Source organism: Maniola jurtina, chromosome 4, assembly GCF_905333055.1.
Source record: "Maniola jurtina chromosome 4, ilManJurt1.1, whole genome shotgun sequence".
Classification (NCBI taxonomy): Eukaryota; Metazoa; Arthropoda; class Insecta; order Lepidoptera; family Nymphalidae; genus Maniola; species Maniola jurtina.
This window is the reverse complement of record NC_060032.1, coordinates 15,653,800-15,759,116: the sequence shown is the minus strand read 5'-3', so window position 1 is coordinate 15,759,116 and position 105,317 is coordinate 15,653,800. Positions and strand designations below refer to the sequence as shown.

At 38.2% G+C, this 105,317-nt stretch overlaps 9 protein-coding genes, 1 long non-coding RNA gene and 1 other non-coding gene across 16 annotated transcripts; 6 read left to right on the top strand and 5 right to left on the bottom strand.

Annotated features, from left to right (window-relative positions):
- Positions 1-8,077: 8,077 nt before the first annotated feature.
- Positions 8,078-9,694, bottom strand: LOC123864877. The gene is made up of 2 exons (XR_006795857.1): positions 8,956-9,694; positions 8,078-8,215 (listed from the first exon to the last, which is right to left on the bottom strand). It is a non-coding gene; the product is annotated as an uncharacterized LOC123864877 (long non-coding RNA).
- A 327-nt stretch (positions 9,695-10,021) lies between these two features.
- Positions 10,022-22,716, top strand: LOC123864871 (ABC transporter F family member 4-like). 3 transcript variants are annotated; one of them, XM_045905591.1, is made up of 6 exons: positions 10,022-11,129; positions 15,333-15,554; positions 15,968-16,151; positions 20,213-20,297; positions 21,136-21,325; positions 21,911-22,716. In XM_045905591.1, exons 1-6 carry the CDS (start codon positions 10,169-10,171, stop codon positions 22,093-22,095), a joined length of 1,827 nt encoding a protein of 608 aa, XP_045761547.1. In that variant the 5' UTR covers positions 10,022-10,168; the 3' UTR covers positions 22,096-22,716. The 3 variants fall into 3 exon arrangements, with proteins under 3 accessions (XP_045761547.1, XP_045761546.1, XP_045761545.1); XM_045905590.1 differs by having other exon boundaries at positions 15,300-15,554; positions 15,974-16,151; XM_045905589.1 differs by having other exon boundaries at positions 15,300-15,554.
- Positions 22,717-23,010: 294 nt separating this feature from the next.
- On the bottom strand, positions 23,011-23,083 carry Trnav-aac. The gene has a single exon. It is a non-coding gene; the product is annotated as a tRNA-Val (tRNA).
- Positions 23,084-26,452: 3,369 nt separating this feature from the next.
- LOC123864347 (raf homolog serine/threonine-protein kinase Raf) lies at positions 26,453-37,246 on the bottom strand. 2 transcript variants are annotated; one of them, XM_045904707.1, is made up of 13 exons: positions 36,407-37,246; positions 35,688-35,879; positions 35,111-35,214; positions 34,238-34,282; positions 32,655-32,772; positions 31,830-31,928; positions 31,536-31,677; positions 30,698-30,810; positions 29,477-29,697; positions 29,037-29,128; positions 28,553-28,743; positions 27,601-27,917; positions 26,453-26,866 (listed from the first exon to the last, which is right to left on the bottom strand). In XM_045904707.1, the coding sequence occupies exons 1-13, from the start codon at positions 36,983-36,985 to the stop codon at positions 26,836-26,838; spliced, it is 2,244 nt and encodes a 747-aa protein (XP_045760663.1). In that variant the 5' UTR covers positions 36,986-37,246; the 3' UTR covers positions 26,453-26,835. The 2 variants fall into 2 exon arrangements, with proteins under 2 accessions (XP_045760663.1, XP_045760664.1); XM_045904708.1 differs by lacking the exon at positions 34,238-34,282 and having other exon boundaries at positions 26,454-26,866.
- Positions 37,247-37,468: 222 nt separating this feature from the next.
- Positions 37,469-41,135, top strand: LOC123864883. Its single transcript, XM_045905609.1, has 6 exons — positions 37,469-37,526; positions 37,675-38,025; positions 38,386-38,577; positions 39,177-39,270; positions 39,999-40,076; positions 40,447-41,135. The coding sequence occupies exons 2-6, from the start codon at positions 37,819-37,821 to the stop codon at positions 40,689-40,691; spliced, it is 816 nt and encodes a 271-aa protein (XP_045761565.1). The 5' UTR covers positions 37,469-37,526; positions 37,675-37,818; the 3' UTR covers positions 40,692-41,135.
- Positions 41,136-41,351: 216 nt separating this feature from the next.
- Positions 41,352-44,039, bottom strand: LOC123864886 (U3 small nucleolar ribonucleoprotein protein IMP3). Its single transcript, XM_045905613.1, has 4 exons — positions 43,680-44,039; positions 42,764-42,975; positions 42,333-42,508; positions 41,352-41,378 (listed from the first exon to the last, which is right to left on the bottom strand). Exons 1-4 carry the CDS (start codon positions 43,814-43,816, stop codon positions 41,355-41,357), a joined length of 549 nt encoding a protein of 182 aa, XP_045761569.1. The 5' UTR covers positions 43,817-44,039; the 3' UTR covers positions 41,352-41,354.
- Positions 44,040-44,074: 35 nt separating this feature from the next.
- On the bottom strand, positions 44,075-48,304 carry LOC123864880 (RNA-binding protein 45-like). Its single transcript, XM_045905607.1, has 2 exons — positions 46,413-48,304; positions 44,075-44,084 (listed from the first exon to the last, which is right to left on the bottom strand). Exon 1 carries the CDS (start codon positions 48,002-48,004, stop codon positions 46,496-46,498), a length of 1,509 nt encoding a protein of 502 aa, XP_045761563.1. The 5' UTR covers positions 48,005-48,304; the 3' UTR covers positions 44,075-44,084; positions 46,413-46,495.
- Positions 44,107-45,749, top strand: LOC123864884. Of its 2 annotated transcripts, none has more exons than XM_045905610.1 (3): positions 44,107-44,186; positions 44,257-44,815; positions 45,459-45,749. In XM_045905610.1, the coding sequence occupies exons 2-3, from the start codon at positions 44,279-44,281 to the stop codon at positions 45,609-45,611; spliced, it is 690 nt and encodes a 229-aa protein (XP_045761566.1). In that variant the 5' UTR covers positions 44,107-44,186; positions 44,257-44,278; the 3' UTR covers positions 45,612-45,749. The 2 variants fall into 2 exon arrangements, with proteins under 2 accessions (XP_045761566.1, XP_045761567.1); XM_045905611.1 differs by having other exon boundaries at positions 44,133-44,176.
- Positions 48,305-48,867: 563 nt separating the features above from the next.
- LOC123864879 (cap-specific mRNA (nucleoside-2'-O-)-methyltransferase 2) lies at positions 48,868-52,073 on the top strand. Of its 2 annotated transcripts, none has more exons than XM_045905606.1 (4): positions 48,868-49,612; positions 49,787-49,972; positions 50,292-50,412; positions 50,630-52,073. In XM_045905606.1, exons 1-4 carry the CDS (start codon positions 49,127-49,129, stop codon positions 51,916-51,918), a joined length of 2,082 nt encoding a protein of 693 aa, XP_045761562.1. In that variant the 5' UTR covers positions 48,868-49,126; the 3' UTR covers positions 51,919-52,073. The 2 variants fall into 2 exon arrangements, with proteins under 2 accessions (XP_045761562.1, XP_045761561.1); XM_045905605.1 differs by having other exon boundaries at positions 50,289-50,412.
- Positions 52,074-54,729: 2,656 nt separating this feature from the next.
- LOC123864878 (nuclear pore complex protein Nup205) lies at positions 54,730-81,630 on the top strand. Its single transcript, XM_045905604.1, has 32 exons — positions 54,730-54,899; positions 55,537-55,697; positions 56,244-56,364; positions 56,748-56,925; positions 57,699-57,899; positions 58,143-58,224; positions 58,801-58,904; positions 59,335-59,620; positions 60,168-60,304; positions 60,453-60,635; positions 61,028-61,219; positions 61,573-61,690; positions 62,005-62,119; positions 62,602-62,771; positions 62,894-63,097; positions 63,857-64,075; positions 64,697-64,832; positions 65,305-65,491; positions 66,097-66,274; positions 66,820-66,932; positions 70,925-71,069; positions 71,257-71,403; positions 72,317-72,452; positions 72,771-72,883; positions 73,128-73,937; positions 74,374-74,597; positions 75,039-75,176; positions 75,723-75,954; positions 77,611-77,815; positions 78,415-78,624; positions 79,765-79,883; positions 80,301-81,630. Exons 1-32 carry the CDS (start codon positions 54,884-54,886, stop codon positions 80,379-80,381), a joined length of 5,661 nt encoding a protein of 1,886 aa, XP_045761560.1. The 5' UTR covers positions 54,730-54,883; the 3' UTR covers positions 80,382-81,630.
- Positions 81,631-84,433: 2,803 nt separating this feature from the next.
- LOC123864882 (homeobox protein GBX-2-like) lies at positions 84,434-101,411 on the top strand. Its single transcript, XM_045905608.1, has 6 exons — positions 84,434-84,604; positions 98,521-98,689; positions 98,929-99,102; positions 99,840-100,030; positions 100,634-100,841; positions 101,113-101,411. The coding sequence occupies exons 1-6, from the start codon at positions 84,529-84,531 to the stop codon at positions 101,258-101,260; spliced, it is 966 nt and encodes a 321-aa protein (XP_045761564.1). The 5' UTR covers positions 84,434-84,528; the 3' UTR covers positions 101,261-101,411.
- The last annotated feature ends 3,906 nt before the right edge of the window (positions 101,412-105,317 follow it).

Sequence of the window (105,317 nt, the reverse complement as noted above, 5' to 3'; positions counted from 1 at the left end):
TTGACTTGTAAGTAAAGATCACTATTATAATAATACTAACTGCAAGCGTTGGTGAGCAAACACTTTGATTATGTATATAGGAGAAGGATATCAAATATCTATTATTATCGATGAGCAAACACCCGTCCACACGCTTGCCAGTGCTTGTAGTTTACCACAAGCATAAAGCGTGTCCATTAGAAAGCCAAAGTGAAGATGTGAAGTTCTGTGCCAATGTGCCAAAGCCAAAAAGTCACAGCAATGTCACAGCATGTCACAGTCACACCTTTTTTTTTTTTTCTTTAAATCTGGCTTTACTCTGATTAGCCAATGTCAAGTTTGTGACATTTGCAAGTTATTGAATCTATACAAGTATGGACTCCGTCTGCGCCAGCGCCCGCCGACATACGCGCGGCGCCCCTTTAGAGCGCTTCCCAGTCAGTTTCACCACCAAAAAACACCAACTAACGCAAAAACCAGCCACTCTTAACAAAAAAAACACTCCAAACAAGCACAGCACGCGCGCCAGCGAACGCCATCGCAGACGAAGTCCAGTCAAAGACCTTTTGGTCACAGTCTATTCAAAAGGCAAGAAGCCCTGTATTTATGGTCTGTGATTTTTAAAATCTTCTGATTCCGGTGACAGTGTTGCCAAATGAATGCACTTGTTACATTTGTAGAAACTTTTGACCCACGTAAATAATGTTTGTTTCTATGACAATTTTCATAATCTTGAGAATATTTCGGTAATTTTCTCAATCAAATTAAATTTATCACTATTACAAATTAAGACGTGCTATGATGATAATATAATGACAAGAACATGAATATTTAGCGCACGAAATTTAATTGGTAATTTTCGACTCAAAGACCTTGACAACACTCATAGTCTGTTTTTATTCTGGATCTGTAGTCTGTACCACAGACCACGAATCCACGAATCCGGAGATAGACGACGAAGTTCCATAGATCTGTTTATGATTAGTAGCGAGTACTATACATACCGATAATATCGGATTATATATATAGAAAAAATCAATATCTATCTATAATAAACTTTCTTTGTATCATGGTCTTTCTATTTCACCCTCTTATGGCAATTTAACACTATACATTACACGTCTCTTTCCCACAATATAATATAGATGTAAACGGTTGCGGCAAAACGTCACGATGACGTCATGACAGCCTAGTAATTTTAGGGATGAGCCTCGAAAATCGTAATGAATCGTAAATTAAATATAGTGTCGCACTTTATCGTAAAAATATCGGTTTTTCGGTTTTCATTTACCGATTTTCGGCAAATAACCGATTTATTCAACTTTTTTTGGTCAACAAAAATAAAACAAAATAATTTAAATAATTTATTAACGATTTCAAAATCTTATTAACTATTTTTGGTTCAATGACGTGATGGTGATAAATATTAGCACGCTTAAAAATTAAGGTGGATGCGACGGGTCTGCCCGCGAAATTCAAATTTAATTTGGTTTTTCGCAATTTGTAAACTAATACGACAACGTAGGCTTATGGCATTCTATTTGCGACAATAACAGTATCATCCCCACCTATTTATTTAAAAATCTTCACTTGAAAGGGTCCAGTTTAAGAAATTAGCTCTAGTATCCACTATAACTCACAAATTAGTCGACGATACTAGAGCTAATTTCTTAAACTGAACCCTTTCAAGTAAAGGTTTTTATGTAAACCTGTGAGGATGCTACTGCCATTGGAGCAATTAAAATGCCATAAGCCTAGGTTGTTGTATTAGTTTACAAATTGCGAAAAATCAAATTAAATTTGAATTTCGCGGGCAGACCCGTCTCATGCCCTTAAGGGCCGGCGCACACATGGCGGAGTGCGGCGGAGTTCAGCGCAGAGCATGCCCGCGAAGTTTTCTATTCGCGTGACACATTACGCGAATTTCTACCATAGAATGCGCGAGCACGCGCGGGACTGCGCAAGTATCCGCACGGATGCACAATTAAATTTAGATATTATTTCAATGAGGACAAAGTCGATAATACTTTGACTGTGAAAAATGCTCTGCGCTGCGCTCCGCCATATGTGCGCCGGCCCTTAAAGTACCTAAACTAAACCTTCGTAGGGTTCCAATGCACCACAACAAACTCAGCTGGGTATTTTTTGTTATTACCATCTCACAATCACACTTAAAACTAGTCAGAGCAATTTATTCATACTATTTTTTTATCATTATCTTTTAGAAAATAAAAACTTTAGATTTCAAGATACATCTCCAAAACGTTGTTTTGAGAGATTATTATAAACTGTATAACAATTAAATATCATAAAATGAATTGCTATAAGTGTAATAATTGTAGTTTTCTGACCAGCGTTTTATGTTTAACACAATCGAACGTCTTGGACGAATTATACAAGACGCAAATGCCAAATTATCGTAGTCTTTATAAAGATATTATTCATTTAAAGTTACTGAGGTCAAGTATCAACCGATTTAAGTAATAAAATTTACATTGTCAGGAAATACAATACAAAACCAGATAATGCAACAAGAATTTTGCATAACAACATGACTTATCTCATACTTATGACATACTTTTGTGTCTTATGACACAAAAGTATGTCATTATTATTCAGTTACTAGCTGATGCCCGCAGCTTCGCCCGCGTGGAGTGGTCCTTGCAGCATCAGGATTGGAGTTGGAATCCAAATTTTTTATGAAATAATGTTGCAAAGTTCCTCTATCGATTAAAAAAGAAATGACGCAAATCGGTTCAGAAATCTCGGAGATTTTGGTGTACATAGGTAAAAAACACAACTCTCTTCTTGAAAGTCGGTTAAAAAAGTAGCCTATGTTACACCCTGGTCAATTTTCTACTTGTATGTGAAAATCCCGTTAAAATCGGTTCAGCCGTTCCGAAGATTAGCCTTTTCAAACAGACAGACAGACAGACAAAAATTTTAAAAACGTGTGATTCAGTTATGGTATCGTTCAAATAACCATATGACCTTAATATGTGGTAGTTATTTCGAAATTACAGACAGACACTCCAATTTTATTTATTAGTATAGATAGTATAGATGTAGTCATGTTTTCAACAATAATAATTGTACTTGATTCTAAAAATACCATTCAAGTGAGAGTCGGATTCGCACAGAAGGGTTCCGCACGATCGTACAAGAAATCTCAAACCAGTGTAATAAAAATGTGCAAATTAATGACGAATGTGATTTAGTTAAACTAATTATTTGATTGGGAACACAAATCTTTAATTTTTTTGTGATGTAACCATAAGTTCACGGTTTTCAAATTTTTTCGTTCAATTGTGCTATAAGACATTGCCACCAGCCAAATGTCATGATTCCTATTTTGATTCCCCCAAAATGGCAGACACGGGGGGCAGACAGACAGACAACGAAGTGATCCTTTATAGGTTCCTGTTTTCCTTTTGAGGTATGAAACCCTCGACAAATGTAAATCTTTTCCATTAAACTACATTAACCAAAATATATTCTAGTAAAATGTATGAAACAAAAAATTTACAAATTCACAAAAAAATTAAGTTTACTAAATCAGATATAGATGGCGCTGTTGCCATTAACTTGCATTGTGGCAACTGTGCCACAATGCACACTGGTTAAAATATCTTGTATAATGATATGGAAACCTTCGTGGGTGAGTCCGACTCGCACTTGACCGGATTTTTTATACCTAAAGCCTGACTAACTAAATTCGTCATCATTCCAAAACGCTAAATGGTTGCAATTTTCCGGACAATGCGTTCTTAAAACCACTTTTAGAATGACCACAACCGTTTAAGCTATCGAATAAATTATTTATAAATAAAATTATCTCTGTAATGAAAATGCCATCATCGATGTTTACAGGTATCGTACAATAATCGTCAATTGTTAAAATGTCCATGTATGTCTTCATCCGCATTGACACAGTGAGGGCCACCTCTCTGCTAAAGACTCTTACAGCAAGCTTGACCTGAAAGGTAAAATGAATTATCAATGAATTACACAAATTCGAGCAAATTGTTAGTTATAAAATTATGAGACATAAATCACAACATTTCATGATAATCTTTGACTTTGATTAGATATGTGATGTAACCACAAATTCATGATTTCGGATTTTTCCCTTTATTAATTATTGTGCTATTAGGACATTGCTAGCTACCAAATGTCATGGATTATATACGGGAAGTATCTCAAGAGCTTTGATTCCCTTGTCTTGATAGAGACACAGATAGACAGACAGAAAACGAAGTATAAGGATTCCTTTTTTCTTTGAAGATATGGAACTCTAAAAATAGAGGACCTAAATGAATTAAAATAAATGCATCCTTTACTTTATTCTTATATCAAGGACATAATTCAAGAAATTTTTGGGCTGGGTCTTAAAAATAGTGCCACTGGTGCCGCTATTTTATGCACCAATTGGTCAAACCAATAATTAGTGGGACAAATTGAACTTTAAAATGTTATACAATCTACTTTGTCCTACTTGGAGGGGCAATGTGTAATAAGCCAAAATAAAAATCGGTCAAGTGTGAGTTGGACTCGCACACAAAAGGTTCCATACCATCGCACAAGATATAACACTATTTAGCACGCTGAAAAACAGACATACAGACAAACGGACGGACAGGTGGACGGACAGCGGAGGCTTAGTAATAGAGTCTCATTGGCACCCTTCACGTACGGGACCCTAAAAATTGATACGAGTCGTTGCAATGCTAAATACTTTTGGGTGCTCCACCTGTTTCTTCATAAAATGTTTGTAAAACTTCAGTTTGGTATGGTAAGATGTCTTTACTTGCCTTCATATTATCGACAGAATTTGGTTTCAAATGTCTATCTGTTAGTCGAGTATTCCTTACAGTGCCACCAATCCCACCTACCGCATATATTTTTTCAATGATCTGACACGCAAATAGCACGGCGATTAGCGATGATTAGGTCCTTTTTCTGAAATTGTTTAAATGACATTTTAGTAGATGTGGAACATCACACATATTATGATATACTTTTTTGCCATTCATAATATAATAATAAACATTCAACCCATCATTGTCACTGCGAAGGAGACTGGTAAACTTTTTTTTAGAAAAAGTGCTATTACGAGGGCGGCACTGAAAATTTCGGGAATCAAGGAAATGACACAACATTACTATTTAAAACATGTATTTATTGCTTTTCGAAGTATTCTCCGCGAAATTTGACACATTTTTCCATATCATGGAACCAATCATTGAAGCAACCATTCCATTCGGAAGTTGGGGTCTACAAAATGGCCGTTTTGTAGGCGTCCACAGCTTCTTCAGGTGATGAAAATCTCTGACCACGCAATGTATTCTTTATTTTAGGGAAAGTACAGAAATCATTAGGGCTTAGGTCGGGGCTGTATGGCGGATGGTCTAATAATTCTATGTTTTCTTGCTCTAAAAACTCTTTTGTTCTGTGCGCGGTGTGAGAACTCGCATTGTCGTGATGGAGGATGATGCGGCGGTTGCAGTTCTCTTTACGGAGTTCAGAAACGACCTGTGGCAAACAAATGCTAGCATACCATTCTGCATTAACCGTTCTTTGTCCCTCAAGAGGAATAGTCGCAACATGGCCGGTTTTGGAGACAAACGTGGCCACCATTTTTTTTGCAACACTTCGTGAACGAACGATTTTTGTTGGCTTTAACTCATTTTCGAACACCCAAACTCGTGACTGGTTTTTTGTTTCGGGTTGGTACGCGTATATCCAGGATTCGTCACCTAATACGATGTTGTACACAGCATCCTGCGTGGAATCTTTCGAGAGTTCTGACGCACCAAGTAACGCGAGCCGCTTTTTGCTCTTCACAGAGCAAATGCGGTATCCATCGGGAAAACAACTTTTTTACACCTAACTGTTCATGCAAGATTATTTGTATTTGACTCATGCCAATGTCTAAAGTTGCCTGAATCTCGCGGTATGTCACATGTCGATCTTCCTCAATCAGCTTACGCACAGCATCAACGTTTTCTTGGGTGACTGCAGATTTTTGGACGACCTTAACGGGGATCATCACTGAGCTTGACACGTCCACGTTGACATTCAGCAAACCAGCGATAAATTGTGGTTTTAGATGGGGCTTCATCACCAAATGCAGAAATCATCCGGTCAACACACTGTTTTTGTGTTAAACCACTTCGAAAGTCGTAATAAATCATCGCTCTAGAATTTTCTCGAGTCAATTCCATTTTCTCAACGACTAAACAAGTTTGAAAAGACCTTGTGACAAGACCGAGAATCTTTTTTTAAATAAATAAATGGTATTCGATTTTTAAAACCAAGGAGTTTTCAATTAAAAAGATTTTAATATGACAGGGACGGTGGAAATATTCCATTCCCGATACTTTTAGTGCAGCCTATGTATGCCATAAATGATCTTCTTAACGACTTAAATATAATATAAATAAAAATATGGGTCTCCCTGCTAGGGCCCGCTGCATAGACCAAATTGCAACACCCAAAACTGGGTATCTATAATACTACCATGTACAATCATAGTATTTTGTTCCAAACTAGAGGATGCCCGCGACTTCGTCCGCGTGGATTTAGGTTTTTAAAGATCCCGTGGGAACTGGTTGATTTTCCGGGATAAAAAGTTGCCTATGTCAATTACAGGGACGCAAGCTACCTTAGTACCAAATTTCATACAAATCGTACAGCGGATAGGTTTTTAAGAATCCCGTGGGAACTCTTTGATTTTCCGGGATAAAAAGTAGCCTGTGTCCGTCCCCGGGATATAAGCTAACCCTATACCAAATTTCGTCAGAATCGGTTAAACTGTTGGGCCGTGAAAAAGTAGCAGACAGACAGACAGACAGACAGACAGACAGATAGACAGACAGACAGACACACTTTCGCAATTATAATATTAGTATGGATGTTAGATTTAAGGAAAGTATTTATGGAATTGCTATAAAAAAACAAATAAACAAGTGTAAATTAAAAATTTATAACACCCCCGACGACGACGAAAGTATCAGAGTTTTCCAAAACATCATTTTCAAATAAATAATTATGTATCAAGGCAACGTCCATCTTGACAGCTTGACATTTGTCAATTGACATAATATTATGAACCTAACGGTTATGTAACCTTCTTTTCTACAAGAAAACTAGAAAAGAGCTGATAACTCTTAAACGGCTGAACCAATTTTTTTAGATTATAGCTAAGAACACTCTCGATCAAGCCACCTTTCAAACAAAAAAAAACTAAATTAAAATCGGTTCATTCGTTTAGGCGCTACGATGCCACAGACAGATACACAGATACACAGATACACACGTCAAACTTATAACACCCCTCTTTTTGGGTCGGGGGTTAATAAAAAAGATCTTCATGTGCATCTGACATCTGAAACTGCTGAACCGATTTTTTAAATTCTTAGACCAGTAGAAAGCTGAGCAATTCATGAGTGACATAGGCTGTATTTTATTTTCAAAAAGTTAGAGATCTTTACTAAAATTGTAATTAGCTACCTGTGCATGTCACTTTTTCATAGCTTAACAATAAAACCAATTTAGATGTTTACCAGAAAGATAGCTTGCATCCTGAAGATGGATACCATACTATATACATATACTGGAAAATTAAATAAAGTCTAAATAAAGCCATTATTGTTTTTCTACAGACAAAATGACGGGTGTAAGCTTGTATAGTGAATGTAAAATAAGTAGTACAGATTCTTAATATGAGGTGTATGAATATAGTCTGCACATTGTATAAAAACAGAAATCAGCCAAGTTTGTGTATTTAATCCTTAGTCTATGACATTCAATTCCATCAGCCTGTATGCGTTCACTGCTGGGCATAGGCCTTTCCAAGAGTGGGCCACCAAACACGGTTCTCCACCTTCCGTGTGGACTATACAAATTTCAAACCCCTTATGGGTTGAATTTTCAAAAATCCCTTCTTAGCTACGTCTACCGTAATGACTATTTGCATACCAAAATTCAGCCCCATCCGTCAAGTAGTTTGAGCTGTGCATTGGTAAGTCAGTCAGTCAGTGATTTTTATATGTATAGATATATGGTATGATATTTAATAAACCACTGTTTTACTTGCCTCAATTTGTTCAGGAATGCCTGGTATAGTTCCAACATGTTTCTTTTTCAGTTTTGTAGCTTCTCACACAGCACCTCAGGTGCAGGATTTCACTGTGTTCCCAGTGTAAACACCAATTCAGATGACCAACTCCTTATTCTGGAAAGTTAAGGCAGAAACATAAAGTAAATGGTAAATTATATTATCATTCATTAATAGAGTAAATTTTCTTTTTTAGCTCAACAAAAGAACCAGATTTGGAGAAATCCCACAGGGAAACAGCTTGCATCTGGAGACACAGATAGGCATTTTAAGAGCCATGCTTTTTATCCTAGAAAATTAAAGAGTATCCATCTCATAGATAGGAATTTTGAAAAACCGAAACAAAGTCATGAGTATCAAAGTGTTTATTTTATAGGAAGCTTTGAAGTGTATTAAAGAGTTCACACTTCACAATGAACAACATAATGAACATTTTTAGCCACTCATCAGTGAGAATATCCCTGTTTATTTGGTATAATGGATATATTTGGATTTGGCATGTTTAATGAAGAAATTCATCTGAAATTAATCCATACCAATATTATGAACGTGAAAGTGTAACTGTAACTTTTCACAGCCTATCCATTTAACCAATTTTGACGAAATTTTGTGGTGATAGCTTGCATCTCGGAGATGGATGCAGGCTATTTCTTGTTCCATGAAATGAAAGAGTTCTTAAAAATCTAATTCCACGTGGATGAAGTCACAGGCATCATCTATTTGGCACTGAAATAGCTTGCATCCTGGAGGAGACATAGGATACTAATTTTCATCCCAGAAAATGAAAGAGTTCCCATGGGATTTAAAAAATCTAAGTCACGCGAACAAAGTCGCGGGCATCATCTAGTAATACTTACTCTGTGATGACAAAACTATGCTTTCCACCTCCTTAATTGCAGTCTTATTTAGTTATCATACTGCATGCATGTATGAGAGTCCCTTTAGCCTTTTCCATCCAGTCGTTCTCGTCCAGCCACTCTCCTGAGGTAGTTTTTCCAGCAGCTTGCACTTGGAGGTTGTTTTACATGCCCTTATCGCCTTCACAGTAAGAACACCCCCAGAAGTCCCCAGAACCCCCAGAAGATGTTTGGTGCATCTTCGGCATTCGCTAGATGTGGGCCACCTTTCCTTTGATCTTCGTGAAAACGCAAAATGCAAGTCCAAACCAAGGAATACATTTCTCAATCGCGGTTATGGTTATTAGCGCTCACTGATTCTTTATACGAGTGTATACAAAACAAGTATACTCAATTTAAGAAAAAAAGACGATGAATTTCTAAGAAAAACATATGAAACAGTGATTTAAATTGGCTAAAAAGTTTTCGTATTTTATTGATTTCTACGTTACGCCATTTTTATTGATTTTAGTTTTATCAACAGTGTTGTCGACATTTGATTTTATTTCCCCCAAATTCAGATTTTTAATCGTACCTATTGAAATGAGAAATCCAATGAACGACATTGAACATTTTTATATTTTGTATGTTACTGCTACTCTGTTTTATATTACTTTATTCAAAAAATGGTTATCATGTTATATCACTGTAATTTCAAACCTAAATATATTATTTTACTTAAATTTGCTCTATGATTCTTAAAAACCTTTAATTTTGGCAACATGAAATTTAAAGTTAAATCCAATAAAATATTATACTTTTTTCTATAAAAATCTAAGCTCGTTTTTCTTCCACCTTTAGGGTAAAACCCTTAGCTGGTCACACTCTTCGTGCGACCATTCCATATAACTATAATACATATAGTAATAAAAAATTTCAAACGTGTGCGTAAAATATAGCTGTGGTAGTGAAGCGAGAAGCTTAATGTCTACCCATACTAATTATGTGAGATAGAAGACATGTACTTGCAATGTACCTAAGCATATTTGAAATACCGTAGGATAGCCGGCCCTGAGTCTGTACTAAGGCCTTCAAAAATATGGAATTATGGAAAATATAACCTAAAAAAGTGTTGCGAAGTTGCGAAATAAAAAAAACACATTAAAAATCTTATCAAAATCGTGTACTCGTGTATAAATTTTTATTCGTCACGTGTAGATAAAACTCGTAGGACATGAAATCAAAATCTTTCGATGTGCCAAAATCCCCGGCGGACAAGGTGAAGCAAAATAAAACGTATGACTTTATAAACTTTTATAAGTCTGCCGCCGAAACTAATGTTAAATTAAAATCTGATAATGGGAGTAGCAAAGAGAATGGTGTTTCGAATAAACTACGCACTCCTAAACGTGTATCAAATAAAAACAAGAAGAAACCCCAAAATGATAGTGTTGATATGTCTAATATAATTAATATTAATGGTGATAGCATAATACATGCTGCCGAAAGCTCTTCCCTCGACGAGTCTAAGGTAACATCAACTCCTTATACAGTGAAAAAAGGTGCAGAACCAAAAGTTAAATCGATAATAAAAAACAAATCTTTAATAAACAGTTCGCTCAATGTTTCCAATGTAAGTATTTCCAGTAACCCCAAAAAGAGAAATAAGTCAGTTAGTTTTATGCTCGATGACACAGAAGAAGTTGCTATAAAGAGGTGCAAATCAGAAGAAACAGTTAATAAACTAGAGAAAAGTATAGGGAAAACTAAAAAGCCTAAAAAGTTCAAAAAGAAGCAGCAAGATGAAAAAGAGAATAAGAGTGATGCAAGCAACATGGTTACTGACACAGTTCCAACTGAAGCTGTAGCAACCACATCCAAGCTACATATTAATGATAATGTAGAAACTATACAAACTACAGATACTGATAGTATAAAATCAAAAGGTACACCAGAGAAAAAAAAACGAAATAAGCTAAAGAAAGCTAAAAACATTACAGCAGAATCTGAAAGTTCTGAAGTTGTTAAAAATGAAGGCGATGAACATAAATTAAAAAAAATCAAAAAGAAAAAGCGGCATATCAAATCAGTTGGCACAGATAATACTGAGACAGAAGGTGAACCCGCCCAAAAGTCTTCCAAAAAAGATGTTAAGCCAGAAAAAATAGCACAAGATTTGGAGAATCTCACTATAGGTAAGTTCTACTGATTTATTACTTTACTTTTACTATGGGAACTCTTTGATTTCAGGGGTAAAAAGTAGCCTATGTCACTCTCAGGTCTTTAATTATACCTAAAGGAATCCTCGGTGCGTTGGTGATAAAGTAATTAAACGGCACGAGTTCCTTTGTAAAAATTTAGTTTTAACTTTTCTCACAACAACATAAAATAAACAATGATAACAAAAACAGTCCTGACGTATAATAATCTGAGTGAAGGTTTTTTTTTCTTTTTTTTAAACTTTTATTTTTAAATAACTATGTGTGTAACCTACATCACTCCCCTCCAGAGGCCGTGTCTACGGACGATAATAATCTGGAAATCGTACTCGTCTGCCGGAACGCGTGGTTCGCAATCCGGCTTGTTGCTGGGGAACATCTGGAGGTTTAGGTTGGGGAGGATTAGGTGGTTTGGGTAAGGTAGTATCGTCAGATAATATGTAGGCTGGCTTTAGTCGGTCAATTGATACAGTCACGTCTCGGCCCTTAACTTTTAATCTAAAGGTTTTAGCGCCTCTCTTTAAAACTTCGTATGGCCCTGTATAAGCTGGCTGCAAGGCACCATGTAGCGTGTCTTCCCTAAGGAATACGTGGCTGCAGGTGCTCAGCTCTTTAAATACGAAGGTTTTAGGTTTAGAGTGGTGCTGAGTTGGTACTGGTTGTAGCTTCTCGGCAAAGGATCTCAAGCGAGCTGAGAAGTCGGTGATGTCGGTGGTGTAGCTTGCGATATTTTGGCCAAAAAATTCGCCAGGTAAGCGCAGTGGCTCACCGTACACCAGCTCGGCTGATGAGGCATTAAGGTCCTCTTTGATTGCGCTTCTTATGCCAAGAAGTACAAGTGGTAGAGACTCGGTCCAATTCTCGTCAGCGTGACAAGTTATAGCTGCTTTCAGCTGTCGATGAAAGCGCTCGACTAAACCGTTGCACTGTGGGTGGTAAGCGGTTGTGCTGCGGTGCTGAAATCCAATGGATTTGGCCAACTGCTGGAAAAGTGCCGATTGAAACTGCATTCCACGATCCGTTATGACATCCACTGGACTTCCGTAGCGCGACACCCAACAGGAAACAAAGGCTTTGGCAACCGTCTCGGCGGTTATGTCGGTGATTGGGACAGCTTCCGGCCATCGCGTGAAACGATCGACGGCTGTCAAGCAATACCGAAAACCGTTTGAATATGGTAGTGGGCCGACCAGGTCTATGTGGACATGTTTGAATCGCGCTGAAGGTAAAGGAAGCGTACCCAAAGGTGACGACACGTGTCGGCTTACCTTAGTGCGCTGACAGTCCAAACATGCCTTAGCCCATTCACGGCAGTTTTTGCGCATGAGAGGCCAAACAAAACGTTGTGCAACGAGCTTAGCTGTAGCGTTAGGACCAGGATGGCTAAGGGAGTGGAGGCAGTTGAAGATTTGCCTACGACAGCTCTCAGGGACGAAAGGTCTGGGAGTCGGGGTACTGACGTCGCAGTACAATTCGGTACGACTGCCAGGGACTATCATTTTGGTGAGACGAAGAGATGTTTCACCTTTAAGGTAGTTTGCAAGCTCGGAGTCTGTGGTTTGAGACTTGGCCAGGACTTCTAGATCGACTGGCATTTGTAGTTCGTATATGCTGGAAAGAGTGTCGGCCACGACATTGTCTTTGCCCGCGATATGTTGGATGTCTGTCGTAAACTGTGAGATGAAGTCCAAGTGTCTATACTGCCGTGGCGAACAGTTACTTTTCCGCTCATGGAAAGCGTAACATAGCGGTTTGTGGTCAGTATAGACAGTGAAGTGGTTGGCCTCTAGCATGTGGCGAAAGTATTTAATTCCTTCATATATTGCAAGGAGCTCACGATCGTATGGCGAGTATTTAACCTGCGATGGGCTCAACTTACGCGAGAAGAATGCTAGGGGCTGCCAAGCTCCATCCACGTATTGTTGTAGAGCTGCTGCGATGGCTTTGTCTGAAGCGTCCGTGACGAGACCTAGTTTACCATCGGGATGAGGATGCGCCAGTAGGGCTGCATTGCACAGACTTTTCTTGCAGTCCTCGAAAGCTTGCAGTGATCTTCCTTCTATGACGACCGGATGGGAAGCTTTTACGGATCCGGTTAGCAGAGCATTCAGAGGGGCCTGGATTTGGGCAGCGTTGGGCAAAAATCGTCTGTAAAAATTTATCATGCCCAAGAATCGCCTCAGCTCTCTGACGGTTTTGGGAGCAGGGATATCCGCGATAGCCTTGACTTTGCTATCTAAGGGTTTCGTACCTTTTTCAGAAATTTGGTAACCCAGGAATGTTACTTCAGGTGCGCCAAAGACGCATTTGGCCGTGTTCACGAGTACGCCGTATTCTTGCATACGTGTGAAGAGTTGGCGCAAATGTTCTTCATGCTGTTCCTGAGTCCTGGAAAATACCAAAAAGTCATCGAGGTATGTGTAGCAAAAGTCAAATCCACGTGTCAGCTCATCCACGAATCTCTGAAAAGTCTGCCCTGCGTTCCGCAATCCGAACGTCATAAAAGGAAATTCGTATAATCCGAAGGGAGTTGTAATGGCAGTCTTCGGAATGTCTTCCTCAGCAACAGGGATTTGGTTATAAGCCTTGACCAAATCTATAACTGAAAAGTACTTACAACCAGTTAAGCTGTGGGAAAAGTCATGTATGTGACGTATTGGGTATTTGTCTGGTATCGTCCTTGCGTTGAGTAACCTGTAATCACCACAAGGACGCCAGCCATTATCTTTTTTGGTCGCAAGGTGGAGAGGTGATGACCACGGACTGTCAGAAGGACGAGCGGTGCCATTAGCCAGCATCGCGTCAAACTCCTGTCTGGCGATTTTCAGTTTATCTGGAGCCAGCCTTCGGGGTGAACACGACACTGGGGGTCCTGGTGTAGTGCGGATATGGTGTTGTGTGGTGTGTTTCACTATACCTGGTGTACCGGCGGGGCGAGTGATACCCGGAAATTCAGATAAAATATTGTGATATCTGCTGTTGCCGCCGGTTGGAACCTTCACACTTGTTACAAGCATATCAGAAGTAGATATATTCTTACAGTTAGCCAATGTAGCCGTAGTTGCTATAGAAGTGAGATTATCTAATAAACGCTTGTTGCGACAATCTACTACAAGGTTGTAATAATTTAGAAAATCTACGCCTATTATTGGTTTTGTAACATCTGCTACAACGAAACGCCACACAAAAGTCCTACGAAGTCCGAAATCTAAAGCTAAATTCACAAAACCGTAAGTAGCTATCACAGAACCGTTAGCTGCACTCAAAGTATATTCAGTCCGAGTACGACGTTCACGTAGCGCTGATCGGGGGAAAACACACAGATCGCTACCGGTGTCGATCAGGAATTGCGTCTTCGACGATCGATCAGTGACGAACAGGCGACCAGTAGTTGATGAAGGACGATCGTTTGTCGCCGTTACCGACCGCCCATCGAGTTTTCCGACTTGAAGTCACAGGGGCGTACGCACAGGCTTTATCTCCATACTTGTTATGATACCAACAGAGCGGAAACTTCCTGTAGCTGGATTGTGTTCGTTGCCTTGAGGAATTACGCGTGCCTTGGGATGTGCGAGAACGTGATCTGCTGTTTCTCTGCGTCGCCATTTGTTGAACCTGCTTCCGTAGCTCAGCTATTCCCTCAGTGAGGTCGCTGATGAGTGAGCTAGGGACCCGTACTCCAACTTTAAAAATATTGTTGTGTTTTGTCGACTCGTTCCCCTCGCTATCGCCGGGCGGCGATGTTGCCGACGTGCCTCGTACGTCCTTACTCATGTTCGTATATAGAGGTCACCAGTAAAGGAATCCTCGGTGCGTTGGTGATAAAGTAATTAAACGGCACGAGTTCCTTTGTAAAAATTTAGTTTTAACTTTTCTCACAACAACATAAAATAAACAATGATAACAAAAACAGTCCTGACGTATAATAATCTGAGTGAAGGTTTTTTTTTCTTTTTTTTAAACTTTTATTTTTAAATAACTATGTGTGTAACCTACAATACCCATGCAAAAAACATGTCGATCCATTGCTTGTGACGTGATTGAAGGACAAACTAATAAACCAACAAACAAACACACATTTATATATGTAGTAATATTTTTGTTTTCGTATTATATAAAACAAATTGCTTTTTAAACTTATCCCAGGTGACAATGCACATACTCTCACTGATCTTTTAGATGAAATGACAGTTTTAGACAAAAATAAGAAAAAGAAAAACAAGAAGAAAGCCAAAGATAAAGAAAGTAAACAGAAAAAAGGTAAACCATTAAGTGCAAGCAATACAAACAGTGAGGGTGATGGTGCGGAAGAGAAAAAGAAAGGCAAAGATAAAAAAAAGAAGATAGATAAGGCAAATACAAATAATGCTCCAGATGAAAGTATGAATACTGATGGTGAAGGTAATTTTTCAATTCCCAAAATAAATAATCTTTAATCATAGAAAAGGTTTATTGTTTTTACAGTTCCTGTATATGTATTATCATATATAATGTTCTTAAAATTGTGTAGTCTGCCCCTGGTCAGTGTGTTAGACTGTGGTCAAACCCCTTTTCACTCTGACAGGAGGAGACCCATGCTCAGTAGTGAGCCGGCGATAAGCTGTGAAAAACTATCAGACAGGCAGACAGACAACTTTCGTATTTATAATGTTAGTATGGATAATGAATATCACTCACAAGTGAGACAGTTTAAAACACTATTTTGTGTTTCACTTATTACTTCGCTACCTAATTTGTCTTCAACCAAACCTCAACTCTGCATTGTAAACACCTTGTCATACCATATTCAAACAAATAAACTATTTCATTTCAAGGTACAGAAGAAAAAGAGAAAGCGAAATTGAAACGTAAGTTGAACAAGGCCAAAAAGGGTGTAGCCAACGTGGACAGACACTTAACGTCAGTTATCATTGAGAACTTGCCTCTGGCACTTATGTTCACTTACAAGAAACTGTTGTCCGAGCACTTTGAGAAGTTTGGATTGATAAGACAAGTTGGGTAAGTGCTTAAACTTTGACTTTGCCTACACTTATGTTTCAGTAAAAATGAGACAGATTTATGCCAGCGGTATAACACTGTCTCGTTTTAACAGTGTCTTAAGTCTGAGCAAAGTCAAACTGCACTCTATAGATAGCCTTAGTCTATGTTACATATATGTATTTTAAACTCAACATCTAAGAACGGAGTTTGGAAAATTCAACCCCTTAGAGGGTAAAACAGGAGTTTTTGAGGACGAAATTGCGGCCATAAGCTATTTTTTCATAAGATTGGATAGTTTTGGCTTCAGTTTGTAGCCTTCTAGATGCAAGTGAGAAAGAAAATGGTATATTACTGTTCAGGCCGGAAATAATGCACTTAGGCCAAGTAATATTGGAAGAATGAGGTGACCCTGAGTATTTCCAAAGTGCACTAAACAAGGCTATTAATTGCTATTTCTACCTGGCCCTAATAATAAAAAAGTTAAAGAGTTAAAGGTCATATACCACCAGACGGTAATCATAGAAGATCCGAGAAAACGAAAAACAGTAGTTCAGTGTCAAAGATGCCAACAGTATGGACATACAAAAAACTACTGCATGAAACCTTACCGCTGTGTTAAATGTGCAGGAGCTCACAAAACCTCAACATGCACAAAAACTGATCGCAATACACCAGCCATGTGCGCTCTATGCCTGGGTCCTCATCCAGCTAACTACAAAGGGTGTGAGGTGTACAAAGAAATCCTCAACAGGAAAACCAAAAAACAATACCCTAAAAAACAAGGGCAAGACCACCAAACATTCAAAGACAGTGATAAAATATCTCATCCAATTAATTTAAATTCCGTCAGTAGCAGACCACCAGCCAATCGAAACCCAAAAGAAAAGAAAACATATGCTGAAGCTACCAACTCAAAGCCACAAGAGTCAGATACAGAATCAAATGCATATAAAACATTAGAACACATGTTTATCAAGCAATCTGAAAAAATTGATTTTCTCCTACAACAAATGAGTACCTTGCTTCAACTCATAACAACGTTAATTTCAAAGGCACCAAAATAGGTTTAAAAATAGGTACTTGGAACATTAATGGATTATCTCCCAACAAAGATGAAGTAGAAATACTACTTCATATGCACAAACTTGATATTTTCCTCATATCAGAAACTCATTTTGTTAGTAACAGTCTGATAAAGATAAAAGGGTATAATATCTATCACACTAATCACCCAGATGGAACTGCACATGGAGGAACTGCAGTCATCATAAAAGCAACAATAGAGCACTATGAACTACCCCAATACAGCACTGAACAAATCCAAGCAACTTCAGTATCTATTTCGGACAAAAATGGCCTTTTTAATATCTCAGCTGTTTACTGTCCACCAAAACACAGGATATCTGAGGAACAATTTTCAAAGTTCTTTGGTAGCCTTGGTAACCGCTTTGTTGTTGGTGGTGACTGGAATTCCAAGCATCTCCATTGGGGCTCCAGGCTAATAACCACTCGAGGAAGGGAACTAAAGAAGAGTGTGGATAAAAACGTCCTTACTACTATTGCAACACCAGAACCCACGCACTGGCCTACAGACCCAAATAGACTGCCTGATGTTCTAGACTTCTTCATTTATAAGGGATTGTCTCGACTCTTCTTCACAATCAGTTCAACCTTAGATGGTTCCTCAAATCATATCCCAGTGATACTGACCATGAGTGCCCAAGTAACAAACAGTATGAAAAGGCTACAACTTTATAACAAAAGAACTGACTGGGAGGCGTTTCGTGGTATAGTAAATGATGAGCTTCAACTAAAAATAGCGCTTAAATCAGAGGAAGACATTGATAATGCTACTACTAAGTTTATGACTACTGTTCAGTCAGCTTGTTGGAAGTGTACACCAGAAATATCCAATTCTTCACCGAGACATAAATCAGTTCCATCCTAAATTAAACTTCAAATAATGGAAAAAAGAAGACTACGAAGAGTATGGCACATTAGTAGACACCCAGAAGACAAAACAGTACTTAACAAAGCAATTAAGGACCTTAAAGACGCCATAGCTAAATCAAAGGATACTCTAACAGAATCATATCTGGAATCGTTGACAGCAACAAGTGTTACTAATTACTCCCTTTATTGTGCGTGTAAAAACTTAAATAAGCCTACAGACCCCAAGCCACCACTTAGATTGGAGGGCAACACATGGGCCAGAAGCCAGCAACAAAAAGCTGATGCTTTTGGAAACCACTTGGCCCAAATATTCACACCAAATGAAACTGATCCAGACAGTGACGAGACAGATATAGAAGACGTCCTTGGTCAGCCTTTCCAGTTGGATCTGCCCATCACGCCAACCAACCCAAATGAGATTATTAACATAATAAAACGTATGGATGCCAAGAAAGCGCCTGGTTTTGATCTAATTGATAAAAGAGTCCTATCGGAACTACCGCGAAAAGGTATTATGTTCCTCACCATTTTATTTAATGGCATCATTCGTGTTGGTTATTTCCCAGCTCTGTGGAAGGTCTCGCAAATTATAATGATAGCAAAGCCTGGTAAACCCGTTCAAGAAATAACCTCATACAGACCAATCAGTTTATTACCGGTGATATCAAAAATTTGTGAAAAAGTTGTGTTGCAAAGGCTTATGAAAGAACTCTGCTCAAGATGTATCATCCCAGACCATCAATTTGGCTTCCGGCAGCATCATGGAACTGTTGAGCAAGTACATAGGGTATGCAGAACAATAAGAGATGCACTGGAACACAAAGAATACTGCTCTTCTGCTTTCCTCGATGTGCAGCAAGCATTTGATAAAGTGTGGCATACAGGACTACTATTCAAAATTAAATCGCTACTACCTCATACATTCTTCGGTCTATTGAAATCCTACCTGACTGATAGAATATTTCAAGTCAAAGAAGGTGAATACACTTCACCGTTTCACCCAATCACAGCTGGCGTGCCACAAGGCTCAGTGCTAGGTCCTGTGCTTTACACAATCTATACAAGTGACCTACCTCAAATTGACGATGTCACTGTGGCTACATTTGCGGATGATACAGCTGTTCTTGCTCGCAGTAAATCTCCTGAAGAAGCTTCAGCTATTCTGCAACGTGGACTAAATGAGATCGACAAATGGCTGTCAAAATGGAGGATAAAAACGAGCGCTTCAAAATCAGTCCATATAACATTTACTCTTCGTCGAGGAAACTGTCCTCCGGTCTCGCTGCGTAACAATCAGCTACCACAAAGCGACAACGTTAGGTACCTGGGAATGCACTTAGATAGAAGGCTAACCTGGAAGAAACATGTCCAAATAAAGAGGGATGAGATCTATCATAGATATAGAGGACTGTACTGGATGCTCTCAAGGAACTCCAGACTCTCTCTAGACAACAAGTTACTGATATACAAAGCAATAATAAAGCCAATATGGTCATATGGCATACAACTTTGGGGATCAGCATGCAACTCCAATATTCAAATTATACAAAGAGCTCAAAATTATATTTTGAAACAACTGTCCAACGCGCCATGGTTCCTACAAATATCGGAAATTCATGAGCACTTAAACATTAACACAGTAAAGGAAGAAATTCTAACTTATAGTTGCAACTACAAAACAAGGCTTACTAACCACCCAAATCGCCTGGCAGTGCAGCTGACAATGCCACAGGCAATCCGTCGACTAAAGAGAAAGCATATACTAGACATTTAGCTGAGACTTATGGAGTTTTCCCGCTGGGGAAGTTTTCTCCTAATGAACGCCAACTTCCTCCAACCAATCTGCTCATAGTCCACCGACTGATCGCATGATAAGGCAACCCCTCAAAAAAAATAAAAAAAAATTGCTATTTCGGCTAAGACTTGTACAGTTTTTTCTCTAATTTGCGAGAAAACAGTCAAAAAAAGAAATCAAGAAAAAAGTTACATGACTATTTTGTAATTAGACAATAATAATAAATTGTACACTTGCCAAGTAAAATCTTATAATGCTTCTTTCGATGAACTGAGTACTCATTTTCATTAAACAGAGAAAACCTAGTTAACAGGTTTTAAACTGTTTTCAGGGTTGCTGAAATGTATCCTACTGAAGAGCCTAGGCCTGTGTTCACTACATCAATCAATTTCGCCAGTGAAGATGCTGCAGAGAAGGTAAACCAAATACATCCATTGCCGGCTCACTATTGAGCACAGGTATGCTATCAGAACGAGAAACGTTTGGCCATAGCTTACCATACGTATGTACTTAGTTGAAGTTCCTCAGACACGTACGAAGTGATTTGCTTCCTTGTTTCTAATCTGAACCACTAGGATATGGAACGCTGGAAGGGACAAGTGTAAATTAAAAATTTATATCACCCCCGACAAGTGAAGGTTACAGTAACTAGAAAAGAGCTGATAACTTTCAAACAGCTGAACCGATTTTCTTGGATTATAGCTAAGAACACTCTCGATCAAGCCACCTTTCAAACAAAAAAAAACTAAATTAAAATCGGTTCATTAGTTTAGGAGCTACGATGCCACAGACAGATAGACAGATACACAAACTTATGACACCCCTTTTTTTGGGTCGGGGGTTAAAAATTGATGCCAGAAGGCAACAATTTTATACTATATCTTCTTCTTTTCTTCTCTATGGTTCTTTGTACTGCGGCTTTGTGTTCCGCAATAATTCCGCCAATGTCGACTCGGTGGAGAGAACAACGTGGTAATTGCTTGTCGGTTTTTGGATTCCTTTCTTGAGAGACTTTTCCTATCCTTTGTTAGACCTAGACATCACAAGACATACACAATGTATTAGTATAAATCATAGGGGTATAAATAATGAGCGTTTAGTATTATTTAGTTAGTGTGGTTTTATAATATATTTATCGCTATCGGCCGTTCGCGGGTAGTAGTCGGGGTCTAGTGCTGTTTAACTTTATCTTGTTCTGTACTAATTTTGTAGTGTACAATAAAAGTATATTCATTCATTAATTTTCATTTATAGGCATTAGAAGATGACAACACGGTGTTCGAAGGCGCCCGCATCCGTGTGAAGCGCCCCTTATCGCCGACTCTCACTACGTTGGTGGTTCGATCGTACGCGAAACTAACGGAGCAAGCTGTGAGCTCAGTGTTCAGTAGTGCGGGACGAATCAGGAGTATCAGGCTTTTGATTAAAGGGAAGAAGGCATTATGTGAGTTGATTTGATTCTTCTTATAAAAAAACTCCCAAAAGACATACTGGAGATGGCTTTCTTTTTTAGGGTTCAGTACCTCAAAAGGATAAACAGAACCCTTATAGGATCACTTTGTTGTCTGTCTGTCTGTCTGTCGTGTCGTCAAGAAAACCTATAGGGTACTTCCCGTTGACCTACAATCATGAAATTAGCCAGCTAGGTAGGTCTTATAGCACAAGTAAAGGAAAAATCCGGAAACCATGAATTTGTGGTTACATCACAAAAAAAAATTAAAATGTGTTTCAATTTTCAAAGTAAGATAACTATACCAAGTGGCTTATCATATGAACAAGCTTTACCTGTACATTCTAACAGATTTTCATTTCTTTTTATCCAAAATAGTTTTTGATTTATCATACAAAATGTCGGGAAAAATACCTGAGTATAACAACAAATAATAAAAATTTCAAAATAGCCGCCGCCGTGCAAATAGAGAAATTAAAAAGTACATGTTGTTATATCTTGTATCATCCTACGGAACCTTTCGTGTGCGAGTCCAACTCGCACTTGACCGGTTTTTATTAATCTTATTTTTAATTACAGCCACAGCATTCATAGAGTTTGATGGTCCTAAGTCCGTGGAGCGAGCCATCAAAATGGCGGAAGAAGTCAAAATTGGCGGGAAAAATATCCACGTGGCCAAGTTCGAGCTGCGCGCCTCGAATATGCAGATAAAACAAGAGAATCCCCAAGAAGAGAATGAGAGCAGTGATAATTCCAATGAATAATAATAGTAGTAATTTATTTCTCCACACCCAATGGGTAATTTTTATAGCTAAGTGTCTATTGGCAAGTTTTCTTGCAAAAGTTACTTGTGGCTACTTTTTGTCATTGAAGGTACCTAAATAGTTCCAAAGTTCATAACAGGAACTTCTAACAAAAGATCGAGGCTTTGGCGTCACTGGTAGGCGTCAAATGTACTAACAGGTAGCCTTAAAGTAGCCCTATTTTTCTTTGATTTTACGTTACCATAGCCTAATATTTGATAGATCGTCGATTCAGGATCAAAGCGAGAGTTCCCTAGCTCTGGTTCTTCTGGTTGGAATTTTAAAACCCGTGAATTTGATGCGGGTTACTATAAAATAACTCTATATACCATGGTATCTATCATATATTTAACTTGTTACATAACTATTTAAGTTGTAAGATATAGCCCCAAAGGCTTGTGTTCAAAGCTAGGTACTATATTTATTTCATTTATGAAATGAAACAGCATTTTTACAGATAAGTTTTGGTCTGTTTAAGCTACTATGTAATGATTTTCTGTTGTAACGATGATTATATTGTTCTATTGTTTCCGTATTTTAATAATGTTAGACAATAAAAAGCTTATTACTTGTACAATTTAACTTTTTTGTTTTATTTCGTCTTAAAATTCGTCATGGTTTGCGCTTGGTGACAAAGCTGTGATAATCATCATCATCTTGTCTCTTACCTTATAGTGGCATGAAATACTGAACATGGCCTTAGAAATGTGTTCCATGCCTTACTGGTTCGCATCCGAAACAAGTTTCAACTGTAGGTTGAGAAAAAATTATGTAAAATTATAAACTTACTAGAAAAGATTTGCTTATTTTTTATTGAAATAATTGTTTCAGGCGGTTGAATACTGTTTTAATTATAGAAAAAAAAATAAAAAACTATGTTTCCGCCCGGGATCGAACCGGGGGCCTTCTGCGTGTTAGGCAGATGTGATAACCGCTACACCACGGAAACGTTAGGTGGGTCGGTGAAATTAAAAAGCTGAATCTAGTTTTAAGTTTAAAAATACTCAGATACTCTATCTCAAACGAAAAGATTTGTTTATGGTCGATTATAACATTCTACTCACGACACTGCAGCAGGTCCGATTTAGGAGGCTACATTGGAGCAATTTAGGGTGGTCCCTACACATGGGACAGCCGCTCAGTCTGGTATCATACCGGATGCATGTATCTGCTCCTGCCGGCGGATCTAGGATCCGACCTACAATGACCCTACACACGACATGTTTACGAAGCAATCTAGGACCCTCCCCACCTTTTGTGTAAGTGATGATGCAGTGTAAAGATGGAAGCGGGCTAACTTGGAAGAAGAAATTTTATTCGAGATCGAGTTGGAAACAAACACCCCGCACAGTCTCCTAACTCAGTGCGGGCGAGCGCGAGTGTGCGGGGCGTTCTCCGCCTAATCTTATACCCCGATTGCCATCTCGATCTGTCGCTAACTATGCCTATACCCTTTATTGTTTTCTACAGGGTATTGTCAAAATCGATAAACTCTAAAACTTTATTTTGAGTAATAATTCTTTCAAAAGCTACTTTTTCCAGAAATATTATAAGCTATAAAATGATATAGTACCGCGGTCGAAGTTTTTCATATGTCAACTTCAGCGAGTTTTCAGTTACTCTTTTAAGTTCTTTTTCATTGCTAGTGGACAGTTTTAGCTAGGTCTTGTTCTTACGTAAATGTAAAGTAGAACTGCGTGCTCCCATACTACATAACACTTGGAAGATCAGGATTGTTCGTGCGTATTCGTACGAGTTAAATTCGTATGAAAACGTATCCTTAGCTAGCCTTTAGTCCTCTGTAGGACTGAGAGTTTATGTCGTTAGCATACCGACGCATTTGTATGCGCTAGCGAAATATTAACAACATCGCCTTTAGTAGGTACACTAGCGAATTCGCACACTCCTTTGTCTTAGAAGTAAATTCGTTGATGTTACGCTACCACATGGGAAATGCGTCGGTGTACTAAGTTTTCCCCAAAGCCTTAGATGGGTTAAACGTTTCGATATCACATGCGTCGGTGTGCTATATAGTTATAGGCGGTAGGTGCGTAATAAAAAGAAACCACATCTAAATTGAAACAATAATTTATTGTGTTCCTTACAATAATTATGCATTGATTTATAATAATTATGTATGTTACACAAGGTTCTTAAACCGACATAAAACTACAATAATTACAATAATTTATTTACAAAACCCTTCAAGGAATAACTTAGGGTGCGTTTCCACTGAAGCCGAGCGGAGCAGTTTGCAACAAATCAGATTATTGAGAGATGATGAGACAAAATCATAACGTCATCTAACAATAACCTGATCGGTCGACAATATTAGATATATTTTATCACGGCATAAAATTAATAAATTGATAGATAAATAATAATTTGATAGATCGAAAAAACTGCCGTTCTATATCTAAAAAGCCGTCAGTCAACTGCGTCAACTGAAAAAAATTGAGTTAACGCCAAAAAACCTAGAAATTTTCAATAACTTATGTTTTTGAAAAATACATAATGCGACATAGGATCACTATGAGGAGGATTTTTAGTTAAATTCTTATTTTAACATTTTTGCCATAAGCGAGTTTTTAGATATAGGACTGCCGAAGACAGTCTTCGCTCCGCTCCGCTTTAATGGAAACGTATCCTTACACTCCGGTGCTCCGCGCTTGCGATTTTACTAATTTATACAAATAATACTTTTAACATTATTATGCTTTTTACTACTTACCCTCGAAACATAGATTAAAGGAAAAAATCCGGTCAAGTGCGAGTCAGACTCGCACACGAAGGGTTACATACCATCGTGAAAGATTATGTACTTTTTAAAATACATGGCGGCCATTTTGAATTTTTTTCATTTAGCGGCAATAGAAAATACACACCGAAAATTTCAATTTTACTTGATGCGGTTCATGAGATACAGCCCACTGACAGACAAACAGATATACGGATAGACAGACAAACGAACGGATAGCGGACTAGCAATAGGGTCCCGTTGGCACCCTTCGGGTATTACTTGGTACTGATTACTAATTGGTACCGATTTTGATCGCAACTAAATTTTATAATATTCGCATCTTTTTCTTATCAATATAATAAGAAAAGGACAAATTAATTTAATTTAGAACTGTCAAACCTCTTGAGTTAAGGTGCCAGTCGTGAACCTGTTTAAAAAAATCATTAGTCTTCAAAAAAATTCATTTTCTGTCCTCTTTTAGCAAATTAAAAAGAAAAAGATGCAGATACTCTTTTAGTTTAGAGAAAAACATAGTCAACGCCACTGGTACTGATTCTAAGAACAATGAAATTTTAGAGTATTCGCATCCCCTTCTTATTAATGTAATATGAAAAGGATAGTCGCAGTTTGACATTTTAAAATTTAATTTAGATCCGTCAAACCTCGTGACTATAGCTGCCAGTCGCGAGCCATTGTTTTAATTTTGTAGCGATTGAAAAATGTAAAATTCATGTTCATCCTTTTTTAGCAATATTAAAAAGACAAGGATGCAGATATTCTAAATTTACTTTAGAGAAAAACATCAGAATCAGCGCAATTATGTCATTAACAGTCACTTAGTACTGAATTAAAATACATATATCGGCACTGGCGGTAAGTGAACCGAGGCCTAGTCCAGTCTAGGCCTTCTGAATTATGTGGTCTATATAAGTTATATAGGCATAAAAAGCAATTTTTTTACGAGTTAAGGGATGATTCACATTACACCGTGCCACTAGGTGTTGCGTTTGAGGTACGAACCAACAACGGATTGGAATTTTATATTAACTTACATACAGTCTGAAACCGTGTATTGGAATTTATAATAATATGAAATTACATACGATCGATACGGTCTAATGTGAATCATCCCTAAGTCATCTAATAATAATTATATACAACATCAATCATGATTGAATAAATAAAATGTAATAACAATAGGTATTGCCTATCCATTCAAGCTCTTGTGTACTAAACATTGGCTGATGGACTAAGAGCCAGCGCGTGCCAGACCTTAGTTATTTTATAAAAGCTGAATGTTTCTCTGCGTATTGTCCCCAACACAGGGAGGAACGATCAGCAACTATGAAGTTTGGATGGTGGCTTCGGGAGATAACAGGTAATAAAGGTGTAAAAAATGTGACATCAAAGTACAAAATCAGTTTTTTAAATATTTTCTTCTGAATTATATTGTAAAAAATTGACTTTATACTTTGACGTAAGATTTTTCTCCCAAAGCCAACATGATCCAAACTTCGTAGTCGCTGATCGTTCCTCCCTATATTGGTAACAATACGCAGAGAAACTTTCAGCTTTTATAAAATAACGAAGGTCTGGCACGCGCTGGCTCTCTCTCTCTGTGAGCTAAGCTAAGCCCCTCCCACTTCCCATGACTCCCGTTTATACATCCACTCACAATGACTTGGCTTTCACTTAGCTTTTGCTGTGCACACAACTAATTTCCAGTTTATTTTAATCGGCTTAGCTTAGCTTCAACATAGCTTAGCTGTTGGTCTGCACCCGGCTTAATACTCTAAACCTAATACATATAGCTCAGTCCCTTTCACTCCCCATGGGTAGAAAAGAAACAAACATATTTTAATCATATAACAATATAACAGTTGAGATCGCAGAGCTATGTAAAGAAGGCCACCTCAGGCCTCGGATCTGTGAGGCTCGCAGGTTGCCTACAACCTGTACTCTTACGTATGTCGCTGGTTAGGCACTGGGATGCTGGGGACAAACAAATTTTTTTTTTAAATTCCGTTGCAAGTTCCTTGACTGCAATCTCACCTGGTGGTAAGTGATGATTCAGTTTAAGATGTTAGTGGGTTAATTACTTTGCCTTCCCCTTATAGGTTTCTAAATCGCTTGGCGGTACGGCTTTGCCGGTAGTGGTAATTAGCCACGGCCATGGCCTCCGTCCAGACCTGACTACAGACAATTTATTCAGAAAATATGAATTCCCAAATTGCCCCTGCTTGAAATCGAACCAGGGACCTCCACTTATAAGACGACAGCGCTCACCACTGGAAATCATCAAAATTCATACATACAATGAGATCAAAGTAAGAATGGGAAAGTCAATGGCAATAAGTGACATTTTTCCATATTCACATGCTGTCTGCTTTGGCTGGGGGACATTTTCGTCCCACTGACACGCTGCCCGCCTGCGCTGGGGGATATTTTCGTCCCACCCACACGCTGTCCATCTCAGCTGAGGGGCATTTTCGTCCCATTCACACGCTATCCGCCTCAGCTGAGGGTCATTTTGGCCCCATTCACATGCTGTCCACCTCAGGGAATATTTTTTTCCTATTTAAAATCAATCAAATTGACACGCCCAGAAATTGTAGCTTATTGGTTTGTTATGTATAAAAAAGAAGGATGGAATATTAACATACCTATAAAAAGCTGACCAACTAGAAAACCACAAAAATAATGGAAAAATAGATTATGTCACTTACCCATAAAAGGCAGGGAAACTGGTGTCGGTATTGAACTGGAAATTGACGGGCGTCTTGGGCGAGGCGCAACTATAACTCAAGTAGTCGTCCGAAGCGTGCAACTGTCTATTTAAACTGGGTTCCGAAGCACTTCTCGTAATCTTCGGCATCGCCCGAAGCATGGATTCGAGCGAAGCAAGGATTTGTCGGAACAAGGGTCTCTGTTCGCGGTCGAATTTGATGCAGTCTTCGAATAGTCGCTTCAACGCCTGAGGCGCATCTTGGCGTAACCGTCTGGCGTCGGGTCTTAGGAGACCCCGCCCGACCATCCATAGGATCTGGAATTGTAACACATCTTGTTAAATAAATTGTTACGAATGATTATTTATTTAAGAAAAACAAAGCTATTATAAAATATGCACTGCCCCGAATTGGAATCTTTTCTCTGGGTTAATTTTATTTGCTTGCTCGGGGTGATTTTTGTCCCGCGATTGCATTGACCATCTCATCCCGGGGACGTTAATTTATGCCGGGTTAACGTGAACACCGCAAAAACCTTTAGCCCATATTCATGTTGACCTACCTAGCTCAAGGATATTTTTACCCATGGTCACAATTATGTATAGCGCGCATAAAAAGAATAGTATCTGAACACGACGCGTATGACTACGCAGTGTCCAAAAACAAATATCAGCTTGGCGTGTAAAATAATCTTTACTCTATGATTCGCGCAATCTACCATGTTGCAACTTCAGATTGGACTATTTGTTTTGCGGACACTATACTACCCCAGCTCTGTGACATTTTTGCCCCATGCACACATTGACCGACCTTAGGGGTCATTTTTGGCCTGTGCAACAATAACATACCTAATTTGCACCCTTTTGTATAGTTTCTTCTGTATCTTGTATTGTTTTCCTGTATATATGTGTGTGTGCAACAAAGATTGCTAAGTAAGTAAATAAATAAATACCTGGTCCTTATTATTAAGGTGGGTGTAAGGCAGCTCGCCAGCCATCAGTTCAAACAAAACAATGCCATACGCGTACACGTCGGATCGAAAGGTGTAGGGCACAGGTTCGTCCATACGGATCACTTCTGGAGCCATCCACAGGATAGACCCTGTGGGTTGCTGCCATTGGATACCTCCTAATGTTGACGAATCTGGGTAAAATACAATGTAATATTGTTAAAAATCACTCTTTTAATTTGGAACTGCGCAGAAACCGAATTTAAGGTCGTTAATGTTAAGGGGCATGAGACGGGCCTGCCCGCGAAATTCAAATTTAATTTGGTTTTTCGCATTTTTTAAACTAATACGACAACGTAGACTTATGGCATTTTCAATTGCGACAATGGCAGTATCATCCTCACAGGTTTATATAAAACTCTTTACTTGAAAGGGTCCAGGTTAAGAAATTAGCTGTAATATCGACTAATTCTGACACATTACTAACCTGACCACCGCACTTTGGCCGTGGCAAGTCCGAAATCTCCTATTTTAACCGACCAGTCGTCTCTTAAAAATATATTATTTGATTTCAGGTCCCTGAAATAAGAAAGAACAATAATAATTAAATGTTAAAAAAAATTGTTTTTCCTTTCACCCACTGTCTCGCCCAGCTAGAGACATTTTTGTCTGATATACACGCTGTCCAACCTTTTTGCCCCATTCTCACATGCTGTCCCCCCCAGCTAGAAGCCATTTTGCCATATTCACACTATGTCACCTGATCTTGGGATATATTTTTGTCATTCACATGCTGTCTGACCCAATTAAAGGACACTTTTGCCCAATTCACGCTATCCACTCGAGCTGGGGGACATTTTGTCACTCACACGCTCTCTGCCCCAGTTGGGGACATTTTTATCCCATTTTTGACAGACTTCATTTTACCTGTGAATAATGTTCTTGGCGTGGAGATAGTCCATTCCCTGAGCGGTTTGTCGCGCCACGTCTATAAGGTATAGCATCGGTAGTGGGGTTTCTAAGACGTGCAGATGTTGGTAGAGGGACGAGCCCTCGCACCACTGCGTCACTATGGCTAGGGAGGGCTTGGACACACAGCCCATGAACAGTAAAATGTTGCAGTGCCGCGTCTTCCGTAGCACTGCCACCTGGGGACAAGATGCCCATTATGAATATTTTTTACCCGACTGCGGCTAAGCCAAAAGGAAGGGTTATGATTTTAGCAGTCTATGTATATATGTACATATGTATGTATGCGCGTTTGTATCATAATCTGAATAATTCTGTCAATCAATTCGTTATTATGGTTCGGGTGACATAGGCTACATTTTACACGAAAAAATCGACCTGACGGTTGTTACATCTAAAAATTCTTTTTTTTTGGTATTATATCAAGTGGGATATCAAATAAAAAAAGACAAAAATCTGAGCTCATAAATAAATATAAATATAGTACAATCTTCTATACTAATAAATAAAATTGGAGTGTCCATCTGTAATTTCGAAATAACTACCGCATATTAAGGTCATAATATGGTTATTTGAACGATACTATAACCGAATCACACGTTTTTAAATTTTTGTCTGTCTGTCTGTTTGAAAAGGCTAATCTTGGGAAAGGCTGAACCGATTTTGACGGGATTTTCACAGACAAGTAGAAAATTGACCAGGGAGTAACATAGGCTACTTTTGTAACCGACTTTCAAAAAGGGAGTTGTGTTTTTCTACCTATGTACATCGAAATCTCCGAGATTTCTGAACCGATTTGCGTCATTTCTTTTTTAATCGATAGAGGAGCTTTGCGACATTGTTTCATAAAAAATTTGGAGTCCTCCTCAATCCTGATGCTGCAGGCGATCTGACCAATCCACGCGGGCGAAGCTGCGGGCATCAGCTAGTGTTAAAATATATTGAGAGACAGAAAAACAATTTTACCATATACTATCACTCAGTGAGTCTATCGGCAGTTTAGAAGACGTCGGCTTTACATAGTTACAAAAAGCCGCCGACTGCGACGCATCACAGGCACATGTGTACGTCGCACGTGCCTGCGCTGTAGCGTACACGGCTCTCAGTACTTTCATACACTGCACTGCTCTGAACTACGTCGCCCTTGTCTTAGTATATGCTTAGCCTCAATGCGCTCACCTCGTTTTTGAAGGCTTGCAGCTGCGCCGGCGTGGGCGTCTTCACGTTGAGCGTCTTGACCGCCACCGGCCCGTGCCAGTGCGCCTTGTACACTGTCCCGAAACTGCCCGAACCTGACGTAAAACCACTGATTACTTAATAATACCTTTGAGGTACAGAAGGATCATTCCGGAAAGATGTTTAACACTTTCCCAGCCAGCGTTTTGATATGCATTGTGTTTTTTTAGGGTATCATACCTCAAAGGAAAAAAGAAACCCTTATAGGATCTCTTTGTACAATTAGTATTTTCAATTTTCGCAGTAAGTATCAAGTGGGGTATCAATATGAAAGGGTTTTACCCGTACATTCTAAAACAGATTTATTTTTATTTTTATGCATAATAATTTATGATTAATAATGCAAAATGTCGGAAAAAATACCCGAGTACGGAACCCTCGGTAGGCGAGTCTGACTCGCATTTGGCTGTTTTTTTTTTAACTGGGACAGCAAACATAAAAAGCACAGGAAAACTGTTTTAGGAAACTGTTTTTTTTTTTTAATTTGGAATAGTCAATTTTGTGGCCAAACGTGAGATGTCCATTAAGATAAACAAAATTCAGGCTCTGCTCATTCTCTTCCAAGGCCGACATCTATAGAGCGCACTTTGACTTAGCTCAGACTTAAGACTGTTAAAACGAGACAGCGTTATATCGCCGACATAAATCTATCCCGTTTTAACCAAAACTTAAGTCTAAGCAAAGTCAAAGTACGCTCTATAGATCTCAGCCTTAGGATCATGTCATTATATGGGAAAAAACAAACCGGGCCAGCAGACTGGTCAAAAATTACTAAACGTACCTATTCTGGCTCCGATGAGTATTTCGTCGGCATGTATGACCCAGTCGTCGTAGCTCTCTCGCGGCGATAGTGCGTGTTTCCACGACTCGTCCGCCGACCGCGCTCGCGCTCTCCTTGGTCGAAGCGTGCCCGTGGGGGATGCCTGCACAACATACGAGCTTATTGCTTACGAGTTACGGTCTTATATTGTGTGCAGCGTGTATGTACTTTCACCTTTTATACGTACATTGCATCATATAATTATGTGAGGCCGACGTAAGGTAAATTCAACTCTATTGTGTATGCGATAAGTACCTGTGTGCTTTGACTCTGTTGCTGGTCGCCTTTGTCCTTGTCGTCTTTGTTGTGTCGCCCCGACGTCAGGTAGTTGGACGACTGTGGCGAGTTGTTGCTCTGCAACAAATCACTAGTTGCTACATCTGTACATCGTAATCAACCAATCCACAGCTGGACATAAATCTCTTTAACAGCTCCCTTCGACTCGTTTGATATCATCTGTCCGCCTAGTGGAGGTCAAGTCTTGGTCTTCCAAATTCCAGCACTGCGCTTACCTATGCGAGATCATATTTTTTTATTCAGATACAAGTTAGTTCTTAGCTGTAATCTCACCTGGTGGTAAGTGATGATGGAAGCGGGCTAACCTAGAAGTGCCATAGCAGTTTACGTTAAACCCATACTCCTTTGGTTTCTACACGGCATCGCACCGAAACGCTAAATCGCTTGGCGGCACGGCTTTGTCTGTAAGGTGATAACTAGCCACGGCCGAAGCCTGCCACCAGACCAGACCAGAAATTTAGAAATTATAAAATACCAAATCCCTGCCGGGAATCGAACCAGGGACCTCCACTAATAAGACGACAGTGCTGACCACTGCGCCATAGAGGCCGTCAAAGGGAGTGTGTGCCCTGCATATTGCCAATTCAGCTTTGCAACTTGTTATGTCGGTTACTCTGGTGCATGTATCATTTCTGATTTGATCACATACTCCAAGCATAGCTCTATCGTCGCCTCGCTGAGTGACTCTGAGTTTTGAGTTTGACAGGACAATAATCCTGAAACACGTCATTCTTCTTCATTAAAATTAAGAAGTACATGTTATATTTTTTTTCGGGATATCACCTGGTTTTGCTTCCGCTGGTGTTCCGCGAGCGTCATCGGGCGTTGGACCATGTTGATGCAGACGTTTGGCGCGGAGTTGGATCTGTCTTGTTGGTTCAGCGAGCGCGGGTGTTGTTGCCTACAATACATGTCATATAATATTGTTGAAGTGGAAACTTCTTGGATGATTTAGGGATGGGTAAAAACTTCAAGTTACCGACATGCTAATATTAATAGTGCTATGAATGTCGATAGATGTAAAGACTGGGATGATATTAACAATATTTAGGGCCATAGTGACATGATGCTTTTAGCATCAGAGATCAGCAATTTTGAGACTGCATCGATGCTGCATCGATGCTGCATCGCAGTATTATATTAATCTTTTAGGCTATCTTTTAGGCTGACTATTTGGGCTGCAAATTGCAAACACAAGTTTCAGTTTTTATCTAGTGCTTTGGTTCTACAAAGTTAGGTGTAAAATGTTCTCTCATCGTACAATGTCCATTGTACGAGGATGTGGTAAAGTCGAAGTTGGGGGTTCGATTCTGGGCATGCACATATAACTTTTCAGAGATATATTATGCGTTTTAAGCTATTAAATATCACTTGCTTTAACGGTGAAGGAAAACATCGTGAGGAAACCTACATGCCTAAGAGTTCTCCATAATGATCTCAGGTGTGTGAAGTCTGCTAATCTGCACTGGGCCAGTGTTGCAGACTATTATAGCCTCAATAATTCTCAATAAAAACTCAAAACATCAAATGCACTCGTCAGATAACTTATTTGGCGGCAGTTCCTCATTAATAAAAGGTTTAACAAACCAAATTGTGAAAAGCAGCACAATTTTTTAAAGCCCCTAATACATGTGGAAAAATTACAAAAATAAAACTAATTTTGATAAAATAAAGCACAATAGTGGGAGGTCTCTTGTGCCCTAATCCAACCCGAATCCGAGAAAATGTAGCCCCAAATATACCAGATTATTTTGGATTCGAATTGGACAGGTGCCTGAAAGGTGAAAAGTCAATCCAAACAGAGACATGCATTCGTTAAAGTGGTTGTAAAAAACCGGTCAAGTGCGAGTCGGACACGCACACAAAGGGTTCCGCACCATCATACAAGTAATAACACTAATTTTTTAAATGATTTTCTGATTTATGCCTTTACTATAGCGGCAGTGACGCGCTACGCGGTGCGCGCGTCGCGGCTGGAGAGAATATCGTGCGGGGCGCTGCCGCGACGCGCAGTTCCGCTGCAGTTCAGTTTGAGTGCGTGGGCACCTTAAGATTACTAACTAAACAAACGGAATGGGAAGTATCCAATATGTTTTGATTCCCATGACGGGTCTTTGATAGGCACGACAAACAGACTGACAGCCAAGTGATCCAATAAGTTAATTTTTTTTTGAGATAGGGAACCCTAAAAAGTAGTCTTTTCTGAAGTTGCAACAATGCAGTTAACCTGTTTGAAAAGATCTATGCAGGTTTAAAGTGCTTAGGAGGTAGTATACTTTTAGGGTATAATTTTAGGATAGTGCTTGCTATATACAGAACAGTACAGTTTGAATGTTAAAGGGTATATGGATATACACAATATTCACCAGTTAACATCAAACTCCTTCATCTTCTTGGCCGGGGAGGCAGACCTGAACATATTCATTTTTATTTTCTTAAAAAATATGTTTCCATAGTATGTGAAATGATGCAGAAAAATTGATAATTTAAGTATTTAATAAAATAATTTGTGTTCTAGGGGTTTTATAAATTCAGACCCGCAACTCCATAGTTACATTATTACTAATTCTGAAGGCTATAGTTATTATGTTATCACTCCAACTGTAAAACCGTTATCAATGTACTCTAATGTTTTGGAAATTCCAATTGGGTATTTTCCTACTTTTGAATTTGATAAATATTGTTACTTTATTATAAACTAGGATAAAATATTAAAATACAACAAGGATTTACAAAGTTACAGCATACAGGCATCTTAATTTTGGAGTGGGAGGATCTTCTATCCCTTTCTCGCAAAACGAAAATTTGTATGAAACCGCACGAAGCTACTATGGCATTAGCATGGAGTGACGTCAAAATGCTATTATCGCTATCTCTGTCTAATCAGAAATATTTAAACGCTTATAACTTTTTTGTTATTTGATCGATTTAATTAGTTTTTACAGTTTACGTCATTATTTTTATCCTAGTTTATAATAAAGTAATAAAAAATTGGAGTAAAATATTCTATTGGTGCAGTGCTTGCAAAATAAATCAACCAATCCGATGTTGCAACGTAACGATTTGCGCGGGTTATATATACTAAATAATTAAATATACCTAGCTGAGTTCTGCTTTTGTACAATATGCAGTAATATACCTTACGTTCAGAATGGATAAATTATTTTGCATGCACTATGACAAAATTGAAAATGAAATGGAGATAAGACTCATTATATCTAAAGTTGGGGGTAACTTACTTGTTCTGATGATATCCAAAATGCTGTGGTAGGTATATGAACCCGGGGTGGGTTTCTGGATTTTTGGCTAGCAATGCGGCGTAATACGCGTCTGTCATTCTGACCTGCAATAAAATTAAAAAAAAACCTCTGACCTGTAATATAGAACATAAATTGAGAATTCCTTAAAAAAACCCAACAGTATTTTGGCTTGACTACTGGCCCCTAGACTAATAAAGTAGTTAATATATTGGTTAAATGGGTTAGTTTAGTATAAGCATTATATTAGTTAAGTGCACAGTAGCGTCAATTCAGATTTTCCCTAAACTAATTTTAGAGTACCTGAAAAGGATGGAAAGTAAAGGACGGAAAATGAATTTGAAACTTAAGACTCAACATTTTAGTCCTACTCCACAAAATTGGACACTATGCTCAAAACTGCCACCTAAAATCACAAAGTTTGATAGTTGTAAATTAAATTTATGTAGAACTGTTAATGTGTTATGTCCTTTTCATATTACATTAATGAGAAAAATATGTGAATACCTAATCTAAAATTTATTTGTTGAAAAAAATGTAGTTATACAGTTCAACCAACCTGATGGCAAATGCTGGGCACTTTGTCGGCGCATCGCTGGTGGAACTTAAAGTTGCACTGGCTACAATAGAAGCCGTTGAACAGCAGGCGCCGGCAGCACTCGCAGAAGGCCAGCGTGAAGAATGTCTTGCGTGTGAACTGGTGCGACATGTGAGACATCACTGGCAACTTGTCCAGGATGCGCACTGTCACCTGGAACATATATTATTCCCTATTGGAAGTAGGTATGATACTACCACTTTTAAAGCTTCAGTTTTCGATTACAACAAACAAATCTTTCTCCTCTATTTTATATTATAGATAAATATTTTATGTAACTTTCTTATAAATAAGGAAATGTGGCATAAAATAAACATTTAAAAATTAGCATTTCTTTTTATACAAGGTAAAAAGAAATTTTAAAACTAAAACACTATAATATTGATGTGCAGTTTCAATAGAATTTTGACTGAGTAAAAATATTGTGTGTGAAAAAATACTGTTTGAGAAATATTACATTAATCAATGTTTTCCAAACCAATTTATTCTTAATACTGTAACAATAAATTAAAACTTACCTAGAATTGTATCAAGGTTCTATGAATTACCTTGTTTCAACTTCTTCCAAAATAAAATCAACTTCTTCCACAATAAATTCAACGAATTGCTTATCCGCTGAATTCAATGATACCTGCAAAATTACACAGTATCCTAATAAAACACGCAAATAAAACACTGACCTCCTCTGCATCAATCATAGTAATGTCGATATCCCATGGTATCACTTCGTTATTGCCTGTCCGAACTACTTCACACATTTCACAAGTCAAGTTCCTTAGTTTGAGCGCCTTCATCAGCGCCTCGCGAAGAGTCACGCCTTCCTTCACCTGCACGCTGGTGCGCTGCTGGTTGGGCAAGTGAGCCCGCAGGAACACCTTCGGCTGCCGTGTGAGCGTATCGTACTTCTTCGACTCATCCTGCCAAGGGTACTCCTCTGACCGGTCCGGCGAGTCGCACTGCAACAATTCACGTAAAGTCTGCTCCCTGAGCTCTAAGTTATGCAACTTGGCAGTCAGCTCCTGGTACTCCGACAAGTATAGCGACGGAGGGTGCTGCAGACCAGCGAACTTCGCGTTCAAAGCATCAATGTTTTCCCGAGTCACATTTATAATACTCTGAATGTTCCTAATTTCATATGTCGGATCCGCTACGTCGTCACTGTCGGTCGAAGTCGACATATTAGCACTGTTGAGCGATAACGCGGGTATATTTCCATTAATTCTTCTTGTACAATTTTCTTTCTCTCTAGTAACTGCCATTTCTTTTCTTTTTTTTAATTTTTTCTTAATTTTCTTCGCGCATACTCGCGCATAGCAGATAGACAATGTTTGTTGCCATTTTATAGCGTAATATGTGCAGATTAAACAAAATTTATTCTTGCGTATAATAGCGATGAAATTGATATTGCCAATAAAGTAAAAAAACTACCCAATTTTTGAATAAATGCCGTAAAATGAATAAAACACAACTCTATCTCGAAAATCAGAACTTTGGGAAACTCAGTCAGGAATGTCGACACAGACGAATAATACTAAACAGTACCCAGAGTACAAATACATTGAATAAACGGAGTACACTATCACAGAATAAACATAGATACACACTACCACAGCACACTATAGTACCAAGTACCGTACCAAAGAGTATCCTTTGTACCCAGGATAATGCCCAAGATGTACCTATGTTTTGTAGGTACAGTACATAAAAACGTAGTGATTACATTCTCTTTGACAGTACATACTATATATACCTACAATAACATCTGAAAATATCTGTGAAAGGGTGACTGAAGTCTGAAAGGTTTTGTATTGTGATATTGTTATCAATAGTTATCAAATTGCTAAATAGGTCATTTAAATTACATTTTAATATCTCCGGCGACCAGTCCGTAAACTTAAAATTATTTCATTAATATACTCTCTGATAAGTGAATTCGTGATTTTCACAGGTTTTTCACGTTTTACTACATTCCATAAACTCGTTCTAGTGTAGAATGTAAAGACTAAAGCAGTTTAATTCAATAGGAGAGATACACTCAAAACGAACATCTTTAGGTAATATGTGAAAATACAACAAGCACTAATTTATTAACATGACTGACAACAATACTTCACGCAACGTCTCTTACGACCAAGTGAAAATAATAATAGATTTCATGGGACAACATATAGACTTTGCTACTGGCAGTTTACGCTCCTTGGAAGCAAGGCACACTTCCAAAACACTATGGAATGAATTAACTAGGATGCTAAATAACTCTCGATCAGGGACTAAGAAGACTTCCGATGGTTGGAGTAAGGTTTGTCCTTTAAATATTTATAACCAGAAGATGTCCGCATTGATTTAGGATTTTTAAGTCCTGTGGAAATTCTGATTTTTAGAAATAAAAAAAATTGCCTGTCTGGAATGCAAGCTATTGCTGTACTAAATTTTACCAAAATCGTGGCCATGAGGTAATGGACGGACATACAAATTCCTGAAAGGCTGCAAATGTATTGGCGGTTCCTCTGGCGCAGCAAATGTTCATGGGTTGCGGTAATCACTTAACATCAGGTGACCCGCTGGCTCCTTTTTGCATTTGTAACATTATTTTGAATTATTAAGGTACATTTTTAGCTGTTTTTATTGATTGTATTATATTTTCTTGAATTGTTTATAGTACTGGAGTGACTTTAAAAACAAACTTAAAAATAAAGTAACTGTGCTGAAAAAGAAGAAAAGACCTGGATCCTCATCAAGTAGAAACATAAAGCCACTTACAAGGCTGGAGAAGAGGGCCCTGGTTATATTGGGCCCACATTTTGAAAGGAAGATCTGTAAGGTCCCTACAGACCCTTTTAGCAATATTTCAGTGAGTTAAATTATTATGTTATAGAACTGTTCTAAACAGTGCCCATATTATTGTGTTAGTTAATTTTATTACAATATCTCCATTTTATCCCATGTATTTGTTCCTAAGTTTACTAAATGGTTAGTTTACACACAAATTGAGCCTGCCCAGTACTGCGACAGTACTGTGTCTGCCCAAAATATAATATTGTGTTCACTAACATATGTTAACATCAACTATAAAATAATAAAATAAACAATAAATATAAAATATGTTAAAAAACTGCAAGCAGAAAAACACAAACTATTTGAACTACTCAATGCTACAACTTCAACTGAGTGGATTTAGGTTTTTAAAAATCCTGTGGACACTCTTTGATTTTGCGAATTAAAGATTAGCCTATAACACTACAACCATCTCTGGAATGCAAGCTATCTCTGTATCAAACTCGGTTAATAAGGTGGGTCATGAAAAGACTGACACACTTGCACATTTATAATATTTTGTATTAGTATGAATTTTTTTACACTCATTTTTTGTAGTTTAACAGTTAAGAATAATTTAGAGTAGAAGAGACTAATAATTACTATTATTATTGATTTTAATATTTATTTCTGCAGAACTATCCACCGGAGGTTAAACTAGAGGGTAACAATGAAAATGGCCACAATTCTTTCGGTAACAATGTGAGTGAAAGTAGCGACAGACAATCAGGTAAACATCTTTTACTTAGGTTACAATATATTTTCTTGGTTAAGTGGTGATAGTTTAGTGGTTACGACGTCAGCCTCATAAACAGGGGTTCAGAGATTCGACCCCGGGCACGCACCTTTAACTTTTTAAGTTAAAGGTGTTAAGCAATAGGCTATTTGACTAATTTTTGGAAATTGTTTTAAATTATTCTTTACTACATAATTAGCACACTACATTGATATTTTTCGGAGGATCTACTGTATCAAGAATTTAAATCAATGAAAAAACGACATTTCTGTAATGGCGCTGGTCACATGACACGTGTGACGTTACACGCTAGTAAACAAGCTCACAGCCGTTCACACAATGTGAACCTACGTGTCAAATAGCCTCTTGCTTTAACAGTGAAGAAAAACATCGTGAGGAAACCTGCATGATCGATTCGTTATAATGTTTTCAAAGGCGTGTGAAGTCTGCCAATCAGCATATGGCTAGCGTGGTAAACTATGGCTTAACCCTTTTCCTTCTGAGAGAAAACCCATGCTCAGTAGTAAGCAGGCGATGGGTCAATGATGACTCCACACACCTTGGAGAACTCTCAGGCACTCAGGTTTCCTCATGATGATCTCTTAACCATTGCTATTACTGCTTTACAATTTTTTTACATTATCATAATTAAATTCTTATTTAATTTTAAGTCTATTTCTTTTTTTATGTCCTATAAAACTATATATTTTCGATTTTCACAGATGAAACTAATGACAGTGAAGACTCAAACGAGGAATTTGATGATAATTTAGATGGAGACAATGAGCCCATTCTTCACAGTAAGTAAACACATAGAATATGGAAATTGTATTATTGTAAATTCCATACTAACAATATTATAAATGCGAAAGAGTGTCTGTCTATCCATCAGCCTTGTCACAGTTTAACGACTGACTTTTTGACACAGATCCTTAAATATATTTATTTATCCCAGAAAATTGGAGTTCCCATGGAAATTAATAAAACCAAATCCATTAAGGGCCTGGTACAAACTTCCTGATAAACTTTCTCTCGAATCGAATTTTGACGTTATGGCAGTTTTTGTACTGGGTATCTGACAAAATGCCAAATTTATGTGCTAGATAAAGTTTATCTGGTGATCGTAAAACATGCCATAATATTATTACATAATATTTTCTCATATAACAGGTATATACCCAAAATGGTTGATAGAAATAGAGAAAAAACGCGCCGAAGCGGACCTAACTCGAGCAAAAGCTGAGGAACAGAGAGCCAACATAGCAGCAAAGAATTCTGAGGCAGCACTGGTCCAGGCGGAGGCTTTGAAGAAGTTAGCCGATGCTGCAGTCATACAGGCTGAGGCACTTGCTAAAATAGCAGGGATATTTGAAACTAGGGTACAGGCGCTGAGACAAGATGTTTTGCCCATTTGATTGGACTTAGACCTGATTGGTAATACAGAAGTGTCATATAACTTAACAGCCTTTACCTGATTGAAGATTAAAGAGGACCTTGAAGAAAAGATGAATGCTTTTGACATTCAGGCACTGGATCTACTTTGACTATGTTAATAATATCACTTTTTCACACAAGAGTAACAGAGAAAAATATTTTATCTAGGTACTTAAGAAAATAACTTCTGCTAATCTGCACTTGGCCATAATGGTTGACTATGGCACCCTTGTGGTTCTGAGAGAGTGCAGGCCAGGTTAGGGCAGACGATAACTCTGTATGAGAGAAACTAGAATACCATTTTGTACCATGTCATATTGAACAAAACGAGCAAAAACTTATTTTGTTTGATGTCATATTCCATAAAATAAAATATGGAAACTGGAGGAACTAACCACTAATTTCACAGTGTGTGAAATATTAATTGACTCTTGTTTTTCTAGTTAGCTAGTCAAATAAGTTTTGATGTAGGTATGTCGACCTACATCAATACTCATTTGATGTTATTGCATGGCTAACATATGCATTGTTATTCAAAAACGAAATAGAATACAAGTAACAAAACATTCATTTAATTAAGAAAGATTTATTCAATAACTTATGCTTAATAATATGTACATAGAATCTTCAATACAATATTAAACTCAAAGCATGTCAAAATCGTCTCTCTGTAACAATAGAAATATAACATTATAAGTACTTAAGAACAATAGTTTACAAAATATTAAGCAAAGAAAGAATTATTAATATACTCAAAGAATATATTATTATTTTAGGAAGAATGACAATAGACTGTTAAATGTACATAAGAAAAATAAAATAATGTTTTTATTCATTAATTTTTTTGCTTAGGGATCCTCCTTGACTAATAACCTTTTCCATCCTATACTATAGAAATAAGGCAAGTTTTTAAACTTCTCTTGCCCTACCTAGATCAGTTCGGTTCGTAAACATGGCGCAAGTATCTATTGTATGTACCCTGCTCTGCTATGCGCTTGCGTGTCACCCACACAAGTACACAAAGTCTTCACTTTTTTAAGTAATATGAATGTATGAGCTTTGCCTATATGTCTTGAAGTTATATAATATTTTTGATTACAATTTTATGACATGCAATAATCTATACTAATAAATAAAATTGGAGTGTCTGTCTGTAATTTCGAAATAACTACCGTATATTAAGGTCATATGGTTATTTGAACCATACTATAACTGATACACGTTTTTAAAATTTTTGTCTGTCTGTCTGTCTGTTTGAAAAGGCTAATCTTTGGAACGGCTGAACCGATTTTGACGGGATTTTCACAGACAAGTGGAGAATTGACAACCAGGGAGTAACACAGGCTACTTTTTTAACCGACTTTCAAAAAGGGAGTTGTGTTTTTCTACCTATGTACACCGAAATCTCCGAGATTTCTGAACTGATTTGCGTCATTTCTTTTTTAATCGATAGAGGAACTTTGCGACATTGTTTCATAAAAAAATTGGATTCCAACTCCTCAATCCTGATGCTGCAGGGGATCTGACCAATCCACGCGGGTGAAGCTGCGGGCATCAGCTAGTATTAAATATTACATAACTTTATTATGTTATTGTAATTGTTTTACAAAAAATGTACATACCATCTCATTGTACTCCATGACATGTTTCTTAATAGCTGAACCGTCCACCCAAGTGACAAAGTCTTCAAGAGACCTAGTCACCAAGAACGCAGGATCCTTTACGACTTCTGGCCCCACCCTGACGTGACCCTGTTCAATGAATTTAGTCGCTTCTTTTAAGTTTTCTGACATTTTATCTGCAAAATTAATTGTAAAAAGCTTACTAGTCCCCCATCATCATATTTTTTTTTATTTGTACCAGAAAGTTGTAACAATAAAGAGGGAAAGAAAGAAAAGTGGACAGGGAATATTCTTCCTTGTGGAGTTAAAGTTAACCCTTTCATCTACTAAAAGAGGTAAAGTTTGTAAGTTTGGAAAGAAAAGATATGACATTGGCCTCCCAATAGGATGTTAGGGGTTCAATCCCAAGCAAGCATGTGAGTGAAACATACTTCTCTTCATAACAACTGGTAGTCTTCGTCTACAAAAAGAACTGGCTGATACATTGCTTGCAAGTGCCAAATCCCATCTGGTCGGAATGAGACCCATTTGATACAACTTTTCCAATAGCTGTGCACTTGCTTCAGTTCTAAATTCAGTGTTAGCATCCAGGTCTTTTATTTTGTTTGCAAGCTCTCTGATCTCTCTGGATAATTTATTATATCTGTAATTAATAGGATAAAGATTTGGATAGAATTATAGTCTTAACGCTCTGGCTACACTCCGTCTTGCCTGCACAGTTAAAACAGCATGGGCAAAACCGAGAACTGCGCAGTCCAATCTTTAGCAGTATAAGGAACTGCGCGGGATACCGTCTCCACACGCACGCACTTAACTGCACAAAATGGCTTGTGCAGGTAAGATGGAGCGTGTAGCTGAGAGCCTTAGACCAATATGGATATACTGAAAAATAAACGGGGTTACTGTAGAGTATGCTCATCATCAATTTGGTTTAAGCCTTAAGGGTGGGGGATGAAGAGAGATAGGGGAGGTGGTCCTGAAACCCTAGTTAACATGTCACAACATAATCAACTTATATTTTTTCAAAATTATTTAGTAAAGTAGGTACTATTTGACTCATGAATATTTATGTTCTAATGTAAATTAACCAAACTTAAGGTTTTGGAGAGTATAATATTGATTTGTTTACCAATTATACTTAGTTGCAGTGCAAATTAACCTCAGTTCAGTAAAAATGAAGAAATCATCATAACTCTCATTATATTTTGAAAAAAAAAGGTTTCCTCTATATGAAATTTTGACTAGGGTTTCAGGACTACCTCCTCTACCTCCCTTAAATTAAATTGATATTATTCTCATTACTCTCTCATTCTATAGTGTAGCCAAAAAACTTAAGGAAATACGTACTTAGTGTAATCTTCACGCTTTTGAATGTAGAATCTTTTCATAACTTTAACTTCATTTAAATTATTATCAACTTTCCAAGAAATAAAGTCTACTTTTTTGAGCAATTTTTGCTCATGAAATTTTAGTTTTCGAACCATTTTTTCTCTTGAAAAACTTTAACGTTGAAGTATCGAACTAATTTTCGGGAAAACCTTCACTTTATTTTAGAAACTTAGTTTTGATAGTATTCAATACAGAGAGATTTCATCCAAAATTCAATACTTCAATAGGTAGGTAGGTACCTAAGTCCTAACCTTGTTCTTTTAAAATTATTGAAATTATTTTTGTCAACAAAACAGCATGCCTGCAGGTGGTCTGTGGCCTGCAGCTGCTTTTTTTGATATTAACTTTTTAACTTTTTTAAATATTTCTATGTTCTTATCTGTGGTCAAGGGCAAAGGATTAATCTGTGGTCCATAATATTGATTTTTATTTTTTGTTGAAGGCGATTATACTTTGTAAATTCCGGTAATTCTTGATTCTGGTGGTTGATAATATTGAAATTAATAATTCTATGATTAGTTTCTTTATATTCCAGACTATCATTTTTGCAAGTGAAAATGAGTGAATATAAAAACAACACCGAAGCATTATCTCAATATCTCCAGTCAATGGTCAAACTGGAGGAGCTTCAAAAAATGACTGAGGATCTGGATAAGGAACTAGAAGACTCCCAGAGGTTGATGTTGGAGATCAAAAGTATTTTCAGCAATATTCCAAACGGGGAAAATCGGGCGCCGCTTAACGTCGAGTTGAGACGGGAGCAATTGGCACAATTTCTTGCTGCGGATGGGCCTCGGCTGTTAATGCCCGATATGGTAGAAGAGGTTAACGTAGACATCGAAGCGGAATTAACAGGTTTAAAAAAGGAGGCGGAAGAGTTAAAAAAAAATATCGCCGCGCCCCCAGAAAATCAATATGAGCGTTCTGATAGGCGAAATGAGAATTTAAATTTGGAACAGTATGCCGCGAGCTTGGATGAGTTCTCAAAGCGTTTGGCGAGTATTAAATTAAATAAAGCAAATGGTAGCAACAGAAATACAGTATTAGAAATGAAGTTGGCCCAATTATGTGAGGATGTCAATAATTTAACACAGGTAATTAATTAAATTTTAAAAATAACATTCTAAACAAGACTTACATTGAGATCTTTTGCTCTTCCAAAAAAATCTTATATTTAATAGGAGCAAGTGTACAAATAGACTTATGTTGGGTTTCAATATTCAATCTATCTTGTTATCTACCAAAAAATTACTTATTAATGTTTTTATTTGTCAAAAAGGACCATATTATAATTTTTGTCAAATTACAGATAGATTGAATATTGAAATCCAACATAAGGTAGTGTGGGTATTGAGTCTAATCTGCCCATATAGCTATTGTAGTGTATTGTAGTATATTTTTTAAATTTATATAAATTGTTGGGCTATCCCTGAATCATAGCCCTGAATTCTGCTATAAATATTTATAAATTGTATTTACATTATTCGAACCACAAGTCTAATGTTAGGCTGAGATCTATAAAGGGTACTTTGACTTTCCTCAGATTTAAGCTTCAGTTAAAACAGTTTTATGTCAGCAGTATAGCGCTGTCTTGTTTTAACAGCATCTTAGGTCTACGCAAAGTCATCAAGCATCTCAACCCAAGATCTTTTGCTATCCAGTAATTTATGTGAGGTGCAACTTAAAATGATTACATAAGAATTCCAATTACAATGATCATCCATATTTTTGTTTAAGGTGGTACAGACTAAGACAAAACTGGCAAAGGCAAACAACAAAGGGATGGCAAACCAGTTGGACAATAGCACTGCCATGCTCTATGATAATCTGATCAATAAATTGATTAGCAGCGTCAATGAAACAACATACTTATTACAAAATAGAACTTAAGATGGTTTTCTTGTATTCCTAAACATGTACTGAATGTCTGTATTTTAATGTGTAGGCTATATTACTGTATACTTGTATTTCTAAGATTTATCTAATTCTTTTATTATTGATGTAAAATAAACAACAGTCAGCTGTATAGTTTTTGTTGTAGTCATTAAGGCTGGTGTCCACTAGGATAGCTAAGCAGAGTGGAATATATTTGCAACCTATGCCTTTACCACATTATGGCTAATTCTGTTGTACACAAACTAAATTGATGGGTCTAAAAGTAAATCTTGTGCTATCCTTGTCTGCAGGGAGCATTATATGAAAGGGATAGCAATATATTTAGACCAGTTTAGATTGTGAATATAAACTAATTCCACCTACTATATAGTAGTATAGGTTCAATAGGTACAGACATCACTTCAAGGTAATTCAACCATTAGGTAATCCCCTGCTGCGATCTCATACTTTGAATTATTAGCAAGTGAAATTTGTTACTCAGGTTGTTTGATGATTAGTTTATTTAAAGGTAAATAGTATAAGTACTTGAATGTTTAAGTAGGATAGAAAGTAGTAGATATTTAATAACTTACTTATTTTATTAATGTTGAATGGGTAAAATGTAAGAAAACAATAAATCGAGTTTCAATTTAAAACTATTTCATTTATTTATTACTTATCAATGATTACTTCAATTATTATGATGAAAATGAAACTTCATGGGGTACTTACCTAACAAAAAAAAACATTAATTAATCTAGGAAACAGTACATAACATAACTTTTAAGAAAACAATAAAGATGTTAAGTTTGTTATAAATAATTGTAAAATTGTAGTCCTGCACACGAGTCGAGTAAACAATTTAATAAGTCTTAAGTCTATTTATAAGATCAAGGGTCTTAGTCATCAAGTTTCATTCGCTTGCTGTCCATATCATAGTCAGTATTCTGGTCACCTGTTTCAGTAACCCGCTCGTCTCTCCCTGGCCTTTCATCAGCTTCCATCACTTTTAGTCGTATACCACTCACAACAGCACCATTTAAGGTGTTGATGGCCTCCTGTGCAGCTTTCTCGGAAGCATACTTAACAAACCCAAAAGTTTTATTGGGAATAGTGGAGACTTGAATGAGATCTCCAAAACGGCAAAACACATCCTGTAATGTGGATATGGGCGGAGGTTGAGGCTTGCAAATAATGAACAACCTTTGAGCAACCCTGCTGTTGTGGTCAACCATTGGCATAGGTGGGGGCAATGTGACATTGCAGTCTAAGTTATTAGACCGTGCAACACGCGACTCAGGATGACCTGTGGTCAGAGACACCGATTTGATCAAAGAAGATGCACGGGCAATAACATTAGCCAATTGCATCAAGTCTGGAGTACCTGAATCAACAGCATTTTTAAAGCTATTGACCATATCTGTTAGATCGTCAGCAGCCTTGCTCAAAGGGTTTTTATCTGGCTTTACGGTGATTATCTCTCCTGATGGAAACTCAAAGTTGTTTAACTTCTCCAATGCGTAAGCGGCTGAATTGGCTGTTTCATAAGTGATCAAGGCTTTGGAGATCCCATTGTATGCGTCCTCTGAGTACTCACATTGCAGCATTCCTGGCACAATTGCAAATAATTTCTTGATGTACTTCTGTGGCACTTGAGGGCTGCACACTACAGCAATTTTGTTAAAATCGTGCAAGTCAGAAGACAGGGAGTTATTTCGAATATCTTGAGCAATATAATCTGTTCTAGATAGACTGTTCCTGTCATTATTTTGGGTATACTTAGGTCCATTGAAGTTATTAAAATTACCATTATTTTCGTTCCACATTTCAACACTGTTACGACTGCGTTTCAAGTCCTCACGTGGTGTAGCAAATACAGGTTTATAATTTCGATCGCACTCTTCAAAAGCTTTAGCAGCATCATAAAATGTCCTATACTGCACATAGGCGAACCCCTTGCATGTATCTGTCACCTTGTCTCTCTGCAAGCGAACATGTTCAACATGACCAAAAATTAAAAAGTGTTGTCTCACTTCAGACTCTGTGATGTCTTTGGGGACTCTTATGAAAAGGCGTCTGTACCTGTCTTCGTTATCGCTCTGTGTGGGGCTCTCATTCTTATTCACTGCTATCATGACTTTTAAGGGTTTGTTATCCTGACTGATCACTTTCTGGTGCAAGTCTTGGATAGCAGCAGCAGCTGAAGAGGTTTTAAGATATTTAACATATGCAACACCTTTGGACTCTCCCGTATTGCGATCTTTCGGTATATACAGATCTTCGATAGCACCAAAGCTCGCAAACCTTTCTCTCAGGTCATCTTCTTTTAAGTGCTTACTACATACCACAAATAATCTTGAGTAGGGGGGAGTTTCTTCCTTGCGTTCGACACCACGCATATTATTCATCTTGCTGTAAATAATGGAAATAAGTTCGGTCTGGTCAGCGTTCTAGTCAAACAACACGGTCAACCGTCACGCTCGTTTCATAATTTCCGACTCTAAGGCGAAAAAGTACAGTTAAAATTAAAATACTGGTTGATTTTAATTTGGTCTAGTTAAGTCTGTGTATTTCTTGTCTTGATATGTATGAAATTATCCTGAAATACTACAAGAATATAGAAGTCGTTACTCTTTTTTTTAAAGAAATTAAAAACTGAAACTGCTAAGTGCAAACACGAAACACGATCTTCGATTTTTGGCAGCAGTCACTATCACAGACCACGAAGTCACTATCACAGACCAGTCATTATTTTTGCCAAAGACTCAAAAACAAGAGCACAATCAGAGCACCAAGCACAATAACAGCCATAGATATTTTATCAAATCCATCAAATCGATGAGCACAGCAGTGGATTTCGTCTGTGTTGGTGTTAACTAGCGGGCGTGTTCTGCCTTTTTGGAGTGTTTTTTTTTTTGTTAAAACTGACTGGAAAGCGCTCTAAGGGGGTGCCGTGCGTATGTCGGCGAGCGCCGGCACAGACGGGGTCCACACTTGTAATTTGTATAGTTTAACGAACTTGTTGCAAATAACTACAAACTTGACATTGGCTAATCTTTGTAAAGCCAGACGAGAGAGAAAAAAAAAGAGCACAGCAGTAAAGACTTTTTTTTTTTTCAATTTATTTTATGGCCCTGGAGCACAGACTGTAAGTCTGTATAATTCAAGTTTGTATAATTTTATTTAACAATTTGGCCAAGTTCATCATAGCCCATCTCTATTTGACCTTGTTTATGACAGTCTATACAGACTAGACTCTATAATTGTCATTGGTCATATTTTTTGTAAACAAGGTCTATTGAATTTTAATTTTTCTCATTTTCGTGTAAAATAAAGTTTGTTAAAGCTTGTAAATTAAATTGAAAACGAAGGAATGATATCGATAACATGTGTGTATTATATTTCGGTAGAATATGTACTGAGTTATAGTGAACAGTGATAAAAAATTTACTGAAAAAATTGTAAAATTAAAACGCAAATTAATTCTTCGCACTCGGGTACCTAGTACGTACTTATTTTTCCATCTGACGATGTTTCACAAAACTGAAAGCATGTTTTCCCGTCAAAAGTTCTATAGAAGCGATGAATTCGACGACGAACTAAACGATTTGTTCAATAAAAAGTACCAGTTTCGTTTTAACAGCGAATGGAAGATGCCGGCCCGAGAGTCGTGGTTTTCCGCACCGCCTTGGAAAGTTAAAGCTTTGGAGTCCTTAAAAACGAGACTTAATTTTCACAAGAGTCAATTGAATGACTTCAGTATTGAGGAGTGGAGTAGTCATACACGTAGACGGAACCCAGCTGGCGAAGTCGGTTGGAAGGTTAGATGTTTAATCAACCCGGAGTTTCTGACGCAGGCATGGACGAAGTTCTACGAATGCGCATGTACATACAGTATAGTGCCAAAGGAAGCGAGTGCAGCAAAGAAGTTAGTCTCACTGCACCTCTGCGAAGCACCTGGAGCTTTCATAACATCTCTGAATCATTATTTGAAATTAAATCACCGGGATATGCAGGTAAAAATAAATATTGAGTGTAAGTACTTATTTTATAGTAGATGATGCTTGCCACTTCTCAAGTAAGTTCATTCTCAAGCTTAAAAAGTGTTACTTGAAAAAACAAAGACATCAAAAATTACACACAGACATAATAATAATAATATTAACAGAATAAACTAATTTTTTTTCCAGTGGTCGTGGCTAGCCAATACACTGAATCCGTATTATGAAGGCAATTCTCCGTCAAACATGATCAGTGATGACCGTTTCATGTACCACACACTGGATAGCTGGCATTTTGGTGTGGACAGCACGGGGAATCTGATGGACTGGGAAAATTCACAAGCCATTGTCAATAAAGCCAAGAGCTTGGGGAAGGTATTCAATGAATAAAATTTACTGATTTCCTATTAAAATATAAAATATAATGAATTCATCACAATTAATTTTAAAATTCCATGAATTCAATACAATTAAAATCTTGCAAGCTAAATCCTGTAAAATTTCTCTTTTTAGTGATGGTTTTTTGTTTCACTGAGTTTCAAATCACAATGATACTTAAGAAATTTTCAAGTTGAAAAGTAATATAATTTCAACATCTTCCATGTGAACTGAAAAATGATGTTTTTCATTTTCTAAGGATGTCTTAAAAGTATCTCATCTCAAATGTGAATTTTAATTTGCTTTTATTTTGCAGGTTATGCTTGTCACAGCAGATGGATCCATCGATTGTCTTCAGAAGCCTGATGCTCAGGAGGAAGTGACATCTCCATTACATTATTGTGAAATTGTGACCGCACTGCAGACTCTGAGTCCAGGTACAATACCAAAATCAAATAAATATTTGCACCCGTGTTCAGTAGTAAGCCGGCGATGTGTGGATCAAGATGATGATTGTGATTTAATTTAGCTGATTATTAAAATGCTGATCTTTTAGAATATTTGAATATTTTAGATATTCTCTAGATTTCTCGAGAATAAGTTTAGAATGATCTCCAGATTTCTTAGTTATAAATTTTACTACTTATCTTGCAGGTGGAACCTTAATATTCAAGCTGTTCACAATGTTTGAACACTCGACAGTCAATCTACTGTACCTGCTCAACCACCTATTCAAAGAAGTCAATATATACAAACCTGTGACATCTCGACAAGGAAACTCTGAAGTCTATGCAATATGTCTTCGATACAAAGACAATATCAACTTGGATGAGTACATACCTATCCTCAAATCCACATATGGTACAGAACTTTATTCCAAAACATCTCTGTTTTCACTAGAAGTTATCCCAGAATCTTTCTTAAAGCAAATAGAGGAATGTGCGTATTACTTTTATTCAGTCCAATGCCATGTGATAAACAATAATCTCCAAGCATACTTGATGCAGAATAACATTGCATTGCACAGAGATATGAAGAAAATAAGAGCAATCGTGGCTTCTGAATATATTTGGAAATATGATTTAAAACCCATTGAATATGAACAGGAGATTTTAAAGGGTGCTTTACATGAAGAGAATAAAATTAACACGAATCCACGCTACCATCGCGGCTCATACACAGAGAGGCAGTTGTACTCCAAAATGTCATTGAAAGAAAAATTGAAAAATTTGAATGCTTTTTTGCAAGCTGAACTGTTATCGAATCCTCTGATTCTGATAAATGAACCTATCCGATGGATGTCCAAGGACGATACTTTAAAACTAAACATTGTTTTTACATATGGCCTGCCTTTACAAAAGGTGAACAGCTCAAAATTCATATTTGTTCCGATTTTTAAGCTCTATCAGCAAATATTAGCTGAAGAGGAGTTCAAAGAAATTATCCTCTACAAACAATCAAGGGGACAAGTTAATGTAAAGGACACTGACAGTGAGATTTCGAAGGTTCTTTTACTGCCTGAGTATCAATACAAAGATTGTTACAATGTATATGAGAAAAGTTGTTTCAAGACATTGCTCAGCTTATTAAAGCAACTTGAAAAAGGAGAGACTCTTTTACTAAAAAATTTTAACACATTGACTCATTTTAATGTAAGCACTTTATACATTCTTTCTAAGTTGTGTTTTGAAAAGACTGGATTCGCATCATGCGGAAGCATAATTTTAAGTAATTTTCAAGATAAATCTTTGTTAAACCATCTAGATATTATAGATATTGAATGTGATAAAGTCCGATGCGACAAGTCAAAAGATGTTTTGAATAATCTACCAGTTCAAGTAACAAACGATGGCGAATTTTTTAACAACATTGTGTTTTACAATAATACATTCTATCGAAATAAATGCATGGAATATTTGTTCACAATTGAACAGTCTCTTTAATAAGTATGTTATCAATTTTTAAAATGCATTTGTGGTATCAATACGAGATATTTTTTTAAGTAATTTATTCTTGTAAACAAAATAATTTTTAATGTATCTTGTTGTTCTCTTGTCACCTTGGATTAATAAACTATTTCTGAATGTTGTTTTGAATTTATCTTGCTTGCTACCAAAATTCAAAATTCAAAATGTTTTTATTCAATTAAACTTTTACAAGTGCTTTTGAATCGTCAAAAAAATCTACCACTGGTTCGGAATGCCGTTCCTACCGAGAAGAACCAGCAAGAAACTCGGCGGTTGCTCTTTTCAAGTACATATTCAATTTACACTAATAAGCCATTCTGTATACAAGCAATTGCAGCGCCGTGTATTGCTGGAGCGAGTCAAATCCAAGCTTTTTTGTCATTTAAATAATCTTCGATTGTATAATAAGCTTTTTTCAAGAGCATACTTTTAATAGATTTTTTAAACTTGTGTAAAGGCAAGTCTAAAATTGACTGGAATTTTATTATAAAATATAACACTCATTCCCACAAATGACTTTCCTGAGGCGGAGCGTAGGATATGCGAGCCTATTACGGTATCATACATACTTTACATACGAAAAAGGTTTTAGTGTAATTTTTTTTCATTAAACTACTAGAACAATTTTATTTGTAGTACAGCAATGGCGGCAATTTTAAAAATAAAGGTAGTATCAGGTAGTATTAACGAAGGTCAAGGTACCTACGTAACGAAGTACGTACGTCAACGCAATAATAGGTCGAAGGCTTTCGATATTGATGACGCTAACAATATAAAAGGTACACATGTCTTGTTTAGTATCATGTTTAGTATATAAAATAACGGTGTTTTTACGGATTACGGAATTACGGATGGTACAGTACATCACTAATCTTAAGCCATAGACAACAGCGTTGCCAGAATGTTACTTTTGTAACATTTTACGTTACTTTTGACCCCCTCATGTTTCCTCCATGTTACACGACTCAAAATGTTACTTTACGTTACTTTTAGGACTTCATAAAAATAATTCAAATTTTTCCCAGCAAACCAAAAATAATCGTGAAACGGAACGCATCCAAAACAGTTTTCGTTTGTCGTAATTGACCCATTTGTTAGTTTATTTCACTTCCTCTAAGTTATTGGTCTAAGTTCACTTTGTTTTGTAATTACTCTGTGATTAAAAAAGTGTTTTGTTTGTTTTTCTCTGTGACTCAACTTTGTTTTGGATTTTGGATTTTAAAGTTATTCGTTGCGGGGTAGTGATATTGTAGTTATGTATCTAAGTAGGTACAAAAAAAAATTGTATCTTTATTTCGTCAAAATTCGAAAGTGATTGGTTTGTTCGTTATCCTTATCGACTGTGTATATGTGTTGCTAAACACTACTTGCTTGGTAAGTAAATGTTGTATACAATGTAGTTTTAAGTAAATAAGTAAGTAGTTAACTAATTAGGGAATCAGTAATGCAAAAACAAAGTCATAGTATTTGCAACTGAAAGCAGTTCGTTTTTGTATTGACTGTCATCTTATTATTAAGTCACATTAGTTTCCAGAAGTTCATTTAGCTATTTACTACTTAGTTATTGTTGTAGGTATCTTCGGTTTTCTTTACAGGAATGAGAGCGAGCTGAGTAGATACCGACCGGCGTAACTTAAAATTTGAGTTTTGCTATCGAATCTATCGATCTCTTTGCTGAGACCAAGGTAAGTAGTTAGGTACCTACCTTAGTATTGTTCAGTTAACAAAACGAATTTGAAATTCCCGCGTAATTTTCTTCACTGCGTACCATGGTACCTACCTAGTGCGTTTTTTTTTTATTCTCTCGTCTGGCTTTACAAAGATTAGCCAATGTCAATTTTGTAGATATTTTCAAGTTAGGGAAACTATATAAGTAAGGACTTCGTCTGTGCCGGCGCTCGCCGACATACGCACGGCGCCCCTTTAGAGCGCTTCCCAGTTAGTTCCAGCATGGTTCTAGCACCAAAAACGCCAGTGAAACACAAAAACCAGCCACTTTAAACAAAAAAAATAAAACGCTCCAAAAAGGCACCACACGCGCGCCATGAAACGCTACACAGACAAAGTCCACCTAGTGCGTAGCCTCTCAAACTCAAACAGTCCTGTGTTGCCAGATCGCCCGATATGAGACGATTTTAATCTTTTTAACCCCCGATCCAAAAAGAGGGGTGTTATAAGTTTGACGTGTGTATCTGTGTATCTGTCTATAGCATCGTAGCTCTCAAACTAATGAACCGATTTTAATTACCTAGTTTTTTTGTTTGAAAGGTGGCTTGATGGAGAGTGTTCTTAGCTATAATAAAAGAAAATCGGTTCAGCCGTTTGAAAGTTATCAGCTCTTTTCTAGTTAATGTAACCTTCACTTGTTGGGGTGATATAAATTTTTAATTTACACTTGTATTATAAATTGATTAACTAACAAAATAAGTTATAGCTATTCAAAGACATTTTTAGATCCGTTGGTATATTATTATTTTACATATTGATTTGTTTTTCTTTTTCAGGATCAGCAGTCAATTTATTCAATCAACAATTATTATTACGATTCTTTTTAAGCTTAACTAATGGGACAAGAAAACTGTTTAAATTTTTGTATAATAAAGTGCCATATTAACCTGTGTACCTTATTACTTTTATTTTCCACGAAAAATAAGGAAATGTTACTTTTCTCGTGAAAATGTTACATTTTGAGATGTCTTGTGTTACAATTGACTATCTGCAAATGGCAACACTGATAGACAATGTTTTGAATATAGATTTTCAACAGCGCTACCAACCTACCAACTTTCCGTTTTCGGGAAATCAAAAATGTGTCAAAGTCGGCGTTCAAAATACTTTGATAATTTTATTCATTTTATTGTTTGAAATCGTATTTTGCACCGTAAAGTGGGACCGATAGTTTTAAGGAAATAATTTTTTAGCTGATTTTGTTTTATTAACAATGGATATTAACGAAGGTAAGCTACTATTTAAAGTGATTCAGATACCTAACCTAGCACTTTGGCGGCTACATCTATTTCTTCAAATAATACTAGGCTAGATGACTTGAATTTGTTAGTAAATCAAAAAGCGCCATGAAAAATACGTTTAAATACTATAAGAATATAATATAAGCAAAAAAGTGAAGAAAATCTTGCTACCTAAGTTTTATGGTTGACTATTATTTAGATGGCCTGGTGTTTCGGATATACAATCAAATCAGCCTGTAGATGAGATTTCAACTATCCTTAAACTAACTAAAACGAACCCTTTCAAATATTATACTTAATATATGTCCCGTCTGATGCAGCTGCACACCATAAAATAAAACAAAATTGAATTCAATTAAGCTAGCATGCAGTTTGTTTTATGAGTTATGTGTTTAAGCAGTTGAATATAACTTGTTTAAATATAACAATGAAGGAAAACATTTTGAGGAAACCTGCATGTCTGAGAGTTCTCACCTATCTGCACTTGGTCTGTGTGGTGGACTGTGGCCTAACCATTCTCATTTGCCAGTGCCAAGCCTATACTTAGTATAGTTGGCACTGGATTGAGACGATAGCTCATGAGATGATGATGGATAGCAGGAATTATGTGTAAACATATTTGCAGGGACAACAACAGAAGACCTATGGACTCCTTACAGGGAGCTAGCAGCAGTAGTAGAGAGCTACCTCACAAACGAGAGCAGCGGAGCACCATATGCCGTTCACACATTTGAATCAGTATTGAGAAGACACAAACAAACTTTTTTGTCACTTTTGAAGAATCCTGTAAGGTTTTATGATATAAAAAATATAGGATAAGTTATGATATTTTTCCTAACAATTATAATTATCTGGGTATCTTTGAAACAAGAATGATTAGGTCTCTTCTAGACAAGCATATCCCATTTTTCACACTTCTCATTGATTGTGAATAAAAAAATTGATAGTGAAATGAAATCTACATATAATATAGAAAGATTAGACCTGACTCATAAATGCAATCAATCAAACAGTAACCACAATATGAGCAATGAATATGTAACTTAACAATATATAATATAGGGTAAATAAGGCCTTCAAAATTCTTAGTGTTGAAAACCATGCTCTGCTAAAACTCCTGTGGGAACTCTGACTTACTGGGATAAAAAGTCTCAGTGTCAGGGATGTAGACCAAATCTCTTTGCCAAAAATTGGTTTAGCTTATCAAAAACGCCTATTAAAGCTATTGGTTTAGCTTATTAAAAGCTTATGGGTGAAAAGGTTATCAAAACATATTAGGGATATTATGGACACACTTCACATTTATCATATTAATGTATGTCTTTGTTAAAGGCAAAGAATCCAGCAAGCAGGGAAGAAATAAAAAGAGGTATAACTGAAGGCGTAAACCTGCCCAGTGTGGGACGGACGGTCCTGTCCAAAGAACTAGTAGATGAGGCTATCATTATATCAGGTATGTATAAAATATAAATTCTAACCTGGATTACCAAAAGTTAGAGGAATCAGGTTAATTCTTGCTTATCCAGTTTCTAGGTATAGGTACTTGAATATAATATAATATAACATAATATCTATTAAGCTTTAATCATGAATACTTTCTATCTTTGTTGTACCTATTCTATTCCTTTTACAACCTCTCGCACTGCCAAGGGTCACTGGTAGAGATCTCTTATAGAGATAAGTGCTTCTTTGTCCACTTCTTTCTTTTTCTCTTTATTTTTACAACTTTCTGGTACAAATGAAATGAAATGAAGTAAGTAAATAGGTTACAAAGGTCATAACCTCTTATTTTGTAAGAGGAAGGTTTATACATATTATAGTTTTGACTTTTCCCAGATATGTACAATGCAAATGAATTTGCCTGCCTGGAGTTACTACATACAGCTCAAAGACAGAGTTCGCGGCGACCCGGCCTGGCGCGGGGCTTGATTGCTGTGTTCTTGTACTACGATGGCAGAAGAGCCCTAGTGCAAGCCCTACGAGAGCTTATTATGGCCAGAGATGGTGTATCATGGTAAGTTCAAAGAAAGAAAGAAAAAGGTTTATTTTGTAAATTTTCCATACATCACATCTTATACCTAAAGGGTGGTTATCCCAACGCTTCCTCCACTTAAGCATTAAAGCCAAAATGCCTGAAGCACAAGTATCCTCAGTTTATTGCACCCTCAGGTTTTGATCATAACCTCTTTCATTCCATTCAAATCACTTTGAACCTCAAGTTGATGTGAGTGTAACATCATCAATAGTTTTATCTCCAGGTCAACATCATCATCATTTTTATCAACCGATAGATGTCAGCTGCTGGACATAGGTCTTGTGTAGGGACTTCCACACCATAGTCTTGCAACACTTGAATCCCACGGCTTCCTGCAACTTGTATGACGCTGAAATTTTAGCAAGAGGTCGCAATTCTAGTATCTTGGGACCCCAGTGTATACCCAAGGTGTAACATCATCATCGTTTTATATCAAGGTCAATATCATCATCATCATCATTATCAACTGATACACGTCCGTAGTTCACTGCTGGACATAGGTCTTGTATAGGAACATCTACAAGCCACGTCTTGCGCCGCTTGAATCCAGCGGCTCCCTGCGATACTGCGCTTTCCGGTGCAAGGTTGCCATTCTAGTATCTTTGGACCACAACATCTATAGTTTCTTCGAAATATGTGCCCTGCCCATTGCCACTTCAGTTTCACAATCCGTTTAGCTATTAGCCAGGTTAATATGGTCATAAGAATAATTTTATCTCCAGGTCAAGTTACCCATATCATTTCATCCCCAGGTCAATAAACGCTCGCGAGGAAGTAGTGTCATACGTATCTCGTTACGTAGGACAGTTGATATCAGATGGATTGCTGGGGGGAGTGTTAGACGCGTTGCGGCGCTGCGACCTGGACACGGAGCTCGACCTTCTGCGACGAAATAGGGCTCTGCCGCCTAGGAAGTACCACGTCAAACTCGTCAGCACTATACAGAACACGAGGTATGTGAAGTGGTGTCATACGTATCTGGCTATGTACACTAGGACAGTTGATAATGGTGATAAGTAAGCCTACATAAGCTTAGAACTAAAGCTGCGAGGCTTCCAAATATGCCCTGCTCTGAGAGGAGCCCATAACAATCTCAGCAAGTATCCTTTTTATTATCACCGTTTCAAAATATTACTTAAAACTTATTACAACTATTTTGTTTTTGCTATAATCTTACAGAATTTTTAATTTTGCAGAAAACTTCTCGCAGGAGTTGTGTTCGCGGCTTCAGCTCAGCGTGGTTTGGAAAGGGACACGCTGCTCAGGCTTTTATCTGAAGTATGTCCAATTCATATCCATGCGAATCCAATCCATCCAGTGTGAAAGTGTGGGTCCATCTGTTTGCTAGCTTTTTATGGCCCGCTTGTTTTACTGATTTTGACAGGTACAGAGATAATTTGTGTCCTGGGGATGGACATAGGCTACTTTTTACCCCGGAAAATCAGAGTTCCCATAAAATTTGTAGAAGCCTAAATCCATGTTCCAGCTATTTGTTAAACAGGTACCCGGATATGAATATAAGCTACTTTTTATCCCGGAAAGATTTCTCTAGGATCTATAAAAACCTTCATCTACATGGACAAAGATCTGTAAATATAAGTACTTATATAAATGAGCATCTAGATGCTAACCACGAATTCTGTATCCGGGAGGAACTTCTTTCATTTTCTGGGATAAAAAGTAGCCTATTATACCATCTCTGCACTGAATTACGTCAAAATCGGTTAAGCTGATGGGTCAGGAAAAGGTAACAGACACATCATGTTTGTCACACTTGCTTTTATAACATTGGTATATATACAGATTTTAATGAATTTTTTTTCCTAAATTATTTCTAATGTATTTCATTTGCAGCAAATGACGTCACCTTCCAAAGGGCCGACCGGTGCTCTGGATGAGATATCATTGGCTTTACAAATGGCTTTATTGTATGCCTTGGATCTATCTGTTTTACACAGGTAAGGGGAGTTTTTTGAACAATGCCTATTATTTTCTTATCTTCCTTCTGACTTTTTTTTTTAAAATTTAATTAGATAGTCAGCCCTTGATTGCAACCTCACCTGGTTTTCCATTTCATGATAAAATGTAATCAGTTCTACTCCTTTTTAAATGTTCTACTTAATGATTGATGGGTTTGAAAAGTGTATGCATTTAACAATCATATTCAAAAACAACAATCACAAACACCTAAAGTTCTAAAACTTATCTTAAGATAAGGTTCTTAAGAAACTTACTTTAAAGTCTCCTCCTTTGTGAAGGGGAAGAGCTTTATATAACGTTATAAATCTACTTTCATTATTATTTCTGTAACAACTTTTTACGCTTTAACCCCCAGATAAAAGAAAAAGATGAAAAGCATGTTAATTATTTCCCCATTAATCATTTTAGGAGAGAAGACGGTGAAGAACTAGCCAAAAAGCTACCCCTAATTCTGGATCCAGACTTAATATCAGTATTACTAGACCAGCTCTCACCACCCTCCCAGCCCAACCCAAGTCAGAACCAGGAAGATAACAAGAACAGTTCTGGGCTTAGAGCTTTGTGTCAGTTGTCGTTGGGCTTGGCCCTAGCGGCCTTGAAGAGGGCGCCAGTGTCGCTGTTGAGGAGAACTGAGCCAAAGACTGAGCTTCTGGATCAAGATGAGATGTTGGTGGATGCGGCGATTGATGGAGGGGTACGTAACGCACATACACGCACGCTCGCATACACACACGTACGTATACACGCAAGCACCCACACATATACGCACAACATAGGGAAATGCATACATGCGTTCACGCAACCAAATACCCAAACAGTCACGTCCACACAACAAATATTCATGCACGCACAGTTCAGCACGTGTGCTTAACAACACAATATGTACTATAAGTTCACTCCACATAAAAAATCTGTGGTTCGATTCAGTAAAACCTGCACCTATTATTATTACAATCACAATTGTTGTTATTGACTAAATTTATGCTATTCTTGCTGTAACAATGCATTGTAGCCAATAGTTAGCGAGCGTCAACCAGTCAGAGGTGATTGCGATCGTGACAAGTAGCTGTCATTCTCTCGTAATCGAGAACATAATGTATCTGATGAATGAGATAATCGTATTCTTTCATACTACACAGGTAACCCAGTCAGGCCAGGAACATAACAAAAATAGTTCTGGGTTGAGGACACTATATCAGATGTGTGAACAAAATAATTACAATGACAGGTTTTTGTTTCAGGTGTTTGAATATCTAGATGAGGCCATTCTGTCCACTGATCTGGTAGCTTCGGAAGAATACTACCAGAGGCGCATACATTCCCTGATAACGGACTTTATTGTTCTCATGCATTCCAAACTCATGGAGATGAGGGTCAAGTAAGTAGAATTTATTTTTAGTTCCAAAGTTTTTTTAAATCTATTTAGTGCATATTTACACATCATTTGGAAATAGCCAAGTGCTATTTACCGTTTACGTTTTTTAAAAACGTGTTATTTTTTTTTTTAAATAATTTTGTTAATTCAGGGCTGAGGAAGCGGCCCGAGCAGCGCAAATGTACATGGCCGAAGGACTGACGGCGCCGGGTGGGGCCACGAGGTCTCGACTTGAAGCGTTGCTGCGTTGCGTGGAGCGCTTGTACGCGCGGGACCCGTTAAACTTGCGTCGCGACTACTGGTTGGCGTGTGACACATCTTCACACAACTACAGGTCTGTATAACACTGAAATACACACAACTTAATTTATTTAGTTTTTCAAATTTTCTGACAGAAATGGTCAGCTAAAATTTCAGATTTTTCTGACAGAAAAAATCTGGCCTGAGAAGATGGCGGGAATAGGTGGATGAGAAAGACGGAGTACCGCGTGTGGTGGCGCGCTCTTTGGAACGCGAATGATCAGCAGTGGAGGCAAAAAGGCTGATTTATTGATTAGTAAAGAGTACAGACATGTCAGCCTATCGTGGACTGCGGAGCGTCTCTCATGTAACCCTCTCTAGAAACCACCTGATACTTCAGGATCTTTAATATTAGCCTTAACTAATCCATATGCATTACTATCGTATATGTTACATGTTTGGAATTGTATGTTTTCTGTGACCCAGGGCTGGCGGCAGGGCAGCCACGCTGTACAAGTTCGTGCGTCTGTCGGGCGAGGTGGTGGTGGCAGCCCTATTGCCCGCATACTTGCGCGCTCTCGCAGCGCTCGCCGTTCCCAAGCACACGTGGGCGTTACTAGCACGCAGGGACGCGCTGTCCGCGCACCATCTGCTCACGGCACTGTCATTGTACCACCGGTAAGTACCAGCTTGTATAGTACAAATCACACTAATATTATAAAGGTGAAAGTGTGTGTATGTATTTGTGTATGTTTGTTACTGTTTCACGCAAAAACTGCTGGACGGATTCGGCTGAAATTTAGAATGTAGGTAGTAGGTAGATTATACCAAGGATTATACAGGCCTAAAAGTTGTGTTAACTTTACTCGTACTTACTTTATGTTCAGAACATATTATTGCCTGCTTGTGTTTTTAAAATAAATAAATAAAAAAATTGGAATTTTTATTTAATTCCCCAATTCAGACCCATCATGGTCATGCATTACGAATTGTATATTTGGACATTGTACACATACAATTGATTGTTACAGAAATCTCCGAGCCGACCCAGCGCCTTTTTCCGATCACCTCCACTCGTCATCTCTAGGAGCCTCTGCGATAGTGACTCCGGCGGCAAGACCCGGTCGGTTGCTGGTTAGACAAGAAGAGGTGAGTATTAGAAAAACGACGAAAAAATGCGAAATTAGGAATAGTGCGATGCAGGGGCCGATTCATATTATTTATTATTTGGGTGACCTGAAATTTATCAGTATAACATTTATTAATATAAGAGTAAATTTAAATGCTCTTAAATTAAAGCATTCATTTTCGACTATTCTATTCCAACGAATCACTAAATCTAAATCCACATAGACAAAGTCATGGGGAAGACTGAAAATTATTATTTTGACATTCAGCAAATCCATACGAAAGGACAAGAAGATTAAAGAAATGGGTCAGTTACAACCTTCGTTCGTTTTCAGGTAGAAGCGATGATAGCAGCTTTAAAACTGATAGCGGCCGTGGCTCACACAGACGAAGCGGCCTGCATAAGTATATGCGAAAACCTGCAGTGGGATGCAGTTAATTGCATGTTTGGTATGTATGAACTGTCTCAGAATGTATTAAAAAATCCAATACAGTAAACCAATGTTTCAAAACTAAGATTTGTTCTTGTGTAACTTTAAAACTACACATTTTTAGGGTTTCATACCCGAAGGTTGCCAACGGAACCCTAATTCTCTGCTGTCCGTTCGTCCGTCTCTGTCAGTGGGCTGTATCTCGTGAACCGTAATAGATAGAGAGTTCGAATTTTCACAAAATGTGTATTTTTATTGCAGCTATGACAAAAAATAATAAAAATGGCCAACATGAAAATTATAAAGTGTTATTTTTTGTACGATGGGATGGGACCGGATTTATAGTACCCAGTACGCAGTAAATAATTTCTAGAGTGTTCACAAAAATTTATTGAGTTTGATTGGTTAATTTTTTAATTAATTAATAATTCGAGAAGAGAACCAAATTACGTTTGATTGGGGCGCGCCTCTAATGAACTCCTTTTACCTTTTCGTTTCAAGGTCTAATTTGCTGCCACGTACCATTACAACTGAAAGCTGAGTTGTGTTTGACGCTCGCGGCGTTGGGCGGTACACCGGGCACGGCGGGGCGTGTTTGGGCCGCACTGGAGGCCGCACAGTTGGTTTCCGTATCAAAGGATAAAAGGGCACTCAATGTTGAGTTGCAGGAGGTAAGTCAGTTTTTTGCATGTTTAACAATGATTTGAAAAACTTACTTTTCTTTTTCTTACTAACGTTGATTTTGAGCGATAGAAAGGGATAGGGATGCCTAAAAAAATTGTTTTTCATCCAGGTGGAATGTCGCGTAGAAGAGTACCCGCTATCCCGCGCATTCCTCACATTACTAGACTCGTTATGCGCCGCGGCGCCGCTTCCGCGCACCCTGGGCGCTGGTACAAGACCACCCGGTCTGGATCCTTATGTGGACCACGCGCTCAATCGTCTCGCGCTACCGGCCCCGCATAGACCTTACTCCAGACCTCATGAGAAGTGGCAGGTATGTACATAATACATTTTGTTGACTAGGAGTAATAGAAATTGAAAGATTTGTCTGCCTGTCTGTCTGCCTACCTGTCTGTCTATCTGTCTGTCTGTCGTCTGTCTGCCTGCTAGCTGTTCACGGCCCATCTGTTTAATCGATTTGGTGGAAATTTGGCACAGAAATTGCTTACATCCCGGGGAAGGAATAGGCTACTATTTATCCCGGAATATCTCGAAAAATGAGTCAACGAAATCTTTTAATTAAAAATCTAAATCGACGCCGACGAAGTCTCGGGCATCATCTAGTCACACTTCACACTAATATTATGAATGCGAAAGTTTGTGTGTATGTATGACTGTATGTGTGTGTGTATGTTTGTTACTCTTTCACGCAAGAACTACTGGACAGATTTGGCTGAAAAAAATGGAAATAGATTATACCCTGGATTAACACATGGCTACTTTTTATCCCGGAAAATCAAAGAGCTCCCACGGGATTTAAAAAAACATATATTCATGCAAACGAAGTCCCGGGCATCATTCAGTATTTAATAATTTATTATTAGAGCCTCGATAGCTCAACGGTTGAGGAGCGGACTGAATTCCGAAAGGTCGGCGGTTCAAACCCCACCCGTTGCACTATTGTCGTACCCACTCCTGGCACAAGCTTTACGCTTAATTGGAGGGGAAAGGGGAGTATTAGTCATGATTAGCATGGCTAATATTCTTTATAAAAAAAAGTAAAAGTAAAAAGTAAATTTCAAATTGTTCTCAGGTGTTATCAATCAGTTTCCGCCTGTTCGCGCGTTGGCTCGACCAGTACGAGCCGTCATCGGCCGACTTCCCACCGTCGAACCGAGAGCCGGACGTGAACCCGCCGCCAGGGTTCCGTCTGTTACTGCAGCTGCACACCAAGTCGGAGTTCCTGCGGCTGGTGCTCACCACCTTGGACGAGGCCCATGAGCTGATGGACCGCCAGACTGCGCCTGAACACGTGAGTGATTACCCTTGTTTTATTTATTTTTCTGTCTGCACAACAATTCTGTGATACAACATCGTTACAGTCTTGCGATGTAGTGGTTCTCAGATTGCCTGTGGACGCTACAGTTGTAGTCAGGTATTCCTTTTATTATCACCACTTCACAAAATTACTTAACTTATTAGAACTATCAAAGCCGTTAAGCAACTCATTCCGAAGCTTTCTTATCATTTAAATAACCCATACTTCCATATCCATACTTAATATTATAAATGCGAAACTGTGTCTGTCTGTCTGTCTGCTACCTTTTCACGGCCCAACGGTTTAACCGATTTTGACGTTTGGTACAGAGTTAGCTTATATCCCGGGGATGGACATAGGCTACTTTTTATCCCGGAAAATCAAAGAGTTCCCACGGGATCCCTAAATAGCCATCCGCTTAACTGATTTGCATGAAATTTGAAACCGAGGTAGCTTGCGTCCCTGCAATTCACATAGGCAACTTTTTATACCGGAAAATCAAACAGTTCCCATGGGATCTTTAAAAGCCGAAATCCACGCTGACGAAGTCGCGAATATCTTCTAGTCATTTATATTATAGTATCTCTAACGATACGCATAAACCCTTTGGCACAGGTATTCGTTCAATCAACGCTCATAAGTTCGCTGAGTATCCTGGAGCGAGCCCTGGCGCTGGAGCGGCCCCTCAACGCGGCCGCGGCGGAGGCGGGCCGGGGCGTGCTGGTCGTTGGACTGTCTAAGCTTATTTTGGGTATGTATGTATGTCACAGCGAAATGGCATAAACTTCCGGGAGATGTTAAAACGACAATCAATTTTGGACTTGCCTTTACACAGGTTCAAAAAAATCTATTAAAACTATGCTCCTGAGAAAAGCATATTATACAATCGAAGATTATTTAAATGATAAAAAAGCGTGGATTTTACCTGCAGCTCGCTCCAGCAATGCGCGGGAGCTCGATTGCTTTTATACATGGCATAATATTACATATCAAATCTTTGAAAAGAGCGGCCGCCGAGTTTCTTGCTGGTTCTTCTCGGTAGGAAAGGCATTCCGAACCAGTAGTAGATGCTTTTGCCGATTCAAAAGAACTTTTAAAAGTCTAATTGAATAAAAATATTTTGAATTTGAATTTGACAACTCAACCCAAAAGGCCGTGCTAATCATTCCCTCTCACTCGCACGTACGCACACGCAAAAATGAATTTCAAATATTTTCATACAGCTCCGGAAGGGCCTGACAATACCGATCGTCTAGTGACATGCTGCAAAGTCCTGGAGCACGGCGCGGTGTTGCCAGAGGCAGCCGCGAAGGCCGTCGCGCTGTTGTGCCGGGCCCTACAATCTCCCTCTTGTGCTCGACACTTGCTCGCGTCGGTGCTACATCGCCATGAACTCTCCGTAGAGATCCGGTGAGTATATATTTAGTACCAAAATTCTAGTTCCACGCAGAAAAAGTCCACTTTGGAATGCTTAGCTATCAAACTGAATTCTTTCAAAATTACTATTGGAGATATAAACAAGATAAAGTTGAAAACTAAAACCTGACTGCGATCGTTTTAATAAACGCTGAAATATTATAGTAAAACTTTTGTTGCTTGGTATACATTTATATTTATGATCTCAAATTTTTTCACTCTTTCATTTGACATCTCACTCGATACAATAGCAAAAATTTTTTTGGAGACCCCCACTTTTTTGATGTAACATCATTTAGGTCAATTTTTTTCGTATAAAATATAGCCTATGTCACCCGGACTTTTACGACGAATCAATTGACACCTCATTCATCAAAATCGGCCCAGTAGTTTAGGCGCTACAGTGGATTACACAGAATCTGGATACAAACATACATACATACATTGCTAAAATCATAACCCTTCCTTTTGGCTTTGCCGCAGTCGGGTAATAAAAAAAGAAACTTGTCATAATTTTAAATCATGGACACCAAGTTGATATTGAGCGAATTCTTTCTTTTATATCTGAATACTGATTGCCATGTGTTTTGGATTGTCAGGCACGGATTTGTGGAGTGCCTGGAAGCGGAAGAGTGGGCAGCGGGGGAAGTGTGCCCGGGCGGCGCGGAGCACGCGCGCGCGGCCAAGGAGGGGGTTGTTTTGCTCCTTCTGCAGCTTCTGCCCACCGCGCCTCACAGCCTCGCGCACTTTCTACTGGGATATAACCTCCACGATGATGTGAGTCCATAGTCAACTAAGATTTTATGAAGTAAAACTTCTTTAGGCGTGACTTGAGAGGAACTCGGAACTGTTCCGGCCGCCAAACAGAATGGCTGTTGTCAAGCTGCCATCTTCTTTTGCCACCTTCTCGCACATTTTTAGTCAGATACTACTTGCACGGTGACATGAGCACAATCCTGTTTTTACCCGATTACACCAGAAGGAGGTAATGTTTATTCGATGGCTTATCTGTTGTAAGTAATCTTTAATGTAATACTATCCTTTTCTTCAGGGAGAAGGCTGAATTTTTGCTTTACACACTTTGGTTGGAAAATACGCTCCGGAAATAGTAGCCGATGTGCGCCCATCCACTGTAGAAGTTTTATTTGGCACATTTTTAAGCAAGTGTGCAAGTAGAAATAAAAGGAACACAAAAAAAATACCTGTTACATGACAATCTAAAAAGAATAAGGTTAAAGACACTGATAGCCATGTCGAAGGATTGCCAGCAATACATTAAAAAAAATGTTTAGCAAATGTAATAAATGAATGCATCTTTGCAGATATCCAAGAGTGTACTCCAAGAAGCCGGCAGCGCGGGCGCGCCTCGAACGTGCTTTCACTCCATACTGGACATACTCGAAGCTTACATTGCACCCAGCGGGAACACACAAAAGTAAATGAAAATGTTTTCATATTGTATTTTGGTTTTCAATAAGTATTTTTTCTCCCCCTTTGCTCGGGAATTGGTTTATTATTCAAAAAAACGAGACAACAAAGCTCTTTTCAGTAGCAACAAAATGACACAACAGCAATTTCCAACATGACATACTAGAAATTGCTGAACAGTTTTAACACTTGTAATGACACTTTCATAAATTAGGTTTTTTAGGATCAACCGTGCCCGTGCTCAGTAGTGACTGAGCATGGGTCTCTTCTCAGAAGGAGAAGGGGTTGGCCATATAGTCCTCCTCTCTGACCAAGTGCGAATTGATAAAGTATTTTTATTTTAACTGATAATTTTCTCTCTTGTACACTCTTTTGTCTCACTCATTCATATTATGGGAACAATACGCGCTGCTCAGCAAATCGGCTACGTTTCTAGTTGCTTTCGCTCGTTAGTTTCACTTTTCACCATTTGAGACCCCATATAAAACTATCCGTTAATAGCTTTGCTTCAAACTTTTGGAGTGTAATAATAAACGGTGACATTAGGCATGAAATTTTGGTATTAAATATTTATTATATCACCAGACGGTAATCATAGAAGATCCGAGAAAACGAAAAGCAGTAGTTCAGTGTCAAAGATGCCAACAGTATGGACATACAAAAAACTACTGCATGAAACCTTACCGCTGTGTTAAATGTGCAGGAGCTCACAAAACCTCAACATGCACAAAAACTGATCGCAATACACCAGCCATGTGCGCTCTATGCCTGGGTCCTCATCCAGCTAACTACAAAGGGTGTGAGGTGTACAAAGAAATCCTCAACAGGAAAACCAAAAAACAATACCCTAAAAAACAAGGGCAAGACCACCAAACATTCAAAGACAGTGATAAAATATCTCATCCAATTAATTTAAATTCCGTCAGTAGCAGACCACCAGCCAATCGAAACCCAAAAGAAAAGAAAACATATGCTGAAGCTACCAACTCAAAGCCACAAGAGTCAGATACAGAATCAAATGCATATAAAACATTAGAACACATGTTTATCAAGCAATCTGAAAAAATTGATTTTCTCCTACAACAAATGAGTACCTTGCTTCAACTCATAACAACGTTAATTTCAAAGGCACCAAAATAGGTTTAAAAATAGGTACTTGGAACATTAATGGATTATCTCCCAACAAAGATGAAGTAGAAATACTACTTCATATGCACAAACTTGATATTTTCCTCATATCAGAAACTCATTTTGTTAGTAACAGTCTGATAAAGATAAAAGGGTATAATATCTATCACACTAATCACCCAGATGGAACTGCACATGGAGGAACTGCGGTCATCATAAAAGCAACAATAGAGCACTATGAACTACCCCAATACAGCACTGAACAAATCCAAGCAACTTCAGTATCTATTTCGGACAAAAATGGCCCTTTTAATATCTCAGCTGTTTACTGTCCACCAAAACACAGGATATCTGAGGAACAATTTTCAAAGTTCTTTGGTAGCCTTGGTAACCGCTTTGTTGTTGGTGGTGACTGGAATTCCAAGCATCTCCATTGGGGCTCCAGGCTAATAACCACTCGAGGAAGGGAACTAAAGAAGAGTGTGGATAAAAACGTCCTTACTACTATTGCAACACCAGAACCCACGCACTGGCCTACAGACCCAAATAGACTGCCTGATGTTCTAGACTTCTTCATTTATAAGGGATTGTCTCGACTCTTCTTCACAATCAGTTCAACCTTAGATGGTTCCTCAAATCATATCCCAGTGATACTGACCATGAGTGCCCAAGTAACAAACAGTATGAAAAGGCTACAACTTTATAACAAAAGAACTGACTGGGAGGCGTTTCGTGGTATAGTAAATGATGAGCTTCAACTACAAATAGCGCTTAAATCTGAGGAAGACATTGATAATGCTACTACTAAGTTTATGACTACTGTTCAGTCAGCTTGTTGGAAGTGTACACCAGAAATATCCAATTCTTTACCGAGACATAAATCAGTTCCATCCGAAATTAAACTTCAAATAATGGAAAAAAGAAGACTACGAAGAGTATGGCACATTAGTAGACACCCAGAAGACAAAACAGTACTTAACAAAGCAATTAAGGACCTTAAAGACGCTATAGCTAAATCAAAGGATACTCTAACAGAATCATATCTGGAATCGTTGACAGCAACAAGTGTTACTAATTACTCCCTTTATCGTGCGTGTAAAAACTTAAATAAGCCTACAGACCCCAAGCCACCACTTAGATTGGAGGGCAACACATGGGCCAGAAGCCAGCAACAAAAAGCTGATGCTTTTGGAAACCACTTGGCCCAAATATTCACACCAAATGAAACTGATCCAGACAGTGACGAGACAGATATAGAAGACGTCCTTGGTCAGCCTTTCCAGTTGGATCTGCCCATCACGCCAACCAACCCAAATGAGATTATTAACATAATAAAACGTATGGATGGCAAGAAAGCGCCTGGTTTTGATCTAATTGATAAAAGAGTCCTATCGGAACTACCGCGAAAAGGTATTATGTTCCTCACCATTTTATTTAATGGCATCATTCGTGTTGGTTATTTCCCAGCTCTGTGGAAGGTCTCGCAAATTATAATGATAGCAAAGCCTGGTAAACCCGTTCAAGAAATAACCTCATACAGACCAATCAGTTTATTACCGGTGATGTCAAAAATTTGTGAAAAAGTTGTGTTGCAAAGGCTTATGAAAGAACTCTGCTCAAGATGTATCATCCCAGACCATCAATTTGGCTTCCGGCAGCATCATGGAACTGTTGAGCAAGTACATAGGGTATGCAGAACAATAAGAGATGCACTGGAACACAAAGAATACTGCTCTTCTGCTTTCCTCGATGTGCAGCAAGCATTTGATAAAGTGTGGCATACAGGACTACTATTCAAAATTAAATCGCTACTACCTCATACATTCTTCGGTCTATTGAAATCCTACCTGACTGATAGAATATTTCAAGTCAAAGAAGGTGAATACACTTCACCGTTTCACCCAATCACAGCTGGCGTGCCACAAGGCTCAGTGCTAGGTCCTGTGCTTTACACAATCTATACAAGTGACCTACCTCAAATTGACGATGTCACTGTGGCTACATTTGCGGATGATACAGCTGTTCTTGCTCGCAGTAAATCTCCTGAAGAAGCTTCAGCTATTCTGCAACGTGGACTAAATGAGATCGACAAATGGCTGTCAAAATGGAGGATAAAAACGAGCGCTTCAAAATCAGTCCATATAACATTTACTCTTCGTCGAGGAAACTGTCCTCCGGTCTCGCTGCGTAACAATCAGCTACCACAAAGCGACAACGTTAGGTACCTGGGAATGCACTTAGATAGAAGGCTAACCTGGAAGAAACATGTCCAAATAAAGAGGGATGAGATCTATCATAGATATAGAGGACTGTACTGGATGCTCTCAAGGAACTCCAGACTCTCTCTAGACAACAAGTTACTGATATACAAAGCAATAATAAAGCCAATATGGTCATATGGCATACAACTTTGGGGATCAGCATGCAACTCCAATATTCAAATTATACAAAGAGCTCAAAATTACATTTTGAAACAACTGTCCAACGCGCCATGGTTCCTACAAATATCGGAAATTCATGAGCACTTAAACATTAACACAGTAAAGGAAGAAATTCTAACTTATAGTTGCAACTACAAAACAAGGCTTACTAACCACCCAAATCGCCTGGCAGTGCAGCTGACAATGCCACAGGCAATCCGTCGACTAAAGAGAAAGCATATACTAGACATTTAGCTGAGACTTATGGAGTTTTCCCGCTGGGGAAGTTTTCTCCTAATGAACGCCAACTTCCTCCAACCAATCTGCTCATAGTCCACCGACTGATCGCATGATAAGGCAACCCCTCAAAAAAAAAAAAAAAAAAAAATATTTATTAAACTTTGTAAGGAAACCTCTCAAATTCTAATTCTTGTACATTTCTAACCGACAGGGAAGCAACTACCTTAATAGAGAGTTGTTATCGCCTTCTGTACTGGATATGCGCTCGGCCCGCCACTTCGCCGCCCGCACTACGTTTCCTGAGAGCAAGGGACTACTTCCTCGCTAGACACGTCAAAGCCACCGTTAATCTCGAGGTAAGTTGTAGTACTATTAGGAATATTCCGATACAAGTAAATACCTACGAGTAAGTGCTCGATACTTTAGTTTCGATGCCGAGAACTTTTAGCATCGAATCAATCTTGCGATACTTACTCGGTATCGAAACGATAGTACTTGGTATCCAATCGCGGTGGTAAGTTGAAAAGTGTCCATTGTCTTCAGACCGCAACTCCGGCGACGATATCGTCTCGCTCGTGGGCGATCCGCGCGTGCGCGTGCGAAGCGGGCGCGGCGGGCGCGGGCCGACACCACGCGGCGCTGCAAGCGCTGCTGACCGCTTTAACGCATTCCCCGCAACGGAACGCACAGGTATAGTGTCTTTGAACTAAAACTCCGCCATGCCTTGGACTAACTCAGATCTTTTTTTAAAATGCCGCCAAACAGAACAGCTGTTTTGAGGCCGTTATATTTAACTCAACGTTAGTTTTTCCTACTAAATTTTATCTATTCCGTAAACAGAATTTACTTTGACTTACCGTCACTGAAGTTCTAACAGGGCGTAAGACATTTTTGGCGGGTTTTAGTATCTCAAAAGCTTTCATTCGACCAATCAGAATCATAACCGATGGCTCCGCTAAGTACCAACTAGCGGCTCTGGATGCCGTTGACCGTCGAGTTAGAAGACTTATAGGCGAAGACTCTCCTTTGTTGGCGAAACTTCAACGTCTCGATCACCGCCGTAAGGTCGCCGGCTTATCGGTGTTTTATAGGATATATTTCGGAGAGTGTGCACAGGAACTTTTCGATCTTGTCCCCCCCTTCACCATTTTACCACCGAATCGCAAGACGTCGGGCGAGTTTCCATCCTTATGTCGTTGACATTCCATCTACACGCACGAAACGTTTTGCGTCTTCATTCCTCATACGCATGGCTAAGGTTTGGAATACTCTTCCGCGATCTGTGTTTCCTACCAATTACAATCCGCGTATCTTTAAAACAAGAGTGAATAGGCTCCTTCTAGGTAAACGCGTCCCATCTTAGACCACATCATCACTTTCCATCAGGTGTGATTGTGGTCAAGCGCTTACCTATAGTGAATAAAAAAAAACGTAGATTATTTCGTCAATAACTTATACATCATATCATCACAAAAATATTATACATCAAGGGTTGCTAACAAATATTTTATTACTCTCCTATAGACTTTTTGACTTACGCACAGTTAGAACTGCACTGACCTTATGTTTCTTGTTTTTACACGCTTTCATAAATGTCGCATAGGTATGGGAATGGTGCGTGATCCGTCGTTCGCTGGAGTCTTTGCCAGTGACCGTGGAAGCGGTCCCCGAGCCTCGCTGGGAGCTGTTCCACGCGCACCAACTACGACAGGCTATTGCGGATTGCGACCTTCCTACAGGTAAATAAAACTCTTACATCTTAATACTAATATTATAAATGCAAAAGTGTGTGGGTCTGTCAAACTCGAAGTACTTAAAGTATTCAAAAGCAAGCAAAATAACTACTTTGTACACTTTTTGAATGTCAATTATTTATTGTTGAATTTGTGTAATAATGTAATGAAGATATAAGTCTAATAGCGTTTTACAGTCCATCCATTTAATTAATTTAGACGTTTGGTACAGATATTTAATTGAATTCAAAATGTTTTTACTCAATTAAACTTTTACAAGTATAATTGAATAGCATATGTATAATAAATGATTTTTTTGCGCAGGTCTCGGCGGCAAGCGTATCAGTGTTTCGCGCGTCAATGCTCTACTGACGCGCGAACTCGCGTCGCTGCGCGCTTCTACTCAGAGGGAACTCGTCGTTGTAGAAATACAAAAAGTATGTTATAGAAATAGCTAAAAGTTGGTTAAAAGCTTTTTATTAAATATCAGCTGATGCCCGCGACTTCTACCGCGTGGATTTATATTTTTAAAAATCCTGTGGGAACCTTTTGACTTTCCGGGATAAAAGCAGTCTATGTCACTCTCCAGAACTTTAATCTTTCGGAGCAAAGCCGGGGCAGATCAGCTGATTCAAAATAATTCTCGTTTACATAATGTTTGTGATATGTTATTTTTCCTAGGTCCTGGACTACGTAACGGAAGTGAACAAACAACGAAACCTCGCAGCCACACTGTCCCACTACTACGACTCGTGGCGACAACTCACAGAAATACTATTCTGCGTTGCGCCCCAAGACTTGCTCAACGTCGAATCCCGAAAGAATCTCATTCTAAATATACTCCAAGACCTTCTAAACAAAATACCCCCAGCTGAAGTTCTACCACAAATCGGGAATCTAGCTTCTGGAACTGTTTTACTATTACTAGTCAATCTCCGACATTGCTACATACTCCAAAAACGAGAATCTTCATTAAAATCAGCTGATTTCGAAACCAGCTTTTTTGGTCCTTCGAACCAGATAATGCAAACGAAATCCCTAACTTTGAAATTCATATTACACAAAATTTTAAGTTGGATTTTGGTGTCTGGTGTTTCGACTCCGAAAATTCGGGTTAATTTATACGGGGCATTGTTAAACTTTTTGAATATTGTGAATTTGAAGCAAAGCCCAGCGGATCCGGAAGAAGAAGGGAATACGACTTATGTTAGTCGATTGGATAGTTCGAAAGCGAGGCCGAGTCGAGAAGAATCGAATTTAAAATCGATGGCAATCGATGTTATAAACGGTTTTGGGGATAACTTGTGCTCGATTGTATGCAGCGATTGTATTGGAGGGGGGCACGATGTTTGTCGTATGGTTGCGTTATCGTGTCTTGATACGTTGATCGAAATAAATCCGTGCACTGATTGGATGAATACATTGACCAATCAGGGGTATTTGAGGAGTTTAATTGACAGCCTGCTGCAAGATGACGAAGGATTGCGAGAAGTGAGTACATCTTATTGCTAAAAACATTAATATATCACGGTTTACTTTTCATATGTGTATGATTAGATCTTGTACCATAAAAAACTTAACTTTGGAGTCACCATTCCAAAGCCAAATTCGTCGAAATTCTGTCTTAGATACACTTGAATTTCCCCTAAGATGAATTATAATTTGGGAAAACATTGCGCACTGTACATATATAATTTAACTTCACTGAATTTTCACCCTAAAATATGCGTGGTATTGACAATAATTTTAGAAACTACATGCTCTTCTGTAGATACTTTCTTTTTAGAGCTGTACATTCTTCAAATATTCATAATTTTACTTAGATTTCAAATAAAATTAAATTTCTAAGCTTTACAACAATATTGAAATTTTCATTGCTCTTACTTTAATTTCAAATTAAACCAACTCAAAACGCCGTTTTATACAGGCACTCGAACCGAACCCAAAATCGCTCCGAGTATTATACGTCTACGAATCAAAAATGGCTTTGCTAATCAAAATAGCGGGAACCCGCCTGGGAGCTGAAACGATATTGGCCCAAGGTGCTTTGTCATGTTTGGCCAACATGCGCGTATTGGACTGTCACCCCGATATACACACGGGGTATGGGAACCACCAAGACACGGAATTTGTCCCTTCTGTGGCCAATAGGTAAGTCCAATAATTTGTGGTGACAAGTGCTATAAGTTTGCTTTAATTTCTTAAGATCAAGTGTTGAATATAATTTCTAATTGAATCACTTTTTTACCAACCAACACGTTTTATACTCTATTTTTTATTTAAATAGAATATACCACACTGCTAAGTCCCACAGTGACGGAACCAGGCGGAAAACAACATTGGCCCGCAATCAATGTGGCTACAAATCTATCATGGAATTAATGAGACAGTAGTAGGGTATGGTTTCGAAAAGATCTTAGATCACAGTTAAAGTAAAAATGCAAACGCGTTTTTTAACAAGTGATTCATTTGTCCTAAACATTTTTGAAACATTTTTAGTCCTTTAAACTGGATATGAACCATCACAAAAAATTACATTTCATACAATTATTACATCTAGAAACTCTTGAAATTATATCACATTTGGTGCAGGTTTCGAGACATATTGGTCCCAGCGTTGGCACTCTGCGACGCGTTGCTGACCACGCTGGGCGCAGAGAACCACAGCTGCGTCCTGCACGTCACACACTTTCTGCTCAGCCATCTCGAGTGCGTCGATATGGTGCTAAGGTAAGTCGCACTTTAACTTTTTATTTCAACTATATATTTTCATGGTTAATTCACCAGAAGTCATAGTTTCAGTACCCATACCTGTTTTTTGAACATATCTTATATTGAAGAGATAATCGCTTGTTGTAACTTAGTTTTTCCACCCCCATATTGTGTTACCAAGTTAATAGCAGACCAAGGGGAACCACGGGTTTGAATAAAAAAAAGGTGTAAATTATGTGTTCAATTTTCAATTATGAAAAGTTCAAAGGGGTCTCTATACATTCTCGGGCGATTAGGCACATCTTGTATTCCGATTTTGCCGGGTGAGATTTGAATTCAGTTTGTTTCTCCTTCGAGCAGATTTTGGCTAGCTTATTCTATGTAGAAACAGCGTTATGCCCATAATATGATAGTAACAGTCTTTTGCTATGTTTATAAATATAAATAATAATTATTAATATACTAAATACCTAAATAAAAAACTTTATGCTCACACGTTCATATTTATCTCGATTTATTGACCCGAATATGTATGGAAATACCCAAACTTTTCTTTGTCTCCAGAGCGGCCCACCCGAACTCGCCGCAAGGATTACTAATAGAACTAGAAGCGTTAACATCAGTGATAGCTCGCACGTCGAACCGGGAGGTGTTCGGTTCAGTCGCGGCTGACACTGCGCTGCAGCACAGCGCTGCGGGCGTGCAGAGGGTCCAGTATCTGATGCTGGCTCTGTTGCCGCGCTTCCAGCAACCGCCGCCTGAGTCGCCGGACTATGACGCAAGGATTTACTACAAAGTGAGTCATATACTAGTACAGCTGGACCCGCTCGGCTTCGCGCGAGTGGTTTTGAAAATCAGTTAGATTTCCAAAAATCCTAAAACACGGACGCTTTTAGGTCGAAAGTTCAAAGTACCATTGAGATTATTCTGTTGTATCGTTGCGACACACGTGGTGTAGAGGGTTATTTAAAACAAAGTTGTAAGACAAAATTACTAGTATATCTACTAGTGAACACGCGCCGGTCGCGTCGCGTTGATACTTCTACAAGTGTTGTCATGGTCGCGTCATCGGCTGCCCAAAAGGCACTCTATTATAGCAGGAAACAGTTAAAAATTATTTTGCTATAATCCGCCAACAGGATAAATCTGTATGGTCAAACATGCAGTTACAAGCTAAGCACCGCTTACCTTCCCAACCAAGCAATAAAGCCAAGTTCCCAAGCAAGCACTGCCACCACCATTCACATGCAACACCACACAAGACTTTTCCACTACTCTCGACGCACGTTTCGCCCCGACACCGGAGCATCCTCAGGAGATTTTGACTTTACAATGCTGTATTGTCAAGTGACGTTCTAATCAAATGCGCGGTATTATATACTGTTATTTAGTCCCACAACTGTTGCCCCGCCCATTACCCCCCTCACCCCCTGTACTACCCCCGCCCCCCTCCAGTCTACCCCTTTCAAACAAACGAAGCAACGGTGAATTTGAAACATTAACTTGTTCATTGAGTAATTTAAATTGATTATTATTATTACGTTTTATTATTTCTAATTGTTCGAACATGCTCAATCGAAGACCTTTATCGCAAGTGTGTAGGATTTTATATGAATGGTCGGATGATAATTTGTGTCCACTATCTAGGAGATGTTTAGCAAAATGTGATTTTTGGGTTGGTTGTTCCTAACCGCGGCTAAATGTTCTTTGTAACGTGTTTCAAATTTACGACCCGTTTGACCGATATATGTGGCTTTGCAGTCTGAGCATTCGAGTTTATAAATGCCGGATTTTTGTTTGTTGTTTAATTTATCTTTACCGTTGCAAATATTTTTAAGTGTATTATTAGTCCTAAATGCAACATGTATATCATGTGCTTTAAGTGTCTTAGCTATACGCTCGGACACTGTTCCAAAATAGGTTAGACTGGATTTGTATTTGTTTATTTTATCTGATGGCGATGAATATAAATCCTTTTTGATCCGTCGTAGTTGTTGTTTTTTTATTATATTATTAACAATATTAATGTTGTACCCATTTGCCTGAGCCATGTGGTAAATAATTTTTAATTCTTTTAAATAGTTTTCTTTCTCAAGTGGGATAGACAGCAACCTATGAACATAACTATGGAATGCTGCGAGTTTATGTTGCCAAGGGTGACAGGATGAAGCGGGTATGGTTGTGTCAGTGTATGTGGGTTTCCGGAAAATTCCAAATTGGTGTTTATTGTTAAACCAGCATCTATTATATCCAGCACTCTATTATGCTAATTTATGTCATATTGGCAATACCAATAATTTGGCGGCCCATATTATAGTACCTATTGCCATTCTCTGTTGTATCGTTGTGAGTTGTGTTGTGTAGAAAGTCATTTTGACACAAAGTGGCGAGACAAAATTACTGATTTATCTAATAACTTAGTCTGAGCTTTAAGATCAGAAGTTTGTCACAGATCGTATGGAACCTACTAATGTTCGCACGTAACACGCTCGAGGAAGCGGGCGCGTCGGGCGCGGCGGGGTCTGAAGGGATAAGACGCGCCGGTCGCGTCGCGTTGGTACTTCTGCAAGTGCTGCTGCGACGGTCGCACACTCACGCCAAGCTGCTGGATACAGTGCATCATCAGCTGCCCAAAGTGCACTCCATGACGCTCAGCGGTAAGTTTTGAATTTAAAAAAATATGTTATAAATAAATTAAAATTATAAACAAAAATATCTTTATTATTATTTGAAATAAAGTTCAAAAGAATGTTAGTGCTATAAATAAATCAAAATAATTATAAACAAAAATAACTACTATCATTTGAAAAAAAGTTCAATTTTTACTGGCTAGTTGTGGAGTCATGGAATTGTATAACGATGTCTTATGTGAACTTAAACTTTTTGGTTTTCCTGTGATTTAATTTAAACTTTATTTCTCAGTAGTTAAGATTAATTTTTCATAGCCAAAAATTAACATGTCGCTGATGCGACCTTGAAGTTTTTACGCATCGCAAAATCGCCTAAAGCACCTAAAGTCAACATATACTATAAATGTTTTTTGGAGTTATGTTCGTTTTAAGCAAACCTGGATGCTTGACGGTTCTCCATAATATTCTCGAAGGTGTGTGAATTCTGCCAATCCTCACTTCGCTCGTGTGATGAAAAAACGCTTCGAGACCATAGCCAAAACCTCCTAATTCTGAGAGGATATCCGTAATCAGTAGTGAGCCAGCGATAGGTTGAACATGATGATGTTGATATAAAATTTAAACAGATATGAAAAAGCTTTTGGGTGAGGACGTAACACCCGCGTCTCCAGTAGAGGCGCGCGCGAGCGTGGTCCACACCCTCCGCGCTCGAGCGCGCGCTCGGCGCCTCGAGCTGGAGTGTTGCGAGCAAGCCGCGCACGCTGCCCTGCATCTACTGTGGGCGCATACTAGGCTGTACCTGCGCGCCGCAATACCTGTTAGCAACGGGGACACGGGTAAGTTGGCTGTTGTGAGTGATTTAAATTATGAGTCTATGAAAAAGGACCTCGGATGGATTCGGAACTAGTCGGGCTTACATCCACTAAATACGCAAGTATAGCCGTAACAACTAATACTTATATGACGTACTAACTGATGCCCGCGACTTCGCTTAGATTTAAGTTTTAAAAATCCCATGAGAACTCGTTAATTTTTCGGGATAAAAAGTAGCCTATGTCACTTTCCAGGTCTTTATATTATACCCATGCAAAAAATCACATCGATCTGTTGCTTGTTGTTGTTGATTGAAGAACAAACAAACAAAAACACCAAAACAACTTTCATATTTATAATATGGGTAGTGATAAACTGGTACAGAGGCGAGAGTCGACTTCTCCGGGAGATCTTCGGAAGAGGCGAATCAATCAATCATTATTACAATCGCAATCGTTGTGATTGGCTGAATTTATGGTATTCTTTTTGCAACAATGCATTTTTTGTAAGCAATAGTAAGCGAGCATTAACCGATCAGAGATGATTGCGATCGTGTCATTCTAGCTGTCATTCTACCGCAATCGAGCCGCTGTGCTCAGTAGTGGCAAGTTATGAGTGTGTTAGAATTTAAGCGACAATATTCACAATATCTATGTTATACGATACGATAGGACTGTTATAACTCCCATCGGCGGTGTTCCCACTAGAGTACAACATGGGGTTATTCAAGGGGCGGACCTATAAATTCCTGAAAGGCCGGCAACGCATCGGCTGTACCTCTGGTGCTGCAAATGTTCATGCGTGGCGGTAATCAGGTCACCCGCCTGCTCGTTTGCTCGTTATTAAAAAAAAAACCGATTGTAAAAGCCCTTAAAAAATAAATAATGATTAAAAAAAATCAAGTTTTCCAACAAAACTTCCGAGTATTTCTTTAAAAAAAAAAGAATACCCGGCTGAGTTTGTTGTGGGCTCTTCTCAGACTTGGGCGCGTTTGGAACCCTCGTAGCTTTAGTTTTGAGTATACGTAATTAATTATCACCACTATATCGTACTCTCAGATTCTGACCATCATAAGGAGTAGGTACAATAGTACCTACTTTGAATAAATTATTTCGACTTTGACTTTGAACAATAATTAAATCGCATTGTTTTTTGCCACGTAGCGATATCAAAGTCGGCGGCCATCCACGGCGCGGCGGGCGACGAGCCGACGGAACTCCGCAAGGAACTACTATCCGTGTTCAACGAAAGATTCGTTGACGAACTCTTAGACACTGCTAAGGTACGTAGGACTCTACTTAAGACTACAAAAAAATTTGATTTATTATGTCTTAAAATAAATTAACCTTTTAAGGCCGATGATTTTTGTCACAGACTACGGTCTATTTGGGCTGCTAATTGCAAACACCAGTCTCAGTTTTTATGTAGTGCTTTGGTGTAAAATGTTCACTTTTCATTAAGTCGTAGTAATTTAAAAAAAAATCTTTATGAAGTCAAACAGCACTAAACCCTACTACTACCCGCGAATTGCCGATAGGTTAGTAAAATTGTTTTTCTGTCTGTGTATTTATCTTAAAAATTTGCACACTATTAATTTAGTAGAAAGTTAGGGCCCTAATTATAAACTTTCATCTTTCTTGTACCAACTTTCTGGCAAATAAATTATATTATCTTATCTTATCTTTGATTATTGTTCTAGAACCAGCCGCCCGTCCAGCGCGGCTTCCTCGAGGTACTTGTAAAGGACATCAAGCTTATGATCCAGTTCTCGCCGCTCTAGCGTTTAGTTAACTATCAATATCGTGTACAGTACTACCACTTTTATAAGTCGCATTGGCAATTTCGCATTGGCATTCGTTTGCACAGCAAAACCGCAACCAAACGTCAACTAAAAGCGATTGTATGCCAAGGAAATACCGACCTTATTGCTTGACGTTAAGATTTTAAACACAAGAACAACAGAGACTCGTTGGCATCTCGTTCATAATAGGGATGATGACTACTAGCCAAATCAGTGACTTTTTATCAAACGTCAAAACGCTCGCTTGGGAAGGGAGCTTATATGGAATTCACATGAGACGTCATAAACATTTGACGTAATTTGACGTACTTTTTTAGTTAAATCGATAATAATTTATAATGGTTAGCAAACTTAAAACTAACAGCGGATGTGGGTTTCACGAGGGAAGACCCTCTTTTTAATAATTCCTAAGAAATAATTTATTTTTGACGTAGGCATCATCCCAATTTGTGCATATAAAGCATAACACGTTGGCAACAGCCAATAGCGGACTGACGCGCGCTATGATTGGCTGAGATATTTTCGCGCCATTCAAAAATAATATTTCTGCGCAGGTACATCGGCGTAATTTATAAAAGCGTTAGTACTAAAGTCTGTCTTATAAAAGCTGAGAGTGAATTTTTAGAAATCGTAACACTGGAAAATATCACCTTGTGATATTAGATTTATTTATGTTTTTTTTTTTTAATTTATTTGAATGGACAATCAACAGGTAGCGATAAAATAAATTACACAAAAATAATGAAATATATATTTTTTATTCAATAAAATTCTGCAGAATTTATGTTTAATTGTTACACTTACCTGATTTATAAATATAACAATTTGAAATGATTTATTTGTAATAATAATTAATTAATTAATTAATATAAATCTATGACAGAATACCATAAAATTGTAATATAGTGAATACAATAAATTGTAGCATCACTAAAATTACTCTGTAAACCTATTTTAATGAAAAGAAACTGTTATTTATGGATAAATAATCTAGCCTTAAAAAATTAGAAAACGTAGAATTAATGCATACATGGTAAAGTACAATCAACATATGAAAAAGAAAGGTATCAAATACGTTTATTCCTAGATAAATGCGGGGATACATGACTAATTTTTTTTAAAGCCAGGATTTTTCACTCAGCTTTTACTAGACAGGCATTATTAATGTAACTGTTAAATCCACTTTTTTATAAGTTTTTAAATTAAAAAATATTTTTTTAAGTGAAAAGTTGTTTTGCTTTACCCAATCATAACCATAGGCTGTCTTTTTTATTGTAATACAAGCAGATGCCCGCGACTTCCGCGTGGATTTAGGTTTTTAAAAATCCTTGGAAATTTTGATTTTGCGTGATAAAAATTACTTTTTATCACTCTCCAGCTACGTGATTCGCTAACTCAGTGTCTAACGCCGAATGATAGCCACCGAGGTTGTTTCGTTCTACATTGCTGATTTATTGGGTGATATTAAAATATTTTTTCTTACAAACCTTCAATGGATTAAAAAATTAGTTAGCGAATCACCCTGCAGGTCACCCATATAAAATCCGGGTTTACCCATGCAAAAATTTAATATTTAATAGAGAAACTTTTCGGATGATGATCGCCAAACTTAGTTTCGAAGAAGGCACGCGATGATGACGATACCCATGCAAAAAATCACGTCGATGTTTTGCTGCATTGTGACGTGATTGAAAGACAAACCAATGAACAAACACTTTCGCATTTATAATAATATGGGTATTAGACACTCATGCCTAATAAAAAGTACCTAATGATGAGCTCTAGAGCGCGCTTGCCTTGAAGGTTATTACCGGAATGAGCCGGAAGAGCAATACACGTTAGCGGTTCGTAGGTATTAGAAATAGAGCAAAGAGAAGATATTTTTTCACATTTACTCCTGTTGTAAGGGCTGATATTGCAATCACCAAATCAACTTTCATTGATGGATAACACCAATACAAAAAAATCCGGCCAAGTGCGAGTTGGACTCGCGCACCGAGGGTTCCGTATTAAGAAGTAAATCGGTAAGAATCGCTTTTGTTAGCGAACTGAAAAACTAACTTTGTTTGTAGGGGTTTATTGTTAATATAAAAAAAAAACTATGTTAGAGCGTTGGTTTTATTTTACAAACATAAAGTTTTATTGACCATAATATAGGTAATTGTTTCAGATTTTTTGATTGATAAACTTCGGAGATAACGAAAGGAACGGTATTTTTTCGACATTTCGCATGATAAATAAAAACTATTTTGCATAATAATAATAAAAAACGTTTTAGAATGTACATGTAAATAAATGCCTTTCATATGATACTCTTGTTGATATAGTTATCTTACTTTGAAAATTGAAAATACTAATTTATGTAGTTTACGAGCACTTCATTTACTTTACTAGGTACTTGTGCTATAAGTCCTACCTACCTGCCAAATGTCATGATTCAAGGTCAACGGAAAGTACCTATAGGTTTTTTTGACAGACAAGACGGACAGAGGGACAAACAGACAGACAGCAAAAAGATCGAATAAGAGTTCCATTTTTCCTTTTGAGTTACGGAACCAGGAATTCTCAAGATTCATCAACACAAAAGATTAAAAGAAGATCATAAAAGTAAATGTGTGTTTGTTTCTCCCTCAATTACCAACATAGATACCTTATAGATAGATAGGCAGCAAAGGTTGCCTGGTAGAGATTGCTCAAAGCAATAAGGCCGCCTTTGCACACAATTGTTTTTTTCTGTTTTCTTCTTACTGTGTTGTTATCCTTATATGTGTTTTTTGTGTGCAATAAAGAGTTTCTATCTATCTATCTATAGATACCTAGCCAATCATAGATACTTACCTAGGTTATTTGTATGCCGGAAAAGGAAAGAGTTCCCACGGGATTTCAAACAGTCCTAAAGCCTAGCGGACAAAGTCGCGGCCTTGATCTAGTAGTTATTAAATGGCTATTAATAGTAGAAGATGTCGGCGATTCCTTCTGCATAGGTTTTTAAAAATCCCAAGGGAAGTGCAAAAAAAATATAGCCAAAGTGCATTTTCAGGCATAAAAGTGGCCTATGTCATGCCTTTACCTAACTACTTTTTGGGTATTGTACCTACCTAACCTACTCGTCTAAATTCGTGCGAAAAATTACGCCGATCCGTTGCTCTGTGGACAAACTAACAAAGAAAATCACTTTAAAATTTATAGGTAGGTACCTACTAATACACTTATTTATGGGTAGGATTTACCTTGCATACAATATAATTGAAGCTTCGTAATTAATCAATTTGTATGAAGCTCGCCGACACGTTAATTAGATCATAACGGAAGTAATCGACCGCTTCACCTTTAAAGCAGAGCATAAATATTTCCCGCAAAAGAAAAACAAGTAGTAAGCTATATCAATTGCGAGCTGCCCTCTCGACACGCAACTATCAATTTAATTGGGGGTCCGGGCAGCCTCTTTACCTCGCTTAACTTTTCGATTTACATTCAAAACGGTCTTTTAAAAACCAACTCAATAACCATGGCTCTAAACCCTCGATTCAATGCGTACTTTACAAATCATTCGCCTGGAAAACTTTGCGGCTCGTATCCGATTGGTTGAACCGATGTGGGAGGAGTCGCAAGTCCCGCCCATCGAAAGCTGCGCATGCTAAACGCGTTTTAAACCCCGTTTAAGCGGTATTTTGGGTGAAAACCGCAAGAAAATGTACGTAGCGTCGGTTAGGGGTAGGGCGTTGCTAAATGAAAAGAATTTCCCGCTCGAGCGGTTTGAACATGGCTGACAGGTTGACAGTCATCCCGGATGCGCGCCAAAGTGCAGCTGTCATTAATTTCGCGTTTTTCGAATGACATACTGTCAATCGATTTTCATCGTCTCCCGGTTGAATGTCGTTTAGTAACCCATTTGTAACTATTTGCCTTTACTAATTAAAATCTTTAATGATAGTAAAAAATTAAATAAACTACTTATTTTGAAAACCTACCTATTTATCAAGTAGGTATTTTACGTAGTTTTTGTTAAAATAAATTTGTTTTTTTTTTTAAGTTTTGAAATTCGGTTTTTCAAGTTTCAAAATCGTTATGTGATTTAAAAAGGTTTAATGTTCAATCGCCGGGAAAAGTTTTGATGTAATTGAGAATGCAGGACAGTCACAAGTCGTTCCTTATAAAGGACCTCCTGGGCGATGTTTTGAGACCTGGCGTGGGAGTCCCAGGTAGGTATTTTTAGATACACATTTTGATAAAATTAATTAATACCTACTGTTTAAAACTATGAAGTCTGGGCACATTAGGAGATGAGCTACCATCGTCAATTATAGACTATTAGCTATAGTAAGTACGTACGTAGGTGCCTACGAGTTTTTCTTTATATCATCATTATCATCAAACCATCACTGGCGCACTACTGAGGCCGGGTGTCTCCACAGAATGAGAAGGGTTTAATCTATAGTCTATTGTAAATCGAATCTTAAAAAAGAGCAACCGCCGAGTTTCTTGATGGTTTTTCTCGGTAGGAAAGGCATTCCGTAGATGGGTAGATCTAGTTGACGGTTCAAAGGTACTTGTAAAAGTTTATTTCAATAAAAAATATTTTTTTATTTATAATAAAAATATTTCTATTCTATTCTAATCTACCTGGCTGCCCAAGTACTCAGATAAGCAGATGTTGTTGTTGATGATGATGATGATGATTGTGTAGAAATAAAAAAGTTGTTTCCGAAATATTAGCCGAAGATAGAATTCCGCCGCATCCTACGCCTAGCGTAGCGGCTACGAGTTAGTTCGTAGACCCACGCTACGACTCTACAGCTTTCGTAGCATCTGAATATCCCTGTGCCGTCTTTTTTTTTCATTCCTTTTTTATTTTCATTACTAGAGGATGCCCGCGACTTCGTCCGCGTGGAATTAGGTTTTCAAAGATCCCGTGGGAACTGTTTGATTTTCCGGGATAAAAAGTTGTCTATGTCATTTACATGGACGCAAGCTACCTTGGTACCAAACATACAAATCGGTAAAGCGGATGGGTCTTTAGGAATCCCGTGGGAACTCTTTGATTTTCCGGGATAAAGAGTAGCCTTTGTCCGTCCCCGGGGTATAAGCTAACTCTGTACCAAATTTCGTCAGAATCGGTTAAACTGTTGGGCCGTGAAAAGTTGGCAGACAGACAGACAAACAGACACACTTTCGCATTTATAAAATTAGTATGGATGGATGGAAGTATAGATTAGGTACTTCAGTACGATGGATATGTTCCCGAGAGATTATTTTTCCGTTTAATGCGTTGACGTCAACTTTGTTGAACGATCATTCTGGCACAGTGATTTACGCCTTCGTGCCTGGCAGGTTTCAGGTTCGATTCACGGATGGCTTAATCACACTAATATTATAAAGGAGAAAGTTTGTATGTGTGTGTGTGTGTGTGTGTGTGTGTGTGTGTATGTTTGTTACTCCTTCACGCAAAAACTACTGGACGGATTGGGCTGAAATTTAGAATGGAGATAGATTATACCCTGGATTAGCACATAGGCTACTTTTTATACCGGAAAATCAAAGAGTTCCCACGGGAATTTTAAAAAACCTACATCCACGCGAACGAAGTCGCGGGTATCAGCTAGTTTAGAAATAAATTATTATTTTAAAAACTGGTCAAAAGTGGGAATTGTATACGAAGGGAAATAAGTACTATCGTACAAGAAATAACAATTCAATTTTTTTTGTGATGTAACCACAAATTCCCGGTTTCAGGATTTTTGCCTTTACTTGTGTTATAAGTCATTGCTGCTTGCCAAGTTTCATGATTCTAAGTCAGCGGGAAGTACTTTATAGGTTTTGATTCCCTTGAAAAACGCGAATTTGTGGTTACATCCCAAAAAAATTAAAATGTGTTCATGAACATGTAATTAGTATTTAAAATTTTTAGGGCTCCGTACCTCAAAAGGAAAAACGGAACCCTCATAGGATCACATTGTTGTCTGTCTGTCCGTCCGTCGTGTCTGTCAAGAAACCTATTAATAGGATACTTCCCGTTGACCTAGAATCATGAAATTTGGTAGGTAGGTAGGTGTTAGTTATAGCACAAGTACAGGAATAAATCTGAAAACCGTGAATTTGTGGTTACATCATTAAAAAAAAATGTTTCAGTTTTCAAAATAAGATAACTATACCAAGTGGGGTATCATATGAAAGGGCTTTACCTGCACATCCTAAAAAAGATTTTTATTTATTTTTATGTATAAAAGTTTTTGATTTATCGTGCAAAATGTTGGAAAAAATACCCGAGTACGGAACTTGGACTCGCACTTGGCCGGTTTTTTTAAAGTAATTGGTATAGTTAACGGAGTGGGGTATCATATTTTCGGAAAAAGTGGCTGTGACATACGGCAAACAGACAGACAGACAGACATGACGAATCTATAAGGGTTCCGTTTTTTGCCATTTGGCTACGGAACCCTTAAAACATACAGTCGAATAGAGAACCTCCGCCTTGTTTTGAAGTCGGTTAAAAAAGCTTTACCCATACGTACAGATCGTTGGAACAAATTTTCCATAGTACGCTCTTCTTTCAAGTCAATGACCTTGCTATATAGATTTTTCCCTAATAGAATTAAAATAGGTAGGTACGTTAGCCCTTGAGCCGTACAGCTCTGCATTACCATATTAGATAGGTAATATGCGGGAAAACTACTTATTATTTAACTCTCATGTCATAAGAGGATATTTCATGCGTATTGTCAAAAGAAATTAATGCAATAGAATGCAAATAATTTCAGAGTACACTAACTATCAAGTGTGCCTACCTTGATATACCCAATTATAAAGAAAAAACGCATCTACCAGTTGACGTTCTTACAAATGTATAAATAATTTGTTTAATGAAAAATTCATTGAAGCACTTAACTAACTAATTAAAATACAAGGTACAAAATTAGGTCCTAATGTATTCACCCGCAGGTAAGGGCGGGCACACACTTGCAAATTACCTGCTTATTAGTGTCGCTTGCGGAGGCTCACTTAGGCACGCGCTGGAATGTGTACGAGCCCTAAAACCTTTATTGTTATAAAGTTACAAGGATAAGTACGTACTGACACTTTGTTGAGCATTTGGTCAGAATAAAAAATGATTTTTAGTGTTTTATTAAAAAGGGTCTAATCAATTAAAGTCAAAAAAAAAACAAAAACCTTAGTGAGCTAAATCACACAAATGTACATAAGTATAATAATGTACATTACACTTGTATGTACATTATAGTATTGTGCTGGGAGAGGTGGTACATATTTTTTAAATCAATAAATTAAAATTCATGTGTACAAGAGGTTAATGTAGTTTTACAGTAATATTTTTGGAGCCGGTGCCAAATATAAGTCACACGGATCGTTTATTCTTCATATTGTTTCGGGCCTCCACATTGGCATCTCATTGGTTAAATCGGTTAGAAGAATGGGCTAAGAAAGGGTACCAGAATGTGGATTAGTATGGAATATGGATAATTTTTAACCCCCGACCCAAAAAGAGGGGTGTTATAAGTTTGACGTGTGTATCTGTGTATCTGTCTGTGGCATCGTAGCGCCTAAACGAATAAACCGATTTTAATTTATTTTTTTTTTGTTTGAAAGGTGGCTTGATCGAGAGTGTTCTTAGCTATCATCCAAGAAAATCGGTTCAGCCATTTGAAAGTTATCAGCTTTTTTCTAGTTACTGTAACCTTCACTTGTCGGGGGCGTTATAAATTTTTAATTTACACTTGTATTTACTTAAACTGAAAACGTTAAGGTGGAAGTAACGGGCCTGCCCGCGAAATTCAAATTTAATTTGGTTTTTCACAATTTGTAAACTAAGAGATTTGTAAGAAATTAGCTCTAGTATCGACTAATTTGTGAGTCGATACTAGAGCTAATTTCTTAAACTGGACCCTTTCAAGTAAAAATTTTTATACAAATACTGTGGGGATGATACTGTTGTTGCCGCAAATAGAATGCCATAAGCCTACGTTGTCGTATTAGTTTACAAATTGCGAAAAACCAAATTAAATTTGAATTTCACGGGCAGGCTCGTCTCATGCACCTTAAACTGAAAACGTAAAGTACTTCCAGTTTTCTCACGTGGGACTGCGGCGACCGGACCCTTATTTCTTTAAGAGCAATAAAACTTACGGACACACTAACAAGGCGCCCGTTCCGTGACCCCTTGCAAAACTGCAGTTAGGGAAACCGTAGTTTCGAACATTTATTTGAAAAACTGTGTGTAATAGCCACGTTATTTGAAGGTGGGTTGTGTCAGAATAATATGGAAGTAACTATGGATATGGATTATACTAATTAATTTTATTATTTACTAGCCGATGCCCGCGACTTCGCCCGCGTGGATTTAGGTTTTTCGAAATCCCGTGGGAACTCTTTGATTTTCCGGGATAAAAAGTATATATGTAATCCAGGATATTATCTATCTCCATTCCAAATTTCAGCCAAATCCGTCCAGTGGTTTTTGCGTGAAGGAGTAACATACACACACACACATACAAACTTTCGCCTTTATAATATTAGTGTGATCCTGAAAAAAATCAGCAAGAAACTAAGTCCACCTTACACACAAGTTGTGTGAAAGATGGACTTAGTTTCTTGCTGATTTTTTTCAGGATAAATAATTAATTAGTATAATCCATACTTACTTCCATACTATTCTTGTCTGTCTGTCTGTCTGCTAGCTTTTCACGGTCTAACAGTTCAACCGATTTTAATGTGGTACAAAGTTAGCTTACATCGCGAGGAAGGACATAATAATATGTAGGCTATTTATTATCTTGCAAAATCAAAGAGTTCTCACGGAATTCTTAAAGGCCCATCTTTTTAACCGATTTATATGAAAGGTACAAAGGTAGCTTGCCTCCCGGAAACTGACATGGGCAACTTTTTATTCCGGAAAATCAAAGTATTTTAAAGAAAACTAAATCCACGCGGATGAAGTCGCAGGCATCATCTAGTACAACCATAATATGTATTTTAATGATCATGATCATCATCACCCATCACCGGTCAACTACTGAGCATGGATTACGCCTCAGAATGAGAAGGGGTTTGCCCATAGTCTACTCTGAGCTGGCCGAGTGCGGATTGGCAGACTTCACACACCTTTGAGAACATTATGGAGAACTCTCAGATATGCTGCAGGTTTCCTCACGATGTTCCCTCGCCGTTAAAATGCACTTCGCTACAGAAAGTTAAAGATGCGTGCCCGGGATCGAACCCTGGACCACCGACTAGAAGGCTGTCGTGTTTTCCGCGGGACTAAGTTTCTTGCTGATTTTTCAAAGGACTGTTATAAGCTGAGATCGGGATTGGAAGTTACACACACGTTGTAGGATTGGTGCCTTTATTTGATGACGTCACATAATATGGACTTACAGGCTTCAGACTTCACGTGCTGCGGGAACTTCGTCGTTAGCTGGAGCATTAAGACCACTAATACCTCGTTCTTCACTTCTTCCTGCTTCATTTACTGAATCCAAGCAATTAATTCTGCTTGCTTCGTGTTTCGCTTGGAAGGAGTCATCTCAACTGAACCAACTTTTGAAATATTTTGTTCCAATTTCGAATTGTCCTTTTGAGTTATTCATCTGTGTTCAAGATCTTTCTAACAGAATGTGTAATCTTGCTTTAACATTGGGGGTTTATTTTCTTTAGTTCTTTCTATTATTGTCTAAGTGGAAATTTTTGAGTAGCGGAAACCTGTTATCACTAAATTGTCAAGCTTGGTGCACACGAGTAATTTCTCTAAGACGTCACAGTAGTTTCTGTAAAATTAATATACAATCACAATATTATAATTATCATGATCATCAACACCCATCGCCTGTCCACTGTTGAGCACGGGTCACGATTCAGAATAATTTTTTAATTAATAATAATAATTTATTGATACTTATACATACATGGGTTACATAGCAAGATTGAGATTCCTACCTTCTGCACTAGGAAATACCTGTATTGCAGAAGGTAGGAGTACAAAGTTTAAAGTTTTCTTAATTAATTTCTAATATTCAAACTAGGCTAAAATTATAACTTAACTAGGCTACAATGAGAATTTCGTTGAGTCGGGGGACCGCTAAAGATAACAGATTCTATTCTTTCTAAAACAGATGGCTTTCAAAGCTGTTTCTGTTACCTTTAGCAGTCCCCCGACGCGACGAGCACTTGGATTAAAACTTTACTAATTGGATTAAACTTAAACGGTCAATACATACCTACATACTTATGCCGCACTTGAACGGTTGACGTCTAATAAAGCCAATTGAATTGGGTTAAAATCGTCTAACGCCAAGCGGCATTGTGAATGCCGTAGTACGTCGATCGTGGTTATCTAGGAACGCCGTTGAACATGGCGTTGATGGCCGTTAATGTGGCCGGGATATAACAGCGAAAGCATCGTAAGAAATCAGCCTGCCTGAGTTTTCCATAATGTTTTCAAAGGTGTTAAATCTGCCAATCCACACTTGATCAGTATGGTGGACCTATGGCCCTTTTCAACCCTTCTCTTTCTGATCTCATTGTTTGACAGTTTCAGGTCTTTTTCAGATGGAAGTAACATTCATATTATGTCACTTCCGCCATAAATGGTCCCAATCAGATCAGCTGTTTTGAGGTCTTAGTCTCGGATGAATAAATACTCGTCTTAGTTTGTTTCTCTTGTCAAATATTTTACAAAGTAACGCGTTCCATCAAAGGTCAAGACGCAATCAAGCGCAAAATTAATAAACATGCAGGAAACAATATAAACCGCATTCTTTATCAATTTTTTTATTCACAAGTGATAATTATTCAGCAACACACGCATATGCTCTTCAGAACAGCATGTCGGCCCTTACTCGCGCACGCGGCGTGCACGCGCCATCTTTGATTGACGATTGTCGATGCATTCAATACAGATTATACTAAACTTTTGACTCTGACCATCGACAATTATTTGTTTTTTTTTTTTTTTTAGTTATTGAATTGTTACGCGTGGTTAGGAGTTTTGTTTGTAAGGGTTGTTGATTGTGTATGGTTCATATTATTTTATTTATTTCTTACATTTATGGGCCGAGTTTGCAATGAAGGTTACACTTCATATGCGTTTCTCCATACAAAGATCATTTAGATCAAAAAATAAGCCAATTTTCGATTTTAATCCCTTAATTATTCGTGCCCGACAACAATAAATATAGTAAAATTGTTTATATGTTTTTTTATTCAGATACAAGTTAGTCCTTGAATACAATCTCACCTGGTGGTAAAAGATGATGCAGTCTAGATGGAAGCAGGCTAACCTGGAAGGGGTATGGCAGTTTTTATTAAACCCATACCTACCCCTTTGATTTTAACACGGCATCGTACCGGAACGCTAAAACGCTTGGCGACACAGTTTCGCCAGTAGGATGGTGACTAGCCACGGCCGAAGCCTCCCACCAGACCAGACCAGAAAATTAGAAGTTGTAAATTTGCAAACTTCTGCTAGGAATCGAATCCGGGACCTTCCACTAAAAATTCGTTCGAAAGTTAACCCTTGAAATATCATTTTTTTCAAGATTACATTTTCAGGTGACATAATAACTCAACTCAACTCTTGCTGGCAAACTAAGCTCTGCTGCTTACGCGGTTAGAAAGATTCGACAATTAACTGACGTGGAGACCGCAAAGATAGTATATTTTGCTTATTTTGATAGTATTATGTCTTATGGAATCTTAATATGGGGTAGAGCGGCAGATATTGGGAGAATTTTTGTATTACAAAAAAGGGCAATACGCGCAATTTATAACTTAAAACCACGCGATTCACTTCGAGAAAAATTTAAGGAAATAGGTATCCTTACCGTAGCCTCTCAATATATTTACAACAACATAATTTTTGTAAGACAAAATATTCTTAGTTACAAGAAGGTTGGCGATCTACACAACAGGCTGACTAGACACCGTAACAGGCTTGCGACTCCTACGCTCCGTCTCAGGAAGGTCCAAAAGTCATTTGTGGGAATGGGTATAATCTTCTATAACAAAATTCCTCAGTCAATTTTGGACTTGCCTTTACACAGGTTCAAAAAATCTATTAAAAATATGCTCTTGAGAAAAGCATATTATACTATCGAAGATTATGTAAATGATAAAAAAGCGTGGATTTGAACTTCGATTCGCTCCAGCAATGCGCAGGACTTCAATTGCTTTTATACATGGCATAATATTGTATATCAAATCTTTGAAAAGAGCAACCGCCGAGTTTCTTGCTGGTTCTTCTCGGTAGGAAAGGCATTCCGAACCAGTGGTAGATGCTTTTGACGATTCGAAAGAACTTGTAAAAGTCTAATTGAATAAAAACATTTTGAATTTGAATTTGAATTTGAATATGTATCAATAACAGATACATACGTCCGCAACTAAGCCACTCGTCCCTCAAAGTTTAAAGTACTTACTCTAAGGCCTCATTCACACGAGAGCTTTTTTAACGGACGGTTCAAATAGAACAATTAATGTATTCCCAAGTATCTGTTCACACGTAAAATAGCGCTGAATGACGTGTGAACATATACTTAGAACAAGTGTAAATTAAAAATTTATAACACCCCCGACGATCCAAAGTATTTGAGTTTTCCAAAACATCATTTTCAAATAAATAATTATGTATTTAGGCAACGTCCATCTTGACAGCTTGACATTTGTCCATTGACATAATATTATGAACCTAACGGTTATGTAACCTTCTTTTCTACAAGAAAACTAGAAAAGAGCTGATAACTCTTAAACAGCTGAACCAATTTTTTTAGATTATAGCTAAGAACACTCTCGATCAAGCCACCTTTCAAACAAAAAAAAACTAAATTAAAATCGGTTCATTCGTTTAGGCGCTACGATGCCACAGACAGATACACAGATACACAGATACACAGATACACAGACACACAGATACACAGATACACAGATACACACGTCAAACTTATAACACCCCTCTTTTTGGGTCGGGGGTTAAAAATATATATTTTTTTCTATTTGAACGCTTTTTTAACGGACGTTAAAAAAGCTCTCGTGTAAATGAGGCCATGCCAAATTAGACCTCAATCAGCATAAAAATCGGCAAGCATTCGACATAATCGAGAGATGTCACGGCAGAATGCCGGCGGCGTCCCGCGGAGATCTAAATTGCAAATAACACCGCTCATTTAGGAGACCCACCCTTTGCCAACAAAACACAAAAGTGCCATTTGACCTCGAGCTTGTTTCACTCACTTTTCGATTGAAGAAACCCTGACACTGGCGAAGTGCATTGTGCTGTTTTTGCATTACACAAAGTCACAAAACAAGAGGAGAAGAAGACATTATTTCTGACTTGCTGATGTCTGCGACTTCGTTGTCTGCGTGGATTTAGGTTTGTCGTTCTCGTTAGGTGAAATCTCGTTGGAACTAAGTACTTATTTAATTTTCTGCGATAAAAGAAGCCTATGTACGAATCATATCTTGCATCCTGGTGACGGCAAATATCTGTGCTTTCATTAAGATTAATTTAGAAGTTAAATAGACAGCAAACAGATAGACAGGACAGTTTAAGAAACCAAAAGCTTAATTTGCTATAAAATACGCTAAAGCAGATAAATCTGTGTGGTGCAACATACAGCATGCAATAGGTAGGTATGCATGGCCCGCCCTCCTTCTGCCAAATATGCAGCAAAATTCTGCCCCAAAACAAACACGTCGGACGTTTCACTCCGACACCGGAGCATCCTCAGGAAATGTAGACCTTACGATGCACAAATACAATTTTTGCAATTGTGTGAACCATCGAATTCCTAATTGCTGAGGGTCATGACTCTAGACCTGAATAAATGCACAATATAATGATGAGAAAAGTTGCCGGAAGAAAAGGCATCGATCGCAGAAAATTTTCTGACAAAAACCATGGATGGAAATTGCGAGTACAGCCGTACCGTTTCGCCGCGCGAAGAACAGAGAGGTGTTTACGAAGCTGACTACCAACCTTAGCCAGTCGGAGAGGTAAATCCTTCCGTTCACTCTACCACGCACTACATATTACGAGATTTAGACTCCGTTTGGTGATCATGATTGTGAGAATAACCAGGACCGACGTCTTAACATACTTACTCTCTAAGGCTCGAAAGAAGGAGGAGGAAATGTTTTAACTTTTCTATTAGGGCTGAAATTTTAATCGAATGCATCTCTCGGAAAAATCTTTTTTGGGTGGTCTTGATACATCTTACTTAGTAGATTTGAATGATATACAAATGAGGGGAAAAAAGCGAGTAAACGTGTAATTATTATTTAATTTTGATAACATTAAAGGAAAATTCAAGAACTATGTTGGAATAATTATTTGGCTATTTGTTTGAGATTTTGGATTTGAGGGAGAGCGGGGCTTTGAAGTTTTGAACCTTCAAATCTCTCCTGCCGACGGCCATTAGATATGCTACTGATTACGTATCTCTGTCTTTGTATTAGTATTTAAAGACTTTTTAAATTCAATTAAACTGGAGCCTCAATTCTTGATCTAAGGTGGTGCGGACGGCTTTTGCGTCTTGGATACTGGATAGGGTATGTTTAGAAGGTTATACATTGTTCCTCTTGGAGTAAGACTGTCACTTCAAAAAATAAAACCTCAAAATGATTTCTAACGACTAACGAGCGTATAAAAATAGAGCGGCGGGATAATGATGACAAAAAGATTACGCCACCAATCCCGCGAGCTACACAACAAAGTTAAGCATCGCTTCAAACTAAGACTTGACACTTACGCCCACAAACGGGAAGGTGCACAAAAGCCCCGTTCATAAAGACGTCAGTTTTAAAAAAGGAACGGCCATAGAGTTTCTGCTCTAATTAATGCCTCGGGGCGTTCCGTTTCGCTCTCGAGCAATTGAATACGGGGTTTTGAATGGTGTGTTTTAGCGCGCGCGGGAATCTTGTCTATGACTGCGTTTGTGTCTTTTAATTTGCATGAAAATGGTGGAGAGTGGGCATTCAGCTTTCAGTGTGCTTAGTATGAGATAACACATCTCACGAACGTTGAAAGAATTCGAGCGTCGAATGCAATAGCGTCAGAGTAAAATGGACCTAAGAGCTTTAATATAAAGCAAAAAATTCTGTACCAACTATTTTAATTTCACAATGTTTCCACCAAATCGCTGGTTGTAGATTTATGTACGAAATTAAGCTTTACAACAAGGCTTTGTTTTCTTGGGGAGGAGAAAAAATCCTCATGGTTACTTCAGTGTTTCGAGCGTGACAGACTCCATTGGGGTTGCTGCCTAACATCAGCCTAACGGCTCTGGTGTGTTCTTTTCTTTGCAATATGTATGTCCCAGGGAAATGATAAAAACTAGGATCAAATCCCGGCAGATATCAAAATAACAACCCAATTTGATTATTTCACTTAACAAATTAGTTTGTTTACTACTTGATCGAATTGAGTTGTTATTTTAACATCTTCCGGGATTTGATCAAATCGTACATGCCTGACTTGCCACGACACTGAAGTATTTGGACGCTAGAATTCTATCAACGTTGGCGAGAAAAACAAATACTAAGCACACTGGGCTAGTCGCTTTTCATATTTCCATGCAGGCTCGACGGCTAAACATTCGTAGGCGCATAATGGCGGCTGGCGATTACTCGTTATTTTGCGGGAGGTGAAGAGGCCGGAATTCGAGTGTTTCTCTCGTTATAATTTCTGCATAAATATGCTTTAGCGAGCGATACTCGGCCGGGGCTTGGGGGACGTCGAGAACATCTTAATGTTTTCGCATGGATTCCTCCAGCCAAAACATCGTTATATTCCATCGTTCTTTATCGTTCCGCCTTTATAACGGTCGCTCGTTCAAAATGGAAACTTTATAGATTTCAAATATTATGTAGGTTTGTGCATGATGCCCACGACTTCATCCGCGTAGATTTTGCTTTTTTAACCGACTTAAAAAAAAGGAGGAGGTTCTCAATTCGTCGGAATCTTTGTTTTTTATCCCGAGAAAACTCTTTACTCTTCCTGGATAGAATGTAGTCTATAGAGTACCTATAGAGAGATATACCAGAGTGCAAACCATCTCTGTATCAAATAGATGATCCCCGCAACTTCGTCCAAGTGAAGTTAGGTTTTCATAAATCTCACGGGAACTCTTTGATTTTCCAGGACAAAATTAGCCTTTTTCCACCCTCGGGATCCAAGCTTTCTCTCTCAGGTACCAAATTCTATCAAAATCAGTTCAACGGATGAGCGGTAAATAGCTAAAAACACCTATAATATTAGTATGGATAGAAATTCTATCTAAATACAGTGTAAACTCTATATTGCGAACTTCTATTAAACGAAAAACTCCGAAAAACGTAGAAATTGTTAAGGCTCGTTTGGTTTACATTGTTATCCTCATCGATGGTTATCCTTATATTGAATCATTCTATGTTGTCGTAGCAACCACTCCTAATAGCGAAACAATACGTCATTATTAAGACCCCAAAAGCATTAATTTCACTGACCTTTAAACACCATACAAATATAAAGTCGTAAATATTTATACATGTGTTCATGTGTTGATTGTAATTGCCTAGCACGTGTTTACCTACTTACTGTACTTCCTATCGTTGTAATGCTAGACACTTTTTCACAAGATTATATTATTTTCTTGCGAAATAATACTAGGTCCCTTCAATTTCGCTATATAGAGTTACTGTATTTATTACTGTTGTACGACCAATATAATAACTATTTTATTACCTTTGCAAGTATCTACACAATAAAATAGAATACTTCATACACAAAGCTGATATCCTGTTCTGTGAGGCAATGGGTTGGAGAGTTCTGAAAGCAACGATCTCTATTTACTTATTTCAACGTTTGAAAGTTATTGTATTGTAATATCACAGAATGCATACGTATTATAAGTACTTACCATTGAACTAAAATTGCTATTATAGTGTATACTGAATAAGTCTTTTCATTCAATATTGATTTTATTCATTTAAAGATGCTCATTATCGTTCAAATTAACTCGAGAGGAAAACAATAATTACATTTTATTCAGTGTTATTGTTTTCGCAATTTTAAAAATTACTGCATCGCAATGTATGATATTTCCGTGTTTGGTAATTTTAATTTTCTTACTTTAATTCTCTTCTGATGTATCTATGTATATGAGCCGTGATAGCCTAGTGGCTATAAGACCTCAAAGGAAGGTCGGGGCCTCGATTCCGGGCACGCACCTCAAACTTTTTTGAATAATGTGCGTTTGAAACCATGAAGAAAACCATGAAGAAAAATATTGTATGGAAACCTGTATGCATGAGAGTTCCTCATAAATTTCTCAAAGGTGTGTGAATTCTGCTAATCCGCACTTGGTCAGCGTGGCAGACTGTGGCCTAAACCCTACTCATTCTGAGGGGAGACCTGTGGCCCTATCACGGCTTTTGTCTTCTTTATTTTTTTTATTCAGATAAAAGTTAGCCCTTGACTGAAATCTCACCTGGTGGTAAGTGATGATGCAGTCTAGATAGAAGCGGGTTAACCTGAAAGGGGTATGGCAGTTTTTATTAAACCACCCCTTTGGTATCTACACGGCATCGTAGCGAAACGCTAAATCGCTTGGCGGCACGGTTTGCCGGTATGGTGGTAACTAGACATGGCCGAAGCCTCCCATCAGACCAGACCAGAAATTTAGAAATCATAAAATTCCAAACCGCTGTCAGGAATCGAACCCGGAACCTCCCACTAAAAAGACCACAGCGCTTACCCTTGCGCTGCCGTAAAAGGCGGTGAGTTGATTAAGATGGTGTATGAATACTTTATAACCAACTAGCTGATGCCCGCGACTTCGTTCACGTGGATGTAGGTTTTTAAAAAATCCCGTTTGTAAGAACTCTTTGATTTTCCGGGATAAAAAGTAGCCTATGTGCTAATCCAGGGTATAATCTATCTCCATTCTAAATTTCAACCCAATCCGTCCAGTAGTTTTTGCGTGAATGAGTAACAAACATACACACACACACACACACAACACATACACACAAACTTTCGCCTTTATAATATAATAATGTGATCGCATCAGGCACAACCAAACAGTTTATGGTTATGTTATCATGATGAACGTAAAGACGTAATGTTTGTCCATAGGAACAGCTCATGAGGCAGAGGAATCAGAAGCCAGGTGCGACTCCGCCGCCACACACAACCCTGAGGATTCCGACATCGAGGACGACATCTCAGTGGGCGACAACCGCTCGGACACCTCCTCGCCCAACAAGTTACAAGTTTCTTATGAGAATGATCCCGATAATTGCATGTAAGTGTCTTAATATTATCACTTTAAAAAAAAAAATTGAAAATATTACAATAAAACTTAACTAGCCTTATCTAATTACTATACAAATCATGGCCGCGTGAAATGGTGCCAAGAATACTGGCTGCATTTCTGCGTTAAATGCTTTTTGTAAATGAAGCCCACAAATTATACATCCTGTTTGGTTTAGGTATATTTTAATTATTACTTCTTCAATAAACGAAAATAATATTTATTAATAGGAAAGCAGATCAGAAAAGAGCAGATTCTGAGAATGACCGAGCGTCACCAACGGAGTTTTCCAACCGAATATCAAATTCCGAATATTCTTCTCCTTTCAAAGAAGATGACCACGAATTCGAGAGGCCAGAGGAATCTATGAAGTTATACGAGGGATCTCTATTTCAACTATACAGGTATATTAAAGAGACATTGGAAAATATATCTTTTTGAGGTTCCGTATCTGAAGGATGCCAACCCACATGCTCGCATTACTGACCCAGCTCTCTAAATAACAATTTAAAAAAAAGGATGCAAACGGGACGCTATCATTATACTGTCCACCTGTCTGTCAGCGAGCTGATGTTCTTTATCTAGTAATTTATTCCAAATCTTTGTTAATTCTGGATCCTTGGTCTGGTTTGAATCATTTAAATAGTACTGTAAAAACTGTAATGGCCTAGTGGTTAAGAAGTCGGCCTCCAATTCGGGGGTCCGGGGTTCGATTCCGAGCACGCTTTCTAGAGCTATGTGTGTTTTAAGCAGTTAAATGTCACTTGTTTTAACGGTGAAGAAACCCTGCGATGAGAGTTCTTCATAATGTTTCCAAAGATGTGTGAAGTCTGTCAGTCCGCACTTGGCCAGCGTGGTTAATTCAGAGCTCTATAGCCAAACCCTTCTCATTCTAAGACAAGACTCGTGCTCAAAAGTGAGCCGGCAATGGGTAGATGATGACGATGATGATGATGATGATGAAAAGAGCAACCGCCGAGTTTCTTGCTGGTTCTTCTCGGTAGGAACGGCATTCCGAACTATTGGTAAATTATTTAACGATTCAAAAGCACTTGTAAAAGTCTATTTGAATAAAAATCTATTATTCTTTTCATACTTGCATTTGTAGAAGGTGCAAATCAAGCATGTTCACTTTATACAGGCATACAGACAGGGAAGGCCATAAGGAAGGCGACGGTGAGAGGAGTGCGTTCGAGATCGCTGGCTCTTTGTCTGACAGCATCTATGGCAGGTCGATGGACTTAACCAAGAGTTCGTTCCAGTCGCAGCTGCTGGCTGGCTTCGCGTCCGTCATGGCGGGGGGCTCGCAGAGGGAATCGCAAGACCCAAACAGTATTTGTATAACCGGTTTATATATATACTTTTTAAATTACAGGATAGGCTTGCGCTTAACCACAGATGAGTTCTGAGTTGGAGCAAGCTTGCTTAGAAGATGCCTATTCACTCTTGTATTGAATGTATATGTGACGGGAAACACGGACGTCGGAAGAGCGTCACAAACCTTAGCGGTTCGTATCAAATACGAGTAGGTACGTTGAGCAAAAACGTGTAGTGCGAGTAATTTGGATGTCGACCACATGATTTCTCCCTGTTCTGTGATGGTACGGCGAAGGAAGAATAAGTTCTTTTTTTTCCTTCACTATAGTTAAGCGCTTGACCACAATCACACCTGATGGAAAGTGATGATGTGGTCTAACATGGGACGCGTTTACCTAGAAGGTGCCTATTCACTCTAGATTGTGGAGTTGTTGAGCACATTCTCCAAAATATATACGATAACAGGTCGATAAGCAGGTGACATTGCGACGGTGCTATAGAATTTCATTGAGTTTGATTCGTTAATATTAAGAATTAGAAGAAGAAGAAGTATGTTAAGAAGAAAGTAAGAAGTTTGTTTTGAGCACACTATGAATCTCTACCCTCCCTCTTAACCAGATCGTCAATCGTCCAACCGCACCGGTGGCACGCCGACCTCTGGCCGCAAGCCTCGCCGTCGCAGAACAGCCTTCACCCACGCGCAGTTGGCGTACCTGGAGCGCAAGTTCCGCTGCCAGAAGTACCTGAGCGTGGCTGACAGGGGAGACGTCGCCGACGCGCTCAACCTGAGCGAAACACAGGTCAAGACTTGGTACCAGAACAGAAGGTGAGTCATTGGCAGAACTCATTTCAAGCTCAGGCTCTATGGCAACAAAAATGAGTATAATTATTATATTATGTAGTTCTATTTCATGAAGACCGCTCAGCTTTGGATGTAGTGTACAGATAAGCGTTAATGCATTTGTATGCGTAACATTACTGAGCACGACTGAGTACCACGCACACTATGACAATGTGTACATTTGCACTCACACAAACATAGCTAAACGGTCTTCGTGAAATAGAATATCTGTATCAAAATTCTTCTTTCCCTCTAGAACAAAATGGAAGCGCCAAAACCAGCTCCGCTTGGAACAGTTACGGGCGCAAGCGGCGAGCGGTGAGCGCGAACTTTCTGCCCATGCGCTTCCACTCGCTTGCGCGCTCCTGCCTCCATATCCCGCGTACATGCACTGCCATCTATGAAGAGTATAAACAGAGGTATACGAGTAGTACGCGTCACAAAACCAGCTTCGCTTGGAACAGTTACGTGCGCAAGCGGCGAGCGGTGAGCGCGAACTTTCTGCTCATGCGCTTCCACTCGCTTGCGCGCTCCTGCCTCCATACCCCGCGTACATGCACTGTCATCTATGAAGAGTATATACAGAGGTATACGAGCAGTACGCGTCACGAAACCAGCTCCGCTTAGAATAGCTACGTGTGCAGGCGGCAAGCGGTAAGCGTGAACTCTCCGTTCATACGCTTCCACTCGTTTGGGCGTTACTGCCACCAAACCCCGCGTACATGCACTACCATCTATGAAGAGGATAGAAAGAGATGTTTAATAAAGCTAGGATTTCCTAGGAAAGCGATGCCGTCACATAGCGTGCGTAATGTAGCGTCGAGTACTTCCACTAATTTTGTTTATCTCGGACTGGATGGAGCAAAACCTGGGTCATGGGATTCTTTGCAAGTTTGTCTGGTGCGCCAAAAATGAATCAAAACTTTTCTACTTTCGTTTCATGAACGCATCTTGTTTTAAACGAAAATGTTTCGTCCTCATCAGTTGATATTTCGCACAAATATCGAGATTATATCAAATAATACATAGTTGTAATAAATAGAAATTGGTTTAACGTAGAATGAGTATACCTACTTAGTTAATTTGCACATCGATGTAAATAATTGATATTGTATAGAAAACTAGTCACGATTAGCATAGTTTTGTTATGTTGATTAAAAGACAATTAGTCCATAGAAAGAGAATTACTCTGCACTTAAAAAAAGTGATCAAGAAGCATTATAATAAATACATTATCACCCAATTAATACTTTTACATACCTCCCAAACTGTCTATGCTCTTTTGTTAAATTAAATAGTACAATAAAAAATACATTTAAAAAAAAGAGAGAGCCAGCGACGGTCAGACCCTCGTTATTTTATAAACGCTGAAAGTTCCTCTACGTATTATCCCCAATACAGGGAAGAAGAACAGTTACTATGAAATTCATGATGGATCATGGGGGCTTGGCTCTCGATAGGAACGGCATTCCGAACCGGTGGTAAATTACTTTGACGATTCAAAAGCACTTGTAAAAGTTTACTTGAATAAAAAATTATTCTGTTCTATTTTATTTGGAAGATAACAAGTAAAAAAGTTGTAGATATATTTTTTACGTCGAAATATAAAGTGTATTTTTTTATATTTTTTCGGAATAGTTAAGTTGTAGAATATCTCTTAAGAGTCGTGGCAACCCTGTGCCAGATTCTTCCCTGTGTTGGGGACAATATGCAGGGAAACTTTCAGATCTTATAAAATAACGAAGGTCTAGCCCTCGCTGGATCTTAGTCCATTAGCTCTAAGAGGTATTTTTATTTCTGTTATACAAAATAAGTAGGTACCTAGGCGGTCCCATAATGAATTGGCCTAGCTATGAAATAGTCAACAAAATGAGATGAAACCAATTTTATTTTTCTATGTAATCTCCACTAATATAAACACACTTTTGACTTCTGAGAACTAACATCTCTAAACCTTCATAAAAGTGACTTCAATCTTTGTCTTCAAAATGACTAAAGGCGGCCGCCTGCAATTCTTCATCGTTTGAAAATTTCCTTCCTCTTAAGCCCCGCTTTAAATTTGGGAACAAATAATAGTCTGACGGGGCCAGGCCTGGACTATACGGTGGATGTTCCAGTTCCGTGAACCCGCATTCACAAACTGCAGCCTTCGGAACACCGGCAGTGTGAACGGGTGCGTTGTCGTGGAGCAACAGGACGCTTTAAGACAACTTGCCTCTGCGCTTCTCCTTAATCGTGTCTCGCAGTTTATATAGTAATGAAGCATAATATTCGCCGTTTACGATTGTATTACGTTTTTTAAATTCTACCATCAAAATCCCTTGAGAATCCCAATAGATTGTACACAAGACATTTTTGGTGGATTTTTGCACCTTTGCCTTTCTAGATGGCTTTTCACCCTTGTAACACCATTCCATTGACTCGCGCTTGCTTCCTGGATCATGATATAAGACCATAGTTTCATCACCAGTAAGTAGCCGCTCGATTACATTCTTTGTGTTTTCGTCCCAAAGACCTAAAAACTCGGTTGCACAGCGCACTCGCTCCTGTCTTTGGACAGCTGAAAGAAGTTTCGGAACTCATCTTGCACTAACTTTTTTCATACGAAGATGGTCATGGATTGCACGATGGATGGTACTTTTTGTAACGTGTGGTATTTATTGTATATAAATATTAAAAGTAAACATATAACTTCAAATCACTGATCTCCTTACGACTAGCGACATCTGTGCGTAGCGGGTGGAACTAGTTCGGCATCTTGGTGTGATGCTTGTAACAGCCATCATAAAAGAATTTATTTATTATTACTAATTATTAATTTACGTTTGTGTAAATATTTGCCTTTTCTTTATAAAAGGATCTATAAAATACATTTGTAAAAGTTTCACATGAGTTAGGGAATTATTTTTAAAACTGACAGGTGGTCAGGAATCTGGGGCCAGAGAGAAAAAAAAAAAAAAAAAGAAAAAGAATTTGGTGTGACAGTTTTTTTTTCTTTTTTCGTACGCCTTGCAAGATGGATGGCGTAATTAAAATTCGTAAAGGATAATGTGTTAGTTTAGGCTGGGATTTTTGAAAAATGTTTTAGGATAAAGTTCTACCACGCGGCGGGTGGGTGTCGGTCATCACGATTTGGTGGCGACATGGGTGTGTCGTGTTGATGTGTTGTTGTGATTAAGAATTTTATGGAATTTAATTGAAATTTAAACAACTTGATAAGAAAATCATCATCATGGTCCCCTAACAACCTAATAATTTAAAAACCATGATTGGGTTATAAAATAACGCTGAAATTTGAGAGTTAACACGCGTTTTGCTCGCTTCACGTTTGGATTGAGGAAGCGTGCACCGCCAGTAATCCATAGGAATCTCTTGCATCCTTTACCTTGCTCGTCCGTATGACACACGGCCACAGTCTGCATGAGCCGCGCGTCCGGAGCGAAGCTTGATTTTTCGGAACAGGTGTTTTCCTAAGTCTTCAGGATATTAAGGTGGATTCTCTCCAACATATTAACTTTTTTTTGTGAAGCTAATTCAACTACTTTTGTATTTTGGTTTACATTTATATTAATTGATGGTTTACCCTAGATTGTGACTTATCCGTTCATAAAATTGTAACTTAGCATTATGTCGAGTAACCTAAGATCATAATTAAGGTGCGTTGAGTGCGGACAGCACCTTGAGATTGTATAATACCTCTCATGTCTCAGTAACTAGTCGAGTAAACTATAAATTGTAAAGCTCTAACAAACAAGAGAAGAATTAAATAACTATTCCTAAGGTACTCGAGGTTTCAATTCAATAATTAACTTTTTCCACATAAATCCCTGGCTGTACGGAGCTGATTCTGCTAACATGTCTAGGTCCAAGCAACGCACCTAGAGTTCCTGTAAGACCTAGGACCTGGATATGTTACATTTTAGAGAGCCTAAGTCTAGCTGCAATTACTCTAATCTTCAAACGGCGGTCACTTAAAACCTCCTCTTCGATTACAGCAATAGTTTCAGGAGAGAACACTTTCACCGGTCGACCGTCATGGCCGAAGCCTTCGACCGTTTCTCTCCCGAAGCGAAACTCTTTCACCCAGTTTCTTACTATGCTATACGAGGGGAAAGACTCCTTGTACTCATCATCTAATCGTTCTTTTATTTGGGCGGGAGATAAGTCTTCATTAAACAGAAACTTGTGACGCTTCGATATTCGGTTTTCGACATTTCCAAAAAACACGCGAATCTTGATGTTCAAACCACTGCTGAGCTGAGACTACGCTTTTCATGTCGATGCATTTTAGTATATAAAGTAACACGATAAACGTACTGTCCGATATAACATAACATGTATCGATATGTTGCTTAGAACTATATCAGGCCAATTCATTTTGGGACCGCCCACGTAAGTATATTTTAAAAATTCGGATTCAATGATAAATTAGATATATGTACTTGTAGATTTTCTTATAAA

What these genes read in the sequence shown, in the direction of transcription:
- LOC123864871 (XM_045905589.1), top strand. Translation starts at nt 10,169, where the DNA reads ATGAAATCAAAATCTTTCGATGTGCCAAAATCCCCGGCGGACAAGGTG. An exon ending in GGATTGATAAGACAAGTTGG is followed by an intron (nt 16,152 to 20,212) that starts GTAAGTGCTTAA and finishes AACTGTTTTCAG; the next exon opens with GGTTGCTGAAATGTATCCTA. An exon ending in GTGAAGATGCTGCAGAGAAG is followed by an intron (nt 20,298 to 21,135) that starts GTAAACCAAATA and finishes TTTCATTTATAG; the next exon opens with GCATTAGAAGATGACAACAC.
- LOC123864882 (XM_045905608.1), top strand. Translation starts at nt 84,529, where the DNA reads ATGCAGGACAGTCACAAGTCGTTCCTTATAAAGGACCTCCTGGGCGAT. An exon ending in TCTCTATTTCAACTATACAG is followed by an intron (nt 99,103 to 99,839) that starts GTATATTAAAGA and finishes CACTTTATACAG; the next exon opens with GCATACAGACAGGGAAGGCC. An exon ending in GGAATCGCAAGACCCAAACA is followed by an intron (nt 100,031 to 100,633) that starts GTATTTGTATAA and finishes CCTCTTAACCAG; the next exon opens with ATCGTCAATCGTCCAACCGC.
- LOC123864883 (XM_045905609.1), top strand. Translation starts at nt 37,819, where the DNA reads ATGACTGACAACAATACTTCACGCAACGTCTCTTACGACCAAGTGAAA. An exon ending in CTTCCGATGGTTGGAGTAAG is followed by an intron (nt 38,026 to 38,385) that starts GTTTGTCCTTTA and finishes AATTGTTTATAG; the next exon opens with TACTGGAGTGACTTTAAAAA. An exon ending in CAATGAGCCCATTCTTCACA is followed by an intron (nt 40,077 to 40,446) that starts GTAAGTAAACAC and finishes CTCATATAACAG; the next exon opens with GTATATACCCAAAATGGTTG.
- LOC123864878 (XM_045905604.1), top strand. An exon ending in CCCCGCAACGGAACGCACAG is followed by an intron (nt 71,404 to 72,316) that starts GTATAGTGTCTT and finishes AATGTCGCATAG; the next exon opens with GTATGGGAATGGTGCGTGAT. An exon ending in TCGTTGTAGAAATACAAAAA is followed by an intron (nt 72,884 to 73,127) that starts GTATGTTATAGA and finishes TATTTTTCCTAG; the next exon opens with GTCCTGGACTACGTAACGGA.
- LOC123864879 (XM_045905605.1), top strand. Translation starts at nt 49,127, where the DNA reads ATGTTTCACAAAACTGAAAGCATGTTTTCCCGTCAAAAGTTCTATAGA. An exon ending in AAGCCAAGAGCTTGGGGAAG is followed by an intron (nt 49,973 to 50,288) that starts GTATTCAATGAA and finishes GCTTTTATTTTG; the next exon opens with CAGGTTATGCTTGTCACAGC. An exon ending in ACTGCAGACTCTGAGTCCAG is followed by an intron (nt 50,413 to 50,629) that starts GTACAATACCAA and finishes CTTATCTTGCAG; the next exon opens with GTGGAACCTTAATATTCAAG.
- LOC123864886 (XM_045905613.1), bottom strand. Translation starts at nt 43,816, where the DNA reads ATGGTTCGAAAACTAAAATTTCATGAGCAAAAATTGCTCAAAAAAGTA. An exon ending in AAGCGTGAAGATTACACTAA is followed by an intron (nt 42,976 to 43,679) that starts GTACGTATTTCC and finishes TATTAATTACAG; the next exon opens with ATATAATAAATTATCCAGAG. An exon ending in ACCAGTTGTTATGAAGAGAA is followed by an intron (nt 42,509 to 42,763) that starts GTATGTTTCACT and finishes TTAATTTTGCAG; the next exon opens with ATAAAATGTCAGAAAACTTA.
- LOC123864880 (XM_045905607.1), bottom strand. Translation starts at nt 48,004, where the DNA reads ATGAATAATATGCGTGGTGTCGAACGCAAGGAAGAAACTCCCCCCTAC.
- LOC123864884 (XM_045905610.1), top strand. Translation starts at nt 44,279, where the DNA reads ATGAGTGAATATAAAAACAACACCGAAGCATTATCTCAATATCTCCAG. An exon ending in ATGTCAATAATTTAACACAG is followed by an intron (nt 44,816 to 45,458) that starts GTAATTAATTAA and finishes TTTTTGTTTAAG; the next exon opens with GTGGTACAGACTAAGACAAA.
- LOC123864347 (XM_045904707.1), bottom strand. Translation starts at nt 36,985, where the DNA reads ATGGCAGTTACTAGAGAGAAAGAAAATTGTACAAGAAGAATTAATGGA. An exon ending in CTATGATTGATGCAGAGGAG is followed by an intron (nt 35,880 to 36,406) that starts GTCAGTGTTTTA and finishes TATATGTTCCAG; the next exon opens with GTGACAGTGCGCATCCTGGA. An exon ending in AAGGAGTTTGATGTTAACTG is followed by an intron (nt 32,773 to 34,237) that starts GTGAATATTGTG and finishes CATGTATTGTAG; the next exon opens with GCAACAACACCCGCGCTCGC.